We start from the raw sequence: 132,387 nt of genomic DNA, 5'->3' as shown, positions 1-132,387 counted from the left end.
TTATTATATACACTGTCTCTGACAGCCTTCGATGATAATTTAAAATTATTAGAAATCATTAGAGAGAATAAACTATGCTCCAAGTTCACTTTTGAATGTGGAGTTAGGCCTATACAACTATGATAAAAGTACACAAGTACTTTGATAAACTTCCTGCTTGCATCGGACAACCAGGTGATGTGGAAACATAAATAGCAGCCACACACCTTTCTACCTAACCTGCCATCTCCGAGAGTAGCTTGGCATGAGTCACTCACTGATCTCTACACCTAGATGGTACAGTTGAAGTCGGAAGTTTACATACACCTTAGCCAAATACATTTAAACTCAGTTTTTCACAATTCCTGACATTTAATCCTAGTAAAAATGCCCTGTCTTAGGTCAGTTAGGATCACCACTTTATTTTAAGAATGTGAAATGTCAGAATAATAGTAGAGAGAATGATTTATTTCAGCTTTTATTTCTTTCATCACATTCCCAGTGGGTCAGAAGTTACATACACTCAATTAGTATTTGTTAGCATTGCCTTTAAATTGTTTAACTTGGGTCAAACGTTTTGGGTAGCCTTCCACAAGCTTCCCACAATAAATTGGGTGAATTTTGGCCCATTCCTCCTGACAGAGCTGGTGTAACTGAGTCAGGTTTGTAGGCCTCCGTGCTCACACACACTTTTTCAGTTCTGCCCACACATTTTCTATAGGATTGAGGTCAGGGCTTTGTGATGGCCACTCCAATACCTTGACTTTGTTGTCCTTAAGCCATTTTGGCACAACTTTGGAAGTATGCTTGGGGTCATTGTCCATTTGGAAGACCCATTTGCGACCAAGCTTTAACTTCCTGACTGATGTCTTGAGATGTTGCTTCGATATATCCACATAATTTTCCTTCCTCATGATGCAATCTATTTTGAAGTGCACCAGTCCCTCCTGCAGCAAAGCACCCCCACAGCATGATGCTGCCACCCCGTGCCTCACGGTTGGTATGGTGTTCTTCGGCTTGCAAGATACCCCCTTTTTCCTCCAAACAGAACGATGGTCATTATGGCCAAACAGTTATATTTTAGTTTCATCAGACCAGAGGACATTTCTCCAAAAAGTACAATCTTTGTCCCCATATGCAGTTGCAAACCGTAGTCTGGCTTTTTTATGGTGGTTTTGGAGCAGTGGCTTTTTCCTTGCTGAGCGGCCTTTCAGGTTATGTCGATATAGGACTCGTTTTACTGTGGATACAGATACTTTTGTACCTGTTTCCTCCAACATCTTCACAAGGTCCTTTGCTGTTGTTCTGGGATTGATTTGCACTTTTCGCACCAAAGTACGTTCATCTCTAGGAGACAGAAGGCGTCTCCTTCCTGAGCGGTATGACGGCTGCGTGATCCATGGTGTTTATACTTGCGTACTATTGTTTGTACAGATGAACGTGGTACCTTCGGGCATTTGGAAATTGCTCCCGAGGTCTACAATTTCTTTTCTGAGGTCTTTGCTGATTTTCTTTTGATTGTCCTATGCTGTCAAGTAAAGAGGCACTGAGTTTGAAGGTAGTCCTTGAAATACATCCACAGGTACACCTCCAATTGACTCAAATGATGTCAATTAGCCTATCAGAAGCTTCTAAAGCCATGACATCCTTTTCTGGAATTTTCCAAGCTGTTTATAGGCACAGTCAACTTAGTGTATGTAAACTTCTGACCCACTGGAATTGTGATACAGTGAATTATAAGTGAAATAATCTGTCTGTAAACAATTGTTGGAAAAATTACTTGTCATGCACAAGTCCTAACCGACTTGCCAAAACTATAGTTTGTTGACAAGAAATGTGTGGAGTGGTTGAAAAACTAGTTTTAATGACTCCTACCTAAGTGTATTGAAACTTCCTACTGTATATGTAGGCAGTGTGATACAATTCTTAATCTTCTCCTGGCATTGTGGATACCAAGGTAAGTTTGGTGGCGTGGAGAAGGAACTATTCATTATAATAGAAGTAATGATGACCTTTTGACTGGTTATGAATAAGATATGTAACTGTTACTCTAAATAAAAGCATTGTGAGTAATCATCAATGTGATGAGGTGTGAATGAAGGAGTCAGGCGCAGGAGGTAAAACACCGAAGTCCAGAGTTTATTCCGTTTACATAAATAAAATGCACCCAGCGTCAATACGAAACTACCACAAGGGAAATATTCCACCTTGGCAATAACAAATGGAGCTACTCACTCTTACAATGAAACATTCACTCACAAAGACAAGGGGAAGAGAGGGAACACTTATACACATACTAATTAGGGGAATGAGCACCAGGTGTGTGATTGACAAGACAAGACATGACAGGTGGAGTGATGAGAATGGGATCGGCAGTAGTTAGTAAGCCGGTGACAACGAACGCTGAAACCTGCCCGAACAAGGAGGGGAGGCAGCCTCGGCGGAAGTCGTGACCGTACCCCCCCACTTGATGCGTGGCTCCAGCAGTGCGCCGACCCCGGCCTCGGGGACGGCCAGGAGGATGCGGAGCAGGGCGAGTCGGATGGCGACGGTGGAAATCCCTCAACAGGGAGAGATCGAGGATGTCCCTCCTTGGGACCCAGCACCGTTCCTCCGGACCTAACCCTCCCACGAGATACTGAAGGCCCCCCACCCGACGCCTCGAATCCAGTATGGAATGGACCGAGTACGCCGGGGCCACCTCGATGTCCAGAGGAGGTGGAGGAACCTCCCGCACCTCAGACTCCTGGAGCGGACCAGCTACCACCGCCCTGAGGAGAGACACATGAAACGAGGGGTTAATACAGTAATCGGGGGAGTAACAACCTGTATGTAACCTCGTTTATCCTCCTCAGGACTTTAAACGGCCCCACAAACCGCGGGCTCAGCTTCTGGCAGGGCAGACGGAGGGGTAGATTCCGGGTCGAGAGCCAGAGTGGCGGAGAGAGTTCTGAGCGTATTCTGCACATGGCAGGAACACCGACCACTCCCCCGGCCGGTCCTGACAGTAGGTCCGCAGGAACCTACCCACATCTTGATTCACCCTTTCCACCTGCCCATTACTCTCGGGGTGAAATCCAGAGGTCAGGCTGACCGAGACCCCCAGACGTTCCATGAACGCCTTCCAGACTCTATACGTGAACTGGGGACCTCGGTCGGACACTATATCTTCTGGTACCCCGTAGTGCCGGAAGACGTGAGTAAACAGAGCCTCCGCAGTTTGTAGGGCCGTGGGGAGACCGGGCAGAGGAAGGAGGCAGCAGGACTTCGAAAAGCGATCCACAACGACCAGGATAGTGGTGTTACCTTGGGAGAGGGGAAGAGCAGTAAGAAAATCAATACTAAGGTGAGACCATGGTCGTTGTGGAACTGGTAAAGAGTGTAGCTTACCCGCTGGGAGGTGCCTTACTCTGGGCGCACACTGAGCAGGAGGAAACATACACCCTCACGTCCTTAGCCAAAGTAGCCCACCAGTACTTCTCAGTCAGTCAGCGCATTGTACGACCGATACCTGGATGACCAGAGGAGGAAGTCGTGTGTGCCCAGTAGATCCGACGATCACGGATAAGCGCAGGCACGTATTGCAGCCCAGCTGGACACTGCGGTGGAGATGGATCTGTGCGTAATGCCTGCGCTATATCCGCGTCCATCGCCCATACTACAGGCGCCACAATGCATGAGGCCGGGAATATGGGGGTGTTGTCTCTGGGCCTCTCCTCTGTGTCATACAGCCGAGACAGTGCGTCTGCCTTCACGTTCTTCGTACCCGGAATGTATGAGAGTGTGAAATCAAACCGGGCGAAGAAGAGGGCCCACCTGACCTGGCGAGGATTCAGCCTCCTCGCTGCCCGAATGTACTCCAGGTTACAGTGGTCTGTCCAGACGAGGAAAGGGTGTTTCGCCCTCCTCGAGCCAATGCCTCCACACCGTCAAAGCTCGGACAACAGCCAGCAGCTCCCGATCCCCAACGCCGTAGTTCTGCTCCGCTGAGCTTCTTCGAAAAGAAGGCACAGGGGCGGAGCTTGGGTGGCGTGCCCGAGCGTTAGAATAAGATGGCGCCTATCCCTACCTCGGACGCATCCACCTCCACTACGAACGGTAGTGATGAATCGGGGTGAGCCAGTACCGGGGCTGAGGTGAACAGACCCCGCAATCTACTGAAGGCCAAATCAGCCTCAGCAGACCAGCGGAGCCGGGACGGCCCACCATTCAACAAGGTGTTAATGGGAGCTGCAACCTTGCCAAAGCCCTGAATAAACCTCCGATAGTAGTTGGCAAAGCCAAGGAAGCGCTTCACCTCCTTCACCGTGGTTGGAGTCGGCCAATTACGCACGGCTGAAATGCGATCTCCCTCCATCTCCACACCTGTGGTAGTAATGCGGTATCTGAGGAAGGAGGTAGACTGACTGCTGGAAAAACTCACACTTCTCTGCCTTGGCATAAATATCATTCTCCAGCAGTCGGACCAGTACCTTGCGAACCAGGGACACATGCTCGGTGTGCGTAGCGGAATACACCAGGATGTCATCAATGTAGACCACCCCACCGCGACCAAGCATGTCCCGAAACACCTCGTTCACAAAGGACTGGAAAACGGATGGAGCATTCATCAAACCGTAGGGCATCACCAGGTATTCATAATGCCCAGAGGTTGTGCTGAATGCGGTTTTCCACTCATCCCCTTCCTGAATACGCACCACGTTGTAGGCACTCCTGAGGTCTAATTTGGTGAAAAAATGGGCCCCATGCATTGACTCAATCACTGAAGGAATGAGGGGAAGAGGATAACTAAATCGTACAGTCACCTTATTCAGTGGTCGATAATCAATGTACGGGCGTAAACCGCCATCTTTCTTCTTCCCAAAGAAGAAACCCGAGGAAGCAGGTGAAGTGGAGGGACTCTGTGACGTATGTTTCCATAGCCTCCGTTTCAGCCTGCGACAGGGGATACACATGACTCCTGGGAGGTACAGCGTCTACCCGAAGGTTTATCGCGCAATCCCCCTCCCGATGAGGTGGTAATTTAGTTGCTTGCGTCTTGGAAAACGTGAGCACCAGATCATGATATTCGGGGGGAATGCACACGGTGGGGGTACCGTCTGGACTTTCCACCGTGGTCGCACCAACGGAAACACCTAGACATCTACCCGGACACTCACGCGACCACCCCGTAAGAGCCCTCTGCGGCCATGAAAAAGTGGAGTTGTGAAGGGCTAACCACGGAATACCTAAGACTACAGGGTAAGCAGGAGACTCAATAATCAAAGTGATCTGCTCAACATGCGTCTCCTGTGTAATCATGGTGACTGGTACAGTAACCTCCTTAACCAACCCGGACCCTAATGGTCGACTATCAAGTGCTCTGATGGGGAGTGGAATGAATAGGGGAACCAATGAAATGCCTTGACGGCGTGCAAATGCCCTGTCCATAAAGTTCCCAGCTGCGCCTGAATCGACTGGCGCCTTACACTGGGAAACTACCAGGTGATCGGGAAAGGAGATAGATAAGGTACAGTGCGCCGCAAAGGGCTCTGAACAATTTTGGGTGTTCGTTACCTGGGGTGATGCGTGAGTACCCTGCCTACCGCCTCCAGACCCAAAGGAACGTTGACTGCGATGTGAAGTGGATTGTCCCTTCGTGCCACCAGCGGCTCCCCCCAGCTCCATCTGCTTGGGGTCAGAGTCGTCCGGAGTGGGAACGGGCAGACCCCTACCAGGACGTCCTCTGGCTGCTAGCAGATTGTCCAGCCGGATGGCCATGTCCACCAGTTGGGAGAACGATAGCATGGCATCACGGCAGGCTAGCTCCCGTAGGACGTCCTCCCTTAGGTGGCACCGGAAATGGTCGATCAGGGCCCGCTCGTTCCACCTGGACCCCGCTGCCAGCGTCTGGAACTCCAGCGCGTAGTCCTGTGCAGTCCTCGTCCCCTGCCTCAGATGGACCAGTTGTTCGCCCGCCTCTCGACCCTCAGGCGGGTGATCGAAAACGGCCCGAAAGAGGCGAGCAAACTCCCCGTAGTCCCCCAACGCAGCACCTCCCTCGTTCCACACCGCGTTGGCTCTCCCACAAAGGCAGGAAACGAGGACGGATACCTTCTCAAGCTCCAGTGGCGCCGGCCTGATGCTGGAGAAATACAACTCTAGTTGGAGCAGAAAACCCTTACATCGCGCTGCCGTCCCATCAAACGCCGGTGGCCGGGATATCTGGATCCCTCCAGGGGCTGGGGTGTAGGTGGCTGGATCCGGTTGACCGGCTGGTCTCGATAGATCGGGTCCTCCCCTCTCCAAGCGTTGTACTACCTGAAGAACCTGATCCATCGCTTCCCCTCAAGCTGGCCAGCATCGAGGAATGCTCCTGGACCCTTGCCACAACTCCAGGCATGCGGTCTTCTCCTGCTGACTCCATTCAGCGGGTGAGTGATTCTGTGATGAGGTGTGAATGAATAATAATAATAAATAATGCCATTTAGCAGACGCTTTTATCCAAAGCGACTTAGTCATGCGTGCATACATTTTTGTGTATGGGTGGTCCCGGGGATCGAACCCACTACCTTGGCGTTACAAGCGCCGTGCTCTACCAGCTGAGCTACAGAGGACCACAAGGAGTCAGACGCAGGAGGTAAAACACCGAAGTCCAGAGTTTTATTCCGTTTACATAAATAAAATGCACCCAGCGTCAATACGAAACTACCACAAGGGAAATATTCCACCTTGGCAATAACAAATGGAGCTAATCACTCACAAAGACAAGGGGAACAGAGGGAACACTTATACACATACTAATTAGGGGAATGAGCACCAGGTGTGTGTGATTGACAAGACAAGACATGACAAGTGGAGAGATGAGAATGGGATCGGCAGTAGCTAGTAAGCCGGTGACGATGAACGCTGAAACCTGCCCGAACAAGGAGGGGAGGCAGCCTCGGCGGAAGTCGTGACAATCAAAATCATACGGAATCTTGTACTTCACGTTGATAAACTATTTCTTATGTTCATTTTATTTTAGTATTCTTTGATTAAAGATTACTTTGCATATTATGATATAGTTTAATAAGTGACCAGAGATCATTTTGGGACAACCTCCTCCTATCTCTTAGACTGCAAGGCTAAGGAATAGAAAGTTAATGAGGCATGAGTCCTAGTTAATGATTGGTAGGATTTAAGACTTTGATATGAGTTTTATGTGATAACATGGTTGTATGGTTTGGTCTTGTCCAAGGCATTGTTGGTCCTTGTTTGAGACATATTGCTGAACATGCGCTTGGCGTATTCACAGCGTAGCACAAGTGCACTATAAAATGTAAACGCAATGAGTAAACTGTGATGTTTTTTTTATTTACCTGGTTTTTTTAAACCGGTAAATACACTTCTGGAACATTCCACAGACGGATCACACACAGTAACTCCCAACAAAGCCCTCAAGGGTCAATCTAGAAATGTACAAAAGTACAGTAACTTAGTTCCAGGTAGTATTGCGTACACCAGGGATGGGAAATTCCAGTCATAGGGAGGCCTGATTGGTGTCATCCTTTTCCCCCAGCGTTGGCTAATGCTGCGTTCATGGCTAAGTGGGAAGGTGGTAATTACCAGTTGTGTAGCAGTAAATACGAGTCAGGTGAATTCACGTTTCGAATACAATCAAACATGGAGGTCATCAGAAGGCTTGTGATTGGTTTGCTCTTTTTTGCCCATAAAAAGTACATCCAGAGCTGCTTTCTAAATCAAAAGGAAGATGAATAGATGTAATTTAGTATCAACAATTTGTATCTTGTTTTTACCATAAACAACTGCTGAAGATGCTGCCATGCTTTCAGTCTTTTTTGTTGACAAATGACGTCAGAGATGTGCAAGTGGGGAACTCTGAGCACCGGGATGATAGACGAGTTTCCCACTAGTAATTACCAGTTGATTGTTTCCCAGCTGTATGCAGGCATTTCCAAATCACGGGATTTTGTGAACGTAGCATAACACACTTTTATTAAACTGAGTGGGCGCGTTTCTCTGCCAGCCGTTGCTGACGAACGCCAGATCTTACAACACCTGGATAGTGATTTTTTTATCAGCTAACCTCATATCTATGTTATAGTAAAATAATAAAAATAATCAGCATAAAAATCAGTCAATTTAAACTAGAGATATCTGCATTGGATACGTCTCAATCTACGCATCCACAGATGTCACACTTCTGCAGTGAAAGGTGACAGAGCTACAGCCGTGTTTGTCAGACCATGATACATCCCGAAAATCGGTCTCTCACAAGATCTTATCACGATATTCAAACATTCATAGATGACCAGTAGGGTCAAACAATAACCATAGTGGTTATAGATGTCCAGGACAAGGTAGCACGACCGGTGAACAGGTCAGGGTTCCATAGCCGCAGACAGAACAGTAGAAAGTGGATCAGCAGCACGACAAGGTAGCACGTCCGGTGCACAGGTCAGGGTTCCATAGCTGCAGGCAAAACGGCAAAAGCTGGATCAGCAGCACGACCAGGTGTTCCCAACCCTGGTTCTCGGTTACCCCCAACAGTACACATTTTCGTTGGAGCCCTGGACAAACACACCTCATTCAACTCATTGAGGGCTTGATGATTAGTTTACAAGTTGAATCAGGTGTGCTTGTCCAGGGTTACAATAAAAATGTGTGCTATTGGGGTTACTCGAGGACCAGGGTTGGGAAACACTGACTTAAAACACAAGGCCAAATCTATATACAGTGAGGGGGAAAAAGTATTTGATCCCCTGCTGATTTTGTACGTTTGCCCACTGACAAATAAATGATCAGTCTATAATTTTAATGGTAGGTTTATTTGAACAGTGAGACAGAATAACAACAAAAAATCCAGAAAAACGCATGTCAAAAATGTTATAAATTGATTTGCATTTTAATGAGGGAAATAAGTATTTGACCCCCTCTCAAACAGAAAGATTTCTGGCTCCCAGGTGTCTTTTATACAGGTAACGAGCTGAGATTAGGAGCACACTCTTAAAGGGAGTGCTCCTAATCTCAGCTTGTTACCTGTATAAAAGACACCTGTCCACAGAAGCAATCAATCAATCAGATTCCAAACTCTCCACCATGGCCAAGACCAAAGAGCTCTCCAAGGATGTCAGGGACAAGATTGTAGACCTACACAAGGCTGGAATGGGCTACAAGACCATCGCCCAGCAGCTTGGTGAGAAGGTGACAACAGTTGGTGCGATTATTCGCAAATGGAAGAAACACAAAAGAAATGTGAATCTCCCTCGGCCTGGGGCTCCATGCAAGATCTCACCTCGTGGAGTTACAATGATCATGAGAACGGTGAGGAATCAGCCCAGAACTACACGGGAGGATCTTGTCAATGATGTCAATGCAGCTGGGACCATAGTCACCATGAAAACAATTGGTAACTCACTACGCCGTGAAGGACTGAAATCCTGCAGCGCCCGCAAGGTCCCCCTGCTCAAGAAAGCACATATACAGGGCCATCTGAAGTTTGCCATTGAACATCTGAATGATTCAGAGGAGAACTGGGTGAAAGTGTTGTGGTCAGATGAGACCAAAATCGAGCTCTTTGGCATCAACTCAACTCGCCGTGTTTGGTGGAGGAGGAATGCTGCCCATGACCCCAAGAACACCATCAAATATGGAGGTGGAAACTCCTGCTTTGGGGGTGTTTTCCTGCTAAGGGGACAGGACAACTTCACCGCATCAAAGGGACGATGGACGGGGCCATGTACCGTCAAATCTTGGGTGAGAACCTCCTTCACTCAGCCAGGGCATTGAAAATGGGTTGTGGATGAGTGTTCCAGCATGACAATGACCCAAAACACACGGCCAAGGCAACAAAGGAGTGGCTCAAGAAGAAGCACATTAAGGTCCTGGAGTGGGCTAGCCAGTCTCCAGACCTTAAACCCATAGAAAATCTGTGGAGGGAGCTGAAGGTTCGAGTTGCCAAACGTCAGCCTCGAAATCTTAATGACTTGGAGAAGATCTGCAAAGAGGAGTGGAACAAAATCCCTCCTGAGATGTGTGCAAACCTGGTGACCAACTACAAGAAACGTCTGAACACTGTGATTTTGCCACCAAGTACTAAGTCATGTTTTGCAGAGGGGTCAAATACTTATTTCCCTCATTAAAACCCAAATCAACTTATAACATTTTTGACATGCATTTTTCTGTTTTTTTTGTTATTCTGTCTCTCACTGTTCAAATAAACCTACCATTAAGATTATAGACTGATCATGTCTTTGTCAGTGGGCAAACGTACAAAATCAGCAGCGGATCAAATACTTTTTTCCCTCACTGTACATTGGAGTTGCTTATCAAGAAGACAGTAAGTGTTCCTGAGTGACCGAGTTACAGTTTTGACTTAAATCTACTTGAAAATCTATGGAAAGCCGTGAAAATGGTTGTCTAGCAATGATCAACAATCAATTTGACAGAGGTTGAATAATTTTTTAAGGAATAACAGGCAAATGTTGCACAATCCAGGTGTGGAAAGCTTTTAAGCCTTGTTTTGTATTTGTCAAACTGTCAACCGACAGTCTAAAAACCATTTGAGGGCAAATAAATCAGATTTTACCATTCAGTCACATGGCTAGGAATCAGATTTGTATCTGACTTCAAAACACCTATGAAGGTGGTTTGAAATGTGGCTTGAAATACCCGATTCCATGTGCTTTTTGGCTGTTCAGACCACAAAGATCTCTCCACCGCACGAGCCCGAGGACATGAAGAATGGGAGAGCGCGAGCAAGCCAGTGACTCAGCCCCCGTAATAGGGTCTGAGAATCCAAGTGGAGAGAGGGGAGCCGGCCAGGCAGAGACAGCAGGGGCAGTTTGTCACTCCAGTGCCTTGCCGTTCACCTTCGCACCCCTGGGCCAGACTATGCTCAATCATAGGAACTATGAATTATTAAGTGATAAACGCATCATTCTGTGTCCAAATCGGAAACAGAATGACCAAACATTTAATTGGCTACCATGGGAGACATTGGCGTCACAAACCACAGTTGGGTCACCTGCTACTGTTCTCCCTTCCACTAGCATACTGTTATGTTCCGCTCATAACTGTTTTCTTTGTCTTTCTGTCATCTGGTGGTCAAAGAGTGTGAAAACAGTCTGGACAACTCTCTCTCTGTCTCTCTCTCTCCCTCTCCAGTTAATGTCACCTCTCCTGGCTCTTACTGACACCTACCCATGAGCCCCCTCTCTTTCCATTTACTGTAACCAGTATCCAGTGATGGGGAAGCTAATCTGAAAATATAATTTACCAAGCTACCAATTACTTCACACTGGAAGAAATAAGCTACCCTTAAGAAAAATATAGTTTACTTAACTACTTTTTCAAAGTAACTTTAGTTAACTACATCCAAGCTACTTCATGAAAAAAATGTAATATGTAAATCTGAAATGTCATAGACTACAAATTGCAAGAATGGATCACTTTGGGGTCATAATGTTAACAGAATGTGTAATGTTAACAGAACATGGTCCTGTGTGGCTCAATCGGTAGAGCACAGTTGCTTGCAACGCCAAGAGTTGTGGGTTAGAGTCCCGCTGGGGACACCCATACGTACAATGTAGGCCTATTCAAGCATTACTGTAAGACACTTTGGATAAAAGCGTCTGCTAAATGGCATATATTATAATTTAGCCAATAAAACACAAAAACAATGTGTTAAAAGTGAGAATTAGACAGGTCTGATGCCAAAGAGAAAGGCAATGATTGCCTACTTCACCCATATTTTATTTTTGCAAAGAAAGTCGTTTGTAGCCTAGTTCCAATTATTACCTACTGAAAACACTACCTAGATTTGAATTAAATTCAACTTACACCAAGCTACTGCATAATGTAGTTAAATTACTAGTTGAACTACATATAGTTCACTACTCACCAACATTGCCAGCATCCTCACCCACTGAGAACTGATCGACACAGTACGTCCATAGACTTTGAAAAGTAGTTGAAATTTAGTCAGTCCCACCGGGCCTTGATTTCAACGTCCACAGACGTCAATTCTTGATCCGGACCTGACCAAATCTGAACCAATCATCGACGTCTATGTTTCACAAGTTTGGACAGCACAGTACAATACAGTCGAGCACAGTAGAGTACAGTAAAGAAAAGTAGATTAGAGTTTAGTTCACAGAGTTCAGTACAGTATAGAGCACACTCAACTAGAGTGCAGTAAAATGTGCTTTACTGTACTAAACCATACTTTACTGCACTGTACGGAACTCTACTGTGATTGCTAAACGGTGTGTTATTGTTATTGGATGCTAGCTTGCTAGTTGGCTATGGTGTCATAGTTGGCTAGCTGAATAAAGTGGGTTGAGTCTATTCCTTTAAACATTGAACCGCTGTGGTTCACAACAATTCTGATTTCTAAAGGCGGAAGTTGGGAGAGTTTTTGTTCGGGTGGTTCAGTGAAACAATTTTAGTTTCTGAGGTAGAAGTTTTTGGTGAGGGAGGCCCTGCTCTCTCCGCTCCCAGATGCTTAGCCCATTTCATTCCGATCTCCTCTGCATTTTTGTAGCCATTTGCTACAGCCTGTCAACTATGCCTCTGCCTATCCCTGTTCTCTCCTCTCTGCACAGGCTACACAAACGCACCACACCGCGTGGCTGCTGCCTCTCTAACCTGGTGGTCCCTGCACGCACCACCCACGTGGAGTTCCAGGTCGCAGGCAGCCTCTGGAACTGCCGTTCTGCTGCCAACAAAGCTGACTTCATCCCAGCCTATGCCAACCTCCAGTCCCTCGACTTCCTGGCGCTGACGGAAACATGGATCACCACTGAAAACACTGCTACTCCTACTGCTCTCTCCTCGTCTGACCATGTGTTCTCGCATACCCCGAGAGCATCTGGTCAGAGGGGTGGTGGTACAGGAATCCTCATCTCTCCCAAGTGGACATTCTCAATTTTTCCCCTAACCCATCTGTCTATCTCCTCATTTGAATTCCATGGTGTCACAGTCACTAGCCCATTTAAGCTTAATATCCTTGTCATCTATCGCCCTCCAGGTTCCCTTGGAGAGTTCATCAATGAGCTTGACGCCTTGATAAGTTCCTTCCCTGAGGATGGCTCACCCCTCACAGTTTTGGGGGATTTCAACCTCCCTATGTCCACATTTGACTCATTTCTCTCTGCCTCCTTCTTTCCACTTCTCTCCTCTTTTGACCTCACCCTCTCACCGTCCCCCCTACTCACAAGGCAGGCAATACGCTTGACCTCATCTTCACTAGATGCTGCTCCTCTACTAATCTCACTGCAACTCCCCTCCATGTCTCCGACCACTACTTTGTTTCCTTTTCTCTCTCACTCTCCTCCCACACTACTCACTCTGCCCCTACACAGATGGTAATGCGCCGCCGCAACCTTCGCTCTCTCTCTCCCACTACTCTCTCCTCTTCCATCCTATCATCTCTTCCCTCTGCTCAATCCTTCTCCCTCCAATCTCCTGATTCTGCCTCCTCAACCCTCCTCTCCTCCCCTTTCTGCATCCTTTGACTCTCTGTGTCCCCTATCCTCCCGGCCGGCTCGGTCCTCCCCTCCAGCTCCGTGGCTTGATGACTCATTGCGAGCTCACAGAACAGAGCTCCGGGCAGCGGAGCGGAAATGGAAGAAAACTAAACTCCCTGCCGACCTGGCATCTTTTCACTCCCTCCTCTCTACATTTTCTTCATCTGTTTCTGCTGCTAAGGCCACCTTCTACCACTCTAAATTCCAAGCATCTGCCTCTAACCCTAGGAAGCTCTTTGCCACATTTTCCTCCCTCCTGAATCCTCCCCCCCTCCTCTCTCTCTGTGGATGACTTCGTCAACCACTTTGAAAAGAAGGTTGACGACATCCGATCCTCGTTTGTTAAGTCTAATGACACTGCTGGTCCTGCTCACACTGCCCTACCCTATGCTTTGACTTCTTTCTCCCCTCTCTCCCAGATAAAATCCTGCGACTTGTGACTGCAGGCCGCCCAACAACCTGCCCGCTTGACCCCATCCCCTCCTCCCTTCTCCAGACCATCTCCGGTGACCTTCTCCCCTACCTCACCTCGCTGATCAACTCATCCTTGACCGCTGGCCATGTCCCTTCCGTCTTCAAGAGAGCGAGAGTTGCTCCCCTTCTCAAAAAACCAACACTCGACCCCACTGATGTCAACAACTACAGACCAGTATCCCTTCTTTCTTTTCTTTCCAAAACTATTGAGCGTGCCGTCTTTAGCCAACTCTCTTGCTATCTCTCTCAGAATGACCTTCTTGATCCAAACCAATCAGGTTTCAGGACTGGTCATTCAACTGAGACTGCTCTTCTCTGTGTCACGGAGACTCTCCGCACTGCTAAAGCTAACTCTCTCTCCTCTGCTCTTGTCCTTCTAGACCTGTCTGCTGCCTTTGATACTGTGAACCATCAGATCCTCCTCTCCACCCTCTCCGAGCTGGGCATCTCCAGCGCGGCTCACTCCTGGATTGCGTCCTACCTGACCGGTCGCTCCTACCAAGTGGCGTGGCGGGAAGCTGTCTCCGCACCACGTGCTCTCACCACTGGTGTCCCCCAGGGCTCGGTTCTAGGCCCTCTCCTTTTCTCCCTATACACCAAGTCACTTGGCTCTGTCATATCCTCACATGGCCTTTCCTATCATTGCTACGCTGACGATACACAACTAATCTTCTCCTTTCCCCCTTCTGATAACCAGGTGGCGAATCGCATCTCTGCATGTCTGGCAGACATATCAGTATGGATGACGGATCACCACCTCAAGCTGAACCCTGGCAAGACGGAGCTGCTCTTCCTCCCGGGAAGGACTGCCCGTTCCATGATCTCGCCATCACGGTTGACAACTCCGCTGTGTCCTCCTCCCAGAGTGCGAAGAGCCTAGGCGTGACCCTGGACAACACCCTGTCGTTCTCCGCCAACATCAAGGCGGTGACCCGCTCCTGCAGGTTCATGCTCTACAACATTCGGAGAGTGCGACCCTGCCTTACACAGGAAGCGGCGCAGGTCCTGGTCCAGGCACTTGTCCTCCCGTCTGGACTACTGCAACTCGCTGTTGGCTGGCCTCCCTGCCTGTGCCATTAAACCCCTACAACTCATCCAGAATGCCGCAGCCCGTCTGGTGTTCAACCTTCCCAAGTTCTCTCACGTCACCCCCCTCCTCCGCACACTCCACTGGCTTCCAGTTGAAGCTCGCATCCGCTACAAGACCATGGTGCTTGCCTATGGAGCAGTGAGGGGAACGGCACCTCTGTACCTTCAGGCTCTGATCAGTCCCTACACCCAAACGAGGGCATTGCGTTCATCCACCTCTGGCCTGCTGGCTCCCTTCCTCTGCGGAAGCATAGCTCCCGCTCAGCCCAGTCAAAACTGTTCGCTGCTCTGGCACCCCAATGGTGGAACAAGCTCCCTCACGACGCCAGGACAGCGGAGTCACTCACCACCTTCCGGAGACATTTGAAACCCCCACCTCTTTAAGGAATACCTGGGATAGGATAAAGTATTCCTTCTAACCCCCCCAAATTGTAAAGTGGTTATCCCACTGGCTATAGGGTGAACGCACCAATTTGTGAGTCGCTCTGGCTAAGAGCGTCTGCTAAATGACGTTAATGTGCCCTTGAGCAAGGCACTTAACCCTAATTGCTCCTGTAAGTCGCTCTGGATAAGAGCGTCTGCTAAATGACTAAAATGTAAATGTAAATGTATTGCTAAAATTGTGACACATAGACGTCTAAGATTGGTTCAGATTTGGTCCGGTCTGGACACACCAAATGTGGTCTTGTTTGGGGGCGAAGCTCATTACAATAATAGCCAGTGTGTAGAATAATACCAAAACATGCAAAGGAGGATATTTGATCTTTCTACCTTTTGTGTACCTATTCAGGATACATCACCATGTAGAGAATAATCGTCATGTCCATAATCATGCATTTCTGTGTAGTACAGATCAGGGACCCATGAAGTCATTCCGTTCATCATTCTGTTACCGGGTGTTAATCCACTTGACTTACTGTAGTTCAATAGGTCAAGGTGTCATGTCATAGCTGACACCCCATTCTTTCTGCAGACAACTTTGAATCTTTATTCAGAGTAGATATTTAAGAGTTTTTGGAAAACTTGGTCACAAAAAACAGGGAGATTTGACCATCAAGTAAAGTTCTGTGGAAATTGTCAAAAGTTGTCCTTGTGTATAGTTTAACTTTGCAATCAATGGTTTTTGTTTGGCATACATTTAAAAGTGAAATATCTGAGTCTCAGCATCATTCTGTAACCATGTAATTGCCCAGCGGTCAACAATGTGGCTGTGTGAAGAGTGTTGTATGCTGGACAACTAGGGATGGTAGGATCCCCATTAGCTGTTGCACATGCAGCAGCTACTCTTCCTGGGGTCCACATAAAACATAACATACAGAATAGAGGGGGAAAGCGTGGGAGTTTTGGGAGTTCCCAAGATGAATTAATTTTAACATGCAGTCATAGGATTTTAGGTCAGTTCCCAGAGTGCCTTTTCACCAATTCCACCCCTGTGGTAAACCTAAAAGGAGGCTTAAATGCCACTGTGGAAGACACAGGTACTAATGTACTCACAGAAATGTTTGTATATTGTATTGGCAAACAAATGAGACAAAACCTGACTGTTGAATGTCCTGTTTTTGCACACTGTTTCAATAGTTGTTTCATTGTTTGGACAGAATATACTATGATTACAAATGTAAAATATAATATACAGTGAGGGTTTGTACGTTTGCCCACTGACAAAGAAATGATCAGTCTATAATTTTAATGGTAGGTTTATTTGAACAGTGAGAGACAGAATAACAATAAAATCCAGAAAAATGCATGTCAAAAATGTTTATGAATTTGATTTGCATTTTAATGAGGGAAATAAGTATTTGACCCCTCTGCAAAACATGACCTAGTACTTGGTGGCAAAACCCTTGTTGACAATCACAGAGGTCAGACGTTTCTTGTAGTTGGCCACCAGGTTTGCACACATCTCAGGAGGGATTTTGTCCCACTCCTCTTTGCAGATCTTCTCCGAGTCATTAAGGTTTCGAGGCTGACGTTTGGCAACTCAAACCTTCAGCTCCCTCCACAGATTTTCTATGGGATTAAGGTCTGGAGACTGGCTAGGCCACTCCAGGACCTTAATGTGCTTCTTCTTGAGCCACTCCTTTGTTGCCTTGGCCGTGTGTTTTGGGTCATTGTCATGCTGGAATACCCATCCACAACCCATTTTCAATGCCCTGGCTGAGGGAAGGAGGTTCTCACCCAAGATTTGACGGTACATGGCCCCGTCCATCGTCCCTTTGATGCGGTGAAGTTGTCCTGTCCCCTTAGCAGAAAAACACCCCCAAAGCATAATTTTCCACCTCCATGTTTGACGGTGGGGATGGTGTTCTTGGGGTCATAGGCAGCTTTCCTCCTCCTCCAAACACAGCGAGTTGAGTTGATGCCAAAGAGCTCGATTTTGGTCTCATCTGACCACAACACTTTCACCCAGTTCTCCTCTGAATCATTCAGATGTTCATTGGCAAACTTCAGACGGCCCTGTATATGTGCTTTCTTGAGCAGGGGGACCTTGCGGGCGCTGCATGATTTCAGTCCTTCACGGCGTAGTGTTACCAATTGTTTTCTTGGTGACTATGGTCCCAGCTGCCTTGAGATCATTGACAAGATCCTCCCGTGTAGTTCTGGGCTGATTCCTCACCGTTCTCATGATCATTGCAACTCCACGAGGTGAGATCTTGCATGGAGCCCCAGGCTGAGGGAGATTGACAGTTCTTTTGTGTTTCTTCCATTTGCAAATAATCGCACCAACTGTTGTCACCTTCTCACCAAGCTGCTTGGCGATGGTCTTGTAGCCCATTCCAGCCTTGTGTAGGTCTACAATCTTGTCCCTGACATCCTTGGAGAGCTCTTTGGTCTTGGCCATGGTGGAGTGTTTGGAATCTGATTGATTGATTGCTTCTGTGGACAGGTGTCTGTTATACAGGTAACAAGCTGAGATTAGGAGCACTCCCTTTAAGAGTGTGCTCCTAATCTCAGCTCGTTACCTGTATAAAAGACACCTGGGAGCCAGAAATCTTTCTGATGGAGAGGGGTCAAATACTTATTTCCCTCATTAAAATGCAAATCAATTTTTGACATGCATTTTTCTGGATTTTTTTGTTATTATTCTATCTCACTGTTCAAATAAACCTACCATTAAAATTATAGACTGATCATGTCTTTGTCAGTGGGCAAACGTACAAAATCAGCAGGGGATCAAATACTTTTTTCCCTCACTGTAAATGTCTATCATACCCATGTCTTGTCATGACAGCAAAAATTGGTCATAAGATGATAATAATATGACAAGTTATAGTTACTCACAATTAATTCATTATTTGCCCAGATACCCGCTGATTCCAGTAATTCTGTTATTGTTTCAGGGTAATAAACTGACAACACAAGAACAATGGTAAATTGCACTGAACAGGGTTCGAGAATGAGGGATGAAAAAGAGGGACCCTGTTATCATGGTGTTCTTGTATTGTTAACCCTCTAGCACAAAGAAGGTGGTATTACCATGAAACAATGCTGAAGGTGTCTCTGAGCAAATAGTGTTATGAAAAATAACTTGTTACCAAATAATGTAATGTAATATGCTACCCACCTACATAATGTAATGTAAAATGCTGTCCACATACATCATGTAATGTAAATGCTACCCACATACATCATGTAATGTAAAATGCTGTCCATTAACATTATGATACTCTCTTTTTTTGAGAGAATTGGAATGGATGTGAGAAAAAATAAATGCAATAAATAGGGTAAATGCAATACAAATGTTTTAAATTATTTAGTGGATTTTAAAATAATCTTCACAAAAATAATGTTGACAGCCTCACAGCAGCCACATCATTTCCACCTAGTTGATCAGTTCAGAATATGCTCTCATTCACTCCACTGCCCATATCGGAGATTGCTCTGTTGGGTCAAACAGGGCAGTCCTTTTGCATGTATTTGTTTTGCATCGTTTACCTACCAGCACAGAACAAAGGACACCATACAACGTTATTGCACAGCACAGAAAGATAAACTAGCTGTGTCCTTCCTGTGCCTCTCACAAGTTTTCCACACGATTATTGCTCTCTGGGATCCCTGGTCAGCGGTTCGTTTTAAAAATCTTTGGTTTTAGGGTAGGGACGCCCCAAGGATCGCGAATAGCACTAACCTTTCTCCACACTCTCTCGAGACATTTACATTTTAGTCATTTAGCAGACGCTCTTAGCCAGAGCGATTTACAGGAGCAATCAGGGTTACGTGCCTTGCTTAAGGGCACATCGACAGATTTTTCACCTAGTCGGCTGGGGGATTAGCCGCCCTATGAAAAGAGTTGAGACGTTCGAGATGTCATGTACTGGATACTAATTATCAAAAACAATGTCTAATGAATGTGGCATTGTGTATTGTTTAATGTTTTGTAAAAATGTATTTAATCTTTCACAAACGTCACATCCGTAAACAAAAAAGTCCCATGTGAAGCGGAGCCTACCATTCATCGAGAAGGAAAGGGAGGTGCGTCTACTGTAAACAATGGACGTTTCATATATCGAAGTGGATGTTTTCTTTCAAGGAGCTATATCCAGGGATAATACCATATATTGAGATTAATAAAATATGTATTCATTATATAATGATAGCTATCTATCCATAAATTGCTGTTCGTATATACGGTGTAGGTTTGTATTAACGTTACCCAACAAAGTACCCCCCGGAACGGTTTAGCCCAAAATGAACAGCAAGCCAGCTGAGGACTTGGACCTTTAAAAATACTCAAGCACAGTAAGCTGACTTGACTCAACCTCCTTTACAAACTACACATTTTTTGGTGTATGGCCTAATCTCCCTCCGAGGAGACGTGAAAAAGGTAAAACATAGCTATATTTCGACGTATATTTTTTGTTATCAGTAACACATGCTAGTTTGTAACTTAGCTAGATAGCGAAACCCTTTCAGCTTGTCAACAATCACCTATGCTATGTTGCTAGTTACCAATGTCTTGTTGGGGTCATGTTTATCCATGTTGGCGTGATTGAGCTGGATGTATGTAACCGTAACGTTACAAACCTGAACCCACTTGAAATTGGGGAGTTGGCGTTAGCATTATTGTTTACAAACACACGAATAACAATTTATAGAATCTAGTTAGTAAAAAGCCATTAGCTCCTTATCTGATTAATCTAACGTTAGCTTGCTAGCTACGCTTGCGACTTCATATCCGCAACCGTAACAACTATTGCTTGTAGCTACATTTTAATTGGAGTTGCTAACTTCAGTATAATTCTTCCACTGTAGAGGATCAACATGCATTGCAATCAATGCGAACTCTTTCAGCGACAGTTATTGTCTTGCGTTTCTTTTGGCACAGGCAGATCTCTTCTCGGTCTTGTCCAGCTCTCTTGTTTTGGTGCTGCAGGATCACGTGTACTTATCAGTGACGCGTGTGTGGATATATTGGTTTGTGCGTGCAGCTCGTACAGTGCACTGCAGCTTAACTGAAAATTCCCTTTACTGTAACAAACCTTGTAGGGCTGAGCGACGAATCTGAGAGTGGAAGACTCGTCTCTAACATGTAGGCTCAATTTTTGTGAACAGTCCCATCACAAGTCAGACGGTTGAATAAACTTCATTTGAACGTACTTTATCCATTTACATTTTAGTCATTTAGTAGACGCTCTTATCCAGAGCGATTTACAGTTAGAGTGCATACATTTACCCCTTGTCTGCTGATTTTTGTCCTTATGTAGGAGGTAATCTGAGACAAAGTATCCGCAGGGAAGTGTTCTTAGCCCGAATTTCAATACAATGGTCTAAATGGTTGGCATTTCCGGTTTTTATTTTCAATACTGATGCAATTGAGTATGAGTCATAAAACCCGGTAATGGCTGGTGCGGAATAGTATCATGTTTTCCATGTGTTTGATGCCATTCGTTCCATTGTTTTGATAACGCGCAAATCTCTCTTGGACAAGGTAACTTTAAAAAAATGTGCAATGCTAACTATTGATAAAAGTAAATTGAGGCAAATATATTGATAAAACTCACCTTGTAAAAGAGAGAGAATTACATGGCTATCAAAAAGTCATGCCAAGGTAAGCCTAAACCAAACACACAATTAATTAGATTTCATGATGTGAAAAATGAATGAAGGAAAAACCATTGGAGCTATTTGCGTGGTATTATGGGTATTATGATGCATCCACTGTGGCGGACTTTTCGTATGTGACAAACGCTTGTCTGAGCCTAACCGAACCACAGCTGATTGCAAGGAAACGTGTTTTGGTCAAATACCTTTGGTTACATTAGGCTATTGTTGACATATTGTGCAATGCCTGAAAAGATTGAAAATACAAGTGACAGAACCTACCGGCACCACAACCCTCCTACCTCCAAAAGGACCAACCACATGTACAACTGGTAAAGTAAGTGTACAAATCATTTTATTCAACATTCTGGCTTGTAAAAAGCTATCTTTTTAGGGAAACTTTGGTCAGACTGATAATCCATGGAGTAACCAATGTAACAGTCTGTTTAGACAAAACGATGGGGAATCAACAAAGGACAGGGTGTTGCCATGAAAAGCTATTTTCCCCACTGGTGTTCACTGATATAGTCTGTGCACTGCACACGCAAGGGTAGCTATTTTGTCTTCATGTGGATACGGAACGATTTGTGATTGTAATGTGATCATATCCAACTAACTCTCCTGACTACAGTAATATACATATTCTAGGCTATTTATATCCACTGTGCAGTGTCAAATGGTGGTGAAGTGTCAGTTGCTCTGCAGGGATTGACATTAAGGGTTGCCCCAATGGGCATGTGATATTTTTTTACTGTTAACAACCAAAATGCTAAGAATTCCAGTTGTCTGGTCTTTCTAGTTTCCCTGGTTCTTGTCTATGGGAAAATTGTTACTTTCATTGTGCTCCTAAATGTCTTTGTGTGCCCCTACATTTTTCAACTTAGGCGCACACATGCTCCTTGAAGAAAATAAATTCAGCGTAGAGCCCTGTCCTGGGTTGCCTTATGAATGCCTCTGTGTCAAAGCAACGTAATCGGATGCAATCATTTTGAATGGTTTTGACTTGCATTTGCATTAGGAATTCTCTCTGAATGACCTGCCTGTTTATCCTTCATTGGTAGGACTGGGCACATCACTTCAGGCATCACAGTTGACATGGGCTGATCTAGTAAGCAAATATATTACTGTATCAAACAACTTCAGACATTACATTTATTCATTTTATTGTTATTTTCTTCTCTCCCATTTTAGTCATTTAGCAGACGCTCTTATCCAGAGCGACTTACAGTTAGTGAGTGCATACATTTTTCATACTGGCCCCCATGGGAATCGAACCCACAACCCTGGCGTTGCAAGCGCCATGCTCTACCAGCGGTCTCTTGTGACCGCTGAGATATGGGTTATGACCTTGCCATGTCTGACTGGAGAATGAAGATAAAGGTCATTTTTTTAAATTTTATTTAACTAGGCAAGTCAGTTAAAAACAAATTCTTATTTACAATGACGGCCTATCCCGGCCAAACCCGGACGACGCTGGGCCAATTGTGCGCCGCTCTATGGGACTCCCAATCACGGCCAGATTGTGATACAGCCAGGGTCTGTAGTGACGCCTCTAGCACTGAGATGCTGTGCCTTACATAGCTAGATAATGAATGTAAGGCCATGGCTGAGACTATAAAATCACAGCCTACCTCCATAAGAAGGAAGCACCACCTAACTGTATCTCTGGACTCAAGATGTTGGTGTTTTCTTTGCCAGATAGCCCAAAAGGGCTGAACATGTCTGATAATGTGTCTTCTGTCTATGGCACTTTGGCCAGGTAGTTCAACATAGTGAATTGTATGGGAATATTTTAACTATTGGACTAGGTCTTAAATTCAATTGCTTTGCACCAACAACACTTATTTTTCTAAAAAGTGTAGGCCAAGTTGTTTACTTGGGATCTCAATGATGGGATGGCTGGCACTGTGCCTTTTATGTTGCTTGGACCGATGTGAGGTAGACAAGAGAATGATTTCCCTGTTAATCTAAGCAGTGAAGTGTAACTGGATCTGTGGACGGTTGGCTGTTGAGAAGCCCACTGTTATCACGTTACCCTGGAGACGCCACGCGATCCCATTACTAACACTGTCCCTTTGTTTTGTTATTGGAGAAGTAGGCTGTACGGACTGAACTATGGTGATAATATCCCTCTTTTAAATCAGCACACACTTTAAAGTCAAAACTAATGTCCAAATCGTTTTGGAAACTATGTGTGTTGATCCTTTGATCTCTCTTGACTGGGGTACAAGTGGATGGCCCTCCTCCTGTTTCCATGGCCACTCTGGCCTAACAGCTGTCATACTGTCATGTGGTGTTTTACATGCCGCCTCTCCTAGCAACGGGAACACAGACACAACACACACTTACATTTTGACCTAGTGGTAACACACCAAACCAAAAAGAGGCAGTTGAAAGATTGGAGTAGTGTCTTCAGTAAAGTAGTGCCATTTTTTCTTGGGGGACCTCAGACTTGGGAAAGGGAGGCTAAGCTAGGTTTAACTAGCTCATGGCCAGTGAATGTGAATTTAAGGTCAAACTCAAGGCTCTGGCTACAACTGCCTGACCCCCAGTACACAATACTTAGAAAGCCCTTATTTTTCCATAAGAGAAACTTGTGGGTACATTCAAACCACATGTTAAACATATGACTGCTGTGCCCGCGTGCAGCGCTAGCCCGCCATGCCTGGGAATGACGAGCGGCCCACCTCCATGTCCACCACTGGCAGCGAGGACGCCAGCAGCGACGCCGAGTCGTCTTCGGACCGCTATGACAGCATCACGTCTGCCAGTGACTTGGACTGCTCCCGCCAGAGCTTCACCAGTGACTGCTCCAGCAGCAAGCACAGCTCGCCCTCCTGTGAGTAGATGTCCTTCCTCCCTTTCTAGTAGGACGGCTTCTTGGGCTTGTCAAAATGCCACCCTAAAAACTGCATTTAGATTTTTTACCCTTTTCCCAAAAGTGTGCACCTGCACACTTCCCATCATTGATTTTAAAGGCATTGGATTGGTGTTATCACTTTTGGAATAGTATGGAGAATCGGAATGCAACACTGTGTGCCTTCTCCCCACTTAGGTTGAGCTTTCAAATGCCAAAATGGCAATTCTCAACACTTTTTGTTTTTTTGTTTTTGAATGCCCACTATTTATAGCCAGCCCGCCCAAAACTATAACACTGGATGAGGTCATGTCTTCTGCCCGGGACCTGTCCAACCTGACCCTGGCCCACGAGATCATCGTCAACCGTGACTTCCATGTGGAGCAGCCCTACCTACCTCAGAACAGGTAGCTACCTACCACCTCAAAATGGACACCCAGTGAACATGGCCATCACTTGGGCTACTCAAATGCCAACTGATGCCAATTGACAACTGATGATATTCAATTCTCCTTTTCAGTTTGGAGAAGCAAGTCAAAGATATAGTTCACAAGGCGTTCTGGGATAGCCTGGAGTCTGAGCTGAATGATGACCCACCAGAGTATGAGCACGCCATCAAACTGCTGGAGGAGATCAGAGAGGTGAGCTTTGGCCCTTTTTCCCTCTATCAAACTTGACAAATCCATGGTTGGAAAGGTGATCTTTTCAGTAAGATGACCCTGTTGGAAGACTTTGAAAATGTATCCTTTCTAACTCCCTGAGCTGTAATAACTGATCTGACACAAGTGGATCAGCCACAGTTATGTAGTGGAATCCATTCTTTCACCTGTCCAATTGTTAGGTCAGTGATTACTTCAAGGAATGTACGCAAGAAGGATGTATTTAAAATGGGCTAATAGCTTTTAAGATTGATATCTTCTAGCTATATATTGTTTATTTCCTTCATTTAAAAAAACGATTTACTATGAACAGATCCTGCTGTCGTTCCTGAGCCCGGGAGCCAATCGGCTGCGGACTCAGATCCTGGAGGTGCTGGACATGGATCTGATTCGCCAGCAGGCGGACAAGGAAGCGGTGGACATACAGGGCCTGGCCTCTTACATCGTCAACATCATGGGCAAGCTGTGCGCCCCCGTCCGCGACGACGAGGTCAAAAAGCTCTGCGAGAACCCCGACAACGTTGTGTCAATGTTCAAGTACGTTTGGCCCAAGTTTTGTTTACAACCCTTGTGGATATTTATTTGGATAATTGTAGCCATCCCCATATATGGCTGGCACCCATTTGATCCTTTTTAGATCTCCAAAGCTAGATGGTTGTGGGCTGAAGTACAGATGTTGAGGCATGGGTTTGATGACGGCAAGTCACTAGGTATTTCTTCTGGAGCAGGCCAAATTCAAAGCATCTGTTTTAAGAGTGTTATTACATTGAACAGGGAGATCTTCCGGGTGCTGGACCTGATGAAGATGGACATGGTGAACTTCACCATCCAGAGCCTGCGGCCCGATCTGCAGAGGCAGTCAGTGGAGTACGAGAGGGCCAAGTTCCAGAGCATCGTGGAGAAGACTCCCAGTGAGTCTGTGTTGTTATTATTAACCTACTGCTCCTTTCTGATATGAATGAGGTTATAACAGGGGTTCATAACTCTGGGAACCCTAGTGGGGGGTCCAGGGGCAACCTCCCCCAGAAGAAAGAAAAAGTGTATGCTAGTTATTACAATCGTGCCAGGACTAAAATGTCAAATTAATTTTGCCCCGGAGGCCGCTTTCAGTCTTCAACGAGGTCCGGAGGGCCGCACTGAAAATTGGTTATATATCTCCTCTGTCCAAATTTGCTACAAATAGTCCTCTATCCATAGTTTGGGGAATTCTTGATTCTCCCTAACAGTCTAGCTTTAATTTCGATGATTATAAACAAGCTGGACAGTCAAGAAACTGTATGATTAGAGGTCCATTATCATTTCTACACAGTTTTGATTTGGTTTTAGTCATTATAAAGTATATATTGAGTTTGTTTCATGCTGGTCTTGGTTTGCCTTTGGATCATTTCCCTGATCCTTTACGAAGACAGTTGAGTCCTTAAAGGCCAGCATAGTATTCATTCATTGTTTGAACAGGGTGTGCTCCTGTGCAAGGTTTAGTTCCAGCTGGCCTTCTTCCAAACAGAAGGCAATTAGGTGGGCTCCCGAGTGGCGCAGCGGTCTAAGGCACTGCATCTCAGTGCTTGAGGCGTCACTACAGACCCCCTGGATCGATTCCAGGCTGTATCACAACCGGCCGTGATTGGGAGTCCCATAGGGCGGCGCACAATTGGCCCAGCGTCGTCCGGGTTTGGCCGGTGTAGGCCGTCATTGTAAATAAGAATTTGTTCTTAACTGACTTGCCTAGTTAAATAAAGGTAAAGTAAAAAATAATTTTAAAAAAAAAAAGTGCCTGTACTGCTTTATGGTATATGGGGATGTTTGATTTGTGGTATGTACAGCATGGGTGTGATTTCTTTACGCCATTAAATGAAAGATGACGATCACTATTAAATGCCATACAAATGACTGATGCCCTAACTTCCTCAGGTGCGTTGGACCATACCACTGAGTGGATCAAGTCCTCTCTGGAGGAGGTGCTTTTCTCCATGCCAACCATGGAGCAGCCCAACGGCCATGGGAAGGTGGGGAAAGCCCTGCCAAGTCCCCTCCTGGTCTTCAACAGTGGATTCATCCGCATCCTCACCTGGGACTACCACAAGAGCCCACTGCCTGAGGTGGGTTGGGCTGTGCGTGTCTTAGTACACAGACAGTTTCAAAATCATTATTTGCTTATTCAAAACATACCTTGATTGCCATTGGATTACTCGTCTTTTGTTATTAAGAAAAGGTGACATTCAGTGTGTTTGTCAAGTGACGAGGGTGTTGATGAATGTTCACAGGGGAAATGGATGTGTTTGTGTAAAGAGGCGACAAGGATGTTGACAGGTGTTAGCTTCTGTTTCTGTGTATTATACTTGGTCAAATGAAGTTGTGGTGTGTATTTGCATATAGACTATTACCTAGAATGTTTGTTTGTCTGAAATTTGTGTGAATTCCATATGAATACAAGTGTCTGAAAGACGGTACCATTGCATTCAAACAACTTACAACCACAAGTCTATTAAATGACCATTGTCTAAAATCTAGTCTCCATGGGGCGAATCCTAACTTCCACTAATGTCAAATGTTCATTTAGTCATGCATTGATGTCAATGGGAGACTAAGTAAAAATGTGGCTTAAATTGATCATTCATCCCTATATGTGATTTGTGTGTTAAATGACCATTGTCTAAAGTCTCTCTGTGTGTGTGTGTGTGTGTGTGTGTGTGTTTTAACCCCCTCAGACCCTGATGACAGACGAGGTGCGTCTGCAGGAGCTCCAGCGCAGGCTCCAGCTGCTAAAGGCTGTGGCCTCCGTGCTGCTCATTGTCTACAGCGCCATCGGAGGGCCCATCTCGGCGCTGCCCGCGCTGGTCGAGCGCCTCAAAAGGATGACCAGCGTGCTCCTGGAGGGCATGCACAGCACGTAGGTTCTACATAACAGACACAGATACATCAATTTCAATGTGCAAATTGAGACTGACTACTTCCTCTCCTCTCTTCCTCCACTCTGCAGGGACTTTAACCTGTCAGAGGCTCTGGGGAACGTCAGTGCTCAGATCTGCTGTGAGCTCAACAAGTCCCTGACTGAGAGGAACTACCCAGCATTGCCCCCAGAACTCCAGGTCACCCTCAAGGGCCAGATCACCAGCATCACCCAGGAAAACAACCCTATCCGCAGTCTTGTGGGTAAGCAACACGAACACCTGAGGGCCTGACATAGCTCACTAACTATTTAATTGTATATATTTAATGCAATGTTCTCAGCCAAGCACATTGTGTGAAATTTTGCTACAGTTAATTCATTGAATTGCTTGATGAGCTCACAGTTGCTACGTGCTTGTTTTTCTGACCACTCTGTTTGTTCTGTGCCTCTTCTCTGTTCCTCTCCAGAGGGAAGGGTCCAGCAGTACTTCCGGGTGCTCCTCGCCACGCCCAACTCTCACGTGAACCCGCCCCCGACGCCCGGAGGCTTGGCGCTGATCCAACCGGAGCTCACCTCCTTGGCGGTCACCTTCGTCAGCCTGGTCAACTTCAACAAGCAGGTCTACAGCCCCTTCTACATGATGATCCTCAAGACCCTGCTATTCAGTAACGCGGTGCCTCCACCGGTGGCCACCGCTCCCCAGGACCCCAGCATACAGAACCCTGTGAACTCCAACTAGGACCGCCAACCTACCTACCGAGCCAGGAGCAATACAAAGCTGGAGCTGATGACACCTTATTTGAAAAAGGGGCAAAGAAAGGAAAGACTTAGCAGCTAGCTAAATCCCCCCCCCCATCCCTAACCCTCCTTCCCTTTAGATGAAGTAGTATCACAGCTACGTTTTGTCTAGAATGTCGGGGTACGTGCATTAGAGGTGCATCAGGAAAATGACAACGAGCGATTGTGGTGCACGTACAAGCTTTGACTAATCCACCTACCACTGTCGTGTACTGCGACATCCACTTTGTGACACCTGATCTGATCTGTTAGTGAGATTTTGTGTAGATTCATACCTAAAAACGGACCCTAGTGTTTTATGTGAGGAATCTTTCCCAATGTCCTTTTTAGTTAGATTAGGGTACGTTGTGAATCTGCGTTCGCATGGAAGGGAGTGCTCGACATCCGTTGTCCTGTTATTTTGGAGAGTGTCATCGGAAAAGGGTAGAACGTTCATAAAATGCTACTGTTACAAAGAACATTTATACACATTTCATAGACTTTATGACATAAAAGGGAAAGGCCTATATATTTATAATCATATAATTGCCAATTTTTATAACATCACATTTCATAAGCTTTATGCTGTGCAGAGCAGGTTAAATAAAGTTGATCAGTAACTGTTTGTTACACGTTGAGGTTGACAAACCCAGAACACAAAATGCTATATTATTCATGCCATTAGCCTATTCATTGAAGTGCCACCATTTGAATAGAAATATAAAAATAATTGTTTTTAACTTATGTCTTGTGATAACTCGCCATTAAACTGGTTAGAGCTCGGGAAATGTCATCTTGAATGAAAACAAGAGACTTGTTTTTATTGTTGCTTTCCAACATGTCGAAGACGTGTTTAAATCACTTGAGCTAAATTAGGAGACTAATTAATATATATATATATATATATATATATATATATATATATATAAACGTTTTTATTTTAGGGACTGATTAATTGATATGGTTATGGCATCACTAAACCTGATGGATTCTGACCTTTGACCTTTTGGAGATATATAATGCATGTTTTATTTTGTGTTAACATTTGTTGGAAAACATTTTGTTGTATGTTAGCCCTTGGATAGTATTCAGTAATTTTGTTGGGCTGTTTGAATGTGTTGATTTAATGTAGTGTTTGTTTTGTTATTTCGTATCAGTGGATTTATAAAGTCTCTTGCTTGATATGTTGAAGGTACCAGTATTAGTTGTCCTTCTATACCTATATTTCCCTAAAAGCTATCCAACAGCTGGACATTTCTGGACATTTTATGTAATATCTATCTTTGGTTTAGATAAGTCAAGTCATGAGAGGTGCTGAAGATGGTTGTTTTGAAATGTCTATAACTTCCCACGATGGAACTTTTTGATGCAGAATAAACATTGTATGTTGTTAGCTTTTAAAGTTCACTTGAATAAATACATTATCTTCTCATGTAATGCAGCTATAATACAATAAACCCTCATGCGTTACCTAATTAGTCTTGCAGTGACCTGTGTGTGTGCGGGCTTATTGAAAATAGTTGTCTACATACAGACACAACAGTCAAAGACAGTTGTAATACGTGCAAAGGGTATAGATTGTATAGATTACAATCAGACAAGGAATGTAAGAAGAACTCTGTGACCTGAAAAATAAATAATAATAATAAATCAGCTGCCTGACAAGTCTTGTACCCTTTTTCTTCTGCAGTGGCTGGGGGTGTATGAGTACCAATGATTCCAGATGACACCCAGGGGGCGCTGTTTTGAAGCCACCTCTCCATCTTGGCACTCCCCCACGTTGTAAAAAAATATTTTGGAAACTTTAGAAATGCATTTATTAATGTCTACATTTTGTTTTTGCCACGTTTACTCAATTACAGACAGCTTAATGCATACTTTTAAATTATATGTGAGCTAAACATAAATATTTTTTTAAAGTCCTTAGTGTCTTTGAAAAAAAAGGTTATAATGTTGCTGTTCCCACAACAACAACAACAAATACTGTAGAATTCCATTCATTCCTATGGAGGACTGCTCCTTCTGGGGAATGTCATTATGGCCGACCGGTGGCTTCAAAGTACCACTGTTGAGTTATTGGGTTTATACATCACTGGTGAGTTCTTGCGTTTCCAAGCAACGCGTCCCTCCTGAAAATTGCTGTGTGGAAATAATGGTAGCTTAAGGTACAGCAAGTTAGCAGCTAGTTCGCTACAGAGCATTTCTGTAGAGACTGCACATTACAATTCAACGGGGGAGCTACCCACTGGGCAAACACTGGGTGAATCAACATTGTTTCCACGTCATTTCAACAACAAAAAATCTATGTGATGACATTGAATTAACGTGGAAAACTGTTTGGATTTGAAAAAAGTAACCTAAATGCAATGTTTTGTTGATTTCACGTTCCATTCAGGTTAGTTGACAACTCAGCCGAATGTAAATCAAAACTAGACGTTTGTTCTGACGTCTGTGCCCAGTGGGTAGTTAGATATTTGGTTCACTAAGTTACCATAAATGAAAAATGACAGCCTGTGGATTTGAATCATAACAGGCAGCTAGTACAGAAAGGCATGTCTTTGTGTGCGCTGTGCATCATGTAGCTACAGTATGTGTATGACCCAAGAGAGGTCTGAACCTGGACCCAGGTGAGCATGCATGCCCAAAAGTGCAATTTCATGTCCTTAAACCAGAGAGTTGCTAATTCAAGCTCTTCAGACCAGTGTATACCAAGGCTTCTTTGCTCTCTATGTCAAACAGTGAGGGGATGACCGGTGGCAAAATGAAAGTGGTGGGCCATCTCTCCCGAGCGGCGGAGGCCAAACGGTGGGTGGCAGAGGGCCAGGACATGCTGTACTCCATGACCCAGATGGAGGCCTGCACCCAGGACGTCCAGCAGAGAGACCGCAGCATCCTGGGGCCACTGTCCCTCTTCTTCCAGTCCAGCCCCAAGGGAGAGAAGAGGGCAGGTGTGTGGAGACCTAAAGCAGGTTGAGGGAAGACAGCCAGGAGTCTTGTGTGAGGTGCTGTTGTTGATCCTTGATTGTATGCATGAGGCCTTTGAGTTATTTGAATCAACAAAATGATGTGTATTTGCCACTGAAATTCTAAAGACTAGGCCTATTCATCTACAGGGCTGACCTGAAAACACAAACAGGGTCTCGATCTACATAGGCTATTTTCTCTATCCACATGCCCCACACATCTTTTACGATGCCAAAACAATTATTATTATAATTTTTTTGAATGGAGGTGATACAGGAGAATGAAAGGTATGCGACGTCCTGGGTGTGTTGTTCCTCCCAGACAGGGTCCAGGAGGAGAGGCCAGTGTCCCCGTCGGTGTCAGAGGGGGTGAAGACCAACCCCACCTCCCTGGCCGACATGTGTCAGCAGCTGTAGCACAGGATCCAGGAGCATTCCGTGCTCCACTCCACCCCTGTGGAGGATCAGCAAGCTCTGGTGAGGCACTCCATTAGGATCCAGTATACACTCTCTCTCTCTCCTAAGCATCTACTAAATGGATGGATGGTTGGATAGATAGATGGATGGAACACTGACACACACACACATACCCCTCCCCCCAAGGCGGTGGTGATGACGTCAGAGCTGGGCCTGATCTGGCAGGACCTGAAGGGGCTGATGGATGAGCCCGCTGAACCAGGAGGAGAATAGGCAGCTGCAGGCGGAGACGTGCCAGGAGGTGCTCCGCATCTGCCAGGAGCTCTACCTCAACTACCTCCACCTGCTGGACAGGCTGAGGCGCCGCGCCGTCTTCAGCGACCAGGTCAACCGCAGCCGCCTGGGAGCCCAGATGGTCATAGACTGCACCAGCCTGTGAGTGACTGGCGAGCAGGGTTTCCCCTAGCTCGATTATTTCCTAGGTGGGACGCAAAGGTCCTCAAATCAACATCTCTAGCTTCTTTAACCAAGATTTACAATTGAAACCAATGGTAGCCAAATTCTTATAGGCGAACTTGCCATCTAAGCTCGTTACTTGAATTATCGATCACCCACCTTTTGTCGATGAAAGCAAACTCACCAAGCAGCTGTAAATACAATTGATTGTTGTTATTGTTCTCGTTATTGCTAACGGTTATTCTTTCTACGCAGTTTAAACGTCCACTCGATCAGACGCAGTGTAGCGGCAGGGATCAAGGCTACGCGGAGAGCCCGGCTGAGCGCTGAGAGACCCAGAGCTGCCGGGCGCGACCTGAAGGGGGCGATGGAGACACCCGCAGCGCTGCCACGCAAACTGGACTTCAGTCTGACTCTGCAGGCCAAGGCTGGCTGCAAGAAGAGCATTGCCATCAGACATGGCAAAAACCTTATGGAGAGGGACCTCCGAGAGGTGAGAGACAGAGGAAGAGAGAGGGAGAGTGTGTGTTGTGTGTGGTTGGGTCGGTGGGTTTGTGGGTGTGTCTGTCTGTCTTTGTGCGGTACCTACATCTTTCTGTGTGTGTGTGTCTCCATGCGTGTGAATGTGTGTGTACACTTGCTTCTCTGCTGTTCTGGTGTGTTTGTCTGTGTGTGGTAAAGCGACAGGGAGCTGAGATGTTCCCATCTCTCTCCCTGTCTGTCTGTCAGATGACTGAAAAGATGGGAGACATGGACCTGGAGCATGTCTATGACCTGATGCCCTGCCACCTGGAGCTGATCACCAACAAAGGCTTGCTATCTCTATCTTTCACTCTCTCTCTCTTTCTCTCTCTCTCTTTCTCTCTCTCTCTTTCTCTCTCTTTCTCTCTCTCTCTCTTTCTCTCTCTCTCTTTCTCTCTCTCTCTTTCTCTCTCTTTCTCTCTCTCTCTTTCTCTCTCTCTCTCTTTCTGTCTCTCTTTCTGTCTCTTCTGTCTCTCTGTCTCTCTTTCTCTTACACAGACGGGCACACACACATAGTCAAGTACACTTGTGACAATGATAAACAATTGTTTGTTAGTTGTACTAGTAGTAGTGATATATGTGTGTGTGTTTAGGTGCAGCACAGGCCAGCTTGGCCAATGTTTCACAAGCAGACGAGGAACCCAGCATGTATTACCATGGCTACACCAGACTAAAGGTATTCACACCCACTACAACTGGTCCCTGAAGATATGCATACAGGATGGTCATTATTTACAAGTCATAACTTGTATAACTCATAATTATATATGTGTAACTTATTTTATAAGTGACAGCTTATTTAGTTATTTTTATGAGTTATATTTTATGGAGTTATTATTGTGGGCACCCAGGGGTGTAGTTCCATGCCAGACCTGCAGAGGGAGTCTCTCCTGGAGGAGCTGGAGATGGAGGCCCTGCCTTCCAGACCCCAGTCCCCCCTGGTGCTGCTGGCCACTGGGCCATGCTCCAGCCTCGATAAGCCCATTGACCTTGCCCACGACCTCAGGAGGTGTGTGTGGGCGGGAGTGTGTGTGTGTATGTTTGTGCTTATGTGTGTATATGTATTTTTGTGCTTGTCTGTGTGTGTGTATGTATCTAGGTTGCTACAGGACAGAGTGATTGTGGATCAGGCCGTGACAGACCATGACGCAGACTTCCCTCCTCTGATCAAGGCCCTGACGTGGAGACGCTCCACCAAACTACAACAGCTCACACACACCCTGCAGGTAGGGAACACACTCTGCAGGTAGGGAACACACTCTGCAGGTAGGGTACACACTGCAGGTAGGGAACACACTCTGCAGGTAGGGAACACACTCTGTAGGTAGGGAACACACTCTGCAGGTAGGGAACACACTCTGCAGGTAGGGAACACACTCTGCAGGTAGGGAACACACTGCAGGTAGGGAACACACCCTGCAGGTAGGGAACACACTCTGCAGGTAGGGAACACACTGCAGGTAGGGAACACACCCTGCAGGTAGGGAACACACTCTGCAGGTAGGGAACACACTCTGCAGGTAGGGAACACACTGCAGGTATGGAACACACTCTGCAGGTAGGGAACACACTCTGCAGGTAGGGAACACACTCTGCAGGTAGGGAACACACTGCAGGTAGGGAACACACTGCAGGTAGGGAACACACTCTGCAGGTATGGAACACACTCTGCAGGTAGGGAACACACTGCAGGTATGGAACACACTCTGCAGGTAGGGAACACACTCTGTAGGTAGGGAACACACTCTGCAGGTAGGGAACACACTCTGCAGGTATGGAACACACTCTGCAGGTAGGGAACACACACCTCTGCATTTGTACAAATAGCACCAAACAATGCTAAAGTAGGTTAACCTTGCTGCCTGGTCTGTCATTGACTTTTGACTATGCAACTTGCATAATTACACTTCCAAATCCCTCTCTATTTTTGTCCACTTCCAGAAACAGGAGAAGGAGAAGGAGGAGAAGAGGGAGAGGTGCAGGGTGCCACTGGAAGAACCGGAACACCCCCAGGGAGCTGTGGTGAACGCGGCCCTGTCCCACGGCTCTCTAGCCCGCACGGCCGCCGCCCGCATCTCAGACAGGGTTCTCCGCGACACCATCAACATCCACACATACCCACCTGTTTACAACTACCTCACCAAAGAGGTGGGTCACAGAGGAGGCAGAGGGTAGTCATGTTATTATTACTACTCAGTGTGAGTGATGATGATGATTATACTGTTACTATCATTATGACCTCATCATGGTGGTCTGACCTCTCACTCACCAACTCTCTCTCTCTCTCTCTCTCTCTCTCTCTCTCTCTCTCTCTCTCTCTCTCTCTCTCTCTCTCTCTCTCTCTCTCTCTCTCTCATCCTGTTCTCTCTCTTTTTCTCTAAACAGCTTGAACTCTCCTCGATGGCTGGATCGTAACCTGTTTGCCGGGGAAGAAATAAAGGAAGTCTATAAGGAGTTATCCAAAAGTAAATCTACACTGTATCTCAACTTCGATGAGGTGAGATATACTCTTTTACATTGCCTGTTGAATTTATTTAATTCAGGAAGTATTGAAATTTCAATTAAAGAATGGAAAAATCCATTATTGAATTGGCAATTGTTGAACCAGAATTTCAATGAATTCCTTGAATTTAAATAGAATTGACCCCCAAATGATATGTTCCTTTCCCCTATAGGACCCCATGATAGAGCCAGCCCTGACCAACATCAGATGGAGTCTGAAGAAGAAAAACCACCAGAGGTTCATCAACCCACAGCTGAAGAGACAGAACACCAACGCCATGTCCCACAGGTACTGTACCCTATGTCCCACTTGATTCAACACCTGAACACCACTTTAACACGCTCTCTCTCATAATACAATTACTTTGCTCAAAGAGAGCTGCAGCTCTCCCAAGGTAACTCAAAGTGTGTGTGTTCGTACGTCTGTGTGTGTGTGTGTGTGTTTCCAGAAAGAGGACCGAGATCCCAGAGGACCAGAAGAAACCGGAGGACCAGAACTCCCGGGCCTACACGGCCTGGCTGCAGTGGTGGAAGACTGACCTCTCAGTGGAGGACTACCTCCGATACATCACCAATCAGGTCAGAGGTCACACATTCTGTAGTTACAGGAAACAAATAGAAGAAGACATTCTAATTAATAGAAGGCAGGAAATGCATAAAATCGATTGATAACTAGAAGAAAATCAACTGGTTTTGTGTGCAAATAAATCTCAATAGACTTTTGAAATGGACCATAGGTTATGCATGTACATTATAGACAGGGCTTGACTTATTTCTCGTGTTTTGTTGTTGTTGTTTTTTAGCAGTTCTACATTTTTATATTGAATACTGTGCCCTGTTGGGTAGGGGTTGAAAGTTAAGCATTTCACTGTAATTGTGCATGTGACAAATAAAACGTAAAACTTAAAATAGGTGCCGGTACTCATTTAGGGCTTGAGTACTGTTTATATTTAGGTGCTGGAACTTCGCAATATTTTCAGTCATTATTCTATGAGGTGCCTGACCTCAAGCAGTAGAAAAGTCAAGGTGCCAGTACTCAGTACCAGTGTTTTTCCGGGCCCAATTCAAGCACTGGATACATGTCCAGTTATTTACATGTACAGTTATGTACATGTCCAGATATTTTAGTGGTATCAGAGAGTGATTGACTAGGACTGTGTCTGTGTAGGACTCTGACTACCTGTGGGCGGCATTCCACCTGTACGACAGTGGCGATAGTGAAGATGAGGAGGACGAGAGGAGAAGGCTGCTCCAGCTACGACGAGACGAGAGGAAGAAGTCTGTCGGTCTTACTGTCTGTCGGTCTTACTGTCTGTCTGTCTGTCTGTCTGTCTGTCTGTCTGTCTTACTTTCTGTCTGTCTTACTGTCTGTCTTATTGTCTATCTGTCTTACTGTCTGTCTGTCTTACTGTATATCTGTCTTACTGTATATCTGTCTTACTGTCTATCTGTCTTACTGTCTGTCTTACTGTCTTAATGTTTGTCTTATTGTATATCTGTCTTACTGTCGGTCTTACTGTCTATCTGTCTTACCGTCTGTCTTATTGTCTATCTGTCTTACTGTCTGTCTGTCTTACTGTATATATGTCTTACTGTCTGTCTTACTGTCTATCTGTCTTATTGTCTGTCTTACTGTCTTATTGTTTGTCTTACTGTCTATCTGTCTTAATGTTTGTCTTATTGTCTATCTGTCTATCTGTCTTACTGTCTGTCTTATTGTCTATATGTCTTACTGTCTGTCTTACTGTCTATCTGTCTTACTGTCTGTCTGTCTTACTGTATATCTGTCTTACTGTCTATCTGTCTTACTGTCTATCTGTCTTAATGTCTGTCTTACTGTCTATCTGTCTTAATGTTTGTCTTATTGTCTATCTGTCTTACTGTCTGTCTTATTGTCTATCTGTCTTACTGTCTATCTGTCTTACTGTCTATCTGTCTTACTGTTTGTCTTATTGTCTATCTGTCTTACTGTCTGTCTTACTGTCTATCTGTCTTACTGTCTATCTCTCTTACTGTTTGTCTTATTGTCTATCTGTCTTTCTGTCTGTCTGTCTTACTGTCTATCTGTCTTACTGTCTGTCTTACTGTCTATCTGTCTTAATGTTTGTCTTATTGTCTATCTGTCTTACTGTCTATCTGTCTTACTGTCTGTCTTACTGTCTATCTGTCTTACTGGCTGTCTGTCTTACTGTATATCTGTCTTACTGTCTATCTATCTTACTGTCTATCTGTCTTACTGTCTGTCTTACTGTCTATCTGTCTTATTGTCTGTCTTACTGTCTTATTGTTTGTCTTACTGTCTATCTGTCTTAATGTTTGTCTTATTGTCTATCTGTCTATCTGTCTTACTGTCTGTCTTATTGTCTATATGTCTTACTGTCTGTCTTACTGTCTATCTGTCTTACTGTCTGTCTGTCTTACTGTATATCTGTCTTACTGTCTATCTGTCTTACTGTCTATCTGTCTTAATGTCTGTCTTACTGTCTATCTGTCTTAATGTTTGTCTTATTGTCTATCTGTCTTACTGTCTGTCTTATTGTCTATCTGTCTTACTGTCTATCTGTCTTACTGTCTATCTGTCTTACTGTTTGTCTTATTGTCTATCTGTCTTACTGTCTGTCTTACTGTCTATCTGTCTTACTGTCTATCTGTCTTACTGTTTGTCTTATTGTCTATCTGTCTTTCTGTCTGTCTGTCTTACTGTCTATCTGTCTTACTGTCTGTCTTACTGTCTATCTGTCTTAATGTTTGTCTTATTGTCTATCTGTCTTACTGTCTATCTGTCTTACTGTCTGTCTTACTGTCTATCTGTCTTACTGGCTGTCTGTCTTACTGTATATCTGTCTTACTGTCTATCTATCTTACTGTCTATCTGTCTTAATGTTTGTCTTACTGTCTATCTGTCTCACTGTCTATCTGTCTTACTGTCTGTCTGTCTTACTGTATATCTGTCTTACTGTCTATCTGTCTTACTGTCTATCTGTCTTCATGTTTGTCTTACTGTCTATCTGTCTTACTGTCTGTCTGTCTTACTGTCTATCTGTCTTACTGTTTGTCTTATTGTCTATCTGTCTTACTGTCTGTCTGTCTTACTGTCTATCTGTCTTACTGTCTATCTGTCTTACTGTCTATCTGTCTTAATGTTTGTCTTACTGTCTATCTGTCTTACTGTCTATCTGTCTTACTGTTTGTCTTATTGTCTATCTGTCTTACTGTCTGTCTTACTGTCTATCTGTCTTACTGTCTGTCTGTCTTACTGTATATCTGTCTTACTGTCTATCTGTCTTACTGTCTATCTGTCTTACTGTCTGTCTTACTGTCTATCTGTCTTAACGTTTGTCTGTCTTACTGTATATCTGTCTTACTGTCTATCTGTCTTACTGTCTATCTGTCTTAATGTTTGTCTTACTGTCTATCTGTCTTACTGTCTATCTGTCTTACTGTCTATCTGTCTTACTGTTTGTCTTACTGTATATCTGTCTTACTGTCTATCTGTCTTACTGTCTATCTGTCTTAATGTTTGTCTTACTGTCTATCTGTCTTACTGTCTATCTGTCTTACTGTCTATCTGTCTTACTGTTTGTCTTATTGTCTATCTGTCTTACTGTCTGTCTTACTGTCTATCTGTCTTACTGTCTGTCTGTCTTACTGTATATCTGTCTTACTGTCTATCTGTCTTACTGTCTATCTGTCTTACTGTCTGTCTTACTGTCTATCTGTCTTACTGTCTGTCTGTCTTACTGTATATCTGTCTTACTGTCTATCTGTCTTACTGTCTATCTGTCTTAATGTTTGTCTTACTGTCTATCTGTCTTACTGTCTATCTGTCTTACTGTCTATCTGTCTTACTGTCTTACTGTCTATCTGTCTTACTGTTGTGACGTCACGAGAGGCTACACAGCTTTCAGCGGGATTGCTCAAGTAGTGCAAGGAGACAAGGTTCAAACAAAACAAGGATTTTATTATAGGTCTTGGGAAATTAACGAAAATATAACAAAATTCTGTTCTCTTGTGGCTCTTTAAGGGTTAACAGTTCAGGGATGTCTCTTCCACATCCAAAATCATAATTCTCACTCGCCCAGATAACTTTCCCCCAGCCTTACTGTAGTCCACGTTGCAGCTAGTGGCCAACCCAGCAAAAAAGTCCTTCCAAATGTCTCTCACGTATTTCCACAGGTGCATATATCCAAAGGTGAGTATTTCCCAAAGGTAAGTATCTCCAAATCCTTATATTCCTCATGGAAGTGGACGTGCAGCACTCTTGTCCTCCAGAGAGCCCAGGTTGGAGACTGTGTCTCTTCACCCCCACACACTCCCTCAGTGTGTCTCTTCCCTTCCCAAACCTTCAGCTCATCAGCTCCTCATTTGTTTCAGCTGCGTGGGAAGATTGGCCATAGAGGGGTGGAGTTCCCGACCATACCAGCAGATGGAGCCATAGCTGTCTGGGTTTGCAGCCACCTCAGGGGGATGTAACGTCCCTCCAGGACACAGCCTCTCGTGACATCACACATCCCCCTCCTCGGGACCGACGTCCCTCGTCGGGTAAAGGCAGCGAAGAAGGCATCACGCCGGGAGAGGGCGTCCGCATTGCCGTGGTGCTTGCCAGCCCTCGGCTGTTTCCACTCCATCCGGTGAGTTGGTGCTGTGTTGTACAGTGCCGGTCTCTGGGGTCTCTCCTTGAGTTTCTTACTGAACGCATCAGCCTTGGTTTTAGCAGAGTTTAGCTTCTGTTGAGCAGCTTTCAGTTCCTTCTCTCTCTCTGCCTCCGCATTCTTCATCTTGTTCTCCAACACCTTGTACTTCTCCTCTGCCTTCTTCTGGACCTCCTTACTACTGCGCAGGGTCTCCTCACACTCCTCGATGGTCCTGCGCAGCATCTCCAGCTCCTCCTGTTGCTTAGGGAAGGAGCTCTGTTGGAGTTTAGCCTGGAGGATATCTAACTCTTCTGTCTTCATGTCTAACTGTTGCTTTAACAAACGATACCTCTCAGCGGTCCCCTTCAGACCAGACAGTTCTTTGTCCAGATTCTGTAGCTCCGTCTCTGTGTCGGTCTGGGCACCTGCCACCCCTATCAGAGCCCGGGCGGGAGTGAGTAATTCGGAGGATTGCACCGGAGCCTTCCCAGGATGAGTCTTGCCTCTCCGTTTCCGAGGTACTCGGGTTATCCTCTCCTGAGACTCTCTCCAGAGTGGGTAAAAGGCTGGGCAGTCTCGTCCAATTAGGACAGGGACGGGGAGGGAATCAACCACCCCCGCCGTCGTGTGTATGGTTCCCCGTGTGCTGGTCATTGTAAGTTCAGTAATGGGGTATTCTCTGGTGTCCCCATGGACACAGGAAACTGGGAGGACTTTCCCGGGGTCAGACACGTTGGGCCCACCAAATCCCTTACGCACCAGGGTGGCCCGGCTACCAGAATCCAGTAAGGCCTCCACATCATGGTGATTCACAGTTACCGGGCAGGTGGGGGTCGATCTGGGCCGCCATCTACGACTCCCAAGAGCGAGGCAAAACGGTGTGTGGGTGCTGAGCTGGAGGACTCCGCAGTGGGCATAGGTTCATCGGCTGGTTTCCCACACTGCCAGGAGATATGTCCCATCTCCCCACACCGGTAACACTGTCGAAGTTTCCCCCTCCTGGTGTACTCTTCTTGGACCCGCCTGGTTTCTGGCTCCCCCTGGAGCCGGGATAAGTCCTGACGTGGCTGGGTTCGAGACCTTGGGGTCCTTTGGACGGGTTCTTCCCATTTGTGGTGGGGCCGCACTCCTGGGGTCTTTTCGGGAAGCATTCAGCATCTCCGCTGTGGCCTGGTACTTTTCCACAGCTTCCACGGTCAGATCAGCCGTGGTCAAGGCCTGTTGACTGATGAACCGTTTTGCCTCATAAGGCAGGGGCGCGTAGGTAACGATCCACCACAACGGCCTCCACCACCGCCGCTGCTGTATTCCTCTGCGGATCCAGCCATTTCCTTGCGATTCGGACAAGTTCATGCATCTGCGCCCGAGGAGGTTGGTCTGGTTGGAAGGTCCAGCTGTGAAAGCGCTGGGCCATACCAAACTTTGTGAGTCCATATCTGCTGAGGATCTCAGACTTCAGGGCATCATAGTCAGTAACCTGGTCAGGGCCCAGGTCCCGGACAGCATTCAGCGATTCCCCCGGTTAGAAAGGGGGCTAACAGACCAACCCACTGTTGCTTGGGCCAGGCTTCCCTAGTGGCCGTGGCCTCAAATGCATGCAGGTATGCCTCAATGTCATCGGTAGCTCCCATCTTAGATATAAAGTCACTTGCCTTTATTGGGCGGGTATTTTGGACCACCCTCTGTCTCTGCAACTGCAATTCCTCTGCCTTCAGAAGGTTGGCTTTCTTTTGCTCCTCCAAGAGAGCCACGTTTGCTTGCATCTGGGCTTGCTGGCCAGCAACAAGGGCTTTCAATATGTCCTCCATTTCAGTCGGCGGGGAGCCTACGGCCAACTTGGAAAACTGGGTGATCAAACCTTCGGTATCCTCCTCTGACATGCACTATTAACGCTTGAGCGTGCCCGTATTCTCCACCATCTGTGACGTCACGAGAGGCTACACAGCTTTCAGCGGGATTGCTCAAGTAGTGCAAGGAGACAAGGTTCAAACAAAACAAGGAATTTATTATAGGTCTTGGGAAATTAACGAAAATATAACAAAATTCTGTTCTCTTGTGGCTCTTTAAGGGTTAACAGTTCAGGGATGTCTCTTCCACATCCAAAATCATAATTCTCACTCGCCCAGATAACTTTCCCCCCAGCCTTACTGTAGTCCACGTTGCAGCTAGTGGCCAACCCAGCAAAAAAGTCCTTCCAAATGTCTCTCACGTATTTCCACAGGTGCATATATCCAAAGGTGAGTATTTCCCAAAGGTAAGTATCTCCAAATCCTTATATTCCTCATGGAAGTGGACGTGCAGCACTCTTGTCCTCCAGAGAGCCCAGGTTGGAGACTGTGTCTCTTCACCCCCCACACACTCCCTCAGTGTGTCTCTTCCCTTCCCAAACCTTCAGCTCATCAGCTCCTCATTTGTTTCAGCTGCGTGGGAAGATTGGCCATAGAGGGGTGGAGTTCCCGACCATACCAGCAGATGGAGCCATAGCTGTCTGGGTTTGCAGCCACCTCAGGGGGATGTAACGTCCCTCCAGGACACAGCCTCTCGTGACATCACACTGTATATCTGTCTTACTGTATATCTGTCTTACTGTCTATCTGTCTTAATGTTTGTCTTACTGTCTATCTGTCTTACTGTCTATCTGTCTTATTGTATATCTGTCTTACTGTCTGTATTACTGTCTATCTGTCTTACTGTCTATCTGTCTTACTGTCTATCTGTCTTACTGTTTGTCTTATTGTCTTATGTCTTACTGTCTGTCTGTCTTACTGTATATCTGTCTTACTGTCTATCTGTCTTACTGTCTATCTGTCTTACTGTCTGTCTTACTGTCTATCTGTCTTAATGTTTGTCTTATTGTCTATATGTCTTACTGTCTATCTGTCTTACTGTCTGTCTTACTGTCTATCTGTCTTACTGTCTGTCTGTCTTACTGTATATCTGTCTTACTGTCTATCTGTCTTACTGTCTATCTGTCTTAATGTTTGTCTTATTGTCTATCTGTCTTACAGTCTGTCTTATTGTCTAACTGTCTTACTGTCTATCTGTCTTACTGTCTATCTGTCTTACTGTTTGTCTGTCTTATTGTATATCTGTCTTACTGTCGGTCTTACTGTCTATCTGTCTTACTGTCTGTCTTACTGTCTTATTGTTTGTCTTATTGTTTATCTGTCTTACTGTCTGTCTTATTGTCTTTCTGTCTTAATGTCTATCTGTCTTACTGTCTATCTGTCTTACTGTCTGTCTTACTGTCTATCTGTCTTAATGTTTGTCTTATTGTCTATCTGTCTTACTGTCTATCTGTCTTACTGTCTGTCTTATTGTCTGTCTGTCTTACAGTCTATCTGTCTTACTGTATATCTGTCTTACTGTCTATCTGTCTTACTGTCTATCAATTCAATCAATCAATTTTATTTTATATAGCCCTTCTTACATCAGCTAATATCTCGAAGTGCTGTACAGAAACCCAGCCTAAAACCCCAAACAGCTAGTAATGCAGGTGTAGAAGCACGGTGGCTAGGAAAAACTCCCTAGAAAGGCAAAACCTAGGAAGAAACCTAGAGAGGAACCAGGCTATGAGGGGTGGCCAGTCCTCTTCTGGCTGTGCCGGGTGGAGATTATAACAGAACCATGCCAAGATGTTCAAAAATGTTCATAAGTGACAAGCATGGTCAAATAATAATCAGGAATAAATCTCAGTTGGCTTTTCATAGCCGATCATTAGAGTTTAAAACAGCAGGTCTGGGACAGGTAGGGGGTTCCATAACCGCAGGCAGAACAGTTTAAACTGGAATAGCAGCAAGGCCAGGCGGACTGGGGACAGCAAGGAGTCACCACGGCCGGTAGTCCCGACGTATGGTCCTAGGGCTCAGGTCTCTCAGTTGGCTTTTCATAGCCGATCATTTAGAGTCGAAAACAGCAGGTCTGGGACAGGTAGGGGTTTCGTAGGCCGCAGGCAGAACAGTTGAAACTGGAATAGCAGCAAGGCCAGGCGGACTGGGGACAGCAAGGTGTCATCATGCCCGGTAGTCCTGACGTATGGTCCTAGGGCTCAGGTTCTCAGAGAGAAAGAGAGAACGAGAGAATTAGAGAGAGCATACTTAAATTCACACAGGACACTGGATAAGACAGGAGAAGTACTCCAGGTATAACCAACTAACCCCAGCCCCCCGACACATAAACTACTGCAGCATAAATACTGGAGGCTGAGACAGGAGCGGTCCGGAGACACTGTGGCCCCATCCGAAGAAACCCCCGGACAGGGCCAAACAGGAAGGATATAACCCCACCCACTCCGCCAAAGCACCACCCCCGCACCACACTCTATCTGTCTTACTGTCTGTCTTACTGTCTATCTGTCTTAATATTTGTCTTATTGTCTATCTGTCTTACTGTCTGTCTTAATGTCTATATGTCTTACTGTCTATCTGTCTTACTGTCTATCTGTCTTACTGTTTGTCTTATTGTCTATCTGTCTTACTGTCTATCTGTCTTACTGTCTATCTGTCTTACTGTTTGTCTTACTGTATATATGTCTTACTGTATATCTGTCTTATTGTCTATCTGTCTTACTGTCTATCTGTCTTACTGTCTGTCTTACTCTCTATCTGTCTTAATGTTTGTCTTATTGTCTATCTGTCTTACTGTCTTACTGTCTGTCTTATTGTCTATCTGTCTTACTGTCTGTCTTACTGTCTATCTGTCTTAATGTTTGTCTTATTGTCTATCTGTCTTACGGTCTGTCTTATTGTCTATCTGTCTTACTGTCTATCTGTCTTACTGTCTATCTGTCTTACTGTTTGTCTTATTGTCTATCTGTCTTACTGTCTGTCTTACTGTCTATCTGTCTTACTGTCTATCTGTCTTAATGTTTGTCTTATTGTCTATCTGTCTTACTGTCTGTCTTATTGTCTATCTGTCTTACTGTTTATCTGTCTTACTGTCTGTCTTATTGTCTATCTGTCTTACTGTTTATCTGTCTTACTGTCTATCTGTCTTACGGTCTGTCTTACTGTCTGTCTGTCTTACTGTCTGTCTGTCTTACTGTCTGTCTTACTGTCTATCTGTCTTACTGTCTGTCTGTCTTACTGTCTGTCTGTCTTACTGTCTGTCTTACTGTCTATCTGTCTTACTGTCTGTCTTACTGTCTGTCTTACTGTCTATCTGTCTTACTGTCTATCTTACTGTGTGTCTGTCTTACTGTCTGTCTTACTGTCTGACTTACGGTCTGTCTTAATGTTCTATCTGTCTTACTATCTGTCTTACGGTCTGTCTTACTGTCTATCTGTCTTACTGTCTGTCTGCCTTACTGTCTGTCTGCCTTACTGTCTGTCGGTCTTACTGTCTATCTGTCTTAATGTCTATCTTACCATCTATCTGTCTTACTGTATATCTGTCTTACTTTCTTTCTTACTGTCTTACTGTCTGTCTTACTGTCTGTCTGTCTTACTGTCTGTATGTTTTACTGTCTGTCTTACCATCTATCTGTCTTACTGTATATCTGTCTTACTGTCTGTCTTATTGTCTATCAGTCTTACTGTCTATCTGTCTTTCTGTCTGTCTTACTGTCTGTCTAACTGTCTGTCTTACTGTCTATCTGTCTTACTGTTTATCTTACTGTCTGTCTGTCTTACTGTCTGTCTGTCTTACTGTCTATCTGTCTTACTGTCTATCTGTCTTACTGTTTGTCTGTCTTATTGTATATCTGTCTTACTGTCGGTCTTACTGTCTATCTGTCTTACTGTCTGTCTTACTGTCTTATTGTTTGTCTTATTGTATATCTGTCTTACTGTCTATCTGTCTTACTGTCTGTCTTATTGTCTTTCTGTCTTAATGTCTATCTGTCTTACTGTCTATCTGTCTTACTGACTGTCTTACTGTCATTCTGTCTTAATGTTTGTCTTATTGTCTATCTGTCTTACTGTCTATCTGTCTTACTGTCTGTCTTATTGTCTGTCTGTCTTACTGTCTATCTGTCTTACTGTATATCTGTCTTACTGTCTATCTGTCTTACTGTCTATCTGTCTTACTGTCTGTCTTATTGTATATCAGTCTTACTGTCTATCTGTCTTACTGTCTTACTGTCTATCTGTCTTACTGTCTATCTGTCTTAATGTTTGTCTTATTGTCTATCTGTCTTACAGTCTGTCTTATTGTCTAACTGTCTTACTGTCTATCTGTCTTACTGTCTATCTGTCTTACTGTTTGTCTGTCTTATTGTATATCTGTCTTACTGTCGGTCTTACTGTCTGTCTTATTGTCTATCTGTCTTACTGTTTATCTGTCTTACTGTCTGTCTTATTGTCTATCTGTCTTACTGTTTATCTGTCTTACTGTCTATCTGTCTTACGGTCTGTCTTACTGTCTGTCTGTCTTACTGTCTGTCTGTCTTACTGTCTGTCTTACTGTCTATCTGTCTTACTGTCTGTCTGTCTTACTGTCTGTCTGTCTTACTGTCTGTCTTACTGTCTATCTGTCTTACTGTCTGTCTTACTGTCTGTCTTACTGTCTATCTGTCTTACTGTCTATCTTACTGTGTGTCTGTCTTACTGTCTGTCTTACTGTCTGACTTACGGTCTGTCTTAATGTTCTATCTGTCTTACTATCTGTCTTACGGTCTGTCTTACTGTCTATCTGTCTTACTGTCTGTCTGCCTTACTGTCTGTCTGCCTTACTGTCTGTCGGTCTTACTGTCTATCTGTCTTAATGTCTATCTTACCATCTATCTGTCTTACTGTATATCTGTCTTACTTTCTTTCTTACTGTCTTACTGTCTGTCTTACTGTCTGTCTGTCTTACTGTCTGTATGTTTTACTGTCTGTCTTACCATCTATCTGTCTTACTGTATATCTGTCTTACTGTCTGTCTTATTGTCTATCAGTCTTACTGTCTATCTGTCTTTCTGTCTGTCTTACTGTCTGTCTAACTGTCTGTCTTACTGTCTATCTGTCTTACTGTTTATCTTACTGTCTGTCTGTCTTACTGTCTGTCTGTCTTACTGTCTATCTGTCTTACTGTCTATCTGTCTTACTGTTTGTCTGTCTTATTGTATATCTGTCTTACTGTCGGTCTTACTGTCTATCTGTCTTACTGTCTGTCTTACTGTCTTATTGTTTGTCTTATTGTATATCTGTCTTACTGTCTATCTGTCTTACTGTCTGTCTTATTGTCTTTCTGTCTTAATGTCTATCTGTCTTACTGTCTATCTGTCTTACTGACTGTCTTACTGTCATTCTGTCTTAATGTTTGTCTTATTGTCTATCTGTCTTACTGTCTATCTGTCTTACTGTCTGTCTTATTGTCTGTCTGTCTTACTGTCTATCTGTCTTACTGTATATCTGTCTTACTGTCTATCTGTCTTACTGTCTATCTGTCTTACTGTCTGTCTTATTGTATATCAGTCTTACTGTCTATCTGTCTTACTGTCTTACTGTCTATCTGTCTTACTGTCTATCTGTCTTAATGTTTGTCTTATTGTCTATCTGTCTTACAGTCTGTCTTATTGTCTAACTGTCTTACTGTCTATCTGTCTTACTGTCTATCTGTCTTACTGTTTGTCTGTCTTATTGTATATCTGTCTTACTGTCGGTCTTACTGTCTATCTGTCTTACTGTCTGTCTTACTGTCTTATTGTTTGTCTTATTGTATATCTGTCTTACTGTCTGTCTTATTGTCTTTCTGTCTTAATGTCTATCTGTCTTACTGTCTATCTGTCTTACTGTCTGTCTTACTGTCTATCTGTCTTAATGTTTGTCTTATTGTCTATCTGTCTTACTGTCTATCTGTCTTACTGTCTGTCTTATTGTCTGTCTGTCTTACTGTCTATCTGTCTTACTGTATATCTGTCTTACTGTCTATCTGTCTTACTGTCTATCTGTCTTACTGTCTATCTGTCTTACTGTCTATCTGTCTTAATCTTTGTCTTATTGTCTATCTGTCTTACTGTCTGTCTTAATGTCTATCTGTCTTACTGTCTATCTGTCTTACTGTCTATCTGTCTTACGGTCTGTCTTACTGTCTATCTGTCTTACTGTCTGTATGTTTTACTGTCTGTCTTACTGTCTATCTGTCTGACTGTCTATCTGTCTGACTGTCTATCTGTCTTACTGTCTATCTGTCTTACTGTCTGTCTTATTGTATATCAGTCTTACTGTCTCTCTGTCTTACTGTCTATCTGTCTTACTGTCTGTCTTATTGTCTATCAGTCTTACTGTCTATCTGTCTTACTGTCTGTCTTATTGTCTATCAGTCTTACTGTCTATCTGTCTTACTGTCTGTCTAACTGTCTGTCTTACTGTCTATCTGTCTTACTGTTTATCTTACTGTCTGTCTGTCTGTCTTACTGTCTGTATGTCTTACTGTCTGTTTTACCGTCTATCTGTCTTACTGTCTATCTGTCTTACTGTCTGTCTTATTGTCTATCAGTCTTACTGTCTATCTGTCTTACTGTCTGTCTAACTGTCTGTCTTACTGTCTATCTGTCTTACTGTTTATCTTACTGTCTGTCTGTCTTACTGTCTGTATGTCTTACTGTCTGTCTTACCGTCTATCTGTCTTACTGTCTATCTGTCTTACTGTCTGTATTATTGTATATCAGTCTTACTGTCTATCTGTCTTACTGTCTGTCTTACTGTCTGTCTAACTGTCTGTCTGACTTACTGTCTATCTGTCTTACTGTTTATCTTACTGTCTGTCTGTCTTACTGTCTGTCTGTCTTACTGTCTGTATGTCTTACTGTCTGTCTTACCGTCTATCTGTCTTACTGTCTATCTGTCTTACTGTCTGTCTTATTGTATATCAGTCTTACTGTCTATCTGTCTTACTGTCTGTCTAACTGTCTGTCTTACTGTCTATCTGTCTTACTGTTTATCTTACTGTCTGTCTGTCTGTCTTACTGTCTGTATGTCTTACTGTCTGTTTTACCGTCTATCTGTCTTACTGTCTATCTGTCTTACTGTCTGTCTTATTGTCTATCAGTCTTACTGTCTATCCGTCTTACTGTCTGTCTAACTGTCTGTCTTACTGTCTATCTGTCTTACTGTTTATCTTACTGTCTGTCTGTCTTACTGTCTGTATGTCTTACTGTCTGTCTTACCGTCTATCTGTCTTACTGTCTATCTGTCTTACTGTCTGTATTATTGTATATCAGTCTTACTGTCTATCTGTCTTACTGTCTGTCTTACTGTCTGTCTAACTGTCTGTCTGACTTACTGTCTATCTGTCTTACTGTTTATCTTACTGTCTGTCTGTCTTACTGTCTGTCTGTCTTACTGTCTGTATGTCTTACTGTCTGTCTTACCGTCTATCTGTCTTACTGTCTATCTGTCTTACTGTCTGTCTTATTGTATATCAGTCTTACTGTCTATCTGTCTTACTGTCTGTCTAACTGTCTATCTTACTGTCTATCTGTCTTACTGTCTATCTGTCTTGCTATCTATCTGTCTTACTGTCTGTCTTACTGTCTGTCTTATTGTCTTTCTGTCTTAATGTCTATCTGTCTTACTGTCTATCTGTCTTACTGTCTGTCTTACTGTCTATCTGTCTTAATGTTTGTCTTATTGTCTATCTGTCTTACTGTCTATCTGTCTTACTGTCTGTCTTATTGTCTGTCTGTCTTACTGTCTATCTGTCTTACTGTATATCTGTCTTACTGTCTATCTGTCTTACTGTCTATCTGTCTTACTGTCTATCTGTCTTACTGTCTATCTGTCTTAATCTTTGTCTTATTGTCTATCTGTCTTACTGTCTGTCTTAATGTCTATCTGTCTTACTGTCTATCTGTCTTACTGTCTATCTGTCTTACGGTCTGTCTTACTGTCTATCTGTCTTACTGTCTGTATGTTTTACTGTCTGTCTTACTGTCTATCTGTCTGACTGTATATCTGTCTTACTGTCTATCTGTCTTACTGTCTATCTGTCTTACTGTCTGTCTTATTGTATATCAGTCTTACTGTCTCTCTGTCTTACTGTCTATCTGTCTTACTGTCTGTCTTATTGTCTATCAGTCTTACTGTCTATCTGTCTTACTGTCTGTCTTATTGTCTATCAGTCTTACTGTCTATCTGTCTTACTGTCTGTCTAACTGTCTGTCTTACTGTCTATCTGTCTTACTGTTTATCTTACTGTCTGTCTGTCTGTCTTACTGTCTGTATGTCTTACTGTCTGTTTTACCGTCTATCTGTCTTACTGTCTATCTGTCTTACTGTCTGTCTTATTGTCTATCAGTCTTACTGTCTATCTGTCTTACTGTCTGTCTAACTGTCTGTCTTACTGTCTATCTGTCTTACTGTTTATCTTACTGTCTGTCTGTCTTACTGTCTGTATGTCTTACTGTCTGTCTTACCGTCTATCTGTCTTACTGTCTATCTGTCTTACTGTCTGTATTATTGTATATCAGTCTTACTGTCTATCTGTCTTACTGTCTGTCTTACTGTCTGTCTAACTGTCTGTCTGACTTACTGTCTATCTGTCTTACTGTTTATCTTACTGTCTGTCTGTCTTACTGTCTGTCTGTCTTACTGTCTGTATGTCTTACTGTCTGTCTTACCGTCTATCTGTCTTACTGTCTATCTGTCTTACTGTCTGTCTTATTGTATATCAGTCTTACTGTCTATCTGTCTTACTGTCTGTCTAACTGTCTGTCTTACTGTCTATCTGTCTTACTGTTTATCTTACTGTCTGTCTGTCTGTCTTACTGTCTGTATGTCTTACTGTCTGTTTTACCGTCTATCTGTCTTACTGTCTATCTGTCTTACTGTCTGTCTTATTGTCTATCAGTCTTACTGTCTATCCGTCTTACTGTCTGTCTAACTGTCTGTCTTACTGTCTATCTGTCTTACTGTTTATCTTACTGTCTGTCTGTCTTACTGTCTGTATGTCTTACTGTCTGTCTTACCGTCTATCTGTCTTACTGTCTATCTGTCTTACTGTCTGTATTATTGTATATCAGTCTTACTGTCTATCTGTCTTACTGTCTGTCTTACTGTCTGTCTAACTGTCTGTCTGACTTACTGTCTATCTGTCTTACTGTTTATCTTACTGTCTGTCTGTCTTACTGTCTGTCTGTCTTACTGTCTGTATGTCTTACTGTCTGTCTTACCGTCTATCTGTCTTACTGTCTATCTGTCTTACTGTCTGTCTTATTGTATATCAGTCTTACTGTCTATCTGTCTTACTGTCTGTCTAACTGTCTATCTTACTGTCTATCTGTCTTACTGTCTATCTGTCTTGCTATCTATCTGTCTTACTGTCTGTCTTACTGTCTGTCTATCTTTCTGTCAATCTGTCTTACTGTCTGTCTTACTGTCTGTCTGTCTTACTGTCTGTCTTACTGTCTCTCTGTCTTACTGTCTATCTGTCTTACTGTCTATCTGTCTTACTATCTGTCTTACTGTCTGTCTGTCTTACTGTCTGTCTTACTGTATATCTGTCATACTGTCTATATGTCTTACTGTCTGTCTTACTGTCCATCTGTCTTACTGTCTATATGTCTTACTATCTGTCTTACTGTCTGTCTGTCTTACTGTCTGTCTGTCTGCCACACTATTTTCCTTCTTTTTTTCCTTCTTTTTTTGTCATCATGTTTTTACATTATGGGGACTGCGAGCAGCTAACAAATCAGTGTGTGTGTGTGTGGACAGGAGGCGGAGGCAGAAGATGGAGGCTCTAAAGGGTCAGAAGCAGGAGTACGTGACAGGGCTGTGGAACGTCAACGCGGTGCTGCTGGGGGGGCTGTGGAAGGAACCTGAACTGGAGGGTAACACACACACAGGCACATGCGCGCGCACACACACACAAACGCACTTTCGCACACACACACACACACTGTGACTTTTGACCATAGTAATGTAGTGAGTCATTCAAAAGCAGGATGTTCCAGTCAAGGATTGTGAAATAAAAGGTTAAAAAGCAGTCCTGGTTTAGTAGGTAATGTCGTGGCTGTCATGGAAACATGACACTTTAGCTTTGTGACACATTGGTATTAAACCTGTTTCATAGCCTATTGTTTATAGACTAATAGGTAACCTATTGTCTGTTGTTTTTTTTACAGAGGAGGAAGAGAGCCCAGATGAAGAAATCACCAGCCCTAAACAGGTGTGTGTATGTGCGTGTCTTAGTACACAGATGATTTCGAAATGATTATTTGTCTTTTGTGAAGACGTGGCACTGGCCAGCTGAGCAAAGCCAGTAAATGGATACTGTAAATGGATACTATAAATGTACTGTAAATGGATACTATAAATGTCATGTAAACGGATACTATACAGTAACTGTCACGTAAATTGATATACAGCCATTGTAATACAGGTTTTATGTGTCATATAGACTGGGAGCCTTCGATCTGGGTAGTTCCCATCATCTCTCCTTCCTTGTCCCATTCCATCATCTCTCCTTCCTTGTCCCATTCCATCATCTCTACTACCTTGTCCCATTCCATCATCTCTACTTCCTTGTCCCAAGACATTAAATAGTAGGAACTAACCAGGATGTCACCAAGGTCTTCATTTTCTGTTTTCCCCATATTTTTTTATTGAGCAGCCCTCTTGGCCAGGTTTCCCTTGTAAAGGAAGTATTCTGACCTCAATGGGACTTCCTGGATGAATAAAGATTAAATAAAGAATTCATTATTAATTTTTTAAATAGTGGTCAATTCACCAATTCATACATGGTAAATTGGTTGAATTTAAATGAGTTGAATTGACCCAACCCTAGTACTCCATGTCTGTAAGAAGGCTAAATTCCAAATGAAACTCTAGCCCCTACCCCTAGAGTTTTGGAATGGGAAGGAAAGGTATTACTTAGCAACATGGTAACATCACCACATAGCCCTAAGGCCTCTGCTATTTTAGTGGAAATATTTCCCATATTTCTTACAGCTCAATTCCTTCAGATCTACGCAAAGGCTCATAACGGTTCGGGGCTGATTGGGCCCCGTTCCAAATCAAACTCTAGCTCCTACCCCTAGGGACTTTATGTAGACTTGAATTGAATAGGCCTTAGCAATATGGATACTATTTCCCCAAAACTGTTTATTCTACTAACTGTCCTCGCTCCCTGTCAGAAGGTCTATAGGAGGACAGTGACTGTGGGGAGCAGGCTGGAGAGGATCTGGACACTCCTCTGCCTGCCCGACGCCCACAGACTGGACATGGCCATCAAGTACAGCTCCCACGCACGCAGGGACCAGCTGGAGAAGGTGTGCACAGTACACTGACACACACACACATACGATAACAAATACATACAAGTGAATGCACACTCACTGTACAAGTATCATGCCACCATCTATAGCAGGGCTGTCTAATTCTGGTCCTGGAGGGCCGAAACACTTCTGGTTTCTGTTTCTACCTGGTAGTTAATTGCACTCACCTGGTGTCCCAGGTCTGAATTAGTCCCTGATTGGAAGGAGAGGATGAAAACCAGAAGTGTTTGGACCCTCCAGGACCCACATTGAACAGCCCTGACAGAGGTTAGTAGAGATGGTGGCATGATACTTGATGCTGTGCTCATATTACCTCACCATATCACCATAGAGACAGAGCTCACCATATCACCATAGAGACAGAGATCACATATTACCATAGAGACAGAGCTCACCATAAACCATAGACACAGAGCTCACCATATCACCATAGAGACAGAGCTCACCATATCACCATAGACACAGAGCTCACCATATACTAGCAAAATCTCTTCCATACCTGGAACAGAAGTGTGTGAATATGTGTGTGTATTCATACATCCGCGTGTGTGTTTCTACATCTGTGTGTGTATTTCTACATCCGTGTGTGTGTGTGTGTGTGTATTTCTACATCCGTGTGTGTTTCCTCCCAGGCCACAGCAGCATGGGAGCGCGCTGCCCGTCTCATCCAGCAGAGGGAGTCTGTGCTGGCTCGTCTGGAGCTGTTTGAGAGGGAGGCTTCTGACCCCAACCGCTTCTTCCTGCAAGGTACTGCATAATATATATCTGCTCTGGGGTGAAGTTTCCCCTCTGTGCAGATATAGGATCAGCTGTACCTCCTACCAAACCCTAACCTTAACCATTAGTGGGGGAAATGCAAAACCGACCCAAGATCAGCGTCTAGGGGAAAGTTCACTCTACTCTGACATCCCTTACATCTCCTTACCACAGGAGGCTCCTGAGGGGAGGACGGCTCATAATAATGGCCAGAACGGAGCAAATGGAATGGCATCAAACACCTGGAACCATGTGATTGATGTATTTGATACCATTCCCCCTATTCCGCTCCAGCCATTACCACGAGCCCGTCCTCTCCAATTAAGGTGACGCCAACCTCCTGTGCTCCTTACAATATTATAACATATTGCTTTTACAGCATATTGTATTGAATAATATATTGTAAGTTGTTAAATATATCATCATATTATTATTGATATAAATAAAAGGCAGTTCATGAAATATCTAATGCCAGAGTACACCCTACTGGACAAAAAAATGAAAGCACCTGGTATTCCCAGGCAGTCTCCCATCCAAGTACTAACCAGGCCCAACCCTGTTTAGCTTCCGTGATCGGGCGTATTCAGGCTAGTATGGTCAAAGGTGAAGGAACATATATAAAGTACACTATATGAAGTGAATGTCTCTCGCTCTATCTTTGTCTCTTTTTTTCATTCTATCTTTCTTTCCTTCCTTCCTTCCTTCCTTCCTCTCTCACTTTCTTTTTCTTTATCTTTCTTTCTTTCCTTCCTCTCTTTCTTTTCATTCTTTCATACCCCTCTCTCTCTCACTCTTTTTTTTCTTTCTCAGGCTACCGGGGCACCTCTCTAGCCAGGATGGATGAGTCCAAGCACCGGGGCAAACTCAACTCCCAGATCTGCTCTCTGGAGGAGGTGTTGTCTAAGATTCTCCACCACATTACAGACAGCTTCCACGACACTGTCACCTACAAGGTGAGTCAGGCCAATGGGCCATACATCAGGGGTCTATTCATTAGTGTACAGCGTAGCAAAATGTTTCTCTCTCCCTCACTTCCTCTATTTCTCTTTCCCTCACTTTCTCTGTTTCTCTCTCCCTCACTTTCTCTGTTTCTCTCTCCCTCACTTCCTCTGTTTCTCTCTCTCTCACTTTCTCTGTTTCTCTCTCCCTCACTTTCTCTCTCCCTCACGTTCTCTGTTTCTTCCTCTGGCTGTGTCCGAAATCTGTCCTGTCTTGCCTACTACTTAATAAAACTACATAATGTGTACTAGTTGTATATTCTATTTAGAACATAATGTTTAGTAAAAACGTATGCTGTAAGCAACAAATATTGACATACTAGGCTCATACATACTGAGAAAACGCTATGGTGAGCTCTGTGTCATTTATGTGTTGTTCGTTCATTTTGGTACAACCTGTCCCCCTTATCTGATTATCCCCAATAACCAGAACTTTTCAACTCATCATCAAGTCCTTCATTGGTTTACATTTAAGTAATTTAGCAGACGCTCTTATCCAGAGCGACTTACAGTTAGTGAGTGCATACATTTTCATACTGGCCCCCCGTGGGAATCGAACCCACAACCCTGGTGTTGCAAACGCCATGCTCTACCAACTGAGCTACAGAGGGCCTTTAATCAGGTGTATTAGTATTGGGCTAGAACAAAAGCCTGCACCCCAAAACTCTGGTGTAGCCAGACATAACTAAGCAGTTTCCTCACAGCCGTGTTTTCAACTGTCACTCTCTCTCTCTAGGGGAGGCCATACGGGGAGAAGATGCGCTGGGACCGCATCGAGATGCTCTACTGGCTGCAGCAGGAGCGCAGGGTCCAGGCTCTGGAGAGGGTGGTGGAGGGGAGAGGCTCTCTCCCCACCAGACTGCCCCCCCTCAACCCCAACCTTCAGCTGTACCCGGGCACCCACCCCACCCCCCAAGGACACACCCCGACCCTCAGCCAGAGACCCCACCCTCATACACACCCACAGCCGCTCCAACACAACCCAGCCGAGCTCAGTGTATCCAGTATAAGTTTGAACGTTGTAAGCAAATGAATAAAATGCTAGGGAAATTGTTTGTATGCACTGCTTGGAAGGAAATATTATATTTGATAATTATTATGTATTCATATTATGTATAATGTATTATCATTATCACTTGTCAAGTAAATGTATGAACATGATTGGATAATATATGTATACAGTATATGCACAACTAGTAGGTTCATATGACATTGGCAACATTTGATATGGTCAATATATTGTCAATAATTTATATTATTTTGTTCTGAGTGTGGCAGAAACATGCAATGCTAAGTGCCATGACACAAGGCACGATGTTTGCTCTATCAGTCTATTTAGGGCCACTGTTAAGTGTCTTATCAGAATTACGAAGTCTAATACCAAAGATACTGTGCTAGTACTGCAGGCGTGTACAATAAACAACAAAGCTGTCACTTATCACTAGGCAGCATGCTCCCATCTGCCCAGTTACAATCAACGGTGCATTATCACACCCTCTCACGTGAGCGCGAGACGCCACCGCATTGGTCATTTCAGACCAGGGAAGTTGTTTCAGTAGTAATTCAGGAAGAACCCTACTCATTTCAAAAATAGGTTGGGATTTTTTGTCAAAATTACATTCTTTTTTTAAAGGAAATTATTATAATACTGAGCACTATCGAGTGTGGATAGCGAACAAATAGATTCACGTGAGTAGTAGTATTTCCTTTGTTTCATTTCCTTACAACTTGGGCAGGTCTTATTAGGAGGGAAGTGTGTGACACCTTCAGTTAAAAAGTGTTGTTCCTATCTGTTGTTTTTATAAACATAAAATGTTTGTCTGCTTGTGAAAATAATAAACGTAAAAATAGCGTTTGTAATGCATACTATATAGCCTACTACAGACAGCTGCTGTGTGGTTTTGGTAATGTCGGCTAGTTACAATGTGCTGTGTCCCACAGATGTCAAATTAGACAGTAACGTTATAGCTAACTACCAAGTGCACAGTTAGCTAGTTATACGCCAGTCAGCTACTGTATTTTATATATAGTTAGTAAAAAAGATATAACTTTAAAATAACTTGTAACCTGACTGACTGACAAAAGCCTACAATCAATGTTCACTCTAGAGAGGACATTTGCTAGGTAACTTCCTAACGTTGAATAATCGCAATATCTGGCAAGTCAGTGCACGCAGACTGAATGGAGGGGATGGATAACGAAAGTACACTCAATTCTTGTTTTTATGTTACAAATTAGATGGTGAGGTCAGTCAAAGACTCTTATTCCATTCTCAACCACAGTCATGGAGAAAAAAGATTGCAGTCAGAGTGCAGTATAACTCTGCAGTATGCTGCAAATATTGCCTCCAAAATATCACAGTCGACCGCAGTTACTGCACTTTTACTGAAGTTTCAAAACTGCAATCTTTTTCAAAGTATTTCATGGTGCTGTAGTATGACAAGGAACGTCTTTATACTGTATATCCACCTTATCAGTTTTCACTCTTAGGAGTCAAACTAAGAGGCAGCAGTGCTAGTAGTACTACTGTCCTTGCTCTGGTCCACGGTGTTACGTGCAGCTTGAGCCTCCTTCAACAGATTATTGTTCAAGAAGGCTCAAGCCACAGGTAGCACCCTGGATCAGAGCTAGTACTGCCCATACTACATCCATCCATGCAACTTCCTTTCCCCGCAGTTCCCATCACCTGCCAATCAATCACCATTCCAGCCCAGCCGCCCAACCTGTGTGGGAGAGGCTGTATGTGTGGTTGGACCAGGTCCGGTCGTTGGCATGGCGATGATGGAGGAAGGGGCGCGGAGCTGCCTGCTTCAGTCACGCTCCAACCTGGAGCAGGACATCAGGGCCTCCTACCTGATGGATCACATGATCAGCGATGGCGTGCTGACGGGGGACGAGGAGGAGAGGATCAGGAGTAAGGTGGGGTGAGGAGGTGGGGGAGTACAGTAGCACCCTTTTCATACACTTTCCTATGTCCAAAGTGGTGATTAAGTGTATAAAGGTGTTTGTTTGGAATTGGGCCCACAACCAACTTTCACATTACTGAGCTGAGCCAAGCTGAGCTGAGCCAAGGCGACCGCACTGTGCTGGCTCAGGTAATTTTTGTTCACATTGACCTTTCCAGCATGTTTCCAGCAACTATTGGGCTCCAGAGTGGCGCAGTGGTCTAAGGCACTGCATCTCAGTGCTTGAGGTGTCACTACAGACCCCCTGGTTCGATTCCAGGCTGTATCACAACCGGCCCATAGTCCCATAGTCCCATGGTCCAGCGTCGTCTGGGTTTGCCCGGTGTAGGCCATCATTTTAAATAAGAATTTGTTCTTAACTGACTTGCCTAGTTAAGTAAAGGTAAAATAAAAAAACATAAAATATGCTGGATGCGTAACCAGGCCAGCTCAGTACAGCTTGGCTCGGCTCTGTAGTGGGAAAACCTCATAAGAGAGAAAGCGAAAGAGACGGAGAGGAGAGAGGTAAAGTCAGAGAGATTGCAGGGCTTTTTAAACACTTACCACTACGGACATCTGAAAGGACTGCATCGGTGTAAGAAAAGCAATAAAATAGTTTCAAAATTCACGTTGTCTCTCTCCATCGTCCAGCCCACCAGGAGAGAGCAGGCTGCGGCCCTGCTGGAGCTGCTCCTGAGGAAGGATAACCAGGCCTACATCTCCTTCTACAACGCCCTGGTCCGCGAGAGCTACGGAGACCTGGCCAGCCTGCTCCACAACAGCCTGCCCCTGGTCTCCCCAGAGGCCGAGAAGAGCTTCTCAGACGCGGGCACCCACTATGGTGAGCTGCCCCCCAGGGTGGAGGATGGAGAATACCAGGAGACTAGGACAGTCTAAGATGTGCCCTCCTTTTCTGATACAGGGAAAGAATATGCAGGGTTCTGTGTGTGTGTGTGTCTGTGTGGGTATCTATGTGTATGTGAGCGCACCTCTCTGTCTCTCTGCTGTGTTTGACACCTCTGTTTATTCCATTGGCAACATACTGCATATATATAATGATGTCTTTGCTGTATTCCCCTGTTCCAGTCCAGACGGTGCTGAGTGAGGGCGGTGTGCCCCAGAGACCCGTGGTGTTTGTGAGCCGGCCAGCCCTGGTGAACCGGGTCAGGGAGAAGCTCTACCGATTGCAGAAGGAGCCCGGCTGGGTCACTGTGTTCGGCATGGCCGGCTCTGGCAAGTCTGTCTTGGCTGCGGAGGCAGTCCGAGATCACGCACTCATCACAGGTAGGAGGCTCCGGGGTGAAGTTTCCCCTAGTTACAGACCTAGGATCAGTTTTCCCTCCCCCATTCCTAACCAAACCCATTAATGGGGAAAATGTAAAACTGACCCAAGATACATTTCAGGAGGGGGGTTAATACATGTGGAGGAGGCTCTTTTTCTCTCTGTCTGCATTCACTTTCTCTCAGTTTTTTCTCTGTTCGTTATCGCATTGGTCTCTTGACTGTACTCTCTCTCCGTCTGTCTCTCTCTCTGTCTCTCTCTCTCACACACACACACACACACACACACACACACACACACTGGTCTTTCTGACACTCTCCCCCCAGAGTGTTTTCCAGGAGGAGTCCACTGGCTGTCCATAGGCCAGCTGGACCGGGCTGACCTGCTGGTGAGGATCCAGTCGCTGTGTTTCCGCCTGGAGCAGCAGTGCCAGGAGCAAGACCCCTCGTCCTCCCTCCACCGGCCTCCTGGCTCTCTGGAGGAGGCCAAGGAGCGCCTACGCTTCCTCATGCTCCGTCGTTACCCCAGGTCAGTCCCCCAGGGTTGAAGTGTATTATTTTGTTGCACGGTTGCATCACGCCATTCTTATGAACGTTCTCTTGTGGACTGGTGGCCAACTTTTTAAGTTGGTCCATTCCTTCTACACGGAGGCTGTTAATGATGAGGAGAACGTTCAGTTGGACCTCATAGAAGTTTCAGCTCTGGAGTGACTAGCATGGAAGCCATGATCAGAGGGGTATATTTTGTTTATTGTATGCCATTAATTCCATTCCAATTCATGTCAATTGATTTAGATGTGTGTGTGTCCAGGTCGTTGCTGATACTGGATGACATCTGGGACAGCTCGGTGCTCAAGGCCTTTGACATCCAGTGTCGAGTACTGCTCACCACCCGAGACAGAAGCCTAGCCGACTGTGTCAGTGGTGTGTATGAATAATAACACTGATATTAATACTAATATTACTACAGTACTACTGATAATGATGACTTCATTTATAGAACAAACATTACGCTCAATGCACCTGCTCAAACTGTGCATATGTGTTTGTGCACTCATGCGTTTGTGTGTGTGTGTGTGTGTGTGTGTGTGTGTCCAGGTTCTAAGTCTGAGGTGGCAGTGGAGAGTGGTCTGGAGGAGGATCAGGCCTTGGAGATCCTCGCCCTGTATGTCAACGGGAAACCCCAGAGACTCCCAGAACAGGCCCGCAGCATTGTCAGAGAGTGCAAAGGTACATGCACGCACACACACACACACACATATGGAGCGATAGTGTCAACAGAAATTGTATTGATTTAAATGAAAATTCCATTCAGGTTTACAATAAAATGTCAATTTATTTCACATATTCAAGGGAAATATAGTATTACATTTTCTTATGAATGATTTGGGAAGTATTATGTAGTGTGACCAAAAACATTGATAGAAATAATGAACAGATCATAAATAGAGAACAAGGTAACTAGCTAATTAAACATCAAATAAAACAGCAACATGGCGTACTGTAATAGTATGGATAGAATATACTACATTATACAACGGGTGGGTCTAATCCTGCTGATTGGTTAAAACCGCATTCCAGCCGGTGTCTATTCCACAAGTTACCACCCGCTAAATCTATGACGTTAAAATGCTTATTTTACACTGCTCCATCTGACTGCGCAATCCACTGTCTCATCAGCCCAGCCAGGCAATTTATAAACTTGATCTCGACTATAAAAAAGCATCTAGACATTATCTCACATTTCTTTTAGACTAACATTTCGTTTTCAACAGCGGATATTTGTATAAACCTTGCTGTCTGTCTCTCCGACATTTGCAACATTGTTTCCATATTCAAATTCGATCTCCAGCTGTCCCATACATAGTAATGAACGTGTTGGGAGTTGGGACGAGACGAGACAGGCAGCGTTTCTCAGGCAGTCGAAATCATGAATTAGCTGGCATAATTTTTATGGATATGTACAAAGAAATGTACATTGAAAAAAGGTAAACCTCCCGAGTGGCGCAGTGGTCTAAGGCTGTGCCACTAGAGATCCTGGTTCGAATCCAGGCTCTGTCGTAGCCGGCCGTGACCGGGAGACCCATGGGGCGGCGCACAATTGGCCCAGCGTCGTCCAGGGTAGGGGAGGGAATGGCCGGCAAGGATGTAGCTCAGTTGGTAGAGCATGGCGTTTGCAACGCCAGGGTTGTGGGTTCGATTCCCACGGGGGGACAGTATAAAACATTTAAATAATGTATGCACTCACTAACTGTAAGTCGCTCTGGATAAGAGCGTCTGCTAAATGACTAAAATGTAAAAAATGTAAATGTTAATGTAAAATGAAACAAAGTGCAGCTAGTTTGCAGTCTTTCCAGCTTCAGTTTTTAGTGATTGTGTTAGTTGTGTTGTTGGCTCCTCTGAACAACAATGTCCTGACAAGAGAGCGCATTTTCTATGCCAGGCGAAATCGCGCCTCATTAGCTCATTATTATGGATGTATCCAAGTAAATATCACTAGAAAACAGCTTAAACAAATGCAAATGCAGCTACTGTTGTTATTCTGGCTGCACTGTTTGAAGTGACTGTAAATTAGCCGTAGTTGGCTAGCTAGCAAGCAAGGGATAAGAACGTTGCTAGCCAGTATGGCTATGGAACATTTAGAACGAACGACTGGGTCGTGTCCATAGATACAGAACAAAAAGACTGAACGACTGGGTCGCGTCTCTGGCAACCGAACCGATAGAACGAACGACCAGCCGGCTTGGGTAGCAACCCTAGATTTGTGTCGGGACTATATCTTGTGGAAGGATGAAATAGTATGAATAAATGAATCAAAATAATGTTTTTAATGAAGATATGTAAATCATTATTTTAATATGTTGGTAACCCGTTGTATAAAAGTCATAATGCCCTCGAAGCCGGTGTTTGGAGGATATATTGGCACGGTTTGCCGGCCCTCGACTTCGTTTCGGGCCTACCAACACCCATGCCAATATATCCTCCAAACACCGGCTTTGAGGGCATTATTACTTAATTATGATATTTAGTAATGGTTAATGATAAATGAATGCAATGTGAGATGAGTAGGGAATAATTAATTATAGCTGGCACGTGGCAACTTCTATTCAAAGCTCTTCCTTATTTTTCGGCCTCCTTTTTTCTCTCTTTCTGTCGTTCTTTTTCTTCTCTAGTTTGTGGAAGACCTTTCCATCTGGCTGCTCTTTCCATCTCAGTTTGAAGTTCCCAGTCATCCCATTGGCCTTCATTTTCTCCTTTATCTGAGGAACAGAACCAGCCTTTATGCCCTGAACACCTAATTTTACTGAAGGTTTATTTATTAATACATCGTAGGATTAACCAATTTGCATTACACATTTAATTATGGCAGCTATATGTTTTCATATGTAGGTACCTGCACTCTTACGGTTTGAAAGGTTTATCATTACTTGGAGATTTCTTGTAACGTAAGGAGCAGTGGACTGTACTTGTTCATTGTGAATAAGAATGTATTCTTAACCCCTTACACTCGTGGGAAATGGGGCTTTATGGATAGGGCTAAATTGAAATGTTTCTAACAGAAGAAATATGAATAGCATGGTAGAAATTGAAAGGGAACAATTAGGAGATTATGGGAAAATGATTTGACCAAAGTTGAGGACACAACAGTTCACCTGATACAAGACTGAATACAAACATTATACTGTTGATTTTATGTGCATTTTACATTTACTGTACTTTTCACCGAATTTGTTATTAGCAAAATCAGAAAATACTCTGGATGCATCCAGTAGCATGATTACAATATTCCAGGAAAATGTGGGGTAGGTGCAACATAAAACAAAAAAACGACAAGGGTTTGAGTGAGAGGACTAACTGGTGTCTCCAAGTGGCCACACTCCTTTCCAAAGTGTGCACAGTTCCTAAGTCATTCAATGCACTTTTATGACTCAAAGAAGTCTTCAAATATAAGGTGCTTTTTTTTAGCTCTCCTAGTGGTGCCGTTGCGCAACTAGAGCAAGCAAACTTGTAGTTGTTTTGTTTGGAACGCAACCCTGCATCCCACCATCACACAATTACTGTTGTTTACGCAATCCAAAAACGGCCCGTTTTATATGTCGCAATCTGGGTCAGGTGGGCATCAAATCTGCCACTTTCAACCCGCAAACGGGTACGAGTGTAAAGGGTTAACTGACATACATTGTTAAATGAAGGTAAACATCTATAAATTAAGAGGGTGAGACTCACCTGCTGTAAAATGGCCTCCCTCACCTCAGCATCATTCAGGTCCATGTTTGGGTCTGGGGTCATCCTCACTCTCACTACCTGTATCTTCTTGACTGTTGGGGGTCTTGGTTCTAACACATACACAGATATAACCCTTCTCAGCAGGGAATGAATTGGAAATTCTAACCACCAATTGAAATAATTCATAATTGTATAATAGCTGGCAATTCTATAATGTTGCCTAATCATGGTAATTTAGCTTTGGGGACCTCAATGTCGAAAGACATGGTCAAGGTAGTCAAATTAAACTCCACAAAATGCAAACCCATGACGCAGGGGAGTTGGTTATGTACACAGTTAAGATGAACAGTCACCATTACATACAAGAAGATAATGTCACATATTTAAATCTGTGTGGACAGTTATTCCAAAGCAACCGCCCATTTAACGAGATGAGTTTGGTGGCACAATAAGGGATCTTAACTTACCACCGTAGCAAACGAAGGGACATTTCATCAGACATTCCCTGTCTATCCATCGGCCTGAGGGACTACGATTCCATGCAGCGCAGCGCTTGTCAGTATTATTTGCTTCTCCATCGCCCCAGTATCGGAACGAGGAGTTACTCTGGTCCGACCACTCCCAGGTGTCTTTGAACAGGCCGATCCACACGTTGCTACCGTTGGCCACGTTACAGATCTCTTGGTTCTCATTCTGGTTCCTCACACTGGCCAGGTCTGTGTGGTTCTCTCTGCAGTAGCGCTGAGCCTCCCTCCAGGTCATTGGCTCTTTGACTATTACGAAACTACCAGCTGGAGACTTAGTCCCTATGGGGACAAATGCAACCAGCAGAGTTTGGATCAGCTCTTGTGAATTCATAAACCTTTGGAAATCATAAGCTTGGAATTGACAATCAATTTCAAAGACAAACGTTGAAACCTTTGATAACCACACAGTAATCTGTTACTTGGCCAACTTGTGTGTATGTGCTGCTGGTGGCCTTGATGGTGTTACCAGGTTAGTGTGTTTTAACTAGAATACATGTAATATGTAACTCACTGTCGTAGCACACTAGCTGTTTTCGATCAGTGCAGAGATAGTCGTGCCATTTTTTTCCAGAACTGTACACGACACCACAATCTTCATTCAAATTACCTGGCTGGCCTTCTTCCCAAAACTCCTTAAACTCAGTCTGTCTCTCACTATAGTAGTCTATGTCTGCCAGAGACCATTGCCACCTAAAAGACAGTCCCTTCTTCAGTCCTATCCACACTGCTCCATCATAACCGCTGTCTATAGTCGAGTGGTTCAGTCTGTTCATGTCCTCCATGTTGCCTACGGTGGCCAGGTCTGTGTACTTCTTTCTGCAGTACCTCTGCGCTTCAGTCCAGTTTTTAGGGTGCCTTTCATAGTGATACGGACAGGAGGAGAGTGTGAAGAGCCCTGTGAAAAAGTGCATTGTCATCTCAAGTAACTGCCTCAAGGGCAGCAACATCAATAATATTTACCCTTCTACCCAGAGGCCGCAATATCAATAGTCAAGTTGATCATCTAAAAGTTAATAGCAGAACAAATCATGGTATTACTATTTCTTAAACTACTACTGTTCACATTTTAACTCAATATCTAAAAGTATTGCACTTTGGCACTTTTTTGTTACAGCCCAAAACTATCACACCAGATTCAACTTCTCAAGGGCTTGGTGGTTAATTGATTATTTGTGATAGTGTTGGGTTGGAACACAAATGTGCTGGCTGCAGTTATGTAATCGTAAATACATTGTAATAAAATATATATATATATATATATATATATATATATATATATATATAAATAAAATATTTTAAATATCATAATAAAGACACTGACCTGAGAAAAACACAATCAGCACTTTCTTCTCCATGACAAAAGATTCATAAAAAATATACCAATATTTTCAACTAGCTGTCTTCATCAGGTCTTGACCTGGTGTACTGTCGATCCTCTGTATTCAGCTGCACCTTTCTCTGTAGGGCAGCGCTATTTCTCTCTAAGAACAATGGGTCTCACAATACACAGTGCACCTATTCATCTGTCTTTATATAGCTTGCTTTGTTTGGTGGTTATGTTCAGTTCTCTTTTACCAGCAGGGCATCAGTCAAATGAGTATGAGCCTGTTAGTCAAATTAGTCTGAGCATAGACTTCAGAGAAAAGGAACCCTTATTGCCTAATGATGACCCACTGAAAATTCTGTTAACCTTCAACAACTTGCATAATTCCATTCTAAATCATGAAATTCAATTTCAAATATTGAAATTATTATTAAATAATTAAATGTATCAAAACGATTAAATACAAATTCCATTTCTGTTACATCTAAAAAAAAAAACGATAAAACTCTTGGCACAATCAACCAGCCTGCCTAAACCCCTCCTCTACCGTCCTCTCTTCCCAAGGCTCCCCCTTGGTGGTGTCCCTAATCGGGGCCCTGCTGCGGGAGTTCCCGGACCGCTGGGCCTACTACCTGCGCATGCTCCAGCAGAAGAAGTTCAAGCGTATCCGTAAGTCGTCTTCGTATGACTACGATGCCCTTGACCAGGCCATGGCTGCCAGCATCCAGGTCCTGTCTGAGGAACACAGGGAGCTGTACATTGACCTCACCGTGCTGGAGAAGGACGTCAAAGTACCTGCCAAGGTCAGACTGGCCGGGGGGATTATGCTTAGGTTGGATTCGGCTAGGCTTGATTAGGTCAGGTTAGGCTAAACTAAGCTAGGCTAAGCTAGGCTAGGTAGGGTTGGATTCGTCTAGGCTTGGTCAGGTGAGGCTCAACTAAGCTAGGCTAAGCTAGGCTACAGTAGGTTAGGGCAAGGCTATCCCACACCTTCAGTCTTCAATGGAACGGCCAAAAAGTATTCACAACCCATCGAGACATTGTGAGCTGTCCTTGTGGAAAGGAGGAGGGAATAAGGTGATAAGATATCAGAAAAGACGATGAAACAGGTCATTTTTTGTTTCTGTCTCTAAATCTAAGCCTGTTCTTCCATCAAAGGAGGCTGCTGAGGGGAGCACAGCTCATAATAATGTCTGGAATGGTATCAAACACATGGAAACCATGTGTTTGATGAGTTCGATACCATTCAATTTATAGCGTTCCAGACATTAATATGAGCCAGTCCTCCCCAATTAAGATGCCACCAACCTCCTGTGTCCTCCATGTTCCTCTGCCTGTAGGTTCTGTCGGTTCTGTGGGATCTAGAACCGGAGGAGGTGGAGGATGTTCTCCAGGACTTTGTGAACAAGTCCCTACTGTTCCGTGACTGTCACCACCGGCCCTACCTCTACTACCTCCACGACCTCCAGCTGGACTTCCTGGCTGAGATGAACCGCTCTGGTCTAGAGGTGGGTCTCATACACTCCAACCAGTGGAGGCTGCTGAGGGGAGGACGACTCATAATAATGTCCGGAATGGAGTCAATGGAATGGTATCAAACACATTGTTTGATACCGTTCCATTCACTCCATTCCAGCCATTATTATGAGCCGTCCTCCCCTCAGCAGCCTCCAATGACTCCAACATACACATGATCTCTATCTTCATTTTACATTTACATTTTAGTCATTTAGCAGACGCTCTTATCCAGAGCGACTTACAGGAGCAATTAGGGTTAAGTGCCTTGCTCAAGGGCACATCGACAGATTTTTCACCTAGTCGGCTCGGGGATTAGAACCAGTGACCTTTCGGTTACTGGCACAACGCTCTTAACCACTAAGCTACCTGCCGCCGCTCATAGGGTTGATATGTATGCTGGTGGCCATTTTGAAATGTATCTAAAGTTTGATGTTTGCCAACTTTTGTCTGTAAGTATTCTGTTAATTGTGTTGCTCAAATGTGTTGGAATGACTGAATATTTTCTGAAATCAAATATAACGAAATTGATTCTTCTAGAGAATCAATGTACATGGACCTTGGAAAAACAAGACAGTCGCTTAAAAAATGAATCAGTTAGACTCATGTCTTCTATGCCCTGAATTATTGGGGCATCGATCTACTGTAATATGGTATGTTTTTTAACAAGCGTGTGTGTTCCAGAGCCTCCACTCTAAGGTTGTGCGCCAGTACCAGCAGTGCTACAGCCAGGGTCCCCCCACCTCAGGAGATGAAGAGTGCCTCTACTGGTTCAGATTCCTCACCTACCACATGGCCAAGGCCAACCTCACACAGGTACGCACGCGCGCACACACAAACACACAAATCTAAATCAAATCAAAGTTTTTTTGGTCGCGTACACAGTTTAGTAGATGTTATAGTGGGTGCAGGGAAATGCTGATGTTACTAGCTCCTAACACTGCAGTAAAATGTCAAACAAGTAGACAAATAATCAAAAACACAATCCAATTAACAACCCAAATAACACTGTATCAGAGCTGTTGTGTGTGAGTGAGTCTATCTTGGCCTCTTACTACAGGAGATGGTGTGACGGCTGTTCAACAGTCTGATGGCCTGGAGATCAAGGCACGACTCAGTATGATGGAGGCCTTCGCCAGACAAGCACAAGTTGCTAATGTATTTTTTCTCTCTCTACCGCTTTCTCTCTCCCTCTATATTTCCCTCTCTCATTCTCACTTTTTCTTTTTCTGTTACCCTTACACCCCTCCTTTCCTTCTCTCCCCTCCTCCCCCCTCTCTCCCTGTAGGAGTTGTACTCTCTGATGTTCTCTCTGGACTGGGTCAGAACTAAAGCTCAGATTATGGGACCTGCTCATCTCATCAATGACTATGTGGAGTATGGCGCCATACTGGACAAAGAGGTCAGGATTTGATCAACACCAAGTTCACAGAGGAACTTAATGTGTACCCTGTTTTATCATCATTTGATATGGTTTTCAAATCTTGTGGTTGGTATCAATTCCTCATAAGTCAATGGCGGCAGGTAGCCTAGTGGTTAAGAGCATTGGACCAGTAACCAAAGCATCGCTGGTTTGAATCCCTGAGGCGACTAGGTGAAACATCTGTCCATGTGCCCTTGAGCAAGGTACTTAACCCTAATTGCTCCTGTAAGTCGCTCTGGATAAGAGCGTCTGCTAAATGACTAAAATGAAAAAATGTAAATGCAAGAAACAGTTACTCATTTCATGCTTGTGAATACAATTGTTGTGTCCCAATAATCTCTCCTTTCTCCCGAAGTGTTCACTTGTTCAATTCCCCTCATGGTTTTGAAAGGAAATGACTGTTGAATGTAAACTCCCCCTAGCCTATGCCTACACCAATCCAATGCTTTTATATTTGTGTAGTGAACGAGTGCACACTTCAGGAGATGGACGCACGCTGATTGTCACATCCTCACTGTGAGTCTCTCTTTATGGTCCCCCCAGAACAGCGAGGTGCGGGGCCACTTCCAGGAGTTCCTGTCTCTGAACGGCCACCAGTTGGAGCAGCGTCCGTTCCCTGACGTAGTGCAGCTGGCCCTGTCCCAGCCAGACTCCTCCGAGGTGTACCGCCAGGCCCTGCTGCAGGCGCAGGAGAGGGCCAGCAGAGGGGGACTCTACCTTGACTGGGTGTAAGTAGTATCAATCAATCAATCAATCAAATGTTATTTATAAAGCCCTTTTTACATCAGCAGATGTCACAAAGTGCTATACAGAAATACAGCCTAAAACCCCAAACAACAAGCAGTGCAGATGTAGAAGTATAGTAGGCCTATACACACTGCTCATGTGCTTATAAATGTACTCACTATTTCATCTGGGTGTACAGTATTAACCCCTAGCCCCTACCTCTTACTCCCTAGCATTTATGCATTACATTTGCCAGTCAACCATACCCTAACCATAGAGTTGACTTTGTGTCGCACTTACCACAAAGCCTGTTTTAGCGTAGTGTCAGTGCCACTGCCCCTGCTAAAACAGAAGCCATTGTAAATGCAAAGACGTGCCCTCTATCCAACTCTATGACCCTAACTCTATTGTTTTGGTCTCATCCCCTCATGATCACATTCTCTAAGTCATCTATGGTTGTGGTTTGTTCCAGGAACAAGAGTAGTCTTAAGAGTCTGTCTCGTCTGGTGGTCCAGCCCCACCAGGGATCCATCTACTCTGCCTGCTTCTCCCACGACGGCACCAAGATCGCCTCCTGTGGCTCCAGCAAGACACTGCGAGTAAGACACACACATTCTTTTTAAATCAATCTTCACCCACTGTATCTCCCACACATCCCAGTGTGTGTGTGTGAATGTGTGTGTGTGTGTGTGTGTGTGTCAGTGTGTGTCCTCTATAAACTCTGCCCTGTGTGTGGCTTCAGGTGTTTAAGAGCACCTCTGGGGAGAAGCTGCTGGAGATCCATGCCCACGACGATGAGGTGCTCTGCTGCGCCTTCTCCTCCGATGACCATCTCCTAGCAACCTGCTCCAGCGATAGGAAGGTCAAGGTATGGTGTGGAACCCTCCCCTCTGACAGACAGATGGACATTCAAACTTTGAACAGACTTCAGACAGACTTGACTGACAACAGACGGAAGTCGTTAGTCTGACTCTAATCTGTGTTGTGTGCCAGGTTTGGAAAGGAAAGAAAAGAGAGAGTTGTATATCTGTGTAACTACAGTATCTGTGTTGTGTGCCAGGTGTGGAAAGAAAAGAAAAGAGACAGTTGTATATCTGTGTAACTATACTATCTGTGTTGTGTGCCAGGTAAAAAATAAATAAAAAAAAGAGAGAGAGTTGTATATCTGTGTAACTACAGTATCTGTGTGGTGTGCCAGGTGTGGAACGTGGAGCGTGGGACTCTGATGAGGGTGTTTGAGGACGAACACGAGGAGCAGGTCAACCACTGTCAGTTCACCAACACACGCCGACGCCTCCTACTGGCCACCTGCTCCAACGACAAGTTCATTAACACCAAGGTGAGCCTGTGTGTATGCTCATGCTTGTGCCTGTGGTGTGCCTGTGGTGTGCCTGTGGTGTGTGTGTGCCTGTCCCTGGGTGTTGTGTGTGTGTGTGTGTGTGTGTGTGTGTGTTTGTGTGTGCCTGTCCCTGTTGTGTGTGTGTGATTTAAAAACCATGAAGTAGGCTCTCTCTCGCACATTATTTTGCACTCTGGTTATAAGATCTATCATGCTCTCTCTCTCTCTCGCTCTCTCTCTCTCTCAATGCATCCCCCCTCTCTCTCTCTCTCTCTCTCTCTCTCTCTCTATGCATCTCCCACCCTCTCTCTCTCTAGCTGTGGAACCTCAATAAACCCTCCTCCCAGAACACCATGTTTGGTCATTCGGAGCCTGTCAATCACTGCTGTTTCTCCCCTGATGATGCCCACCTCTCCACCTCTTCCAGTGACGGAACCCTGAAGGTGGGAGGGGCATAGTCACCACCTATGGCTTTGTGTGTTTGTATTAGCAAATGTAGATAAAGGCTTTTCATTTAGGTGTAGACTACTAGAATGTATTGAACCACATTAATTGTACGTACCTGTGCATGAGGGTGTGTGTTTCTGTGCATGTATGTGTACATGCATGTCTGCGTGCCTACCTGTGTGTATGTATGTGTGTGTGTGTACATGCGTGTGTTCATGTGTGTGTGCTTGCGTGTGTGTTTCAGCTGTGGGAGGTGTCCTCGGCCAATGAGTGGAAGTCCATAGATGTGGCGGACATGTTCCCGGAGCAGAGTGAGCAGACGGAGGTCATGGTGAAGTGCAGCACCTGGTCAGCAGACGGCAGGAGCATCATCTGTGCTGCCAGGAACGCAGTCTTTGTGAGTGGGACGTGTTTGTGTGTCTGTGTGTGTTGAGTAAGCCTCTGCTCTGCTCCATGGGGCCGTGGCGTGGGCACAATGACTGAGGGGTGGTCCCCTGGCGGAGCTCCATGACTCGGACCAGATTTGTTTAGCATGTTGCGATTCATCAGAGTAGGAGCTGGCAGAAAGTTGAATGGACTTCGGTAACTGGGATGCATGAGCTAATGCTCATTCTATGGCTAATACTACACTGAACAAAAATATTAACGCAACATGCAACAGTTACAGTTCATAGAAGGAAATCAGACAATTGAAATAAATTAATTAGGCCCTAATCTATGGATTTCATATGACTGGGAATACAGATATGGGAATACAGATACCTTTAAAAAAAGAAAAAGTAGGGGCGTGGATCAGAAAACCAGTCAGTATCTAGTGTGTCCACCATTTGCCTCATGCAGCATGACACATCTCCTTTGCATATAATTGATCAGGCTGTTGATTGTGGCATGTGGAATGTTGTTACTGTAGACGACGAGCATGCAGATGAGCTTCCCTGAGACGGTTTCTGACAGTTTGTGCAGAAAGTTTTCGGTTGTGCAAACCCACAGTTTCATCAGCTGTCCGGGTGGCTGGTCTCAGACAATCTCGCAGGTGAAGAAGCCGGATGTGAAGGTCCTGGGCTGGCGTGGTTATTACACGTGGTCTGCGGTTGTGAGGCCGGTTGGACGTGCTGCCAACTTCTCTTGGAGGCGGCTTATGGTAGAGAAATGAACATTCAATTCTCTGGCAACAGCTCTGGTGGACATTCCTGCAGTCAGCATGCCAATTGCACTCTTTTTTTTGTAGGGGGTAAATCGGCTTTAATATTGCAGATAGATTGTAACTTCCATCAATGTAATTGTCTGCCAATTGCACTCTTCCTCTACTTGAGACATCTGTGGCATTGTGTTGTGTGACAAAACTGTACATTTTAGAGTGGCCTTTTATTGTCCCCAGCACAAGGTGTACCTGTGTAATGATCATGCGGTTTAATCAGCTTCTTGATATGCCACACCTGTCAGGTGGCTGGATTATCTTGACAAAGGAGAAATGCTCACTAACAGGGATATAAACACATTTGTGCATAACATTTTAGAGAAATAAGCTTTTTGTGCATATGGAACATTTCTGGGATCTTTTATTTCAGCTCATGAAACATGGGACCAACACTTTACATGTTGCGTTTATTTTTGTTCAGTTTATTTTAGCTGGTGCTGCTAGCTGACACTGCTAACCAATACAGATGGCGCTTCTTTTTGTAGCTGTGCGCTACTTCTAGCTTAGAGGTTAGTGCTGCTGTTGCTAATGCTAGTTACTCCTCTACTGTGTTTGTGTGTGTAGCTGATATCAGTGCCACATATAGGCCTACATTTTACTCAACAACATTGGGCCTTGTCTGACCGACAAAACAACATTCACACACACAAAACTTTTAATGCTAAGAAATGATTTTTTTTATTGATAAAATGTCCAAAGAAATCAAGAATTAAGTGTAGAAAATAGTGAGAAAATAATGAGGAGTGGAAATAAGAACCCACAAGGGGTTTCAACAAGCTAGCTGCCATCCGCTACACCAACACTGGTTCTTCTTTTTTTATTCCCCCCCATCGGAACTTTCTTTTCAGTACTCTGGTTCTTATCACCAGAGGCAATAATGGACATACCTGAAAGGAGGCGAGAGAGGTCAACTTAATAGGTACCTTTCAAAAGGCAGTGATGACCCAAGATTCTATGGTGATGATAGTGTATGTGGTTAGCTCTAATTCCTGGCCATCCCGTCTTCAGTCAGCTGTTTGTTCCAAACAAACAAATAAAACATAGTTATGACGGTTATTTTTATTTTCATGACGGTCTTCATCCATAATCGTCGGTTACACGATTATACGTTAATTGTGCCAGCCCTAATCAATTATAGCAGAAACAAATATACAAACAAATAAAAATACAAACAAATTAGATTCAAACAAGTAATAAACCGCTTATGCTACCCATCATTCTCTTTATCTTACCTGTAATATTTAATCAAAAGTTAATCATGACTTAATTTACACATAACATAACCCTTCAAAATAAATGATTTAAATCAGCAAATGGATTTCACAAAAACATTTGACTACATAACATCAATTGACAGAAATGAATTTATATCCACCACCTTATTGGTCCTGGAAATATTAATTTGAGAAAGAGTAGGCTGCTGTCCTATGGACTGTCTTTCTCCAGATTGACTGTGTCCCGGAATGTTCACTCAGCCAAGATTCTAACCATTATGACATCATCAGTGCCATCCATTATGACATCACCCCAAGCTTGCATACATACCTAAGTGGCCTACAACTTGTAAATGTGTCTATTCTAGTTGTTTATCAATAAAAACAGTTATAAGATACAGTAAACAACATACTGTCAGTTCATTGTAAAGTCTAGATCTTCCTGTAACCTAACTGTGTAGCTTAACAGGCCCATGGTGTCTGCTCTTCAGTATAGTAGCACACACACGTCATTCTTTAAAATACCCTGATATACGGTATTGTGTTTGTGTGTGTGGACCGTGTGTGTGGTTTGTGTTTCTTCACTTGTATGTATTTAGAGTATCTGACCTGTTGAATATTTACATGCATCAGTATGCATATTAACCACATAATTACTAGTATCTCAACTGAGTGTACAAAACATTAAGAAATCCTTGATAATATTGCACCCCTCGCCCCCAGAAAAGCCTAATTTCGTCAGCGCATGAACTCTACAGGGTGTCGAAAGCATTCTACAGGGATGTTTGGCCCATATTGACTCCAATGCTTCCCACAGTTGTGTCAAGTTGGCTGGATGTCCTTTGGGTGGAGGACCATTCTTGCTAAAACTGTTGAGCATGATAAACCCAGCAGCGTTGCAGTTCTTGACACAAACCTGTGCGCCTGGCACCTACTACCATACCCCGTTTAAAGGCACTTACATTTTTTTGTCTTGCCCATTCACCTTCTGAATGGCACACATACACAATCCATTTCTCAATTGTCTCAAGGCTTTAAAATCCTTCTTTAACATGTCTCCTCCCCTTCATCTTCACTGATTGAAGTGGATTTAACAAGTGACATCAATAAGGGATCATAGCTTTCACTTGGATCCACCTGGTCAGTCTATGTCATGGAAAGAGCATAGCCTAGCTGTCAATATATTTGTGTTTAGCAGTATGTTCTTGTCTAGCAACTTGTCCTAGAGCAATCTGTCTGTGAAGCAATGAAAATGCCCTGGACAACTTGTCTTTCATGTTTGGTATTTGGGCCTGTCTGTCCATCAGAGGGTAGAAGTGTGTGTTCTGACTGAGAATGAAGCCGTCCCACTCCTGGGAAATGTAAAGGTCTCTGTGTGTCCGTGTCTGTTCTCTCCACTCCAGGAATCAGCATGGCGTTGAATGTCAGAGTTGTGTCAGTTTGTTGGCTAGTATTGAGAGAAGAATAGACAGCTTGATGGACTTTTATTTTTTTGGCACGTAGAAACATTTACAACTCTTTGTTTTCCACCTCAATCTCTTTCTCTTTCTCTCTCTTTCTCTCTCTTTCCCTCTCTTTTCTTCAGTCTGCTTTTCCCCTCACAATCCCACACTTTGCCCAGTTGGAAGATATGGAAATCAATCGATGGTTGAGACTCAGGTTGACATTTATTGTCATGAGTCTTGCCCTGGAGGCAGGACTGAGCGGTTTCCGCTAGATGGCCAGCTGCAAAGTCAGAATTTTCTATATTGTAAAAATGAATGAAAACAAAACAGATGCCTCCAGGGCAAGACTCATGACAATAAATGCCAACCTGCAGTTGAGACTTCACTTAGCAGTTTATGAGGCTAATACCATATTACTTACATCTAATCCCATCCTGTCATGTCCTTTACAGTTCACATTACATTTGAGTCATTTAGCATAGACTTACAATTAGAGCGACTTACAATTAGACCTCTACATGGGCCGACCTAACAACCTCTGAGCTCTCCAAGGGGCCATCAAGAAGTGTCTAGAAAGCTATCACTAGGTTATGCATGGAAGCCATTTTGTGCCTCACATATTGGCAGTTGCACTAGAGAGCCATCACCAGCTATGGTGTAGTGACAGATCCCTCCTGCTGTTCCCAGGTGTTTGACGTAGAGACGGCGGCCATGTTGTTGGAGATCCGGACCAGTCGTCTGAGCACGGTGCAGTACTGTCACGCCTGTCCCAGCAGCAACCTGGTGGCCATCGCACTGTCACACTATGCTGTGGAGGTACACACACACACAGCCTGTTCACTGTCTTCCTGTTACATTGTTTTTAAAACTTGATTTCACCTTTATTTAACCAGGTAAACCAGTTGAGAACAAGTTCTCATTTACAACTGCGACCTGGCCAAGATAAAGCAAAGCAGTGCGATAAAAAACAACAACACAGAGTTACATATGGGGTAAAACAAAACATAAAGTCAAAAATACAACAAAAAATACAACAGAAAATATATATACAGTGTGTGCAAATGTAGCAAGTTATGGAGGTAATAAAGGCAATAAATAGGCCATAGTGCAAAATAATTACAATTTAGTATTAACACTGGAATGATAGATGTGCAAGAGATTATGTGCAAATAGAGATACTGGGGTGCAAATGAGCAAAATAAATAACAATATGGGGATGAGGTAGTTGGGTGGGCTAATTTCAGATGGGCTGTGTACAGGTGCAGTGATCGGTAAGGTGCTCTGACAACTGATGCTTAAAGTTAGTGAGGGAAATAAGTCGCCAGCTTCAGAGATTTTTGCAGTTCGTTCCAGTCATTGGCAGCAGAGAACTGGAAGGAATGGCGGCCAAAGGAGGTGTTGGCTTTGGGGATGACCAGTGAGATATACCTGCTGGAGCGCATGCTACGGGTGGGTGTTGCTATGGTGACCAATGAGCTAAGATAAGGCAGGGATTTGCCTAGCAGTGATTTATAGATGATCTGGAGCCAGTGGGTTTGGCGACGAATATGTAGTGAGGGCCAGCCAACAAGAGCGTACAGGTCACAGTGGTGGGTAGTATATGGGGCTTTGGTGACAAAACGGATGGCACTGTGATAGACTACATCCAATTTGCTGAGTAGAGTGTTGGAGGCTATTTTGTAAATGACATCGCCGAAGTCAAGGATCGGTAGGATAGTCAGTTTGGCAGCATGAGTGAAGGAGGCTTTGTTGCGAAATAGGAAGCTGATTCTAGATTTAACTTTGGATTGGAGATGCTTAATGTGAGTCTGGAAGGATAGTTTACAGTCTAACCAGACACATAGGTATTTGTAGTTGTCCACATACTCTAGGTCAGACCCGCCGAGAGTAGTGATTCTAGTTGGGTAGGTGGGTGCCAGCAGCGTTCGATTGAAGAGCATGCATTTAGTTTTACTAGTGTTTAAGAGCAGTTGGAGGCTACGGAAGGAGTCTTCTATGGCATTGAAGCTCGTTTGGAGGCTTGTTAAAACAGTGTCCAATGAAGGGCCAGATGTATACAAAATGGTGTCGTCTGCGTAGAGGTGGATCTGAGAGTCACCAGCAGCAAGAGCGACATTGATATACACAGAGAAAAGAGTCGGCCCGAGAATTGAACCCTGTGGCACCCCCAAAGAGACTGCCATAGGTCCAGACAACAGGCCCTCCGATTTGACACATTGAACTCTATCTGAGAAGTAGTTGGTGAACCAGGCGAGGCAGTCATTTGAGAAACCAAGGCTATTTAGTCTGCCAATAAGAATGCGGTGGTTGACAGAGTCGAAAGCATTGGCCAGGTCGATGAAGACGGCTGCACAGTACTGTCTATTATCGATCGCAGTTATAATATCGTTTAGGACCTTGAGCGTGGCTGAGGTGCACCCATGACCAGCTCGGAAACCGGATTGCATAGCGGAGAAGGTACGGTGGGATTTGAAATGGTCTGTTTGTAAACTTGGCTTTCAAAAACTTTCGAAAGGCAGGGCAGGATGGATATAGGTCTGTAACAGTTTGGATCTAGAGTGTCATCCCCTTTGAAGAGGGGGATGACCGCGGCAGCTTTCCAATCTCTGGGGATCTCAGACGTTACGAAAGAAAGGTTGAACAGGCTAGTAATTGGGTTGCGACGATTTCGGCTGCTAATTTTAGAAAGAAAGGGTCCAGATTGTCTAGACCAGATGATTTGTAGGGGTCTAGATTTTGCAGCTCTTTCAGAACATCAGCTGTCTGAATTTGTGTGACGGAGAAGCGGAGGGGGGCATGGGCAAGTTGCAGCGGAGGGTGCAGAGCTGGTGGCCGGGGTAGGGGTAGCCAGGTGGAAAGCACGGCCAGCCGTAGCAAAATGCTTGTTGAAATTCTCGATTATTGTAGATTTATCGGTGGTGATAGTGTTTCCTAGCCTCAGTGCAGTGGGCAGCTGGGAGGAGGTGCTCTTATTCTCCATGGACTTTACAGTGTCCATGGAGGTACACACACACATGGTGGCTATCAAACTACTACACCATCATACGGTATGACATACGTCTATTCCCTCCAGCTGTGGGACATAGAGACCAATAAAAAGATGGCTGACTGTAGTGGTCACCTGAGCTGGGTCCACGGAGTCCAGTTCTCCCCCGATGGATCTCTACTGCTCTCCTGCTCCGACGACCAGACCGTCAGGGTAAGTGTGTGTGTGTGTGTGTGTGTGTGTCTCTCTGTCAGTAATTTGTCCAATCAGTCTTCATCAGTTAACCCTTTTTGTGCCATATTGTACTTAACTATTGAACCTTTTTAATGGCATAATAAATCTAATGCCGTGGTGTGTGTGTGTATCTCAGGTGTGGGAGACTAACAAGGTCCACACATCCTCGGCTGTCTGTCTGAAGAGGGACTCTGACGTGCTCTTTAACAACGGTGATGTCACCGTGGTCGCCGCCGACAACCGCAACAGACTGCAGGTGAGAGGGCTGGGCTGGACAAACACACACACACACACACACACACACACACACACACACACACAATGATGTCTTACAGATGTGACAGGGGTTAAGCCAGCAGGCTGATGTGTGTGTGTGTGTGTGTGTGTGTCAGGTGAGGAATGGGAGGACAGGAGCGGTGATGTTCCAGTCAGAGGAGCAGGAGTCTCGTATCCGCTGCACTGCTATCTGCACACAGACCTCAGCCGTGGGGCTGGGACGAGAGGATGGGACCATACAGGTACGCTCACATATACACGCACACACACCTTTACCCATACCTTTACCCCCACACACATACCATAAAGCAAAAATCTTCAAGGACGAAGAAGTAAGAAAATGCTTACATATAATTTATGCTTAACTTGACAAAAGTGCAGGTGCTATGAGGGAAAAGTGCCAGAAATGTAAAAGGGTTTTTGGCTGGAGAAGACAGTATCACTGCCAAACTTGATACAGACCAACTGAGCTGTAAGAAAGGCAGGAAGATACATTTTTGCAGGTAAAGCTGGACACCATGTTACATCAAAACTAAGTTTGACAGTATTACCACCGGTGCTGTTCTAGTAGTGTTGTGACTATTGTGGTCTGCCTATGCATGGAAGAGTTGGTCAAAGTGGTATGTGTGTGTGTGTGTGTGTAATAATAATGCTCACCTTGCTGGGGGAGGCGTTTGTCACGTCCAGTAATGGCTGGTGACATTGTGCTGCCACCCTCTTTGCCTGTCAACCCTGTCTCAGCCCTACTGCACTATACGGTACCCAGCCCTCTCTTTCTCTCTCTCTGTCTCACGCTCTCTTTTTCTCTCTCTCTTTCCTTATCTATTTTGTTCTGTCTCTTTCTGCCTCTCTTTTCTACTTGTCCTAAATGAGATGTTTCTTCCTCATACTCTCCTCCTCTTTTTAACTATTTTCTTTCTCTCCCTGTGCTCTACTCGCTCCATCACTCCCTGTCTCTATGATAAATGGTTGTTTACTGCGAGCAGATGAAGTCCTGGTCCCTTTCGTAAGGGTGTGTGTCCCTGAAAGCCGTAGTGAGTAGTGTCAGACACCCTCTGTCCCCTGGCAGGTGTGTAGTACTCTGTACTCCAGCTGGGGCCGCTCCTCGGGAACCTCTTTAATTAATGAAGGGGCCCTGGGGCCTGGGCTCTAACCAACACAGGGGTTAATGGATTATAATTAGTCAGGCCTCTTCACACACACACACACACACACACATGCACACATGCACACACACACACACAGGCACACACACAAGCACACACAAGCCTGGGTGTCTGTCTACTCTTCTCACTCGAGAGGGAAGAGGACAGGGGGAAGTGGACAGGGGGAAGAGGACAGGGGGAAGAGGTCAGGGGGAAGAGGACAGGGGGAAGAGGACAGGGGGAAGAGGACAGGGGGAAGTGGACAGGGGGAAGTGGACAGGGGGAAGAGGACAGGGAGAAGTGGACAGGGGGATGAGGACAGGGGGAAGAGGACAGGGGGAAGAGGACAGGGGGAAGAGGACAGGGGGAAGTGGACAGGGGGAAGTGGACAGGGGGAAGAGGACAGGGAGAAGTGGACAGGGGGATGAAGGGATAATAATAGTTGAAATGTATGGAGCTGAAAGACACTGCAGGGTTGTGTAGTATCAGTGACTTGATATGTGAAAAGTGGGCACACCATGAAAATGTTGGTTTCACTGTGAGTATACGCTGTGTTCCATTACATCTAATTCCTCTCCTTTACACCAGAGGGAGCTGCTGCTTTGTTTCCTTCCAGGTCTGCTGCTGCAGTAGGCTGCCCCCTCTCTCTCTCTCTCTCTCTCTCTCTCTCTCTCTCTCGCTCTCTCACTCTCTCTCTCTCTCATTGTCATTGACTCAGTTTGACGCATGCCTAGCATTCTAGTCTTCTTTCTGGGCCGTAATTGCCACTTTGATTGGCTCTGTTCTCTTCTCTGTTGAAATGACATGCTGTTTTTCTATTAAGAAGGAAAAGAGGAGAGGGTGAGCTGGAGAAAGAGAGGGACAGGAGTGTTGCAGAGGGCAGAGAGTGACTGTGTGTGTGTTCGTTCTATCCAGGCAGGAGGGATGACAGTTAGGCAGGTACTGAGGACCATCGGATGGAGGACTCTACAGCTGCTGACCTCTCACAGGGGGTTGGTGCTGGCGTTAGGGCTAGAGACAGGCAGTGTGCAGGTATGGTAGAGTGAAATGGCATACAGTTGAAGTCGGAGGTTTACATACACTTAGGTTGGAGTCATGAAAACTCGTTTTTCAACCACTCCACAAATGTATTTTTAACAAACTATAGTTTTGGCAAGTCGGTTAGTAATTTTTCCAACAATTGTTTACAGACAGATTATTTCACTTATAATTCACTGTATCACAATTCCAGTTTACATACACTAAGTTGACTGTGCCTTTAAACAGCTTGGAAAATTCCAGAAAATGTCTTGGCTTTAGAAGCTTCTGATAGGCTAATTGACATCATTTGAGTCAATTGAAGGTATACCTGTGAATGTATTTCAAGGCCTACCTTCAAACTCAGTGCCTCTTTGCTTGATATCATGGGAAAATCTAAAGAAATCAGCCAAGACCTCAGATAAATAACTGTAGGCCTCCACAAGTCTGGTTCATCCTTGGGAGCAATTTCCAAACGCCTGAAGGTACCACGTTCATCTGTACAAACAATAGTACGCAAGTATAAACACCATGGGACCACGCATCCGTCATACCGCTCAGGAAGGAGGCGCGTTCTGTCTCCTAGAGATGAACGTACTTTGGTGCGAAAAGTGCAAATCAATCCCAGAACAACAGCAAATGACCTTGTGAAGATGCTGGAGGAAACAGGTACAAAAGTATCTATATCCACAGTAAAACGAGTCCTATATCGACATAACCTGAAAGGCCGCTCAGCAAGGAACTGTTTGGCCATAATGACCATCGTTATGTTTGGAGGAAAAGGGGGGTACTTGCAAGCTGAAGAACACCATCCCAACCGTGAAGCACGGGGGTGGCAGCATCATGCTGTGGGGGTGCTTTGCTGCAGGAAGGACTGGTGCACTTCACAAAATAGATGGCATCATGAGGAGGAAAATGATGTGGATATATTGAAGCAACATCTCAAGACATCAGTCAGGAAGTTAAAGCTTGATCACAAATGGGTCTTCCAAATGGACAAGCATACTTCCAAAGTTGTGGCAAAATGGCTTAAGGACAACAAAGTCAAGGTATTGGAGTGGCCATCAAAAAGCCCTGACCTCAATCCTATACATTTTTTGGGGGAAGAACTGAAAAGGCGTGTGCGAGCAAGGAGGCCTTCAAACCTGACTCAGTTACACCAGCTCTGTCAGGAGGAATGGGCCAAAATTCACCCAACTTATTGTGGGAAGCTTGTGGAAGGCTACCCGAAACGTTTGACCCAAGTTAAACAATTTAAAAGCAATGCTACCAAAAACTAATTGAGTGTATGTAAACTTCTGACCCACTGGGAATGTGATGAAAGAAATAAAAGCTGAAATGAATCATTCACTCTACTATTATTCTGACATTTCCCATTCTTAAGATAAAGTGGTAATCCTAATTGACCTAAGACAGTGCATTTTTACTAGGATTAAATATCAGGAATTGTGAAAAACTGAGTTTAAATGTATTTGGCTAAGGTGTATGTAAACTTCTGACTTCAACTGTATGTGCGCGTCAGTGGAGGCTGTTGAGGGGAGGACGGCTCATAACAATGGCTGGAATGGAGTCAATAGAGTGGTATCAAACACGTGGCTTCCATGTGATTGATACCACTCCATTGACTCCAGTCCAGCCATTATTATGAGCCGTCCTCCCCTCTGCAGCCTCCACTGTGTGCTTCGACCTGGATTCAAATAATATTAGAAATACTTTCAGTGTTTGCTTTAGTCTGCCTAGAGTGCTAGATGGGCAGGGTGTGCACTTTTGGGACTATTCCATTGGTCCATTGCACCAGGCTCAATCAAGTCCAGTCTAGTATTTGAACCTAGGTCTGGTGTGTGTTCCTTGACCTTCTCAAAGGGATTGTGATCAGTGTCAGGGTGAGGGATAACTTAGTTACTGTGGAGTGATCTATTATTCAAATGCAGTTTAAAGTGCACGTCACAGCATGTTTTACTCAACTTCCCCCATATCGCCCTGCTGCGTCATTCCGAAACCTTGAGGTGAGCTGGCAACCTTTTGAAACCCGTGTCCCAGTAGCATAGCAGAGCGTCCTCTGGTTGGCATGCCCTGAGGCTAGCATTCTCACACGTTTGTTTGAAGTGGGGTTTTATTTGAGAGGTTTAAATATTTTAGCACAAGGTCAATACTAGATTGAGATTTCACCTTGTGCTCAGTATGGAGTGTGTGTGTCTGTCTGTGTGTGTGTGTGTGTGTGCTTGCGTGCATGTGTAGCATTTTTCAGCTAAAGTTATGAGCTTGTGTGTTTCTTTGCCTTTTGGTTTATTGGTTGTCAGAATGTACACTTATATTAACATACATTATAAACATCCATATGCTATTATGACTTTCCTCATCCTGATAATAAATACAGATCATTATCTCAATGCATTCTTAATTCTATTAATTTAGAAGTGTATATACCTACTACCCAAATTATCAAATGTAGATAAATCCAAGGTTATTATCAACACAGCTAAGCAACCCCTCTTTCTCCCGGCACTTAAATCTTCTTGCGTCTCTTCATTATGTTCTTTAGACATCTTCACATTTCACAATGACCTGCCCATTACAATGTCACAACTTCAATGTCTCATTCGAGTCACCACCAACTCCACAACCTCATTGTCTTTTCCATTTGCCAACCATTATGCCCACATCATTCAAATGTTGCATTCGAACATATCTTTCTCCATTCTCACTCAATGGTGGACTCCTTTCCCACTCCTTCAAGATAATAACATGAGAAAATCCCCCGATATTGTCACGCCCTGGCTCTAGGGACTCTTTTATGTTGAGCCAGGGTGTGTAGAGTCTATGTTTTTGTGTTCTTTGTTTCAGTTTCTAGTTCATGTGTATTTATGTTGGCCGGGGTGGTTCTCAATCAGAGACAACGAGAATCAGCTGTTGCTTGTTGTCTCTGATTGGGTACCATACTTAGGCAGCCTGTTTGGCACAGTGTATTGTGGGATCTTGTTCCGTGTTGGTTTGTGTATTTGACCGTGGACTTCACGTATCGTTTTGTTGTTTTTGTTCGTGTGGTGAATATAAATAAAGTATGTTCGCATTCCACGCTGCGCCTTGGTCCGCTCCTTTTGACGATTGTGACAGAAGATCCCACCAATACTGGACCAAGCAGCGTGTTTCGGAGCTAACGCCGGGTAAGGAGATGGAGAAGTTGGCGATGGCCCAGGTGGGCCAATGGTGGTCCTGGGAGGACATGTTCGAGGGCAGAGGACCATGGGCAAAGTTTAAAGCCTTGGCGAGAGAGGAGGTACAGCGCCAACAGTGTCGTCGTCGGACAGGCGAGAGGCAACCCCAATACATTTTTAGGGGGGGGCACATGGCATGGACGACGGGACTGCTGGAGGCAGATAAGGGGCGAGTTTGTGGACGAGGAAGAAGGCCACCGGGTTACGGGTGATTAGAGGGAGGGAAAGTGTAGAGGCACGGCGAGAGGTACTGAAGTGTGTTGCCAGTCCGTTCCGGCCCGTTCCTGATCCCCGTATAAGGCCAGTGGTGTGTGTTCCCAGTGCGGTCCGGCCTGTTCCTGTCCCTCGCACCAAGCCTGTGATGCGCGTCGCCAGCCCGGCCCGGCCTGTTCCTGCCCCTCGCACCAAGCCAATGGTGCGCGTCGCCGGCCCGGCCTGTTCCTGCTCCTCGCACCAAGCCAATGGTGCGCGTCGCCAGCCCGGCCCGGCCTGTTCCTGCCCCTCGCACCAAGCCAATGGTGCGCGTCGCCAGCTCGGTCCGGCCTGTTCCTGCCCCTCGCACCAAGTCAGTGGTGCGCGTCGTCAGCCCGGCCCGGCCCGTTCCTGCTCCCCGCACCAAACCTGTGGTGCGCGTCGCCAGCCCGGTCCGGCCCATTCCTGCTCCCCGCACCAAGCCTGTGGTGCGCATCGTCAGCCCGGTCCGGCCCGTTCCTGCTGGCTGCGCGTCGTCAGCCCGGTCCGGCCCATTCCTGCTCCCCGCACCAAGCCTGTGGTGCACGTCGTCAGTCCGGCACAGCCCGTGCCCGTTTCACCGGTGCCTGGTCAGGTACCGGTCAGCTGCTCCACACCGGAGCCTGAGCAATCCGCTCCGCCGATGTCCAGTCCAGCCAGCAGGGGCCAGACCAGACCAGGGGCACTACGGGGGGGTTATTAGAGGGTGGTGGTCATGCCCGGAGCCGGATCCGCCTCCGAGGAGGAATGCCCACCCGGCCCTCCCCTGTTCGGTTTATGTTTGGCGCGGTCGCAGTCCGCGCCTTTGGGGGTACTGTCACGCCCTGGCTCTAGGGACTCTTTTATGTTGAGCCAGGGTGTGTAGAGTCTATGTTTTGTGTTCTTTGTTTCAGTTTCTAGTTCATGTGTATCTATGTTGGCCGGGGTGGTTCTCAATCAGAGGCAACGAAATCAGCTGTTGCTTGTTGTCTCTGATTGGGAACCATACTTAGGCAGCCTGTTTGGCACAGTGTATTGTGGGATCTTGTTCCGTGTTGGTTTGTGTATTTGACCATGGACTTCACGTATCGTTTTGTTGTTTTTGTTCGTGTGGTGAATATAAATAAAGTATGTTCGCATTCCATGCTGCGCCTTGGTCCGCTCCTTTTGACGATCGTGACAGATATCTTCGATTGGTTGTTGTATACCAATTGCATCTATATAAGTGGTATTTTACAAAAACGTCCTCAACGCCTCTGATATTCATCTTCAGCCGGTTCATAGTTTGTTACTTTTATTTATGCAGGTTCACACCATGCTAGGCCAAATTATCCCTACTATGCACCAAGACACCATCTGTATTTATCTCACTAGAAGACAAACATAACATTTTAATTGATTACATTTCTAATCCAATAAATCCATACAAACATTTACCATATGACAAATGATTATGTTTGAACAATTATTCTTAATACCAATTTCTAATATACTTCCCAATTTCTATTAGATATACCCTTTAAATACATATAACCGAATGGAATGACAGTCGGTTGATTCCTGAAAAATCTGGAAGATCTTGAAATCAGCCATAACCCACAGCTCATCAGTATCATTCCTCTGACATCGTCTTCCATCACCTGATAATTGTCATCAACAGCATCCTCATCTACCTCATCTCTAAATCGTCGGTTTCCTCGTAGCAATCTGTTACAGTGGTTGACATGAGATTTGGTCAATCTCCCCTCTATCCATACCTCCGTTGGTGTAGACTGTGTGACGATGCATGAACCTCCTTCCTTCACTAGTTCTATGATCATGCAGAGTCCTTCTCCATTTATCACCATCCCCCTTATGGAGTGTGTCCTTCAATCAGCGTACCAATAGTCCCTGCTGCAAAAACACACAGACAAAACAAAACAGGCAGAGAAGCCTTCACCTTTTGAAAGAAAGTCTGCATAACATTGTTAGTTGAGACACAGCATGCTACTTCATCATTTCTTCTTATCAGTCCTGATAAGCCTTTTAGATTAGGAAGTGCACAATCTTGCAGCTTGTTGCAGTCCACTCATGTCATAGAAAGGCCTCCTCTAAATTCTGCCTTATACCACCAATACATTTTCCCCTAAAACATTTAATCTAACCCATAACACATTACTTACTACTGCTCATATTCTTAATATAATTTTCAAATGTACCAATAAATCCTCATACCATCATTACTACCCCCTTTTTTGAACACGAGTCACAACGTGATTCATGCTTTCAAAAATAAAACACCAACATTGTTTATTAAATCATAATTACAATTAAATTAAAATGACAGCATTTGATAATACCTCAACTTACTTCTATCCCGTAAAGTAATCCAAGATTAGTACAATTAACTAGCAACAGTTATCCCTCATTCAGGGAAAGCTCTCTCTTTCTTTTATAATTTTATGGTCCGAATCACATATATTATTACAAAATTATAAACTTTTTCACAATTTTCAGTTTTATAAATTACCCTCAACTCGGTAAAATAAACTATCTTAAAGTCCTCTTCTCATGCCTTTAGAATTACCAGTGTGGATGATCAAGTCACACTAGAAAGTCAAAACAGTTCAGAGGTCATTGAAATCATTCAACAAAATGTTCCATTCTATAGTATACTAAACATTACAAACATTCAAAACATGTCATAAATGTTACTTATCCCAAGTGTACATTAAGTCCTCATGACATTTCTTCTCATAAGAAATCATGTGTATACCCAAAACTCAGTCCCAACATTTTTTTTTACTTCATAGAATTCACTGTGTGCTCCTTTAAGATTGATCACCTTTGACCTGTTGAAAACTCCCTAAAATCAAAATAGCAACCCTTTATAAACATCATACTAGGTGTCGTGTGTTTTATTTGAAAAACCCAATTGAAAACAACAAACAAAAATAGCCAGGCCTTACTTAATTTGGTAGCTCCCTTTCATGACCTAATACTGCCTAACTCCACTAAACTGTTCCTTGTGATCCCATATCAAATGATCCATTATCGTGTACTTGATCCCAAACATAGGAATATCTCAGTTTCCGCTTCTATTCTTCCTTTCACCCCTGTAAATCTCCTATTTCATTAATTAGCCAATACAATCACGTACTCCGCTTAAGTAAGACATGATATTTTATCCCAAGCATCTATTTTAAATTGTTTGATACGTTGTCTCCTACTTTACCCTTAACAAAATACTATAGGAGACTTCCATCAATCCTGGGAAAAAAACTCCCACTTAGAAGACACTAGATAAAAACACGTTTCATTAAGTACACTACACCTTCTAATATAAACCTATAACCCATTTCTGTTAATTTAATCCTCGAAACCTGTTGCATTGATGTTATAAAATATAAACCTATTGTTTAATAACTTCATAACTTACAAAAAATGTTTATTTAATCCATCATCCTAATAGTAAAAACGATATCCCATTGTTCAACATACCATAAACAGATTATCATTAGTTTAGAACCAATGAACTGTCTGCATAACTCAGTGTTATTTACACAAACTATATAATGTAATAATAATAATTACCAATGATCAAATAACATTCCATATTCAACTATCTAGACATGTTCTTCATATCATAACCCCAATGCTTCCTACCTATGTCAATATAGCCCAACTATCACTACTTCCTGTCACCCTCTTACGAAATCATGTCATTAGTAAATCGTATCCACAAACCACTACTACCTAATAACATATTTTCATAGACCTTGCTAGAAATAATTATTTTAATACCAGTCTACTTAAGCAATCCAATTCAACCTTTCACATCTCCCAATAAACCTATTTAACCTTCTTCAAACAATTCAATTCAACATTAATTCAACATGTCTCGTCACCCAATGAACTTACTTACTTTGTAAACCCTCTACAATATCTATTATTCTCTATCGCTAACTTTCCATATAACGTTACCTCAACAAAATATAAATTATTGTGAAGTTATAGTCAAAACAAATAAAACATATATTCACCGATATGCAACTTTAATTACTATGTTATACTATTCGCTATGTGCTGGTAAGACAATTCCTTTCACGTAATGTTATCAATTCATCTTAAAGCTCTTTGACGTTCATCGAGACCCAGTTGCTAACACCCACATACAAAAATGGAAACCCCTTCTTACTAGTATACCAAATAACATCCATGCTCAAACCGCGTTCTACATTTACCTCTATCGTAGGGTTTAAAAACTAACGTAACAACATTAACCATCCTAAATTGCTGTAGTAACGTCATGTTGGTTCAGTTTATCTATTACGATAGTATGTCCATAATACTTCTAACAAAGCTACATTATCCCTAGTGTTTGTTTAATATTCCTATTATTCTCTAAGTTCCCTTGCTTCACTTTTCATGAATATAAGACATTCACTTCTCCATGCGTCGTAAACTATATCCTATTTCCCCTGCAATCAACTAAGGTTATAATCACAGCTCATCTGAAAACAACACTCCTCCATTATCAGAATATAGCAGATATAGGTAACTATCCTTTCTACGTAGGCTACAAGTAAGACCAAACACTTGCTGTAGTTTACCATCATATATTGAATTCATATCCATATTATCAATATCCAATTTATTTATAGACATTACGCCACCATTCTCAATCGTTTAATCTAGCAAACCCTTAGTCAACGCCCTAAAAGAAATAACTACCACTCAATCGTCTCGCAATTCCTGTTAAATAAGTGAGTATTTTTATTTAAACCACGTACCATGCTACAAATCTTCCCTTCTACATCACCAAACCAAATACTTTGTAGTATCCATTCAAGCAACACATACAATCATATGAATTACACTCATAAATACAGATTTTAGTCAGTACCATTGAACCGATGCCTTTTGAAAAGACAATAAGTCCCACAAGTAGCCCAACTACAATGGTTTGTAGTCTTAACCTCTGGTACATAATAACGACACAATTTCAAGAAAATAGCCTTAAAAAAATCTTTCAAGTGTTTCTTTGCAAAGATCTCACATGCTCAAAATGAATAAATTAGCAATCAACGAGTCAGAAAACACAGACTTTCCACTACTCTCTAAAATAACATCAAGCTCTATTTACCAGTCCTTGATATTCTATGACCTTATTATGTTATATATCGTAACTTCTTATCCAAACTTATATCAAATTATTATACCCATTTATAGAACTTATTTTGCACCCTTCAGATTCAAATTACCTTCTGCTCTTTGTTCATAAAATAGCCCATGATGTCCCATTAAATTACTTAACTTTACATTACTTTTACAAAATACTTATTCTAACTGCGGATTTGCTTGTAATAATTTCGTCATTTCCTGTCTCTCACTTCGAATTAAATGAAGCTCTGATTTACTCTTAATGGTGACTTTTTAAAAATATATATATACCGGTGTACTAAGCTGGCCATTCATAACTGTTATTAGTACATGCAATTGTTAGTAATTAAACACTTCTAAAATCTCCATCCTGATATGTATTAAAATCTAGTTTTCCTTTAAATGTCATTTTGGTGCTATGATTCAATATGTTACATTTAATCGGCTCCCTCTCCTGGCCGTTTTGAGTATTTCACCATCTATTTCATTTTATGATGTTCTCCCACATCTAAAAGGTCTGTAATCTATTATTTTATAATGTCTTACACACTACGGGACTAAAAACCAACTCTATTTCATTTTATGATGTATCCTAGCTTACATCAAAGGTGCCTTGCCCATTCTCTTTATGATGTATCTAACATCAAGGGTTTACCTGAGCCCACTCTTTTTATAATGTACTGTTTTACATTAATGAATTAATCCACTCTCTCCTCATGATGTACTTAACATCATAGATGCCCTGCGCCTATTCGTTTGTCCACTTATTGCCTTTACTCAGTACTTTAAACACACTCTATTTTTGAATCATAACACCATGTCATAGTCCAATGTGATATTCTCCTTACGTCCCTTACATAACTCAATACCACTCATCGTCCCCCTTTTAAAATATAGAATTTTAAAAGTCAGTTACAGCTAAGCCTTACCACAGATAAGCAGAATTTGACATAATCCAAAAAATGAAAGTCTGCTTACCTGTTAGTTTGGCTGTGAACTGCATCCTGTTTGTTTAGACGCCAATCTGTTATGATGAGTTTCTAGTATTGAGAAGTGAGGATGCAAGAATTTACTTAGACATTCTGTGGAGATTTTATACCAAGTATTTATTGGATCACGAGCTCGTGGGTTCATCTAACAAACGGACATAGCCTTGCCCCCATTGTCAGTTGAACTGCCCACACACACAAATCTCACAGTTTTTATACTCTTGGTTATCCTTCCTTTCACATACATCTGGCAACCATCATAGGCACTCCCTTTCTGATGTTATTACTCTTTACCCCAAGTCAGTATATCCAGTATATCCTGTCCACCCATCATGCTATCCTAAACATCAGTAATCTCCTTTGACATAAGGAATGTTGACTCAGTGGAACCAAGTCAATTATCCCCTAACTCTTCCCTTGTCCACACAATACTATGACATGACATCATTACAACTACAGATATCATACCAGGAGGGTTAATTGAGTTTAATGATTTAGTGATAATAGTAATAGACTTCAATTATGACCCCTGTTGTTTCTCAATCGTAACATTTTAGTTAATAACTTAAGTTTAATCACTTAATTAAGTTTGCAATAATATCCAATAGTTCAATGTCAACAAACTACTCAGTCAAGTTAGCGAAGACAGCATAGAGCCGTAACTACATGGAACTCTATTTCGCAACATGTTAGCAAAGACAGAGCAGGAAGTTTCTAAGACAGTACTCTAATGTGCTCTAGGTTGTCAGAGTTGCCATTGTCTCCCTTATAAGATTAAAGCCAGTTCTTTGAGCATCAGAGCTGCTTTTTCTCTTGCTCTGACAGTATTGTCTGTCAGACCCTCACTCAAAGCAGTCAGGGCAGATCTGCCGTCCGCTGTCCGACAGGGCTGATCAATAGCACGCAGAGCCCGGTAATCTTTTAAATTTTTCCTTTTTAATGAGCTTCTCTCTGTAAACCCAACCGCATTGCTTTGGTCTCCTCCTTTATTCTATATTTGTATTTATTTGTCAGTTTTTTGTTGTTGTTGCTCCACATCTCTTTATCTTTTACGAGTTTTGGTCTAGGCTTACCCATAGAAGACAGTGAGAAGGTTATCAATTTATCCTCCCAGATTTCCCCTCTCTAAATATCTCTGTCTTCCCTCCTCTTCCCTCTCACTTGAGCAGTTGCTTGTTTTTACTCTTTTGGGAGCTAAATGTATTGTATTTTTTCTAAGTTTACTATTCTGTTAGTCAACACCTCTCCAACTTTTTGGGATGTGTGTCAACTCATGCTTTTAAATAGATAGTTTTTTCTCTTTTGACACAGTAAAAAAGGATTGAAATGGAATCATCTGTCTCTCCCTCACTTTCCCTCAACCCCCCCCACCCCACCACATCTCCCTTCTCCTTCCTCCCTCTCTCCCCCCAGGTGTTGGAGGTGCCGTCGGGGACCCCCCTAGCCACTCTGCAGGGTCACACCAGGACAGTGCTCCACTGCCAGTTCACCCCAGAGGGACACACACTGATCACCTCCTCTGAGGACACCACCATACGGGTGGGGCTCTTCTCTCTCTCTTCCTCATCCTTCTATCTTCTCTTCTTCTTCTCTTCTATGGTTTGTTCTTTCCCTCCATGTGTGTGCGTGTGATGTTTTCGGACTGTTCCGCTCTGTCACCCCTAACAGCTCTCCTCTACTGTTCCACCTCACTGAACATATCCTCTCATCTCCTCTCCTCTTTTTCTCTCCTCTCCTCTGTTTTTAGGACAGCCTGTCCACTGCTAGACCTATCTGCTTATTATAAGTATACACACACACACACACACACACACTATCCAAAGCACCACCTTGCTGCCTATCAGAACAGCACAGCCTCACTCTGTATTCATCTTACTCTGTATTCCCTTACTATCCATGGACCATCTACAGTGGGGAAAAAAAGTATTTAGTCAGCCACCAATTGTGCAAGTTCTCCCACTTAAAAAGATGAGAGAGGCCTGTAATTTTCATCATAGGTACACGTCAACTATGACAGACAAAATGAGAAAATAAAATCCAGAAAATCACATTGTAGGATTTTTAATGAATTTATTTGCAAATTATAGTGGAAAATAAGTATTTGGTCAATAACAAAAGTTTCTCAATACTTTGTTATATACCCTTTGTTGGCAATGACACAGGTCAAACGTTTTCTGTAAGTCTTCACAAGGTTTTCACACACTGTTGCTGGTATTTTGGCCCATTCCTCCATGCAGATCTCCTCTAGAGCAGTGATGTTTTGGGGCTGTCGCTGGGCAACACGGACTTTCAACTCCCTCCAAAGATTTTCTATGGGGTTGAGATCTGGAGACTGGCTAGGCCACTCCAGGACCTTGAAATGATTCTTACGAAGCCACTCCTTCGTTGCCCGGGCGGTGTGTTTGGGATCATTGTCATGCTGAAAGACCCAGCCACGTTTCATCTTCAATGCCCTTGCTGATGGAAGGAGGTTTTCACTCAAAATCTCACGATACATGGCCCCATTCATTCTTTCCTTTACACGGATCAGTCATCCTGGTCCCTTTGCAGAAAAACAGCCCCAAAGCATGATGTTTCCACCCCCATGCTTCACAGTAGGTATGGTGTTCTTTGGTTGCAACTCAGCATTCTTTGTCCTCCACCTCCAAAAAGTTATATTTTGGTTTCATCTGACCATATGACATTCTCCCAATCCTCTTCTGGATCATCCAAATGCACTCTAGCAAACTTCAGACGGGCCTGGACATGTACTGGCTTAAGCAGGGGGACACGTCTGGCACTGCAGGATTTGAGTACCTGGCGGCGTAGCGTGTTACTGATGGTAGGCTTTGTTACTTTGGTCCCAGCTCTCTGCAGGTCATTCACTAGGTCCCCACGTGTGGTTCTGGGATTTTTGCTCACCGTTCTTGTGATCATTTTGACCCCACGGGGTGAGATCTTGCGTGGAGCCCCAGATCGAGGGAGATTATCAGTGGTCTTGTATGTCTTCCATTTCCTAATAATTGCTCCCACAGTTGATTTCTTCAAACCAAGTTGCTTACCTATTGCAGATTCAGTCTTCCCAGCCTGGTGCAGGTCTACAATTTTGTTTCTGGTGTCCTTTGACAGCTCTTTGGTCTTGGCCATAGTGGAGTTTGGAGTGTGACTGTTTGAGGTTGTGGACAGGTGTCTTTTATACTGATAACAAGTTCAAACAGGTGCCATTAATACAGGTAACGAGTGGAGGACAGAGGAGCCTCTTAAAGAAGAAGTTACAGGTCTGTGAGAGCCAGAAATCTTGCTTGTTTGTAGGTGACCAAATACTTATTTTCCACCATAATTTGCAAATAAATAAATTAAAAATCCTACAATGTGATTTTCTGGAAAAAACATTCTCAATTTGTCTGCCATAGTTGACGTGTACCTATGATGAAAATTACAGGCCTCTCTCATCTTTTTAAGTCGGAGAACTTGCACAATTGGTGGCTGACTAAATACTTTTTTTCCCCACTGTATATTCATATGAATACTGTTTGGGTTGCTTTGCTGAAAAGGGAATATTTGGTAGATAGATTCACTGAGGAAATGCTGACCTATAGGGAATGTGAATCGCTCTACACAGTAAACATAGCTGTTACTCTGATGACCGCTGACTTCTGGAGCGGTGAGGGGGATGAATGGTACATTCACAAACCCACCATTGGTAAGAGTTTGATGTGTCAATAATTGTCTGAGATTTCTGCATAGGGGCCAATAGACTGCCCAGTGTCCATTCCTTCCTAGCAGCTGAATACTCCCACTCTGGGCACAGATCCAGGATCAGCTTACCCTCCATAACTCCTAACCCATTACGGGGGGGTGCTAAACCCCTGTTTGAGGGGCAATTTTTACCTACTCCAGTACCAGAGGGTGATCTCTGTCTCTGTCTCTGTCTCTGTCTCTCTACCCCTGTAGGTGTGGAGGTGGAGGACAGGTGAGTGTGTGGTGCTGGAGGGCCACAAGGAGCAGGTCAGATGCTTCTCTCTGCTCACCACCTCACCCTCCTCAGAGACACATCTCCTCAGCTGGTCCTTTGACGGCACCATCAAGGTAATACAACCCACGTATGCAGTACATTAGACAGACAGACAGACAGACAGTAAGACCGAGACAGATGCATGCAAAACATGTTAAAAGCAACATGTTACGATCAACGTGCACTTACATGAACTAAAGAATGTTTACTAGAGGGAGGTGAGGGAGGTCCCCTGTAGCTCAGTTGGTAGAACATGGCGCTTGCATCGCCAGGGTTGTGGGTTCGTTTCCCACGGGGGGCCAGTATGAAAAATGTATGCACTCACAAACTGTAAGTCGCTCTGGATAAGAGCGTCTGCTAAATGACTAAAATGTAAATGTAAGGTGACACAGAAAGCTGTTTCTCGCCTCTCTCTCCCTCCCCCCAGGTGTGGAACATGTCTAGTGGTGAACGGCTGCAGGACCTAATGTGTCACCAGGGAGCGGTGCTAGCCTGTGACGTGTCGCCTGACGGACAGCTCTTCGCCACCACCTCCGCCGACAAGACCGCCAAGGTAAAACACACACACACGTGTCATCAGTATGGGACAGAACGTAGCCTAAATCCTTAGATCTGTGTGAGACAGACATGTTGTCTTTATCATGATCCTTTCACAAACGTTTGTATAGTGTGCATTATTATGTGGACAACTAAAGGTAATTGGTAGCTTGAGGTGGACATGAAGCAGATGGTTACTGCGGTTGTTAACTTAGCCAGCGGTCAAGCCGCCCACTCGCCTCCCTGTCTCTCCAGCGGTCAAGCTGCCCACTCGCATCCCTGTCTGTCCAGCGGTCAAGCCGCCCACTCGCCTCCCTGTCTCTCCAGCGGTCAAGCCGCCCACTCGCCTCCCTGTCTCTCCAGCGGTCAAGCTGCCCACTCGCCTCCCTGTCTCTCCAGCGGTCAAGCTGCCCACTCGCCTCCCTGTCTCTCCAGCGGTCAAGCTGCCCACTCGCCTCCCTGTCTCTCCAGCGGTCAAGCTGCCCACTCGCCTCCCTGTCTCTCCAGCGGTCAAGCTGCCCACTCGCCTCCCTGTCTGTCCAGCGGTCAAGCTGCCCACTCGCCTCCTTGTCTCTCCAGCGGTCAAGCTGCCCACTCGCCTCCCTGTCTGTCCAGCGGTCAAGCTGCCCACTCGCCTCCCTGTCTCTCCAGCGGTCAAGCTGCCCACTCGCCTCCCTGTCTCTGCAGCGGTCATTAAGTCTGACTGCAACCTACAGACTGTACCGCTGCCCTCTCCTCTCCTCCTGCCTAGCATTGTGTGTGTGTGTGTGAGAGAGCAGGCTGCTGCTGTGCGGTTGACTTTGATTGACACTGTGGGTTGGGACAGGATCTCTCCTCTGACTAGGTTTTCACTCTGTCACCTTCCTGTGTTTTTGACCTGATCTTTCTTTCTTTCTTTCTTTCTTTCTTTCTTTCTTTCTTTCTTTCTTTCTTTCTTTCTTTCTTTCTTTCTTTCTTTCTTTCTTTCTTTCTTTCTTTCTTTCTTTCTTTCTTTCTTTCTTTCTTTCTTTCTTTCTTTCTTTCTTTCTTTCTTTCTTTCTTTCTTTCTTTCTTTCTCTCTCTCTCTCTCTCTCTCTCTCTCTCTCTCTCTCTCTTTCTGTCTTTCTCTTTGTCTATCTCTCCCTCTCTCCTCTGTCCTTTGTTCACTGTCTTTCTTTCTTTCTTTCTTTCTTTCTTTCTTTCTTTCTTTCTTTCTTTCTTTCTTTCTTTCTTTCTTTCTTTCTTTCTTTCTTTCTTTCTTTCTTTCTTTCTTTCTTTCTTTCTTTCTTTCTTTCTTTCTTTCTTTCTTTCTTTCTTTCTTTCTTTCTTTCTTTCTTTCTTTCTTTCTTTCTTTCTTTCTTTCTTTCTTTCTTTCTTTCTTTCTTTCTTTCTGTATTCCCCCCTCTGTCTGTCAGTCACAGGATCATTGAGTTGGTCACTCACTCTGTGGGAATGCCTATTAGGTCAGCATCCAAATTGGCATTGGATGATTGCATGTTTCTGGTGTGGTAATGGCTCATAGCTGGTGTTCCCATTAACCACACTGTTTATTTCTGTTCACCAGACCAGCATGCTTTCATTAGTGCTTTGGACCTAGACACTCTGGTAATGATGTGTAATAGTAGTCTGAAGGGCTGGCCATGGTTCAGCCACACACAAACGCACACAAACAAACAAACAAACACACACACACAAACACACGAAGGTGCGCTCTCTTACACACACATATGCACACATACACCCATTGTTTCTTTCTGTCCGCTATCATAACTGAGGTCAAACCTGAACCCTGAGTCTGATCGTCTTTGTCATCTCTCTCTCTCTCTCTATCCTATCTGTTCCTTCCTCTCTCTGTCTATTGACCTTCAGATGACTACGAGACGTTGTGCCAAATAAACTTTTCAATAATCTACCATGTGATGTTCTCTCCATTCAGAATGAAAGAGAGCGAGAGAGAAAGGGAGCGAGAGACGGACAGACAGACAGAGAGACAATTTACTAAGAGTATTCTTTATTAGATGTACTTTACATACTGATGGGATTAAATTAAAATAGCATTATGGTATGGGCAGTATCATCTATCAAAGAAGCAGCTGGGATGCTTTAATTGATGTCAGACTTCATTATCAGTGAGCGCTTGTTCCGTTCTTTAAGTTGAGCGGTCTACCAGCCTAGCGTCATAGAAAAACAATAGGCAATTAGGCCCTTCGGGGATAAATTAAGTTTATTCAGTTGAATTGACCAAGGCACTCTTCATATAGAAGTGGTCTAACCAAAATTGCTATGGCGTGTTCAAAATAACATATTTGAAAATGGTTTCTTTTATTTTAGACATTGGCTTTCGTCAGTAAGTGAAACCTTTGTAACCTCTGACCTCCCATTTCTCCTCTTATTGGCCCTCAGGTGTGGAGCAGTGCATCGTGGGAGTGTGTGTGCCCGTTGAACGGCCACCAGGACTGTGTCCGCAGCTGCCGCTTCTCTTGGGACGGCCGGTGCCTAGCGACCGGCGACGACAACGGAGAGATACGGGTGGGTAGGGATAGAGGGATGGAAGGGTGTGGGAGTGGGGAGAGGAGTGAGTGAGTAAAGGGGGGTGGGCATTAGGAGGGAAGGGTAAGTAACAGAGGGAGTGAAGGAAGGAGTGAGCACATGAGTGAAGGAAGGAGCAATAGAAAAAAAAGAGAGAGAAGTGCTGCACCTCTCAAGAGACGGAGAGGAGAGGAGAGGAGAGGAGAGGAGAGGAGAGGAGAGGAGAGGAGAGGAACAGGTGTGCAGGTCGGCAGGGGAGATGAAGAGGAAGGAAAGAAGGCAGAGGAGGAGTGTGATAGCAGGAGAGAAGAGGAAGTAGAAGACAGTCAGCCAAATTTAATCTCGGCATCTTCATAGATCCTAGAGAAAGAGAGAAGGAGAGATGGAGAACTAAAGAGAGAGGGAGAAGAGATGAGGGAAATGAAGAACAATTAAAGAGAAAAACAAGGAGTGAGAGAAAGAGAGAGGGACAGACTAGGGAATTAAGAAATGAGAGAGACAGAGGGACCTGTCTGTTCCTCTCCAATCACATTGTTGCTCTACCAGCTGCTTTCCACAAACTATCCCTGGCTGGCTGCCTGACTAGTCCATTTGGACTACACTCCAAAATTTGTGAGTACACTCCAAAGTTTTCAAACCTGAAAAGTGATCTAATGTCGAGATCTCATGCCACTTCTCAGGTTTGAAAACAACTGACAAACTTTTATTTTGGAGTGAACTGTCACTTTCAAATCATTTCATAAAATCATGTCTCGTCAAGCATCCAGGGTTGTGTTCATTAGGCACCAAACAGAAGGAAACGGACTAATCCACAAGATTGAAATACAGTACATAGAGTCGAATATATGCCCCTCTTGTTTCAATGGAAACACATGAGTCATTCTCAGTGAATCATGCAAGGTGTTAAATATAGTATGTTCTGTGTCCTATATGGATAGGACAGTATGGCTCATGGTTGTTAGTAGCATAACTCCAGTCTTAAAATGGCGGGTTGTTTTGTGTCTCTATGGTGCTTTATTGATCAGTGAAATTAGTCATTGATTTGCTTGGAAAGGTACAGTTGAAAAGCACAAGATACTGTAACATTCAAGGACTGGATTCTTGCACACCTAACTGTAGATGACTGTATGCCTATAAGGTTGGTAGTCACCAGATGGCCATGTTAGAAAGTACTAAAGTAGCCCGAAAAGTACAGTAACTATTTGTTGTTGATTTTAGTTTGTAGTTCTGGTTAAGGTTGGGGTTAGATATTTTATGCTCGTCTAGTCAAAAAGGTTGTAAGGTTCCTGAGATAGAAGGTTGATAATAAGTCCCATGGCAGTCATACACCCCACCATTTTTAACTGCTAGGTCTCATTAATTTCTCTCATTTCTCATTAGTTTGTCTCATGTGTGTCTCCTGTCTCAGCTGTGGAACGTGAAGGATGGTACTCTGCTAAAGATCTGTTCCCGTGACAACAAAGACGCCATGGACTCTCTGCACGGAGGCTGGGTGACTGACCTGCACTTCTCCCCAGACAACACTGTGCTGCTGTCTACAGGAGGATACATTAAGGTAGGAGACACACACACGCTTGCACGGAGACACACACACTTGTACGGAGACACACACACAAACACGTAGAGACAGATAGACACGAGCGTGCACACACACACACACTAATGGGAACAAACCAAGGTTTAAAACACTATCGACCAGAGCCCCTAGCCCCTGTCCCCTGGGGATTACATCATCACTGCCTGGTTAAAAAGCCAATCAGAGCCCGGCTGAGGCTGACCCCCAGGTGATCCGTCCTTCTGTAAAACTGGAGGTAATCAGAGAGGAGTAACACACACACTTACATACACAAACACAGGCACACACACAGACACAGACTCCACAATCCAATTAGGTCGAGAGAGGATGATATATGAAATCTCACTCTCACTGTGACTCCTGCTTTGGGAGGACTATAAACCTACGATGGTGTAAGAAAACTTGGGGGCATTACATTTTGCATACGTGGGCGTGTTGTGGTGTGGTGTATGCGTGGGTGGGTGGGTGTGTGTGTGGTTGGGTTTGTATGTGGTGTGTGTGTCGGTGGGTGTGGGCGTGTGTGTGTGGTGGGTGGGTGGGTGTGTGTGGGTAGGCGTGGGTGGGTGTGTGTGGGTGTGTGTGGGTGGGTGTGAGAGGAGAGATAGGGAGTTTCATGCCCGAGTGATTTCAGGGAAATTCAACAGCAGCATTTCTTATCTCACTTGTCTCCTCCACTCTGAATTCCAAAAGCCTTCCAAAATGTATGAAGCATGATATTAAACCAGTGATTTTAAGGTACATTGGATCAATGTAATGGATTTTTTTTATTCTGATGCCTCTCCACACATCAACTCTCATGCTTGGCTCTTTTTATGTGATATTGAAGTGTCTGTTTTCAATCAAACTGGTTACCAAGTATCCAAGAAACACAAAATATATTGACTGCATGTTAATTTCAAACTTCCTGCTCTCGCAGTTGTTAGCTAGCCTTTTTTAAATCTTCCTTGGGAAATGAGCGAACTATTTTCTACTGATGAGAGCCCCAAGTCATTCAGCCCGTTGCGATCAGTCATTATGTTGTGCATAGTGTCAATGAGTCAACTCCATGGATACTGATGGAGAACTTAACCACTAGACTTAATGAGTCAACTCCATGGATACTGATGGAGAACTTAACTACTAGACTTAATGAGTCAACTCCATGGATACTGATGGAGAACTTAACTACTAGACTTAATGAGTCAACTCCATGGATACTGATGGAGAACTTAACTACTAATTCTATCATTACCTCCTGATGACACTCGCTCTTATCCAGAGTGGTAGAACGACAGAATACATATACCTCTTCATCACTCTATCACTTCCTCTTTCCCCCTTTCCCTCATTCCATTTCCTGAGACGCGTTGACTTGATGGATCTGAGCATGTGTGGATGTAATGAGCAGTGATTGATTATTATGCCTGTCTGCGCTGAAGAGGCCAATCCCTTGTAATGAGCGTTGATTGATTTATCGTGGGTGAGAGGTGAGCTGTCAGTCATAATAATTGCCGTGGCAGCTGTGTATTCATAGTTCAACGCTGGCAAATTTAGCCTGGGGAGCTGTGGGTCAGAATAAATAAAATGGACTAATTGCATCTGTATGTATTAACAGTGGGCCTTATTCAATCCAAACCTGTATCCAGATTTCAGCTGGAAATTACTAAAAAAAAGATATGAGAGCCAGTTTCATCATAGCGCTTGATGGTTTTTGTGACTGCACTTGAAGAAACTTTCAAAGGTCTTGAAATTTTCCGGATGGACTGTCGTTTCTCTTTGCTTATTTGAACGGTTCTTGCCATAATATGGACTCGGTATTTTACCAAATAGGGCTATATTCTATATACCACCCCTACCTTGTCACAACACAACTGATTGGCTCAAACGCATTAAGAAGGAAAGAAATTCCACAAATTAACTTTTAAGAAGGCACACCTGTTAATTGAAATGCATTCCAGGTGACTACCTCATGAAGCTGGTTGAGAGAATGCCAAGAGTGTGCAAAGCTGTCATCAAGGCAAAGGGTGGCTACTTTGAAGAATCTCAAATATATAATATATTTTGATTTGTTTAACACTTTTTTGGTTAACACATGATTCCATATGTGTTATTTCATAGTTTTGATGTCTTCACTATTATTCTACAATGTAGAAAATTGTAAAAAAAATAAAGAAAAACCCATGAATCAGTAGATGTGTCTAAACTTTTTACTGGTACTGTATATTTCATATGACAAAACTTTTTTGTTTGTTTTACAAGATACAAAATGTTGAATTTTTTACATAATTTATTACATTATCAACATGTATCACATTGCTCATTTATCACATTAGCGAGAAAGATTGACCCTATCCCCTCCTCTTTTCTCCAGACCATTTCCGGAGACCTTCTCCCTTACCTCACCTCGCTCATCAACTCATCCTTGTCCGCTGGCTATGTCCCTTCCATCTTCAAGAAAGCGAGAGTTGCACCCCTCCTCAAAAAACCTACACTCGATCCCTCCGACCAGTATCCCTTTTTTCTTTTCTCTCCAAAACTCTTGAGCGTGCCGTCTATAGCCAACTCTCCTGCTATCTCTCTCAGAATTTACCTTCTTGATCCAAACCAGTCAGGTTTCAAGACTGGTCATTCAACTGAGACTGCTCTTCTCTGTGTCATGGAGGCTCTCCGCACTGCTAAAGCTAACTCTCTCTCCTCTGCTCTCATCCTTCTAAACCTATCTGCTGCCTTTGATACTGTGAACCATCAGATCCTCCTCTCCACCCGCCATGAGTTGGGCATCTCCGGCGCGGCTCACTCTTGGATTGCGTCCTAACTGACAGGTCGCTCCTACCAGGTGGCGTGGCGAGAATCTGTCTCCGCACCACGTGCTCTCACCACTGGTGTCCCCCAGGGCTCAGTTCTAGGCCCTCTCCTATTCTCTCTATACACCAAGTCACTTGGCTCTGTCATATCCTCACATGGTCTCTCCTATCATTGCTACGCAGACGACACACAATTAATCTTCTCCTTTCCCCCTTCTGATAACCAGGTGGCGAATCGCATCTCTGCATGTCTGGCAGACATATCAGTGTGGATGTCGGATCACCACCTCAAGCTGAACCTCGGCAAGACAGAGCTGCTTTTCCTCCCGGGGAAGGACTGCCCGATCCATGATCTCGCCATCACGGTTGACAACTCCGTTGTGTCCTCCTCCCAGAGTGCAAAGAACCTTGGCGTGACCCTGGACAACACCCTGTCGTTCTCCGCTAACATCAAAGTGGTGACCCGATCCTGTAGGTTCATACTCTACAACATTCGCAGAGTACGACCCTACCTTACAAAGGAAGCGGCACAGGTCCTAATCCAGGCACTTGTCATCTCCCGTCTGGATTACTGCAACTCGCTGTTGGTTGGGCTCCCTGCCTGTGTCATTAAACCCCTACAACTCATCCAGAATGCTGCACCCTGTCTGGTGTTCAACCTTCCCAAGTTCTCTCACGTCACCCCAGTTGAAGCTCGCATCTGCTACAAGACCATGGTGCTTGCCTACGGAGCTGTGAGGGGAACGGCACCTCCTTACCTTCAGGCTCTGATCAGTCCATATACCCAAACGAGGGCATTGCGTACTTCCACCTCTGGCCTGCTGGTCCCCCTACCTCTGCGGAAGCACAGATTCCGCTCAGCCCAGTCAAAACTGTTCGCTGCTCTGGCACCCCAATGGTGGAACAATCTCCCTCACGACGCCAGGACAGCAGTCACTGACCACCTTCCGGAGACACTTGAAACCCTACCTCTTTAAGGAATACCTGGGATAGTATAAAGTAATCATTCTACCCCCCTACCCCCCAAAAAAAATATATATATACAGTGGGGAGAACAAGTATTTGATACACTGCCGATTTTGCAGGTTTTCCTACTTACAAAGCATGTAGAGGTCTGTAATTTTTATCCAGAAAATCACATTGTATGATTTTTAAGTAATTAATTTGCAATTTATTCCATGACATAAGTATTAGATCACCTACCAACCAGTAAGAATTCCGGCTCTCACAGACCTGTTAGTTTTTCTTTAAGAAGCCCTCCTGTTCTCCACTCATTACCTGTATTAACTGCACCTGTTTGAACTCGTTACCTGTATAAAATACACCTGTCCACACACTCAATCAAACAGACTCCAACCTCTCCACAATGGCCAAGACCAGAGAGCTGTGTAGGGACATCAGGGATAAAATTGTAGACCTGCACAAGGCTGGGATGGGCTACAGGACAATAGGCAAGCAGCTTGGTGAGAAGGCAACAACTGTTGGCGCAATTATTAGAAAATGGAAGAAGTTCAAGACGACGGTCAATCACCCTCGGTCTGGGGCTCCATGCAAGATCTCACCTCGTGGGGCATCAATGATCATGAGGAAGGTGAGGGATCAGCCCAGAACTACACGGCAGGACCTGGTCAATGACCTGAAGAGAGCTGGGACCACAGTCTCAAAGAAAACCATTAGTAACACACTACGCCGTCATGGATTAAAATCCTGCAGCGCACGCAAGGTCCCCCTGCTCAAGCCAGCGCATGTCCAGGCCCGTCTGAAGTTTGCCAATGACCATCTGAATGATCCAGAGGAGGAATGGGAGAGGGTCATGTGGTCTGATGAGACAAAAATATAGCTTTTTGGTCAAAACTTCACTCGCCGTGTTTGGAGGAAGAAGAACGATGAGTACAACCCCAAGAACACCATCCCAACTGTGAAGCATGGAGGTGGAAACATCATTATTTGGGGATGCTTTTCTGCAAAGGGGACAGGACGACTGCACCGTATTGAGGGGAGGATGGATGGGGCCATGTATCGTGAGATCTTGGCCAACAACCTCCTTCCCTCAGTAAGAGCATTGAAGATGGGTCGTGGCTGGGTCTTCCAGCATGACAACGACCCGAAACACACAGCCAGGGCAACTAAGGAGTGTAAGAAGCATATCGAGGTTCTGGAGTGGCCTAGCCAGTCTCCAGACCTGAACCCAATAGAAATTCTTTGGAGGGAGCTGAAAGTCCGTATTGCCCAGCGACAGCCCCGAAACCTGAAGGATCTGGAGAAGGTCTGTATGGAGGAGTGGGCCAAAATCCCTGCTTTAGTGTGTGCAAACCTGGTCAAGACCTACAGGAAACGTATGATCTCTGTAATTGCAAACAAAGGTTTCTGTACCAAATATTAAGTTCTGCTTTTCTGATGTATCAAATACGTATGTCATGCAATAAAATGCAAATTAATTACTTAAAAATCATACAATGTGATTTTCTGGATTTTTGTTTTAGATTCCATCTCTCACAGTTTAAGTGTACTACCTATGATAAAAATTACAGACCTCTACATGCTTTGTAAGTAGGAAAACCTGCAAAATCGGCAGTGTATCAAATACTTGTTCTCCCCACTGTATATATAAAGAAAAAAGAAAAAATGAGAAAAAAATAGTTTAAAAAATTAAAACGATTATGGTAAAATTTTAAAATAAAAAGGTAAAAGCTAATTTTTTTAAATGAAAAATAATAAAACGATACAAAAAATATATATATAAAACAAATACAAATTATAAATATACTATAAAAATGAAGATTTAAAAAATGTGTAAAATAGGAAAAATAATATTGTAAAGTTGTTGTCCCACTGGCTATCATCAATGCACCAATTTGTAAGTCGCTCTGGATAAGAGCGTCTGCTCAATGACATAAATGTAAATGTAAAGATGTCATGTTACCTGGAAACCATGTTACCTGGAAACCAGATTATTATGGGTTTTGATTGATTAAGGCTTAGTTTGTACTGTAGCCTTGTCTGCCTGAAAACTAACTTGTGGAAGCAGCCAACAGTGAGCAGACCTTATCATTACAGACGTGTGTGTTCAGTAGAAGTGGTGCTGATGGTATCAGTGTTTCTGTGATGTTGATTCACTAAAGCTAGTCTCCCTGATGTCTGTCACCCCCTATTTGGCTCCTCCTTATGGCTTCCTGGAGTAACTTCCCACCATAACACTCACACTATCTCTATATTTAAAGGAGATTATCTCTCTCTCTATATTCTCCTCTCTCTGTCCATCACTGGTCCCATTCCATGCCCCCCCTCTGCCTCCTCTCTCTTTATTTACCTATTTCTCTCTCTCTCTTCATGCACTCTCTCCTTTTCTCTGTCTCCATCTCTAGTCCTTTTCCATGCCCCATCTACCTCTAGCTCTCTCTCTCTCTCTCTCTCGCTCTCTGTCTCTGTCTCTCTCTCAATTCAATTAAATTTGCTTTATTGGCATGATGTAACAATGTTCATATAGCCAAAGCGTACTTTGGAGACTAAGTGATTAATTTACAATATTACCATAAAATGATAATAATCAAGATCGTCAACAGGACGATCAGTAACAACAATAATCAAGGGTCAAAATAACCATATATTGAACATTGTGCAGGTTGGTTGGTCTGTCAGACACTGTCACTCATTTTATGGCAGGCAGCAATGTAGTGCGCTGCCAACCCACAGCTCTCTGCGTCTTCCCCCAACAGGACGGATAGCCTATTCTCATCAGAGAGGTCTTTGAAACCTTGAATAAGGGTTTCAAATTTGGGGAAATTACACTCTAATTGTTTTATATTTTTTACATTTTGTCAGGAAATGCAGCTCTGTCTCGGGTTCTGCTCTGGTGCAGTGGTTGCACAGCCTTTCCTCTACAGGGAGCCAGGTTTTCCTGTGTCTACCTTTCTCAATGGCAAGGCTGTGCTCTCTCTCTCTCTCTCTCTCTACCCCTCTCTCTCTCTCTCTCTCTCTACCCCTCTCTCTCTCTCTCTCTCTCTCTCTCTCTCGCTACCTCTCTGTCTGGTCCATTTGGACAGGTATTATCAGGTAGTGTAATTAAAAGCAGCAGGGTGTATGACCCTCTGGGAGCTGTTCCAATGCTTCCTTAAGCCTCTGAGACACCAGGATAGGACATCACGTGTGTGTGTGTGTGTGTCAGGGAGTGATAAGGTGTTTTGGGGCAGCTCTCTGAGTGAGGGTGTAATATCCTGCTGACCCCCATCACTCCTTTGTTCTCTGCCAGGTAATACCTCACACAGCCTCTCTTACACGTTGGAGACAGCCCCCGACGCACAGCTATACATCACACAGTCTGGCACACACCACACACGGAGACACGCACACAGACACACACACACATACACAAACATGCAGACACACACGCAGACACAGCTATGCACATAGGTACACTCAGAGAATCAGCGGGACCTCACAGATTCAGCAAGAGTTGCTGTGAGACAATCTGTCATAGTGCCATGATCCAAGTAGAGGTGGGACGTGTGAAGAGGCTCATCTTTACACATGCACACACACACACACACACACACACACACACACACACACACACACACACACGCACACACAGCAGAAGACCCAGAGTAATTCACACCTAGCGCTCATACTTACAGAAGCTTCATATCCTCCTCCTCTCCCCTACACCTCCACTGTTGCTAAATCAACACTAGTCCTTAGGATTGAGTTGACACAGCATCCGTCCCAAATGGCACCCTATTCCTTATTTAGTGCACTACTTTTGACCAGGGCCCAACTCGCTCTGGTCAAAAGTAGTGCACTGTATTGGGGAAAGTGCGCCATTTGGGATGCAACCACAGACCAATATAGGTGCAAACACCTATCTTGATAACCACACAGTATTTAATTTATCATTATATTACTTTATGATGCTTTACAATACAATGTTATACAGTACTATATGACTCAACATAGTGCTTTATATTAGTACATTATGGTTCTATAAAAGACTAATGCAAGGGAATAGAATGTTGAATTATCTCAATATACCAACATACAGTGCCTTGCAAAAGTATTCAGACCTCTTGGATCTCTTCACATTTTATTGTGTTACGAAGTGGGATTAAAATTGATTTAATTTTAATTTTTTGTCAGCAATCTACACAAAATACTCTAATGTCAAAGTGGAATCATTTTAAAAAAATAATTTTTTAAAGATTAATAAAAAAGAAATGAAATATATTAGTTGCATAAGTATTCAGCTCCCTGATTCCATACATGTTAGAAACACCTTTGGCAGCAGAACATAAAAGTATTTGATACCCTGCTGATTTTGTACGTTTGCCCACTGACAAAGACATAATCAGTCTATAATTTTAATTTTAATTGATTTGCATTTTAATGAGGGAAATAAGTATTTGACCCCTCTGCAAAACATGACTTAGTACTTGGTGGCAAAACCCTTGTTGGCAATCACAGAGTTCAGACGTTTCTTGTAGTTGGCCACCAGGTTTGCACACATCTCAGGAGGGATTTTGTCCCACTCCTCTTTGCAGATCTTCTCCAAGTCATTAAGGTTTCGAGCCTGACGTTTGGCAACTCGAACCTTCACCTCCCTCCACAGATTTTCTATGGGATTAAGGTCTGGAAACTGGCTAGGCCACTCCAGGACCTTAATGTGCTTCTTCTTGAGCCACTCCTTTGTTGCCTTGGCCGTGTGTTATGGGTCATTGTCATGCTGGAATACCCATCCACGACCCATTTTCAATGCCCTGGCTGAGGGAAGGAGGTTCTCACCCAAGATTTGACGGTACATGGCCCCATCCATCGTCCCTTTGATGCGGTGAAGTTGTCCTGTCCCCTTAGCAGGAAAACACCCCCAAAGCATAATGTTTCCACCTCCATGTTTGACGGTGGGGATGGTGTTCTTGTGGTCATAGGCAGCATTCCTCCTCCTCCAAATATGGCGAGTTGAGTTGATGCCAAAGAGCTCGATTTTGGTCTCATCTGACCACAACACTTTCACCCAGTTCTCCTCTGAATCATTCAGATGTTCATTGGCAAACTTCAGACGGGCCTGTATATGTGCTTTCTTGAGCAGGGGGACCTTGCAGGCGCTGCAGGATTTCAGTCCTTCACGGCGTAGTGTGTTACCAATTGATTTCTTGGTGACTATGGTCCCAGCTGCCTTGACATCATTGACAAGATCCTCCCGTGTAGTTCTGGGCTGATTCCTCACAGTTCTCACGATCATTGCAACTCCACGAGGTGAGATCTTGCATGGAGCCCCAGGCCGAGGGAGAATGACAGTTATTTTGTGTTTCTTCCATTTGCGAATAATCGCACCAACTGTTGTCACCTTCTCACCAAGCTGCTTGGCGATGGTCTTGTAGCCCATTCCAGCCTTGTGTAGGTCTACAATCTTGTCCCTGACATCCTTGGAGAGCTCTTTGGTCTTGGCCATGGTGGAGAGTTTGGAATCTGATTGATTGATTGCTTCTGTGGACAGGTGTCTTTTATACAGGTAACAAGCTGAGATTAGGAGCACTCCCTTTAAGAGTGTGCTCCTAATCTCAGCTCGTTACCTGTATAAAAGACACCTGGGAGCCAGAAATCTTTCTGATTGAGAGGGGGTCAAATACTTATTTCCCTCATTAAAACATTTTAGACATTTTTTCTGGATTTTTTTGTTGTTATTCTGTCTCTCACTGTTCAAATAAACCTACCATTAAAATTATAGACTGATCATTTCTTTGTCAGTGGGCAAACGTACAAAATCAGCAGGGGATCAAATACTTTTTTCCCTCACTGTATGTGGGTATACACTGTATGTTCTATTCACTCAATATACCCAAATACACTGAGTGTACAAAACATTAGGAGCACCTTCCTAATATTGAGATGCACCCCCTGTAGATTCTGCGGTGACGTAGTGTTCCCATGAGTGACAGAACACTGAGCCAATCACGGCACAACTAAAGAAGATTACCAACGCCTTCTTCTCTGTATTTTCTGCTGGCTACCCCTCCACCACAGAAAGCACTGAGCTAGGCTGAAACACTTGCATTTTGGAGCTGCCTTACTCAAGAAAGAGACCATGTTTGTATGCGGCTTTATTAACTCAATATATCAATTTTTGTACAGTGTTTGCAAACTGATATGTGACATGAATTAATGCCAAATTAACATGCCCTGAATGACGGGGCGCCACTGAGCACCACTCTCCACCACTTCAAGCATAGTGGTGGCTGCATCATGTTATGGGTATGCTTGTAATCATTAAGGACTAGGGAGTTTTTCAGGATAAAAATGAAACTAAATGGAGCTAAGCACAGGCAGAATCCTAGAGGAAAACCTGGTTCAGTCTGCTTTCCACCAGACTCTGGGAGATGAATTCACCTTTCAGCAGGACAATAACCTAAAACACAAGGCCAAATCTACACTAGAGTTGCTTACCAAGAAGACAGTGAATGTTCCTGAATGGCGAGTTACAGTTTTGACTTAAATCTATGGCAAGACCTGAAAATGGTTGTCTATCAATAATCAACAACCTATTTGACAGAGCTTAAATATTTTTTTTAAGAATAATGGGCAAATGTTGCACAATCCAGGTGTGGAAAGCTCTTAAAGACTCACAGCTGTAATCGCTGCCAAAGGGGATTCTACAAAGTACTGACTCAGGGGTGTGAATATTTATGTAAATTAGAAATGTCTATTTCATTTTCAATAAATTTGCTAACATTTCTAAAAACATGTTTTCACTTTGTCATTGTGGGGTATTGTGTGTAGATGGGTGAGAGAAAAACAAATAATTAATCAGTTTTGAATTCAGGCTGTAACACAACAAAATGTTGAATAAGTCAAGAGGTATGACTGCTTTCTGAAGGCACTGTATGTTCTGTTCTTTCAATATACCCACATTTATCAAACATATCCTCAGATCTCATACCATCCTTATTTAATCTTTATTCCCCTAGGTACTCTCTCACTCTCTCTTTCACATTAATCATGCACCGACACACACGTGTACAGACATACACACACACAGAGACACACACACATATGTCTCCAAACACACACACACATACGTACACACACACAGACACACACACATGCGTCTCCAAACACACACATACGTAGATGGATGTGAGGAGTTTAGATGAAGGCGGTTGCCTGTCAGTAGTGTTGTCAGACCTCACTTCTCTTCTCTGGGTGATTGAAGACCAAGAGAAGACATCCAATCTTATCTTACCTTTTCACATTTGTGGTTGTTGCTCCGTCTCGATAGGACGTCTCTCACGCTCTCCTCTTGATGGTATCTCTATCTCTCTCTCTCCATCTCTCTCTCTTTCTTTTACTTGCTCACGTTGTGTCTCTCTCTCTCTCTGTCTGTCTCTCCCTCCCCTTTTCTCTTTGGCGTTCATTCTCAGTTTCTTTCACTTTTCATCTTCCCATTGGAACCCCTCTCTCTCCATCTCAATCTCTCTCCTTCCATCATAAGCTGTTGAACAGGGGTAAGAATTGGGTCGAATATGAGAGCTTTCTGGTTCTCTCTCTTTTTTTTCTCTCACTCTCTCTTTTCTCTCTCTCTCTTTCCTTTCTTTCTTTCTTTCTCTGCGTTATGGTTGTTAAGTGTGTGCTAACAAGACCCAGGCGGCCAGGGAGGGAGGGAGAGAGAGAGAGAGTGAGTCAAGGTTAATATGACCTTCCCCTGGAGAGGTGGAAAGGGGGAGAAAATAATGAGAGTACGTTAATGTGGGAGTGAGGGAGAGAATCATAGAAAAGAAAGGGTGAGAGTTAGAAAGGGAGAGAGAGATGGAGGTAAATTGTGTGATCTGTGTCCACCATAAAGCTAAATAATCCATCTGTAAATATCTCGTTCAGTTGCTGAAATCCTGTTAATAATGTTTAATAGTCAGTCGGCTAACAATATTGGACGAGAAACGTATATTATGTCGATGTTGTGCTGATTGGTCCGTTCAAGTCTCTTGATAACGGCACAAACACCTAGTTTAGTAATAAAAAGCCTCTCAGTTACCTTCCTATGACAACGGTGCATTTTCTAATGCTTGTAGATACAGCACTCTTACACAATAATCTATGTCGGTAAATAGATTGGATTAAGTCATTCGATAAGACATGGTGGAGTGAGTCAGTTGGAGAGAACCTTGTCAGTGTATGTCTGTTGCTTCTTTGATCAAGGCCTCCCCAGCCATAACACCAAGTAGTGATACTACCCAACAGAGAAGCTGCAGGAGAGCCATACCACACTCCACACTGAGAGCAGAGACATGCTTCTAAAAATACCTACACAGACAGACAGACGGAGAGACACGCTACCTGTCACATCACATACTTTAAATCAGAGTTCTGTGCTATGTGGTGGCTTTGTGTATACAGTGAGGGAAAAAAGTATTTGATCCCCTGCAGATTTTGTACGTTTACCCACTGACAAAGACATGATCAGTCTATAATTTTAATGGTAGGTTTATTTGAACAGTGAGAGACAGAATAACAACAAAAAAATCCAGAAAAACGCATGTCAAAAATGTTATAAATTGATTTGCATTTTAATGAGGGAAATAAGTATTTGACCCCTCTGCAAAACATGACTTAGTACTTGGTGGCAAAACCCTTGTTGGCAATCACAGAGGTCAGACGTTTCTTGTAGTTGGCCACCAGGTTTGCACACATCTCAGGAGGGATTTTGTTCCACTCCTCTTTGCAGGTCTTCTCCAAGTCATTAAGGTTTCGAGGCTGACTTTTGGCAACTCGAACCTTCAGCTCCCTCCACAGATCTTCTATGGGATTAAGGTCTGGAGACTGGCTAGGCCACTCCAGGACCTTAATGTGCTTCTTCTTGAGCCACTCCTTTGTTGCCTTGGCCGTGTGTTTTGGGTCATTGTCATGCTGGAATACCCATCCACGACGCATTTTCAATGCCCTGGCTGAGGGAAGGAGGTTCTCACCCAAGATTTGATGGTACATGGCCCCGTCCATCGTCCCTTTGATGCGGTGAAGTTGTCCTGTCCCCTTAGCAGAAAAACACCCCCAAAGCATAATTTTCCACCTCCATGTTTGACGGTGGGGATGGTGTTCTTGGGGTCATAGGCAGCTTTCCTCCTCCTCCAAACACAGCGAGTTGAGTTGATGCCAAAGAGCTCGATTTTGGTCTCATCTGACCACAACACTTTCACCCAGTTCTCCTCTGAATCATTCAGATGTTCATTGGCAAACTTCAGACGGCCCTGTATATGTGCTTTCTTGAGCAGGGGGACCTTGCGGGCGCTGCATGATTTCAGTCCTTCACGGCGTAGTGTGTTACCAATTGTTTTCTTGGTGACTATGGTCCCAGCTGCCTTGAGATCATTGACAAGATCCTCCCGTGTAGTTCTGGGCTGATTCCTCACCGTTCTCATGATCATTGCAACTCCACGAGGTGAGATCTTGCATGGAGCCCCAGGCCGAGGGAGATTGACAGTTATTTTGTGTTTCTTCCATTTGCAGTAATCGCACCAACTGTTGTCACCTTCTCACCAAGCTGCTTGGCGATGGTCTTGTAGCCCATTCCAGCCTTGTGTAGGTCTACAATCTTGTCCCTGACATCCTTGGAGAATCTCTTTTGTCTTGGCCATGGTGGAGAGTTTGGAATCTGATTGATTGATTGCTTCTGTGGACAGGTGTCTTTTATACAGGTAACAAGCTGAGATTAGGAGCACTCCCTTTAAGAGTGTGCTCCTAATCTCAGCTCGTTACCTGTATAAAAGACACCTGGGAGCCAGAAATCTTTCTGATTGAGAGGGGGTCAAATACTTATTTCCCTCATTAAAATGCAAATCAATTTATAACATTTTTGACATGCGTTTTTCTGGATTTTTTTGTTGTTATTCTGTCTCTCACTGTTCAAATAAACCTACCATAAAAATTATAGACTGATAATTTCTTTGTCAGTGGACAAACGTACAAAATCAGCAGGGGATCAAATACTTTTTTTCCCTCACTGTATGTGGGTTTGGGGTGGGTGTTTATGTGATTTAGTTGTTTATGAGGTTTTGTTTTTGTATAAATTAATTGTGTATTTCAGATAGAATTACAATCAGACACCGTACAGTTATTATAACAATTTGTGTGTTCACATTTTTCTCATTCCAAGATCCAAAGCTACATCTCTGTCTTTGAAAGAGCCAGCTACTGTCAATGTTCCCTTGAGTAAGGACCTTAACCCCCCAAACTGCTCATTGGTCGCTGTGCTGCGGCTGCCCTCTGCTCCAGCTTCTCCAAATTAATGTGTGTTTGCGTGTACACACACACAAACACACACACAGACACACACACATACGTCCTAATGTATAAAGCATAATATATTAAGTACAAAATTACTGGTAGTTTAGGAGTGCAGATAGTCAGTCTCTAACAGACAGACAGAGACAGATCTTTCTTCAAGCAGCGATGAAGCCGTTGTTCGGTGGGGTAAAAGCAGAAGACTAATTTCTGTCTCGTATGAACTAATAAAGTATTCTTTAGCTAGAGCCGTGATCTAGCCTTGTTCAGCCTTTACTACATCCCAAAAGGTACCCTATCCCGTTTATAGTGCACTACTTTTGACCAGAGCCCTATCCAAGCAGTGCACTATAAAGGGAATAGGGTGCCATTTGGTTCGCAGCCCTGAGTTTGGCCTAGCTACAGTACTTCCTCTCCTTCTCAGGCTCATGGCGTAAACACAACATGATGTAGTGAAATATTTATCCTCCCCAAAGCCTGTTGTTCCCCTGCTCCTCTCATTAAACCTGGGTTAATTGTCTTTGGCTGTGGGGGAGAGAGAGGGGGCATGTTATACCTTACACCCCGGGATGAGATGGTGGAGAGAAAGAGAGAGGCAAGATGTGGAAGAGGAGGAGGGAAGAGAGGGAACGGTAGAGAGAGGAGAGAAATAAGCAGACACACGCATGCAGACACACACACGCAGACACACACACACAGAGAAACACGCATGCCAGTACCCAATGTACATACACAGACACACACGGTCTTGCCAGGACACAGAGAGTACATATGCATATAGAAATTCAGACAATGCCATCCTTAGAGAGAGAGAGCGAGAGAGAGGGGGAAAAAATGAGTCAGACAGATAGAGGGCAAGAAAGAATGAGACTGGAAGAAAGAGGAAGACTGAGAGAACAATAGAGAGAGAGAGATGGAAGGAGGGGAGGAGTTAAAGGATTAACTGTGCCTCAATATTTCAATGGGCGGAGCCTTTGTTGAATAATGCAGCCATTGTGTCAGACAGTGTTTCCCTCTCTCTCCGATTGGTCCTGGGTACACACACACACACACACACACACACACACACACACACACACACACACACTGGCACTGACATACATACACTGAGTGTACAAAACATTTAAGAACATCTGCGCGTTCCATGACATAGTCTGACCAGGTGAATCCAGGGGAATGATCCCTTATTGATGTCACTTGTTAAATCCACTTCAATCAGTGTAGATGAAGGGGAGGAGACAGGTTAAATAAGGATTTTAAAGCCTTGAGACAATTGAGACATGGATTGTGTATGTGTGCCATTCAGAGGGTGAATGGGCAAGACAAAATATTTAAGTGCCTTTGAACGGGGTATGGTAGTAGGTGCCAGGCGCACAGGTTTGTGTCAAGAACTGCAACGCTGCTGGGTTTTCACGCTCAACACTTTCCCGTGTGTATCAAAAATGGTCCAAAACCAAAGGACATCCTGCCAACTTGACACAACTGTGGGAAGCATTGGAGTCAACATGGGCCAGCATCCCTGTGGAACGCTTTCAACACCTTGTAGAGTCCATGTCCCGATGAATTGAGGCTGTTCTGAGTGCAAAAAGGGGGTGGTGCAACTCAATATTAGGAAAGGTGTTCTTAATGTTTTGTATACTGTGTACATAGGCTTACAGTGTACTGGTATTCACCTAGTACACACAGTTCTCTCACCTTTTATTTGATGATCTCTCTCCCTCCATCTCCTTTTCTGTATCTACCTTGTCCCAAAGCCTGTAAGAGTTGAAAAAAGCAAGTGAACTGTACCCATCATCTATGGACACTTTGTCTGAGCTGTTTGTGCTCGCTTAAGATAAATTGCTCACACAATACAAACACCCCCCCTCTCTTTCTCACTCTTTCTCTATTTCTCTCTTCTCCCGTCCGTCCGTCCGTCCGTCTCTCTCTCTCTCTCTCTCTCTCTCTCTCTCTCTCTCGCTCTCTCTCGCTTTCTTACTCACTCACTCACTCACTCACTCACACACACACACACACACACACACACACACTCTCACACTCACACTCACACACCCAGTTGTGTTGTGACTGGGCTAAGCAGGTTGTGTTTCTATATCATGTAAGTGAGTGTTTCCCAGGACAGCTTCAATAGACAGACCTGCTCAGCTCTGCAAAAGCTGCAAGCACATGTCACAGCCAGTTTATTCCAGTGCACTGGGTTACGGTTGTTTCTACACACACACACACACACACACACACACACACACATTGGATTACGCTTCTGTCTATACGTATTGTGACGTCACGAGAGGCTACACAGCTTTCAGCGGGATTGCTCAAGTAGTGCAAGGAGACAAGGTTCAAACAAAACAAGGAATTTATTATAGGTCTTGGGAAATTAACGAAAATATAACAAAATTCTGTTCTCTTGTAGCTCTTTAAGGGTTAACAGTTCAGGGATGTCTCTTCCACATCCAAAATCATAATTCTCACTCGCTCAGATAACTTTTCCCCAGCCTTACTGTAGTCCACGTTGCAGCTAGTGGCCAACCCAGCAAAACGTCCTTCCAAATGTCCCACACGTATTTCCACAGGTGCATATATCCAAAGGTGAGTATTTCCCAAAGGTAAGTATCTCCAAATCCTTAGATTCCTCATGGAAGTGGACGTGCAGCACTCTTGTCCTCCAGAGAGCCCAGGTTGGAGACTGTGTCTCTTCCCTTCCCCCACCTTCAGCTCATCAGCTCCTCATTTGTTTCAGCTGCGTGGGAAGATTGGCCATAGAGGGGTGGAGTTCCCGACCATACCAGCAGATGGAGCCATAGCTGTCTGGGTTTGCAGCCACCTCAGGGGGATGTAACGTCCCTCCAGGACACAGCCTCTCGTGACATCACACATCCCCCTCCTCGGGACCGACGTCCTCGTCGGGGTAAAGGCAGCGAAGAAGGCATCACGCCGGGAGAGGGCGTCCGCATTGCCGTGGTGCTTGCCAGACTGCTCTCTCTTCAACTCCTCCAACTCTAGGACCAGGGACTCAGCCTCCTGTTGTCTCTCCTTGAGTTTCTTACTGAACGCATCAGCCTTGGTTTTAGCAGAGTTTAGCTTCTGTTGAGCAGCTTTCAGTTCCTTCTCTCTCTCTGCCTCCGCATTCTTCATCTTGTTCTCCAACACCTTGTACTTCTCCTCTGCCTTCTTCTGGACCTCCTTACTACTGCGCAGGGTCTCCTCACACTCCTCGATGGTCCTGCGCAGCCTCTCCAGCTCCTCCTGTTGCTTAGGGAAGGAGCTCTGTTGGAGTTTAGCCTGGAGGATATCTAACTCTTCTGTCTTCATGTCTAACTGTTGCTTTAACAAACGATACCTCTCCGTGGTCCCCTTCAGACCAGACAGTTCTTTGTCCAGATTCTGTAGCTCCGTCTCTGTGTCGGTCTGGGCACCTGCCATCCCTATCAGAGCCCGGGCGGGAGTGAGTAACTCGGAGGATTGCACCGGAGCCTTCCCAGGATGAGTCTTGCCTCTCCGTTTCCGAGGTACTCGGGTTATCCTCTCCTGAGACTCTCTCCAGAGTGGGTAAAAGGCTGGGCAGTCTCGTCCAATTAGGACAGGGACGGGAGGGAATCAACCACCCCCCGCCGTCGTGTGTATGGTTCCCCGTGTGCTGGTCATTGTAAGTTCAGTAATGGGGTATTCTCTGGTGTCCCCATGGACACAGGAAACTGGGAGGACTTTCCCCGGGGGTCAGACACGTTGGGCCCACCAAATCCTTACGCACCAGGGTGGCCCGGCTACCAGAATCCAGTAAGGCCTCCACATCATGGTGATTCACAGTTACCGGGCAGGTGGGGGGTCGATCTGGGCCGCCATCTACGCCTCCCAAGAGCGAGGCAAAACGATGTGTGGGTGCTGAGCTGGAGGACTCCGCAGTGGGCATAGGTTCATCGGCTGGTTTCCCACACTGCCAGGAGACATGTCCCATCTCCCCACACCGGTAACACTGTCGAGGTTCCCCATCCTGGTGTACTCTTCTTGGGCCCGCCTGGTTTCTGGCTCCCCCTGGAGCCGGGATAAGTCCTGACGTGGCTGGGTTCGAGACCTTGGGGTCCTTTGGACGGGTTCTTCCCATTTGTGGTGGGGCCGCACTCCTGGGGTCTTTTCGGGAAGCATTCAGCATCTCCGCTGTGGCCTGGTACTTTTCCACAGCTTCCACGGTCAGATCAGCCGTGGTCAAGGCCTGTTGACTGATGAACCGTTTTGCCTCATAAGGCAGGGCGCGTAGGTAACGATCCACCACAACGGCCTCCACCACCGCCGCTGCTGTATTCCTCTGCGGATCCAGCCATTTCCTTGCGATTCGGACAAGTTCATGCATCTGCGCCCGAGGAGGTTGGTCTGGTTGGAAGGTCCAGCTGTGAAAGCGCTGGGCCATACCAAACTTTGTGAGTCCATATCTGCTGAGGATCTCAGACTTCAGGGCATCATAGTCAGTAACCTGGTCAGGGCCCAGGTCCCGGACAGCATTCAGCGATTCCCGGTTAGAAAGGGGGCTAACAGACCAACCCACTGTTGCTTGGGCCAGGCTTCCCTAGTGGCCGTGGCCTCAAATGCATGCAGGTATGTCTCAATGTCATCGGTAGCTCCCATCTTAGATATAAAGTCACTTGCCTTTATTGGGCGGGTATTTTGGACCACCCTCTGTCTCTGCAACTGCAATTCCTCTGCCTTCAGAAGGTTGGCTTTCTTTTGCTCCTCCAAGAGAGCCACGTTTGCTTGCATCTGGGCGTGCTGGCCAGCAACAAGGGCTTTCAATATGTCCTCCATTTCAGTCGGGCGGGGAGCCTACGGCCAACTTGGAAAACTGGGTGATCAAACCTTCGGTATCCTCCTCTGACATGCACTATTAACGCTTGAGCGTGCCCGTATTCTCCACCACCTGTGACGTCACGAGAGGCTACACAGCTTTCAGCGGGATTGCTCAAGTAGTGCAAGGAGACAAGGTTCAAACAAAACAAGGAATTTATTATAGGTCTTGGGAAATTAACGAAAATATAACAAAATTCTGTTCTCTTGTAGCTCTTTAAGGGTTAACAGTTCAGGGATGTCTCTTCCACATCCAAAATCATAATTCTCACTCGCTCAGATAACTTTTCCCCAGCCTTACTGTAGTCCACGTTGCAGCTAGTGGCCAACCCAGCAAAACGTCCTTCCAAATGTCCCACACGTATTTCCACAGGTGCATATATCCAAAGGTGAGTATTTCCCAAAGGTAAGTATCTCCAAATCCTTAGATTCCTCATGGAAGTGGACGTGCAGCACTCTTGTCCTCCAGAGAGCCCAGGTTGGAGACTGTGTCTCTTCCCTTCCCCCACCTTCAGCTCATCAGCTCCTCATTTGTTTCAGCTGCGTGGGAAGATTGGCCATAGAGGGGTGGAGTTCCCGACCATACCAGCAGATGGAGCCATAGCTGTCTGGGTTTGCAGCCACCTCAGGGGGATGTAACGTCCCTCCAGGACACAGCCTCTCGTGACATCACAGTATATACACACAAGCATACGTGCAGTATACAAGCCTGCATACTCACATACTGAACCACACAGGCTCATTCTAGCATCCTGTATGCACTCTAGCATAAGCTAATATTCAAAATATACACATACATACAGTTGAAGTCGGAAGTTTACATACACTTAGGTTGGAGTCATTCAAACTCGTTTTTCAACCACTCCACAAATTTCTTGTTAACAAACTATAGTTTTGGCAAGTCGGTTAGGACATCTACTTTGTGCATGACACAAGTAATTTTTCCAACAATTGTTTACAGACAGATTATTTCACTTATAATTTACTGTATCACAATTCCAGTGGGTCAGAAGTTTACATACACTAAGTTGACTGTGCCTTTAAACAGCTTGGAAAATTCCAGAAAATGATGTCATGGCTTTAGAAGCTTCTGATAGGCTAATTGACATAATTTGAGTCAATTGGAGGTGTACCTGTGGATGTATTTCAAGGCCTACCTTCAAACTCAGTGCCTCTTTGCTTGACATCATGGGATAATCAAAAGAAATCAGCCAAGACCTCCTCAAGTCTGGTTCATCCTTGGGAGCAATTTCCAAATGCCTGAAGGTACCACGTTCATCTGTACAAACAATAGTACGCAAGTATAAACACTATGGGACCACGCAGTCATCATAACGCTCAGGAAGGAAACGCATTCTGTCTACTAGAGATTAATGTACTTTGGTGCGAAAAGTGCAAAACAATCCCAGAACAACAGCAAAGGACCTTGTGAATATGCTTGAGGAAACAGGTACAAAAGTATCTATATCCACAGTAAAACGAGTCCAATATCGACATAACCTGAAAAGCCGCTCAGCAAGGAAGAAGCCACTGCTCCAAAACCCCCATAAAAAAGCCAGACTACAGTTTGCAACTGCACATGGGGACAAAGATCGTACTTTTTGGAGAAATGTCCTCTGGTCTGATGAAACTAAAATAGAACTGTTTGGCCATAATGACCATCGTTATGTTTGGAGGAAAAAGGGGGATCTTGCAAGCCGAAGAACACAATCCCAACCGTGAAGCACGGGGGTGGCAGCATCATGCTGTGGGGGTGCTTTGCTGCAGGAGGGACTGGTGCACTTCACAAAATAAATGGCATCATGAGGAAAATTATGTGGATATATTGAAGCAACATCTCAAGACATCAGTCAGGAAGTTAAAGCTTGGTCACAAATGGGTCTTCCAAATGGACAATGACCCCAAGCATACTTCCAAAGTTGTGGCAAAATGGCTTAAGGACAACAAAGTCAAGGTATTGGAGTGGCCATCACAAAGCCCTGACCTCAATCCTATAGAAAATCTGTGAAAAAGCATGTGCGAGCAAGGAGGCCTACAAACCTGACTCAGTTAGACCAGCTCTGTCAGGAGGAATGGGCCAAAATTCACCCAACTTATTGTGGGAAGCTTGTGGAAGGCTACCCGAAACGTTTGACCTAAGTTAAACAATTTAAAGGCAATGCTACCAAATACTAATTGAGTGTATGTAACTTCTGACCCACTGGGAATGTGATGAAAGAAATAAAAGCTGAAATAAATCATTTTCTCTACTATTATTCTGACATTTCACATTCTTAAAATAAAGTGGTGATCCTAACTGACCTAAGACAGGGAATTTTTACTAGGATTAAATGTCAGGAATTGTGAAAAACTGTATTTAAATGTATTTGGCGAAGGTGTATACTAACACATTTAATCTCTGTGTGTGTGTGTGTGTGTGTGTGTGCGTTAGACTGGTTGTTATTCTATATTAGTATATCCATGCAGATATTATCATCACCATCAGTGTTAATTTTAGAAGACTTGGCAGGAGGGGACAGCAAGCTGTGCTGTTGGATTGGAAAGTTTTATAACTTATGAGAACTCAAGATGGCACAAACACACACACACACAATTTACAAACACACGCACGCGAACACAAACACAGCTTATAGTGCACACACACACCAGGACATTGCATCTTTCTGCTTCGCTAACACCATCATAAATAAATTGCAGCACAGTAATACTGTTCATATCAGCAGCACCATCTGCTCTTATGGAGGACACACACACAGTCCATGTCTTGTGCTGCAGTATTCTCTTGGGAGTCATTAGACCTTTGTCAAATAAGGCTCCTCTTGTAGAGTTTGTGTGTGTGTAATCAGTGTGTGAGCTGTGTACAGTATGTTTCTGTTTGTACTTGAAGTACAGTGTCCCTGTCCTGTTCGTTCCCTCCCTTGCCCCTGTCCTCCCCCGCATCATGTACTCCCCACATGTACACACTGTCCCCAGCATCTATATTTTGTGTGGCAAGGTGTTAAGACGTCCGCATGCGTCCCAGCCATTCGGTAGAGTTTGTGCATATACACTACTGGTCAAAAGTTTTAGAACACCTACTCATTCAAGGGTTATTCTTTATTTTTACTATTTTCTACATTGTAGAATAATAGTGAAGACATCACAACTATTAAATAACACATGGAATCATGTAGTAACCAAAAAAGTGTTTCAACAAATCAAAATATATTTTATATTTGAGATTCTTCAAATAGCCACCCTTTGCCTTGATGACAGCTTTGCACACTCTTGGCATTCTCTCAACCAGCTTCACCTAGAATGCTTTTCCAAATGTCTTGAAGGAGTTCCCACATATGCTGAGCACTTGTTGGCTGCTTTTCCTTCACTCTGCGCTCCGACTCATCCCAAACCATCTCAATTGGGTTGAGGTCGGGGGATTGTGGAGGCCAGGTCATCTGATGCAGCACTCCATCACTCTCCTTCTTGGTAAAATAGCCCTTACACAGCCTGGAGGTGTGTTGGGTCATTGTCCTGTTGAAAAACAAATGATAGTCCCACTAAGCCCAAACCAGATGGGATGGCGTATCACTGCAGAATGCTGTGGTATCCATGCTGGTTAAGTGTCCCTTGAATTCTAAATAAATCACAGACAGTGTCACCAGCAAAGCACCCCCACACCATAATACCTCCTCCTCCATGCTTTACAGTGGGAACTACACATGCGGAGATCATCCGTTCACCCACACCGCATCTCACAAAGACACGGTGGTTGGAACCAAACATCTCCATTTAAGAATCCAGACCAAAGGACACATTTCCACCGGTCTAATGTCCATTGCTCGTGTTTCTGGAACCAAGCAAGTCTCTTCTTCTTATTGGTGTCCTTTAGTAGTGGTTTCTTTGCAGCAATTTGACCATGAAGGCCTGATTCACGCAGTCTCCTCTGAACAGTTGATGTTGAGATGTGTCTGTTACTTGAACTCTGTGAAGCATTTATTTGGGCTGCAATTTCTGAGGCTGGTAACTCTATTGAACTTATCCTCTGCAGCAGAGGTAACTCTGGGTCTTCAATTCCTGTGGCGGTCCTCATGAGAGCCAGTTTCATCATAGCGCTGGATGGTTTTTGCGACTGCAGTTGAAGAACCTTTAAAAGTTCTTGAAATGTTCTGTATTGACTGTCTTAAAGTAATGATGGACTGTTGTTTCTCTTTGCTTATTTGAGCTGTTCTTGCCATAATATGGACTTGGTCTTTTACCAAATAGGACTATCTTCTGTAAACCCCCCCTACCTTGTCACAACACAACTGATTGGCTCAAACGCATTAAGAAGGAAAGAAATTCCACAAATTAACTTTTAAGAAAACACACCTGTTAATTGAAATCCATTCCAGTTGACTACCTCATGAAGCTGGTTGAGAATGCCAAGAGTGTGCAAAGCTATCATCAAAGCAAAGGGTGGCTATTTGAATAATCTAAAATCTAAAATATGTTTTTATTTGTTTAACACTTGTTTGGTTACTACATGATTCCATATGTGTTTTTCTACAATGTAGAAAATAGTAAAAATTAAGAAAAACCCTTGAATGAGTAGGTGTTCTAAAACATTTGACTGGTAGTGTATTATGACGACATTTGATGATGTTTTTGTTCGTTTTGGACTTCGGTGAGGATTTTTTCGGCTGTTCGGGCACACACATTTTTTTCTGGAGGCAAGCTGAGATTCGAAGCCAAAGTCTACGCCCCTTCGTTGGTGATTGATCAACAGTAGGGATTCTTCAATGAAGTCTTTGTTGTCATTCAATGAGAGACGACTCGTTTTCATGCACATTGTTTCATTGAAATATACTGCACCAAACATCTTAGTTAGATGTAAAATTGCACAACTAAGATCTATTCGGCAAAAACGTCAAAATTAATGACAGATTTCTTGAGTTATCTTAGAATAAACCGGACTATTTTGAGGAAGTGTCTCAAAATGGACAAACAGTGCTATTGCTGCTTTTTTCTCGTTTTTCAAGCAAAGGTCTTTTAACCACTACGGGATCGGTGTCCCGTATATGGGACGGTTGAGCTAACGTGCACTAATGTGATTAGCATGACTGTTGACATTGACATGTCTTATCTGGGCAGAATGCTTAAATTCTTGTTAATCTAACTGCACTGTCCAATTTACAGTAGCTATTACAGTGAAAAAATACCATGCTATTGTTTGAGAAGAGTGCAAAACAACAACAAAATTATCACGGCAACTGGTTTGATACATTCACCTCTGAAGGTAAATAATGTACTTACATTCAGTAATCTTGCTCTGATTTGTCATCCTGAGGGTCCCAGAGATAAAATATAGCATTGTTTTGTTTGATAAAATCCATTTTTATATTCAAATGTAGGAACTGGGTTCTACAGTTTGAACCCTTGCTGTCTCTGGCTCCACACCCACCACACCTGGCCAGATGTGTGAAAATTAGTGTATAAGCTAATGATCCATCATGTATGACATTCCTGGGAGTGTGTAAACTTACATTTTGTATTACCATATCCTTTTTGTATGTTCTCTATAGTTATGTACTTGAAAATCTATAAACTGACCAATGGCACATTTGGGCAGACTTGATACAAAATAGTTCAGTATTGCAATGCTTCACTGGATCAATCTGAAACTTTGCACACAAACTGCTTCCATCTAGTGGCCAAAATCTATATTGCGCCTAAACTGCACTATTGTATTGTGACCTTTCTCTTGCATTTCAAAGATGTTGAAAAAACTAAAAAATAGAAAACGCATGTTTTTTGGTTTGTATTATCGTTTACCAGATCTAATGTGTTATATTCTCCTACATTAATTTCACATTTCCACAAACTTCAAAGTGTTTCCTTTCAAATGGTTATCAAGAATATGCATATCCTTGCTTCAGGTCCTGAGCTACAGGCAGTTAGATTTGGGTATGTCATTTTAGGCGAAAATTGAAAACAAGGGTCCGAACACTCGGTTTGGCTAGCCCAGTTCGGCTAGGCGCCAGCTGAACTGAAGCATGCTGACGCCTTTAACAGGAAGCATATTCTCTCTCTCTCTCTCTCTCTCTCTCTCTCTCTCTCTCTCTCTCTCTCTCTCTCTCTCTCTCTCTCTCTCTCTCTCTCTTTTCTCTTCTCTCTCTCTCTCTCTCTCTCTCTCTCTCTCTCCCTTCTCTCTCTCTCTCCATTCTCTCTCTCCCTTCTCTCTCTCTCTCTCTCTCCCTTCTTTCTCTCTCTCTCCCTTCTCTCTCTCTCTCAGAGGTTGGAGTTTGGAGGATGTGGCGTGATGTCCTCTCCTACTCATTTTCTCTCTCTCACTAACTCACACACTATTGTGTATCTCATTCTCTTTCTTTATTCGGTCTCTTCTAATCCCTTGTTGGTTGTCTTTATTCTAATCCCTTGATGGTTGTCTTTATTCTAATCCCTTGATGGTTGTCTTTATTCTAATCCCTTGATGGTTGTCTTTATTCTAATCCCTTGTTGGTTGTCTTTATTCTAATCCCTTGATGGTTGTCTTTATTCTAATCCCTTGTTGGTTGTCTTTATTCTAATCCCTTGATGGTTGTCTTTATTCTAATCCCTTGATGGTTGTCTTTATTCTAATCCCTTGTTGGTTGTCTTTCGATCTAAGGATATTTACAAGAGAGATTGATGAGTGTTTGAGAGACTAGGAGTTTTTGTGTGTACATGCGTGTATCTGTGTGTGTGTGTGTGTGTGTGTGTGTGTGTGTGTGTGTGTGTGTGTGTGTGTGTGTGTGTGTGTGTGTGTGTGTGTGTGTGTGTGTGTGTGTGTGGGTGGGTGGTATACAGTGTGTGAGGGTTATCTAAGTGGTAGAAAGAAATGAGCATTTTCACCATGGAGCTGTTTTTCTTTCCTCAGAGACTTAATCACACTTCCCTCCCTCCATCCCTCCCTCTCTCCTCTCTCAATATGGGGTATCGCCTCCTCCCTCCCTCCATCCCGCCCTCTCTCCTCTCTCAATATGGGGTATCGCCTCCTCCCTCCCTCCATCCCGCCCTCTCTCCTCTCTCAATATGGGGTATCGCCTCCTCCCTCCCTCCATCCCTCCCTCTCTCCTCTCTCAATATGGGGTATCGCCTCCTCCCTCCCTCCATCCCGCCCTCTCTCCTCTCTCAATATGGGGTATCGCCTCCTCCCTCCCTCCATCCCGCCCTCTCTCCTCTCTCAATATGGGGTATCGCCTCCTCCCTCCCTCCATCCCTCCCTCTCTCCTCTCTCAATATGGGGTATCGCCTCCTCCCTCCCTCCATCCCGCCCTCTCTCCTCTCTCAATATGGGGTATCGCCTCCTCCCTCCCTCCATCCCGCCCTCTCTCCTCTCTCAATATGGGTATCGCCTCCTCCCTCCCTCCATCCCTCCCTCTCTCCTCTCTCAATATGGGGTATCGCCTCCTCCCTCCCTCCATCCCGCCCTCTCTCCTCTCTCAATATGGGGTATCGCCTCCTCCCTCCCTCCATCCCGCCCTCTCTCCTCTCTCAATATGGGGTATCGCCTCCTCCCTCCCTCCATCCCGCCCTCTCTCCTCTCTCTCAATATGGGGTATCGCCTCCTCCCTCCCTCCATCCCGCCCTCTCTCCTCTCTCAATATGGGGTATCGCCTCCTCCCTCCCTCCATCCCGCCCTCTCTCCTCTCTCAATATGGGGTATCGCCTCCTCCCTCCCTCCATCCCGCCCTCTCTCCTCTCTCAATATGGGGTATCGCCTCCTCCCTCCCTCCATCCCGCCCTCTCTCCTCTCTCAATATGGGGGTATCGCCTCCTCCCTCCCTCCATCCCGCCCTCTCTCCTCTCTCAATATGGGGTATCGCCTCCTCCCTCCCTCCATCCCGCCCTCTCTCCTCTCTCAATATGGGGTATCGCCTCCTCCCTCCCTCCATCCCGCCCTCTCTCCTCTCTCAATATGGGGTATCGCCTCCTCCCTCCCTCCATCCCGCCCTCTCTCCTCTCTCAATATGGGGTACTCGCCTCCTCCCTCCCTCCATCCCGCCCTCTCTCCTCTCTCTCAATATGGGGTATCGCCTCCTCCCTCCCTCCATCCCGCCCTCTCTCCTCTCTCAATATGGGGTATCGCCTCCTCCCTCCCTCCATCCCGCCCTCTCTCCTCTCTCAATTGGGGTATCGCCTCCTCCCTCCCTCCATCCCGCCCTCTCTCCTCTCTCCAATATGGGGTATCGCCTCCTCCCTCCCTCCATCCCGCCCTCTCTCCTCTCTCAATATGGGGTATCGCCTCCTCCCTCCCTCCATCCCGCCCTCTCTCCTCTCTCAATATGGGGTATCGCCTCCTCCCTCCCTCCATCCCGCCCTCTCTCCTCTCTCAATATGGGGTATCGCCTCCTCCCTCCCTCCATCCCGCCCTCTCTCCTCTCTCAATATGGGGTATCGCCTCCTCCCTCCCTCCATCCCGCCCTCTCTCCTCTCTCTCAATATGGGGTATCGCCTCCTCCCTCCCTCCATCCCGCCCTCTCTCCTCTCTCAATATGGGGTATCGCCTCCTCCCTCCCTCCATCCCGCCCTCTCTCCTCTCTCAATATGGGGGTATCGCCTCCTCCCTCCCTCCATCCCGCCCTCTCTCCTCTCTCAATATGGGGTATCGCCTCCTCCCTCCCTCCATCCCGCCCTCTCTCCTCTCTCAATATGGGGTATCGCCTCCTCCCTCCCTCCATCCCGCCCTCTCTCCTCTCTCAATATGGGGTATCGCCTCCTCCCTCCCTCCATCCCGCCCCTCTCTCCTCTCTCAATATGGGGTATCGCCTCCTCCCTCCCTCCATCCCGCCCTCTCTCCTCTCTCAATATGGGGTATCGCCTCCTCCCTCCCTCCATCCCGCCCTCTCTCCTCTCTCAATATGGGGTATCGCCTCCTCCCTCCCTCCATCCCGCCCTCTCTCCTCTCTCAATATGGGGTATCGCCTCCTCCCTCCCTCCATCCCGCCCTCTCTCCTCTCTCAATATGGGGGTATCGCCTCCTCCCTCCCTCCATCCCGCCCTCTCTCCTCTCTCAATATGGGGTATCGCCTCCTCCCTCCCTCCATCCCGCCCTCTCTCCTCTCTCAATGTGGGGTATCGCCTCCTCCCTCCCTCCATCCCGCCCTCTCTCCTCTCTCTCAATATGGGGTATCGCCTCCTCCCTCCCTCCATCCCGCCCTCTCTCCTCTCTCAATATGGGGTATCGCCTCCTCCCTCCCTCCATCCCGCCCTCTCTCCTCTCTCAATATGGGGTATCGCCTCCTCCCTCCCTCCATCCCGCCCTCTCTCCTCTCTCCAATACGGGTACGCCTCCTCCCTCCCTCCATCCCCGCCCTCTCTCCTCTCTCAATATGGGGTATCGCCTCCTCCCTCCCTCCATCCCGCCCTCTCTCCTCTCTCAATATGGGGTATCGCCTCCTCCCTCCCTCCATCCCGCCCTCTCTCCTCTCTCAATATGGGGTATCGCCTCCTCCCTCCCTCCATCCCGCCCTCTCTCCTCTCTCAATATGGGGTATCGCCTCCTCCCTCCCTCCATCCCGCCCTCTCTCCTCTCTCAATATGGGGTATCGCCTCCTCCCTCCCTCCATCCCGCCCTCTCTCCTCTCTCAATATGGGGGTATCGCCTCCTCCCTCCCTCCATCCCGCCCTCTCTCCTCTCTCAATATGGGGTATCGCCTCCTCCCTCCCTCCATCCCGCCCTCTCTCCTCTCTCAATATGGGGGTATCGCCTCCTCCCTCCCTCCATCCCGCCCTCTCTCCTCTCTCAATATGGGTATCGCCTCCTCCCTCCCTCCATCCCGCCCTCTCTCCTCTCTCAATATGGGGTATCGCCTCCTCCCTCCCTCCATCCCGCCCTCTCTCCTCTCTCTCAATATGGGGTATCGCCTCCTCCCTCCCTCCATCCCGCCCTCTCTCCTCTCTCAATATGGGGTATCGCCTCCTCCCTCCCTCCATCCCGCCCTCTCTCCTCTCTCAATATGGGGTATCGCCTCCTGCATCACGAGAAGCTGTCAAATAGGAAGAATAGTACTTTCTTTTTTTATCCATCCATTACTACAGAAACCTTCTTCTCTGTTGTCAACAGGCAGACCACACACACACACACACACACACACACACACACCACTCCAAGTGCAGCACTACCTAGAGTTATCCAGGGTTAAGAACATTGCTCAAGGACAACGGCAGTATGGAACATCTGAAAGCAGTAACTATCTATATCCATGGGTCCATATCTGTATTGCCCAGCCTGGGATTAGAATCAGCAAATTTACAGCTACAGTACAGGGTTACATTTATTATTAACTCCCCTCACTTTCTGTCTATCTCTCCCCTCTCTCTCTCCAAATATTTATATGGAGATGGAGGGAGTGAGAAAGAAAGGAGGGGGGAGAGGATAAAATGAGAGAAGGAGAGAAAGAGATGAATTTAGAGACAAAGAGAGAGAGAGGTCTTAGTGGTCTTAAATATTGAAGACCTTCGTCTTGTTGTCGTTGCAGGGTTATGTAACAGCTGTATGTGTGTGTGTGTGTGTGACACGCAGGGATCTGAAACGGAATCACCTACCGGACCTTCTCCATCTCTCCTTCCCTCCATCTCTCCTTCCCTCCATCCCTCCCTCTGTTCTCCACAGAAGCATACCTCATTAAGACAAAACAAACATCCTGTTGTTCCTCCTATTTGTTTTAATGAGTGCCTCCATTCCTCAGTCTTCATAGATCTAGAATAGTCAGCGTGAGGCCCTATGGAGCTCAGTCACCCCACTTCACTGCAGCCCGCTCCGTACACTGCACACACAGTGGTGTTGGTATTCCAGAGACCGTGGCCTAAACCCCTACAGAGGTTTGTAGTGTACAGAGAGCCATTACACAGCATGGGCCTCACACTCATAGACTAGAGAGAGGGGGGTAGAGAGTGGGAGACAGTCAGATACACACACACACACACACACACAAAGCAAGCTGTACTTGCAGGGGAATGTAAATGTGTGCATTTGAGGAGTTTCTATGATAATGAATGTTAGTGTGTGTTGTTTTTGTGCGTACGTGTGTGTGTGTGTGTGTGTGTGTGTGAGAGAATGTGTGTGTATGTGTGTACTCGAGTACGATGGTACAATGCATCTGCCGCTACTACTACTAATACTGCAACAGTTGACGCTGCACACACTCTCTCTGAGTCTGATTTGGCCTGGTTTTTCCTCAGACCCACAATAGCAGCTGGGTCTTAAAAGCTGCTAGGTTTCTCCCTTCCACTAATGACTGGAATTGAGGAAGTGGAAATAAGTTCTGCAGGGAGATAAGTGGCATGATGATACTGTCTGTTTTCATTGGCTTGATAAAAGAGCTTGAAGTGAATATTATTCTGGGAAATGTGGACGATTGCCATGTCTCCGTTTGAGATCCCTCGTGTACATACACTCACACACACACTTTATATGATTTACTTGGTGTCTTTGATAGTGGATTCCTGAGAGGTGGAACTTCAATGAAAAATGACAGCTTAGCAGGGACGATTAAACAGAATCGGTTAGCAAAGCCGTGTCTGTATATGTGTCTCTGTGTGTGTCTCTCTGTGTGTGTGTGTGTGTGTGTGTGTGTGTGTGTGTATATGTATGTGTGGCTGACAAGAACTGCATCACTGATCTATTCATCAGAAGTGCTCTTACAGGGTACTGTACATCAAATCAAATTTTATTGGTCACATACACATATTTAGCAGATGTTATTGCGGGTGGGAGCTTAGAGCCACATTTAAACTGATAAATCTCTCTCTCACCCTCTCACTCTCTCTCTCGCCCCCCTCTCTCTCCCTCATAGTGGTGGAATGTAGAGAAAGGGGAGGCCCTTCAGACCTTCTACCCGACAGGAGCCAATCTGAAGAGGATCCACGTGTCACCTGACTTCTCCACCTTCGTCACCATCGACAACATCGGAATCCTCTACATCCTGAAGAAGGTGGAATGAGAGGGAGGCATAGCTCAATAGTCTAAATAGCTCTCGTCTCCTCTCCTTGCATTGATCTGAATGTCCATTAGGCATCTGCCTAGCCTGCGTGTTTAGATCAGATCAGAGCAGGTGAAGAACAGGAGATCTGCTAAAGGAAAAAATACATCATTTCTACTGCTCTGCCTTCTTCTGCCTGCCATAACAGTCAAAACAATCCCAACAAAATTGATATCCTGAAAAAACTATTATGCTTTTGTTATTGAATCAGGGGACGCTAGAAAAAATACATTTGATTCTTACTGCACTGGGGTAAATTGCATGCAATATGGAGAGATTTTTCTATGCTCTTTTTAACTAGGAAAATCTATACTATAATGAAATGCACCAGCATTATCTGTTGTGATTCTATAGTGATGTTGTCAAACACAGTGAATCATTTCTGTATTTCTAAGTGTCCAATGAGTCTTTTGCTTTGTTGATGTAGTGGCACAATGCAAATGTGAAAGTGAAAGAATTTCCCATGTTATCTGTCGTCTTAAACAAAGTACATGTATTTTTCCCTGTGAAGTTCGGGCGCAGGGAACCTAGCGATTTAAGAGCGTTGGACCAGTAACCAAAAGGTTGCTGGTTCGAATCCCCGATCCGACTAGGTGAAAAATCTGTCTATGCCCTTCAGCAACGCACTTAACCCTAATTGCTCCTGTAAGTCACTCTGGATAAGAGCCTGTTGACTAAAATGTACAAATGTAAAGGTCTAAACCTAACTAAAGCCTTAAAGATGGAGTCTGCAGTGTGGGGAAGCTGCCCCACCACCGTTGTTTTGTTTTTTTGCCGGGCTGAGGAGCGTCACACAGCATGGTAAAACAAATTGCGGCAACCAGTTCTCACAGTCTCACGTCAGAATTAGACATTCATCCATGTTTCTCAAACGTCAAATTTCAAAGATGTTCCAAACATCAAATTTCAATGTGTTTAAGGTTAAGTTCAGGCATTACTCCAAATTCTTAAAGTTAGGCATGAACTCTGAATGGTTAAGGTTTGGGATAGGCTTAAAACTAAAATATCAAAAACAACTTTCTATTGCTGGATTCAAACTTGCAACCTTTGGAATCAGAGGCAGATGCTTACACCCATCTGCCATCCCTGTCCACAACCCCCTAGCAAAACCAAAACCTAATTGACGGTAACAGCGCTCTCTGTTGCCCCTACTGGCCGGTTTCCACGTCATCTCCCGACGTCCTCAGAAATGGATGGACGTTGAATACTGACTTGTATCACAGGTGACCTGGCTGGTTTGCAATGTCCTCAACAAATCAGGTTACCCCCATAAATGCATTAAAAAATTGTATTGGTTAAGCCTACTTTCTAGAACCAATGAATAATTCAAACCTTGACCAAAGGCATTTATTGTCCGAATACCAGCTGTTGACTATGTTTACCATCAAGTTCAATACTTCTTAGGACATTTTATACACTAATTATATCAATCGAGCCTGTTTTTTTTGTGTACAATACCTTTTTTATTGTATATATCTTGCTTTCGTAAATTTGTACATGTTTTCTTATCACTACGGCGCCACCCTCTAGTGAGCTTTGTAGGAAGGCACTATGATTTTTCTCCTGTGGCCTGTATCAAGGATATGGCCTTGTTCCAATACTTTGACAATGTATCCTTCCTTCCTTGCTTCCTTCCTTCCATCGTTGCTTGAATAGCTGACTGATTGCTTCCACTTCATGGTTTACAATCCAGAGTCATTTAAAATCTGTGATTATTGAAAGGAAGGATGTGTTTTCAAAGTATTCAAACTGGGCCTTGTTTTTTTATATGTCAGAACATGTGCTGTTACCTAGTGGTGCTTTAAACTCAGTGTGCAAGTCAATCTGCAGAGGAGGTCTCTCCCTGTCAGTCAAATCTGTGAAGTCTTGAGGTGGTCTCAGGACATTAATAATGTGGGTGGTGTGTAATTTATAATACCTTAGAGAATAAAACATTCTATGACAGCAGTTGGCATATTTACTCCTCTTAATTCATGATTAAATCATTTGATGTTCACCATCCAGATCATAGGCTAGTATTTGATCTACACTGAACAAAAATATAAACGCAAACATAAAGTGTTGGTCCCATGTTTCATGAGCTGTAATATAACATCCCTGACAGGTGTTGCATATCAAGAAGCTGATTAAGCAGCATGATCATTACACAGGTACACCTTGTGCTGGGAAGAATGAAATGCCATTCTAAAATGTGCAGTTTTGTCACACAACACAATGCCACAGATGTCTCAAGTTTTGAGGGAGCGTGCAATTGGTGTACTGACTACAGGAATGTCCACCAAAGCTGTTGCCAGATAATTTAATGTACATTTCTCTACCATAAGCCTCCTCCAACGTTGTTTTAGAGAATTTGGCAGTACGTCCTACCGGCCTCACAACCGCAGACCACGTGTAACCATGCCAGCCCGGGACCTCCACAACCGACTTCTTCACCTGCGGGATCGTCTGAGCCCATCCACCCGGACAGCTGATTAAACTGTGGTTTTGCACAACCGAAGAATTTCTGCACAAACTGTCAGATACCGTCTCAGAGAAGCTCATATGTGTGTTTGTCGTCCTCACCAGGGTCTTGACCTGACTGCAGTTCGGTGTCGTAACCTACTTCAGTGGGCAAATGCTCACCTTCAATGGCCAATGGCACGCTGGAGAAGTGCTCTTCACGGATGAATCCCAGTTTCAACTGTACCGGGCAGATGGCGTTGTGTGGCCGAGCGGTTTGCTGATGTCAACGTTGTGAACAGAGTGCCCCATGTTGGTTGTGGTATGGGCAGGCATAAGCTACGGACAACGAACACGATTGCATTTTATCAATGGCAATTTGAATGCACAAAGAGACCGTGACGAGATCCTGAGGCCCATTATCGTGCCATTCATCTGTTGCCATCACCTGATGTTTCAGCATGATAATGAATAGCCCCATATCGCAAGGATCTGTACACAATTCCTGGAAGCTGAAAATGTGCATACTCACCAGACATGTCATCCATTAAGCATGTTTGGGATGGATCGACGTGTACTACAGCGTGTTCCAGTTCCTGCCAATATCCAGCAACTTTACACAGCTATTAAAAGAGGAGTGGGACAACAATCCACAGGCCACAATCAACAGCCTGATCAACTCTATGCGAAGGAGATGTCACGCTGCATGAGTCAAATGGTGGTCACACCAGATACTGACTGGTTTTCTGATCCACGCCATTACCTTTTTTTTTAAGGTATCTGTGACCAACAGATGCATATCTGTATTCCCAGTCATATGAATGTAAATGTAATATGAAATCCATAGATTAGGGTCTCATTTATTTATTTCAATTGACTGATTTCATTACATGAACTGTAACTCAGTGAAATCTTTGAAATTGTTGCA

At 44.5% G+C, this 132,387-nt stretch overlaps 3 protein-coding genes and 1 long non-coding RNA gene across 8 annotated transcripts; all 4 read left to right on the top strand.

The window, feature by feature from the left end:
• The first annotated feature begins 19,752 nt into the window (after positions 1 to 19,752).
• On the top strand, positions 19,753 to 29,928 carry tcp11l2 (t-complex 11, testis-specific-like 2). 3 transcript variants are annotated; one of them, XM_041861323.2, is made up of 11 exons: positions 19,753 to 19,878; positions 21,351 to 21,432; positions 23,745 to 23,934; positions 24,227 to 24,359; positions 24,473 to 24,593; positions 24,925 to 25,148; positions 25,386 to 25,522; positions 26,520 to 26,707; positions 27,317 to 27,498; positions 27,589 to 27,761; positions 27,966 to 29,928. In XM_041861323.2, the coding sequence occupies exons 3-11, from the start codon at positions 23,757 to 23,759 to the stop codon at positions 28,235 to 28,237; spliced, it is 1,608 nt and encodes a 535-aa protein (XP_041717257.1). In that variant the 5' UTR covers positions 19,753 to 19,878; positions 21,351 to 21,432; positions 23,745 to 23,756; the 3' UTR covers positions 28,238 to 29,928. The 3 variants fall into 3 exon arrangements, with proteins under 3 accessions (XP_041717257.1, XP_041717248.1, XP_041717265.1); XM_041861314.2 differs by lacking the exon at positions 21,351 to 21,432 and having other exon boundaries at positions 19,754 to 19,878; XM_041861331.2 differs by lacking the exon at positions 19,753 to 19,878 and having other exon boundaries at positions 19,904 to 21,432.
• Positions 29,929 to 31,205: 1,277 nt separating this feature from the next.
• LOC121555415 lies at positions 31,206 to 31,900 on the top strand. Its single transcript, XR_005997908.1, has 3 exons — positions 31,206 to 31,223; positions 31,561 to 31,715; positions 31,842 to 31,900. It is a non-coding gene; the product is annotated as an uncharacterized LOC121555415 (long non-coding RNA).
• Positions 31,901 to 32,478: 578 nt separating this feature from the next.
• On the top strand, positions 32,479 to 56,159 carry LOC121547999 (coiled-coil domain-containing protein 87-like). Its single transcript, XM_045212870.1, has 16 exons — positions 32,479 to 32,604; positions 32,841 to 32,922; positions 33,227 to 33,309; positions 33,485 to 33,642; positions 33,733 to 33,859; positions 34,575 to 34,804; positions 35,019 to 35,130; positions 35,309 to 35,424; positions 35,585 to 35,714; positions 36,304 to 36,413; positions 51,406 to 51,521; positions 51,816 to 51,859; positions 52,827 to 52,961; positions 53,600 to 53,714; positions 54,534 to 54,676; positions 55,458 to 56,159. Exons 1-16 carry the CDS (start codon positions 32,479 to 32,481, stop codon positions 55,752 to 55,754), a joined length of 2,124 nt encoding a protein of 707 aa, XP_045068805.1. The 3' UTR covers positions 55,755 to 56,159.
• A 93-nt stretch (positions 56,160 to 56,252) lies between these two features.
• Positions 56,253 to 129,635, top strand: LOC121549496 (apoptotic protease-activating factor 1-like). Of its 3 annotated transcripts, XM_041861290.2 has the most exons (27): positions 56,253 to 56,410; positions 57,398 to 57,640; positions 58,318 to 58,507; positions 58,753 to 58,950; positions 59,275 to 59,476; positions 59,759 to 59,871; positions 60,046 to 60,177; positions 65,590 to 65,828; positions 66,366 to 66,533; positions 67,225 to 67,356; positions 67,829 to 67,942; positions 68,507 to 68,691; positions 69,162 to 69,288; positions 69,432 to 69,557; positions 69,888 to 70,028; positions 70,346 to 70,471; positions 70,720 to 70,872; positions 75,020 to 75,148; positions 77,406 to 77,531; positions 77,689 to 77,808; positions 77,945 to 78,070; positions 90,960 to 91,085; positions 93,480 to 93,614; positions 93,968 to 94,093; positions 96,460 to 96,585; positions 97,994 to 98,140; positions 128,835 to 129,635. In XM_041861290.2, exons 2-27 carry the CDS (start codon positions 57,494 to 57,496, stop codon positions 128,979 to 128,981), a joined length of 3,801 nt encoding a protein of 1,266 aa, XP_041717224.1. In that variant the 5' UTR covers positions 56,253 to 56,410; positions 57,398 to 57,493; the 3' UTR covers positions 128,982 to 129,635. The 3 variants fall into 3 exon arrangements, with proteins under 3 accessions (XP_041717224.1, XP_041717231.1, XP_041717239.1); XM_041861297.2 differs by lacking the exons at positions 67,225 to 67,356; positions 67,829 to 67,942; XM_041861305.2 differs by lacking the exons at positions 65,590 to 65,828; positions 66,366 to 66,533; positions 67,225 to 67,356; ... (15 more) ...; positions 97,994 to 98,140; positions 128,835 to 129,635 and adding an exon at positions 62,121 to 62,758.
• The last annotated feature ends 2,752 nt before the right edge of the window (positions 129,636 to 132,387 follow it).

Source organism: Coregonus clupeaformis, unplaced genomic scaffold, assembly GCF_020615455.1.
Source record: "Coregonus clupeaformis isolate EN_2021a unplaced genomic scaffold, ASM2061545v1 scaf0058, whole genome shotgun sequence".
NCBI lineage: Eukaryota > Metazoa > Chordata > Actinopteri > Salmoniformes > Salmonidae > Coregonus > Coregonus clupeaformis.
The sequence above is the reverse complement of the archived record's forward strand: the minus strand, read 5'-3'. Positions and strand labels throughout refer to the sequence as shown.

Excerpts from the sequence above, each read along its gene's own strand:
- tcp11l2 (XM_041861323.2), top strand. The coding sequence starts at position 23,757 with ATGCCTGGGAATGACGAGCGGCCCACCTCCATGTCCACCACTGGCAGC. Across the intron at positions 24,594-24,924 it reads TGCTGGAGGAGATCAGAGAG|ATCCTGCTGTCGTTCCTGAG; the intron begins GTGAGCTTTGGC and ends TACTATGAACAG. Across the intron at positions 27,762-27,965 it reads CCCTATCCGCAGTCTTGTGG|AGGGAAGGGTCCAGCAGTAC; the intron begins GTAAGCAACACG and ends GTTCCTCTCCAG.
- LOC121547999 (XM_045212870.1), top strand. The coding sequence starts at position 32,479 with ATGGAGACACCCGCAGCGCTGCCACGCAAACTGGACTTCAGTCTGACT. Across the intron at positions 35,715-36,303 it reads TCCGATACATCACCAATCAG|GACTCTGACTACCTGTGGGC; the intron begins GTCAGAGGTCAC and ends GTGTCTGTGTAG. Across the intron at positions 51,860-52,826 it reads AAATCACCAGCCCTAAACAG|AAGGTCTATAGGAGGACAGT; the intron begins GTGTGTGTATGT and ends GCTCCCTGTCAG.
- LOC121549496 (XM_041861290.2), top strand. The coding sequence starts at position 57,494 with ATGGCGATGATGGAGGAAGGGGCGCGGAGCTGCCTGCTTCAGTCACGC. Across the intron at positions 58,508-58,752 it reads AGACGCGGGCACCCACTATG|TCCAGACGGTGCTGAGTGAG; the intron begins GTGAGCTGCCCC and ends CCCCTGTTCCAG. Across the intron at positions 69,289-69,431 it reads GCTCCAGCAAGACACTGCGA|GTGTTTAAGAGCACCTCTGG; the intron begins GTAAGACACACA and ends GTGTGGCTTCAG.